This window comes from Brassica napus, chromosome A5 (assembly GCF_020379485.1).
Source record: "Brassica napus cultivar Da-Ae chromosome A5, Da-Ae, whole genome shotgun sequence".
NCBI lineage: Eukaryota > Viridiplantae > Streptophyta > Magnoliopsida > Brassicales > Brassicaceae > Brassica > Brassica napus.
Genome location: NC_063438.1, coordinates 27,110,544 through 27,214,378, shown reverse-complemented (window position 1 = coordinate 27,214,378; position 103,835 = coordinate 27,110,544). Strand labels below are relative to the sequence as shown.

General features: G+C 33.2%; 15 protein-coding genes, 1 long non-coding RNA gene and 1 other non-coding gene across 22 annotated transcripts; 5 read left to right on the top strand and 12 right to left on the bottom strand.

Annotated features, from left to right (window-relative positions):
• Window positions 1-31,465: 31,465 nt before the first annotated feature.
• On the bottom strand, window positions 31,466-31,536 carry TRNAG-GCC. Its single transcript has one exon. It is a non-coding gene; the product is annotated as a tRNA-Gly (tRNA).
• A 50-nt stretch (window positions 31,537-31,586) lies between these two features.
• LOC106436252 (dual specificity protein phosphatase 1B) lies at window positions 31,587-32,814 on the top strand. Its single transcript, XM_048780106.1, has 4 exons — window positions 31,587-31,876; window positions 31,978-32,098; window positions 32,199-32,344; window positions 32,599-32,814. The coding sequence occupies exons 1-4, from the start codon at window positions 31,651-31,653 to the stop codon at window positions 32,646-32,648; spliced, it is 543 nt and encodes a 180-aa protein (XP_048636063.1). The 5' UTR covers window positions 31,587-31,650; the 3' UTR covers window positions 32,649-32,814.
• A 1,172-nt stretch (window positions 32,815-33,986) lies between these two features.
• Window positions 33,987-39,670, top strand: LOC106436260 (transcription factor MUTE). The gene is made up of 3 exons (XM_013877219.3): window positions 33,987-34,843; window positions 35,271-35,699; window positions 35,810-39,670. Exons 1-3 carry the CDS (start codon window positions 34,748-34,750, stop codon window positions 35,888-35,890), a joined length of 606 nt encoding a protein of 201 aa, XP_013732673.2. The 5' UTR covers window positions 33,987-34,747; the 3' UTR covers window positions 35,891-39,670.
• Window positions 39,671-42,212: 2,542 nt separating this feature from the next.
• Window positions 42,213-44,503, bottom strand: LOC106436270 (heavy metal-associated isoprenylated plant protein 32). Its single transcript, XM_013877226.3, has 4 exons — window positions 44,292-44,503; window positions 44,022-44,171; window positions 43,855-43,930; window positions 42,213-43,728 (listed from the first exon to the last, which is right to left on the bottom strand). Exons 2-4 carry the CDS (start codon window positions 44,049-44,051, stop codon window positions 42,398-42,400), a joined length of 1,437 nt encoding a protein of 478 aa, XP_013732680.2. The 5' UTR covers window positions 44,052-44,171; window positions 44,292-44,503; the 3' UTR covers window positions 42,213-42,397.
• A 1,912-nt stretch (window positions 44,504-46,415) lies between these two features.
• Window positions 46,416-48,416, bottom strand: LOC106436272 (probable E3 ubiquitin-protein ligase LUL4). The gene is made up of 3 exons (XM_013877229.3): window positions 47,788-48,416; window positions 46,946-47,435; window positions 46,416-46,846 (listed from the first exon to the last, which is right to left on the bottom strand). Exons 1-3 carry the CDS (start codon window positions 48,261-48,263, stop codon window positions 46,721-46,723), a joined length of 1,092 nt encoding a protein of 363 aa, XP_013732683.2. The 5' UTR covers window positions 48,264-48,416; the 3' UTR covers window positions 46,416-46,720.
• Window positions 48,417-51,656: 3,240 nt separating this feature from the next.
• On the bottom strand, window positions 51,657-52,487 carry BNAA05G31130D. Its single transcript, XM_013877230.3, has one exon. It carries the CDS (start codon window positions 52,440-52,442, stop codon window positions 51,783-51,785), a length of 660 nt encoding a protein of 219 aa, XP_013732684.2. The 5' UTR covers window positions 52,443-52,487; the 3' UTR covers window positions 51,657-51,782.
• A 1,521-nt stretch (window positions 52,488-54,008) lies between these two features.
• On the bottom strand, window positions 54,009-56,660 carry LOC106436269. Its single transcript, XM_013877225.3, has 2 exons — window positions 56,288-56,660; window positions 54,009-56,074 (listed from the first exon to the last, which is right to left on the bottom strand). Exon 2 carries the CDS (start codon window positions 56,072-56,074, stop codon window positions 54,224-54,226), a length of 1,851 nt encoding a protein of 616 aa, XP_013732679.2. The 5' UTR covers window positions 56,288-56,660; the 3' UTR covers window positions 54,009-54,223.
• A 1,314-nt stretch (window positions 56,661-57,974) lies between these two features.
• LOC106436263 (mitogen-activated protein kinase kinase 8) lies at window positions 57,975-60,067 on the bottom strand. Its single transcript, XM_013877221.3, has one exon. It carries the CDS (start codon window positions 60,047-60,049, stop codon window positions 59,096-59,098), a length of 954 nt encoding a protein of 317 aa, XP_013732675.2. The 5' UTR covers window positions 60,050-60,067; the 3' UTR covers window positions 57,975-59,095.
• Window positions 60,068-60,771: 704 nt separating this feature from the next.
• Window positions 60,772-69,393, bottom strand: LOC106436254. Of its 2 annotated transcripts, XM_048780105.1 has the most exons (6): window positions 67,806-69,393; window positions 65,139-67,580; window positions 64,237-64,697; window positions 63,115-63,732; window positions 61,570-62,491; window positions 60,772-61,203 (listed from the first exon to the last, which is right to left on the bottom strand). In XM_048780105.1, exons 2-6 carry the CDS (start codon window positions 65,184-65,186, stop codon window positions 60,772-60,774), a joined length of 2,481 nt encoding a protein of 826 aa, XP_048636062.1. In that variant the 5' UTR covers window positions 65,187-67,580; window positions 67,806-69,393. The 2 variants fall into 2 exon arrangements, with proteins under 2 accessions (XP_048636062.1, XP_048636061.1); XM_048780104.1 differs by having other exon boundaries at window positions 65,139-69,393.
• LOC125608710 (F-box protein DOR-like) lies at window positions 67,157-67,924 on the bottom strand. Its single transcript, XM_048779169.1, has 2 exons — window positions 67,806-67,924; window positions 67,157-67,580 (listed from the first exon to the last, which is right to left on the bottom strand). The coding sequence occupies exons 1-2, from the start codon at window positions 67,922-67,924 to the stop codon at window positions 67,157-67,159; spliced, it is 543 nt and encodes a 180-aa protein (XP_048635126.1).
• A 915-nt stretch (window positions 69,394-70,308) lies between the features above and the next one.
• Window positions 70,309-71,578, bottom strand: LOC106436253 (guanylate kinase 3, chloroplastic-like). The gene is made up of 2 exons (XM_013877213.3): window positions 70,592-71,578; window positions 70,309-70,496 (listed from the first exon to the last, which is right to left on the bottom strand). Exon 1 carries the CDS (start codon window positions 71,425-71,427, stop codon window positions 70,594-70,596), a length of 834 nt encoding a protein of 277 aa, XP_013732667.2. The 5' UTR covers window positions 71,428-71,578; the 3' UTR covers window positions 70,309-70,496; window positions 70,592-70,593.
• Window positions 71,579-71,878: 300 nt separating this feature from the next.
• LOC106436265 (BTB/POZ and MATH domain-containing protein 2-like) lies at window positions 71,879-74,280 on the top strand. Of its 2 annotated transcripts, none has more exons than XM_048780103.1 (4): window positions 71,879-72,637; window positions 72,716-73,064; window positions 73,229-73,313; window positions 73,516-73,636. In XM_048780103.1, exons 1-3 carry the CDS (start codon window positions 72,234-72,236, stop codon window positions 73,310-73,312), a joined length of 837 nt encoding a protein of 278 aa, XP_048636060.1. In that variant the 5' UTR covers window positions 71,879-72,233; the 3' UTR covers window position 73,313; window positions 73,516-73,636. The 2 variants fall into 2 exon arrangements, with proteins under 2 accessions (XP_048636060.1, XP_013732677.2); XM_013877223.3 differs by lacking the exon at window positions 73,229-73,313 and adding an exon at window positions 73,873-74,280 and having other exon boundaries at window positions 71,880-72,637; window positions 73,516-73,792.
• A 68-nt stretch (window positions 74,281-74,348) lies between these two features.
• On the bottom strand, window positions 74,349-76,511 carry LOC106436264 (probable serine incorporator). The gene is made up of 5 exons (XM_048780102.1): window positions 76,218-76,511; window positions 75,799-76,035; window positions 75,459-75,570; window positions 74,957-75,369; window positions 74,349-74,869 (listed from the first exon to the last, which is right to left on the bottom strand). Exons 1-5 carry the CDS (start codon window positions 76,390-76,392, stop codon window positions 74,580-74,582), a joined length of 1,227 nt encoding a protein of 408 aa, XP_048636059.1. The 5' UTR covers window positions 76,393-76,511; the 3' UTR covers window positions 74,349-74,579.
• A 982-nt stretch (window positions 76,512-77,493) lies between these two features.
• LOC106436262 lies at window positions 77,494-78,750 on the top strand. Its single transcript, XR_001287081.3, has 2 exons — window positions 77,494-78,326; window positions 78,496-78,750. It is a non-coding gene; the product is annotated as an uncharacterized LOC106436262 (long non-coding RNA).
• Window positions 78,751-81,667: 2,917 nt separating this feature from the next.
• LOC106436261 (probable galacturonosyltransferase-like 4) lies at window positions 81,668-83,585 on the bottom strand. The gene has a single exon (XM_013877220.3). It carries the CDS (start codon window positions 83,262-83,264, stop codon window positions 82,218-82,220), a length of 1,047 nt encoding a protein of 348 aa, XP_013732674.2. The 5' UTR covers window positions 83,265-83,585; the 3' UTR covers window positions 81,668-82,217.
• Window positions 83,586-84,949: 1,364 nt separating this feature from the next.
• Window positions 84,950-92,975, bottom strand: LOC106436266 (SAC3 family protein B). 4 transcript variants are annotated; one of them, XM_048780101.1, is made up of 20 exons: window positions 92,763-92,975; window positions 92,427-92,507; window positions 92,197-92,289; window positions 91,925-92,017; window positions 91,672-91,764; window positions 91,516-91,566; window positions 91,162-91,326; window positions 90,743-90,865; window positions 90,304-90,513; window positions 89,899-90,108; window positions 89,570-89,817; window positions 89,283-89,383; window positions 88,967-89,182; window positions 88,639-88,866; window positions 88,470-88,561; window positions 88,302-88,395; window positions 88,129-88,221; window positions 87,180-88,027; window positions 86,986-87,103; window positions 84,950-86,864 (listed from the first exon to the last, which is right to left on the bottom strand). In XM_048780101.1, the coding sequence occupies exons 1-20, from the start codon at window positions 92,861-92,863 to the stop codon at window positions 85,128-85,130; spliced, it is 4,995 nt and encodes a 1,664-aa protein (XP_048636058.1). In that variant the 5' UTR covers window positions 92,864-92,975; the 3' UTR covers window positions 84,950-85,127. The 4 variants fall into 4 exon arrangements, with proteins under 4 accessions (XP_048636058.1, XP_048636055.1, XP_048636056.1 ...); XM_048780098.1 differs by lacking the exon at window positions 91,516-91,566 and having other exon boundaries at window positions 84,975-86,864; XM_048780099.1 differs by lacking the exons at window positions 91,162-91,326; window positions 91,516-91,566 and having other exon boundaries at window positions 84,975-86,864.
• A 206-nt stretch (window positions 92,976-93,181) lies between these two features.
• LOC106436271 (prolyl 4-hydroxylase 2) lies at window positions 93,182-95,277 on the top strand. Its single transcript, XM_013877228.3, has 7 exons — window positions 93,182-93,508; window positions 93,585-93,642; window positions 93,742-93,846; window positions 94,247-94,304; window positions 94,439-94,614; window positions 94,696-94,765; window positions 94,833-95,277. Exons 1-7 carry the CDS (start codon window positions 93,366-93,368, stop codon window positions 95,126-95,128), a joined length of 906 nt encoding a protein of 301 aa, XP_013732682.2. The 5' UTR covers window positions 93,182-93,365; the 3' UTR covers window positions 95,129-95,277.
• The last annotated feature ends 8,558 nt before the right edge of the window (window positions 95,278-103,835 follow it).

The window sequence follows — 103,835 nt, the reverse complement described above, 5'->3', positions numbered from 1 at the left end:
TAAATGTTCTATATATGAAGGACTATGATCTTTAGGTTGTTAAAAATTTATAAACACATTCTTCATTTGTATAAGTATATCAAACTCTATTTCATGGTAGATGGGCATCGTTTTAATTTTTTGTCAAATTAATTTAGTAAAACCTTCATAATACTCCCAAAATTTGTGGACTAACCACTATAAAAATTGATATTCTCTAGAAAAACGGAGAACAACAAAAGTTCCAAACCTCATTAACATTCATCGTATGTTAGTGAAGGATGCAACTATGCATTAAAACAGAATTTTCATATTTTTGAATTTTTCTCAAAATCTATGAGGTACCCCCTACGAAAATATTGAGTTTTTCGGTAAATGTTTATATACTGAAGCTTATGATCTTAGTGTATTTTAAAATTTCTAAACACATTCTAAATTTATATATGTATATCAAACTCTATTTCATGGTAGATGGGCATCGTTTTAATTTTTTTGTCAATTAATTTAGTAAATTCCATAATACTACTTAATTGGTGGACACTACAATAAAATCGCTATTCTCTAGAGAAACGGAGACAAAAAAAGTTTCAAACATTTGACCTTCATCATATGTTAGTGAAGGATGCAACTATGCATTAAACAGAATTTTCATTATTTTGATTTTTTCTCAAATTCTATGAGTTAACCCCTCTTAAAATATTGAGTTTTTCGGTAAATGTTTAATATACTGAATTTTATGATCGTTAGTGTTGTTTTAAAATTTCTAAACACATTCTACATTTGTATTAATGTATATCAAACTCCATTTCATGGTAGATGGGCATCGTTTTAATTTTTTTGTCAATTAATTTAGTAAAATTGCATAATACTATTAAATTGGTAGACTAACCACTATAAAATCGCTATTCTCTAAAGCAACGGAGACAAAGAAAGTTCCAAACCTCTTTAACATTCATCATATGTTAGTGAAGGATGCAACTATGCATTAAAAAAGAATTTTCATATTTTTGAATTTTTCTCAAAATCTATGACTTACCCCCCTACGAAAATATTGAGTTTTTCGGTAAATGTTCTATATAATGAAGTCTAAGATCTTTAGTGTTGTTTCAAAATTTCTAAACACATTATAAATTTGTATTTATGTATATCAAACTCTATTTCATTGTAGATGGGCATCGTTTAATTTTTTTGTCAATTATTTAGTAAAACTTCATAATACTCCCAAAATTGGTGGACAACCACTAAAATTGCTATTCTCTAGAAAAACGGAGACAACAAAAGTTTCAAACCACTTTGACCTTCATCATATGTTAGTGAAGGATGCAATTATGCATTAAAACAAAATTTTCATATTTTTGATTTTTTCTCAAAATCTATGAGTAACCCCTACGAAAATATTGAGTTTTTCGGTAAATGTTTTTATAAAAGCTTATGATCTTAAGTGTTGTTTTAAAATTTCTAAACACATTCTACATTTGTATTAATGTATATCAAACTCTATTTCATGGTAGATGGGCATCGTTTTAATTTTTTGTCAATTATTTAGTAAAATTCCATAATACTACTTAATTGGTGAACTAACCACTATAAAATCGCTATTCTCTAGAGAAACGGAGACAACAAAAGTTTCAAAATCTTTGACCTTATCATATGTTAGTGAAGGATGCAACTATGCATTAAAACAGAATTTTCATATTTTGAATTTTTCTCAAAATCTATGAGTTAACCCCTCTAGAAAATATTGAGTTTTTCGGTAAATGTTTAACATACTGAATCTTATGATCTTTTGTGTTGTTTAAAAATTTCTAAACACATTCTATATTTGTATTAATGTATATCAAACTCTATTTCATGGTAGATGGGCATCGTTTTAATTTTTTGTCAATTAATTTAGTAAAATTGCATAATACTACTAAATTGGTAGACTAACCACAATAAAATCGCCATTCTCTAGAGCAACGGAGACAACAAAAGTTTCAAACCTCTTTAAAATTCATCATATGTTAGTGAAAGATGCAACTATGGATTAAAACATAATTTTTATATTTTTGAATTTTTCTCAAAATCTATGAGTTACCCCCTACGAAAATATTGAGTTTTTCAGTAAATGTTCTATATAATGAAGCCTATGATCTTTAGTGTTGTTTTAAAATTTATAAACACATTCTACATTTGTATTAATGTATATCAAACTCTATTTCATGGTAGATGGGCATCGTTTTAATTTTTTTGTCAATTAATTTAGTAAAATTGCATAATACTACTAAATTGGTAGACTAACCACTATAAAAATCGCTATTCTCTAGAGCAACAGAGACAATGAAAGTTCCAAACCTCTTTAACATTCATCATATGTTAGTGAACGATGCAACTATGCATTAAAACATAATTTTCATATTTTTGAATTTTTCTCAAAATCTATGAGTTACCCCCTACGAAAATATTGAGTTTTTCGGTAAATGTTCTATATAATGAAGCCTATGATCTTTAGTGTTGTTTTAAAATTTATAAACACATTCTATATTTGTATTAATGTATATCAAACTCTATTTCATGGTAGATGGGCATCGTTTTAATTTTTTGTCAATTAATTTAGTAAACCTTCATAATACTCCCAAAATTTGTGGACTAACAACTATAAAATCGATATTCTCTAGAAAAACAGAGACAACAAAAGTTTCAAACCACTTTGAGCTTTATCATATGTTAGTGAATGATACAACTATGCATTAAAACAGAATTTTCATATTTTTGAATTTTTCTCAAAATCTATGAGTTACCCCCTACGAAAATATTGAGTTTTTCGGTAAATGTTCTATATAATGAAGCCTATGATCTTTAGTGTTGTTTTAAAATTTATAAACACATTCTTCATTTGTATTAATGTATATCAAACTCTATTTCATGGTAGATGGGCATCGTTTTAATTTTTTTGTCAATTAATTTAGTAAACCTTCATAATACTCCCAAATTTGTGGACTAACCACTATAAAATGCTATTCTCTAGAAAACGGAGACAACAAAAGTTCCAAACCCTCTTAACATTCATCATATGTTAGTGAAGGATGCAACTATGCATTAAAACAGAATTTTCATATTTTTGAATTTTTCTCAAAATCTATGAGGTACCCCCTACGAAAATATTGAGTTTTTCGGTAAATGTTCTATATAATGAAGCCTATGATCTTTAGTGTTGTTTTAAAATTTAAAAACACATTCTACATTTGTATTAATGTATATCAAACTCTATTTCATGGTAGATGGGCATCGTTTTATTTTTTTGTCAATTAATTAGTAAAATTGCATAATACTACTAAAATTGGTGGACTAACCACTATAAAATCGCTATTCTCTAGAGCAACGGAGACAACAAAAGTTCAAACATCTTTGACCTTCATCATATGTTAGTGAAGAATGCAACTATGCATTAAAACAGAATTTTCATATTTTTGAATTTTTCTCAAAATCTATGAGTTACCCCCTACGAAATATTGAGTTTTCGGGGTAAATGTTCTATAATGAAGTCTATGATCTTAGTGTGTTTAAAAATTATAAACACATTCTACATTTGTATAATGTATATCAAACTCTATTTCATGGTAGATGGGCATCGTTTTAATTTTTTGTCAATTAATTTAGTAAATTGCATAATACTCCTAAAATTGTGGACTAACCACTATAAATCGCTATTCTCTAGAGCAACGGAGACAACAAAGTTTCAAACCTCTTTGACCTTCATCATATGTTAGTGAAGGATGCAACTATGCATTAAAACAGAATTTTCATATTTTTGAATTTTCTCAAAATCTATGAGTTACCCCCTACGAAAATATTGAGTTTTTCGGTAAATGTTCTATATAATGAAGCCTATGATCTTTAGTGTTGTTTTAAAATTTATAAACACATTCTACATTTGTATTAATGTATATCAAACTCTATTTCATGGTAGATGGGCATCGTTTTAATTTTTTGTCAATTAATTTAGTAAAATTGCATAATACTACTAAATTGGTAGACTAATCACTATAAGAATCGCTATTCTCTAGAGCAACAGAGACAACAAAAGTTTCAAACCTCTTTAACCTTCATCATATGTTAGTGAAAGATGCAATTATGCATTAAAACAGAATTTTCATATTTTTGAATTTTTCTCAAAATCTATGAGTTACCCCCTACGAAAATATTGAGTTTTTCGGTAAATGTTCTATTAATGAAGCCTATGATCTTTAGTGTTGTTTTAAAATTTATAAACACATTCTAATTATCATTTTTATTTAGTATATCAAATTTCATGTGTAGATGGGCATCGTTTTAATTTTTTTGTCAATTAATTTAGTAAAATTGCATAATACTCCTAAAATTGTGGACTAACCACTATAAAATCGCTATTCTCTAGAGCAACGGAGACAACAAAAGTTTCAAACCTCTTTAACCTTCATCATATGTTAGTGAAAGATGCAATTATGCATTAAAACAGAATTTTCATATTTTTGATTTTTCTCAAAATCTATGAGTTACCCCTACGAAAATATTGAGTTTTCGGTAAATGTTCTATATAATGAAGCTATGATCTTTAGTGTTGTTTTAAAATTTATAAACACATTCTACATTTGTATTAATGTATATCAAACTCTATTCATGGTAGATGGGCATCGTTTTAATTTTTTTGTCAATTAATTTAGTAAAATGCATAATACTACTAAATTGGTAGACTAACCACTATAAAATCGCTATTCTCTAGAGCAACAGAGACAACAAAAGTTTCAAACATCTTTGACCTTCATCATATGTTAGTGAAGAATGCAACTATGCATTAAAACAGAATTTTTATATTTTTGAAATTTCTCAAAATCTATGAGTTACCCCTACGAAAATATTGAGTTTTTCGGTAAATGTTCTATATAATGAAGTCTATGATCTTTAGTGTTGTTTAAAAATTCTAAACACATTCTACATTTGTATTATGTATATCAAACTCTATTTCATGGTAGATGGGCATCGTTTTAATTTTTTTGTCAATTAATTTAGTAAAATTGCATAATACTCCTAAAATTTGTGGACTAACCACTATAAAATCGCTATTCTCTAGAGCAACGGAGACAACAAAAGTTTCAAACCTCTTTAACCTTCATCATATGTTAGTGAAAGATGCAATTATGCATTAAAACAGAATTTTCATATTTTTGAACTTTTCTCAAAATCTATGAGTTACCCCCTACGAAAATATTGAGTTTTTCGGTAAATGTTCTATATAATGAAGCCTATGATCTTTAGTGTTGTTTAAAATTTATAAACACATTCTACATTTGTATTAATGTATATCAAACTCTATTTCATGGTAGATGGGCATCGTTTTAATTTTTTTGTCAATTAATTTAGTAAAATTGCATAATACTACTAAATTGGTAGACTAATCACTATAAGAATCGCTATTCTCTAGAGCAACAGAGACAACAAAAGTTTCAAACCTCTTTAACCTTCATCATATGTTAGTGAAAGATGCAATTATGCATTAAAACAGAATTTTCATATTTTTGAATTTTTCTCAAAATCTATGAGTTACCCCCTACGAAATATATTCGTAAAGTTTTTCGGTAAATGTTCTATATAATGAAGCTATGATGTTTAGTGTTGTTTTAAAATTTATAAACACATTCTACATTTGTATTAATGTATATCAAACTCTATTTCATGGTAGATGGGCATCGTTTTAATTTTTTTGTCAATTAATTTAGTAAAATTGCATAATACTACTAAATTGGTAGACTAACCACTATAAAATCGCTATTCTCTAGAGCAACAGAGACAACAAAAGTTTCCAAACCTCTTTGACCTTCATCATATGTTAGTGAAGATGCAACTATGCATTAAAACAGAATTTTCATATTTTTGAATTTTTCTCAAAATCTATGAGTTACCCCCTACGAAATATTGAGTTTTTCGGTAAATGTTCTATATAATGAAGCCTATGATCTTTAGTGTTGTTTAAAAATTTATAAACACATTCTACATTTGTATTATGTATATCAAACTCTATTTCATTGTAGATGGGCATCGTTTAATTTTTTTGTCAATTAATTTAGTAAAATTGCATAATACTCCTAAAATTTGTGGACTAACCACTATAAATCGCTATTCTCTAGAGCAACGGAGACAACAAAAGTTTCAAACCTCTTTAACCTCATCATATGTAGTGAAGAAGATGCAACTATGCATTAAAACAGAATTTTCATATTTTTGAATTTTTCTCAAAATCTATGAGTTACCCCCTACGAAAATATTGAGTTTTTCGGTAAATGTTCTATATAATGAAGCTATGATCTTTAGTGTTGTTTAAAATTTCTAAACACATTCTACATTTGTATTAATGTATATCAAACTCTATTTCATGGTAGATGGGCATCGTTTTAATTTTTTGTCAATTAATTTAGTAAAATTGCATAATACTACTAAATTGGTAGACTAACCACTATAAAATCGCTATTCTCTAGAGCAACAGAGACAACAAAAGTTTCAAACATCTTTGACCTTCATCATATGTTAGTGAAGAATGCAACTATGCATTAAAACAGAATTTTCATATTTTTGAATTTTTCTCAAAATCTATGAGTTACCCCCTACGAAAATATTGAGTTTTTCGGTAAATGTTCTATATAATGAAGTCTATGATCTTTAGTGTTGTTTTTAAAATTTCTAAACACATTCTACATTTGTATTAATGTATATCAAACTCTATTTCATTGTAGATGGGCATCGTTTTAATTTTTTTGTCAATTAATTTAGTTAAATTGCATAATACTACTAAATTTGTGGACTAACCACTAAAATCGCTATTCTCTAGAGCAACAGAGACAACAAAAGTTTCAAACCTCTTTAACCTTCATCATATGTTAGTGAAAGATGCAACTATGCATTAAAACAGAATTTTCATATTTTTGAATTTTCTCAAAATCTATGAGTTACCCCCTACGAAAATATTGAGTTTTTCGGTAAATGTTCTATATAATGAAGCCTATGATCTTTAGTGTTGTTTTAAAATTATAAACACATTCTACATTTGTATTAATGTATATCAAACTCTATTTCATGGTAGATGGGCATCGTTTTTAATTTTTTTGTCAATTAATTTAGTAAAATTGCATAATACTCCCAAAATTGGTGGACTAACCACTATAAAAATCGCTATTCTCTAGAGCAAAGAGACAACAAAAGTTTCAAACCTCTTTAACCTTCATCATATGTTAGTGAAGATGCAACTATGCATTAAAACAGAATTTCATATTTTTGAATTTTTCTCAAAATCTATGAGTTACCCCTACGAAAATATTGAGTTTTTCGGTAAATGTTCTATATAATGAAGTCTATGATCTTTAGTGTTTTTTAAAATTTATAACACATTCTACATTTGTATAATGTATATCAAACTCTATTTCATGTAGATGGGCATCGTTTTAATTTTTTTGTCAATTAATTTAGTAAAATTGCATAATACTCAAAATTTGTGGACTAACCACTATAAAATCGCTATTCTCTAGAGCAACGGAGACAACAAAAGTTTCAAACCTCTTTAACCTTCATCATATGTTAGTGAAAGATGCAACTATGCATTAAAACAGAATTTTCATATTTTTGAATTTTTCTCAAAATCTATGAGTTACCCCTACGAAAATATTGAGTTTTCGGTAAATATTCTATATAATGAAGCCTATGATCTTTAGTGTTGTTTTAAAATTTATAAACACATTCTACATTTGTATTAATGTATATCAAACTCTATTTCATTGTAGATGGGCATCGTTTTAATTTTTTGTCAATTAATTTAGTAAAATGCATAATACTACTAAATTGGTGGACTAACACTATATAAAATCGCTATTCTCTAGAGCAACGGAGACAACAAAAGTTTCAAACCTCTTTGACCTTCATCATATGTTAGTGAAGATGCAACTATGCATTAAAACAGAATTTTCATATTTTTGAATTTTCTCAAAATCTATGAGTTACCCCCTACGAAAATATTGAGTTTTTCGGTAAATTTCTATATAATGAAGTCTATGATCTTTAGTGTTGTTTAAAATTTCTAAACACATTCTACATTTGTATTATGTATATCAAACTCTATTTCATTGTAGATGGGCATCGTTTTAATTTTTTTGTCAATTAATTTAGTAAAATTGCATAATACTACTCCTAAAATTTGGGACTAACCACTATAAAATCGCTATTCTCTAGAGCAACGGAGACAACAAAAGTTTCAAACTCTTTAACCTTCATCATATGTTAGTGAAGATGATGCAATTATGCATTAAAACAGAATTTTCATATTTTGAATTTTTCTCAAAATCTATGAGTTACCCCTACGAAAATATTGAGTTTTTCGGTAAATGTTCTATATAATGAAGCTATGATCTTTAGTGTTGTTTTAAAATTTCTAAACACATTCTACATTTGTATTAATGTATATCAAACTCTATTTCATGGTAGATGGGCATCGTTAATTTTTTTGTCAATTAATTTAGTAAAATTGCATAATACTACTAAATTGGTGACTAACCACTATAAAATCGCTATTCTCTAGAGCAACGGAGACAACAAAAGTTTCAAACTCTTTAACCTTCATCATATGTAGTGAATGAAAGATGCAATTATGCATTAAAACAGAATTTTCATATTTTTGAATTTTTCTCAAAATCTATGAGTTACCCCTACGAAAATATTGAGTTTTTCGGTAAATGTTCTATATAATGAAGCCTATGATCTTTAGTGTTGTTTTAAAATTTATAAACACATTCTACATTTGTATAATGTATATCAAACTCTATTTCATGGTAGATGGGCATCGTTTTAATTTTTTTGTCAATTAATTTAGTAAAATGCATAATACTACTAAATGGTAGACTAATCACTATAAAAATCGCTATTCTCTAGAGCAACGAGACAACAAAAGTTTCAAAACATCTTTGACCTTCATCATATGTTAGTGAAGAATGAAACTATGCATTAAAACAGAATTTTCATATTTTTGAATTTTTCTCAAAATCTATGAGTTACCCCTACGAAAATATTGAGTTTTTCGGTAAATGTTCTATATAATGAAGCCTATGATCTTTGTGTTGTTTTAAAAATTATAAACACATTCTACATTTGTATTAATGTATATCAAACTCTATTTCATGGTAGATGGGCATCGTTTAATTTTTTTTTTTTGTCAATTAATTTAGTAAAATTGCATAATACTACTAAATTGGTGGACTATCTACCACCTTACTAATCCTCAGAGAACAGAGATTCCAGTTATTTCTTTGATCTCACAAGAGGAAGAATGCAACTATGCATTAAAGCGAATCAGAATTGAATCATTCTCTGAATTTTCATCCCCCTTGAAAATGACGAAAATTTATGAGTTATTCTCTATAATGAATGAAGTCTATGATCTTTAGTGTGTTTAAAAATTTAAAACACTTCTACATTTGTATTAGTATATCACTCTCTATTTCATATAGATGGGCTTTTTAATCATTTTTTGTCAATTTATATTAAAAATTGCAATACTACTCCTAAATTTGTGACTAACCACTATAAAATCGATATTCTCTAGAGCAACGGAGACAACAAAAGTTTCAAACCTCTTTAACCTTCATCATATGTTAGTGAAAGATGCAATTATGCATTAAAACAGAATTTTCATATTTTTGAATTTTTCTCAAAATCTATGAGTTACCCCCTACGAAAATATTGAGTTTTTCGGTAAATGTTCTATATAATGAAGCCTATGATCTTTAGTGTTGTTTTAAAATTTATAAACACATTCTACATTTGTATTAATGTATATCAAACTCTATTTCATAGTAGATGGGCATCGTTTTAATTTTTTTGTCAATTAATTTAGTAAAATTGCATAATACTACTAAATTGGTAGACTAATCACTATAAAAATCGCTATTCTCTAGAGCAACAGAGACAACAAAAGTTTCAAACATCTTTGACCTTCATCATATGTTAGTGAAGAATGCAACTATGCATTAAAACAGAATTTTCATATTTTTGAAATTTTCTCAAAATCTATGAGTTACCCCCTACGAAAATATTGAGTTTTTCGGTAAATATTCTATATAATGAAGTCTATGATCTTTAGTGTTGTTTAAAATTTCTAAACACATTCTACATTTGTATCTATGTATATCAAACTCTATTTCATTGTAGATGGGCGTCGTTTTAATTTTTTTGTCAATTAATTTAGTAAAATTGCATAATACTCCTAAAATTTGTGGACTAACCACTATAAAATCGCTATTCTCTAGAGCAACGGAGACAACAAAAGTTTCAAACCTCTTTAACCTTCATCATATGTTAGTGAAAGATGCAATTATGCATTAAAACAGAATTTTCATATTTTTGAATTTTTCTCAAAATCTATGAGTTACCCCCTACGAAAATATTGAGTTTTTCGGTAAATGTTCTATATAATGAAGCCTATGATCTTTAGTGTTGTTTTAAAATTTATAAACACATTCTACATTTGTATTAATGTATATCAAACTCTATTTCATGGTAGATGGGCATCGTTTTAATTTTTTTGTCAATTAATTTAGTAAACCTTCATAATACTCCCAAAATTTGTGGACTAACAACTATAAAATTGCTATTCTCTAGAAAAACGGAGACAACAAAAGTTTCAAACCACTTTGAGCTTTATCATATGTTAGTGAATGATGCAACTATGCATTAAAACAGAATTTTCATATTTTTGAATTTTTCTCAAAATCTATGAGTACCCCTACGAAAATATTGAGTTTTTCGGTAAATGTTCTATATAATGAAGCCTATGAACTTTAGTGTTGTTTTAAAATTTCTAAACACATTCTACATTTGTATTTACGTATATCAAACTCTATTTCATGGTAGTTGGGCATCGTTCAATTTTTTGTCAATTAATTTAGTAAAATTCCATAATACTCCCTAAATTAGTGGACTAACCACTATAAAATCGATATTCTCTAGAGCAACGGAGACAACAAAAGTTTCAAACCTCTTTAACATTCATCATATGTTAGTGAAGGATGCAACTATGCATTAAAACGTAATTTTCATATTTTTGAATATTTCTCAAAATCTATGAGTTACCCCCTACGAAAATATTGAGTTTTTCGGTAAATGTTCTATATAATGAAGCCTATGATCTTTAGTGTTGTTTCAAAATTTATAAACACATTCTACATTTGTATTAATGTATATCAAACTCTATTTCATGGTAGATGGGCATCGTTTCAATTTTTTTGTCAATAAATTTAGTAAAATTCCATAATACTCCCTAAATTAGTGGACTAACCACTATAAAATCGATATTCTCTAGAGCAACGGAGACAACAAAAGTTTCAAACCTCTTTAACCTTCATCATATGTTAGTGAAAGATGCAATTATGCATTAAAACAGAATTTTCATATTTTTGAATTTTTCTTAAATCTATGAGTTACCCCTACGAAAATATTGAGTTTTTCGGTAAATGTTCTATATAATGAAGCCTATGATCTTTAGTGTTGTTTTAAAATTTATAAACACATTCTACATTTGTATTAATGTATATCAAACTCTATTTCATGGTAGATGGGCATCGTTTTAATTTTTTGTCAATTAATTTAGTAAACCTTCATAATACTCCCAAAATTTGTGGACTAACAACTATAAAATTGCTATTCTCTAGAAAAACGGAGACAACAAAAGTTTCAAACCACTTTGAGCTTTATCATATGTTAGTGAATAATGCAACTATGCATTAAAACAGAATTTTCATATTTTTGAATTTTTCTCAAAATCTATGAGTTACCCCTACGAAAATATTGAGTTTTTCGGTAAATGTTCTATATAATGAAGCCTATGAACTTTAGTGTTGTTTTAAAATTTCTAAACACATTCTACATTTGTATTTACATATATCAAACTCTATTTCATGGTAGATGGGCATCGTTTCAATTTTTTGTCAATTAATTTAGTAAAATTCCATAATACTCCCTAAATTAGTGGACTAACCACTATAAAATCGATATTCTCTAGAGCAACGGAGACAACAAAAGTTTCAAACCTCTTTACATTCATCATATGTTAGTGAAAGATGCAACTATGCATTAAAAGTAATTTTCATATTTTTGAATATTTCTCAAAATCTATGAGTTACCCCCTACGAAAATATTGAGTTTTTCGGTAAATGTTCTATATAATGAAGCCTATGATCTTTAGTGTTGTTTCAAAATTTATAAACACATTCTACATTTGTATTAATGTATATCAAACTCTATTTCATGGTAGATGGGCATCGTTTCAATTTTTTTGTCAATAAATTTAGTAAAATTCCATAATACTCCCTAAATTAGTGGACTAACCACTATAAAATCGATATTCTCTAGAGAAACGGAGACAACAAAAGTTTCAAACCTCTTTAACCTTCATCATATGTTAGTGAAAGATGCAATTATGCATTAAAACAGAATTTTCATATTTTTGAATTTTTCTTAAAATCTATGAGTTACCCCCTACGAAAATATTGAGTTTTTCGGTAAATGTTCTATATAATGAAGCCTATGATCTTTAGTGTTGTTTTAAAATTTATAAACACATTCTACATTTGTATTAATGTATATCAAACTCTATTTCATGGTAGATGGGCATCGTTTTAATTTTTTTGTCAATTAATTTAGTAAAATTGCATAATACTACTAAATTGGTAGACTAATCACTATAAGAATCGCTATTCTCTAGAGCAACAGAGACAACAAAAGTTTCAAACATCTTTGACCTTCATCATATGTTAGTGAAGAATGCAACTATGCATTAAAACAGAATTTTCATATTTTTGAATTTTTCTCAAAATCTATGAGTTACCCCTACGAAAATATTGAGTTTTTCGGTAAATATTCTATATAATGAAGTCTATGATCTTTAGTGTTGTTTAAAAATTTCTAAACACATTCTACATTTGTATCTATGTATATCAAACTCTATTTCATTGTAGATGGGTGTCGTTTTAATTTTTTTGTCAATTAATTTAGTAAAATTGCATAATACTCCTAAAATTTGTGGACTAACCACTATAAAATCGCTATTCTCTAGAGCAACGGAGACAACAAAAGTTTCAAACCTCTTTAACCTTCATCATATGTTAGTGAAAGATGCAATTATGCATTAAAACAGAATTTTCATATTTTTGAATTTTTCTCAAAATCTATGAGTTACCCCCTACGAAAATATTGAGTTTTTCGGTAAATGTTCTATATAATGAAGCCTATGATCTTTAGTGTTGTTTTAAAATTTATAAACACATTCTACATTTGTATTAATGTATATCAAACTCTATTTCATGGTAGATGGGCATCGTTTTAATTTTTTTGTCAATTAATTTAGTAAAACTTCATAATACTCCCAAAATTTGTTGACTAACAACTATAAAATTGCTATTCTCTAGAAAAACGGAGACAACAAAAGTTTCAAACCACTTTGAGCTTTATCATATGTTAGTGAATGATGCAACTATGCATTAAAACAGAATTTTCATATTTTTGAATTTTTCTCAAAATCTATGAGTTACCCCCTACGAAAATATTGAGTTTTTCGGTAAATGTTCTATATAATGAAGCCTATGAACTTTAGTGTTGTTTTAAAATTTCTAAACACATTCTACATTTGTATTTACGTATATCAAACTCTATTTCATGGTAGATGGGCATCGTTTCATTTTTTGTCAATTAATTTAGTAAAATTCCATAATACTCCTAAATTAGTGGACTAACCACTATAAAATCGATATTCTCTAGAGCAACGGAGACAACAAAAGTTTCAAACCTCTTTAACATTCATCATATGTTAGTGAAGGATGCAACTATGCATTAAAACGGAATTTTCATATTTTTGAAATTTTTCTCAAAATCTATGAGTTACCCCTACGAAATATTGAGTTTTTCGGTAAATGTTCTATATAATGAAGCCTATGATCTTTAGTGTTGTTTTAAAATTATAAAACACATTCTACATTTGCATTAATGTATATCAAACTCTATTTCATGGTAGATGGGCATCGTTTCAATTTTTTGTCAATTAATTTAGTAAAATTCCATAATACTCCCTAAATTAGTGGACTAACCACTATAAAATCGATATTCTCTAGAGCAACGGAGACAACAAAAGTTTCAAACCTCTTTAACATTCATCATATGTTAGTGAAAGATGCAACTATGCATTAAAACAGAATTTTCATATTTTTGAATTTTTCTCAAAATCTATGAGTTAACCCCTACGAAAATATTGAGTTTTCGGTAAATGTTCTATATAATGAAGTCTATGATCTTTAGTGTTGTTTCAAAATTCTAAACACATTCTACATTTGTATTATGTATTTCAAACTCTATTTCATTGTAGATGGGCATCGTTTTAATTTTTTTGTCAATTAATTTAGTAAAACTTCATAATACTCCCAAAATTTGTGGACTAAACACTATAAAACTGCTATTCTCTAGAAAAACGGAGACAACAAAAGTTTCAAACCACTTTGACCTTCATCATATATTAGTGAAGGATGCAATTATGCATTAAAACAGAATTTTCATATTTTTCATTTTTTCTCAAAATCTATGAGTTAACCCCTACGAAAATAATTAGTTTTTCGGTAAATGTTTTATATACTAAAGCTTATGATCTTTAGTGTTGTTATAAAATTTCTAAACACATTCAAAATTTGTATTAATATATATCAAACTCTATTTCATGGTACATGGACATCGTTTTAATTTTTTGTCAATTAATTTAGTAAAACTCCATAATACTACTTAATTGGTGGACTAACCACTATAAAATCGCTATTCTCTAGAAAAACTGAGACAACAAAAGTTTCAAACATCTTTGACCTTCATCATATGTTAGTAAAGGATGCAACTATGCATTAATACAAATTTTTATATTTTTGAATATTTCTCAAAATCTATGAGTTACTCCCTACGAAAATATTGAGTTTTTCGGTAAATGTTCTATATAATGAAGCCTATGATCTTTAGTGTTGTTTCAAAATTTATAGACACATTCTACATTTGTATTAATGTATATCAAACTCTATTTCATGGTAGATGGGCATCGTTTCAATTTTTTTGTCAATAAATTTAGTAAAATTCCATAATACTCCCTAAATTAGTGGACTAACCACTATAAAATCGATATTCTCTAGAGCAACGGAGACAACAAAAGTTTCAAACCTCTTTAACCTTCATCATATGTTAGTGAAAGATGCAATTATGCATTAAAACAGAATTTTCATATTTTTGAATTTTTCTCAAAATCTATAACCCCCTACGAAAATATTGAGTTTTTCGGTAAATGTTCTATATAATGAAGCCTATGATCTTTAGTGTTGTTTTAAAATTTATAAATACATTCTACATTTGTATTAATGTATATCAAACTCTATTTCATGGTAGATGGGCATCGTTTTAATTTTTTTGTCAATTAATTAATTTAATAAAATTCACTACTAATAAACTTGGTAGACTAATCACTAAAAATATCGCTATTCTCTAGAGCAACAGAGACAACAAAAGTTTCAAACATCTTTGACCTTCATCATATGTTAGTGAAGAATGCAACTATGCATTAAAACAGAATTTTCATATTTTTGAATTTTTCTCAAAATCTATGAGTTACCCCCTACGAAAATATTGAGTTTTTCGGTAAATATTCTATATAATGAAGTCTATGATCTTTAGTGTTGTTTAAAAATTCTAAACACATTCTACATTTGTATCTATGTATATCAAACTCTATTTCATTGTAGATGGGCGTCGTTTTAATTTTTTTGTCAATTAATTTAGTAAAATTGCATAATACTCCTAAAATTTGTGGACTAACCACTATAAAATCGCTATTCTCTAGAGCAACGGAGACAACAAAAGTTTCAAACCTCTTTAACCTTCATCATATGTTAGTGAAAGATGCAATTATGCATTAAAACAGAATTTTCATATTTTTGAATTTTTCTCAAAATCTATGAGTTACCCCCTACGAAAATATTGAGTTTTTCGGTAAATGTTCTATATAATGAAGCCTATGATCTTTAGTGTTGTTTTAAAATTTATAAACACATTCTACATTTGTATTAATGTATATCAAACTCTATTTCATGGTAGATGGGCATCGTTTTAATTTTTTTGTCAATTAATTTAGTAAACCTTCATAATACTCCCAAAATTTGTGGACTAACAACTATAAAATTGCTATTCTCTAGAAAAACGGAGACAACAAAAGTTTCAAACCACTTTGAGCTTTAGCATATGTTAGTGAATGATGCAACTATGCATTAAAACAGAATTTTCATATTTTTGAATTTTTCTCAAAATCTATGAGTACCCCTACGAAAATATTGAGTTTTTCGGTAAATGTTCTATATAATGAAGCCTATGAACTTTAGTGTTGTTTTAAAATTTCTAAACACATTCTACATTTGTATTTACGTATATCAAACTCTATTTCATGGTAGATGGGCATCGTTTCAATTTTTTGTCAATTAATTTAGTAAAATTCCATAATACTCCCTAAATTAGTGGACTAACCACTATAAAATCGATATTCTCTAGAGCAACGGAGACAACAAAAGTTTCAAACCTCTTTAACATTCATCATATGTTAGTGAAGGATGCAACTATGCATTAAAACGGAATTTTCATATTTTTGAATATTTCTCAAAATCTATGAGTTACCCCCTACGAAAATATTGAGTTTTTCGGTAAATGTTCTATATAATGAAGCCTATGATCTTTAGTGTTGTTTTAAAATTTATAAACACATTCTAATTTGTATTAATGTATATCAAACTCTATTTCATGGTAGATGGGCATCGTTTCAATTTTTTTGTCAATTAATTTAGTAAAATTCCATAATACTCCCTAAATTAGTGGACTAACCACTATAAAATCGATATTCTCTAGAGCAACGGAGACAACAAAAGTTTCAAACCTCTTTAACATTCATCATATGTTAGTGAAAGATGCAACTATGCATTAAAACAGAATTTTCATATTTTTGAATTTTTCTCAAAATCTATGAGTTAACCCCTACGAAAATATTGAGTTTTTCGGTAAATGTTCTATATAATGAAGTCTATGATCTTTAGTGTTGTTTCAAAATTTCTAAACACATTCTACATTTGTATTTATGTATATCAAACTCTATTTCATGTAGATGGGCATCGTTTTAATTTTTTGTCAATTAATTTAGTAAAACTTCATAATACTCCCAAAATTTGTGGACTAAACACTATAAAACTGCTATTCTCTAGAAAAACGGAGACAACAAAAGTTTCAAACCACTTTGACCTTCATCATATGTTAGTGAAGGATGCAATTATGCATTAAAACAGAATTTTCATATTTTTCATTTTTTCTCAAAATCTATGAGTTAACCCCTACGAAAATAATTAGTTTTTCGGTAAATGTTTTATATACTAAAGCTTATGATCTTTAGTGTTGTTATAAAATTTCTAAACACATTCAAAATTTGTATTAATATATATCAAACTCTATTTCATGGTACATGGACATCGTTTTAATTTTTTGTCAATTAATTTAGTAAAACTCCATAATACTACTTAATTGGTGGACTAACCACTATAAAATCGCTATTCTCTAGAAAAACTGAGACAGCAAAAGTTTCAAACATCTTTGACATTCATCATATGTTAGTAAAGGATGCAACTATGCATTAATACAAAATTTTCATATTTTTGAATTTTTCTCAAAATCTATGAGTTACCCCCTACGAAAATATTGAGTTTTTCGGTAAATATTCTATATAATGAATCTATGATCTTTAGTGTTGTTTAAAAATTTCTAAACACATTCTACATTTGTATTATGTATATCAAACTCTATTTCATTGTAGATGGGCGTCGTTTTATTTTTTTGTCAATTAATTTAGTAAAATTGCATAATACTCCTAAATTTGTGGACTAACCACTATAAAATCGCTATTCTCTAGAGCAACGGAGACAACAAAAGTTTCAAACCTCTTTAACCTTCATCATATGTTAGTGAAAGATGCAACTATGCATTAAAACAGAATTTTCATATTTTTGAATTTTTCTCAAAATCTATGAGTTACCCCCTACGAAAATATTGAGTTTTTCGGTAAATGTTCTATATAATGAAGCCTATGATCTTTAGTGTTGTTTTAAAATTTATAAACACATTCTACATTTGTATTAATGTATATCAAACTCTATTTCATGGTAGATGGGCATCGTTTTAATTTTTTTGTCAATTAATTTAGTAAACCTTCATAATACTCCCAAAATTTGTGGACTAACCACTATAAAATCGATATTCTCTAGAGCAACAGAGACAACAAAAGTTTCAAACCTCTTTAACATTCATCATATGTTAGTGAAAGATGCAACTATGCATTAAAACAGAATTTTCTTATTTTTGAATTTTTCTCAAAATCTATGAGTTAACCCCTACGAAAATATTGAGTTTTTCGGTAAATGTTCTATATAATGAAGTCTATGATCTTTAGTGTTGTTTCAAAATTTCTAAACACATTCTACATTTGTATTTATGTATTTCAAACTCTATTTCATTGTAGATGGGCATCGTTTTAATTTTTTTGTCAATTAATTTAGTAAAACTTCATAATACTCCCAAAATTTGTGGACTAAACACTATAAAACTGCTATTCTCTAGAAAAACGGAGACAACAAAAGTTTCAAACCACTTTGACCTTCATCATATGTTAGTGAAGGATGCAATTATGCATTAAAACAGAATTTTCATATTTTTCATTTTTTCTCAAAATCTATGAGTTAACCCCTACGAAAATAATTAGTTTTTCGGTAAATGTTTTATATACTAAAGCTTATGATCTTTAGTGTTGTTATAAAATTTCTAAACACATTCAAAATTTGTATTAATATATATCAAACTCTATTTCATGGTACATGGACATCGTTTTAATTTTTTGTCAATTAATTTAGTAAAACTCCATAATACTACTTAATTGGTGGACTAACCACTATAAAATCGCTATTCTCTAGAAAAACTGAGACAGCAAAAGTTTCAAACATCTTTGACCTTCATCATATGTTAGTAAAGGATGCAACTATGCATTAATACAAAATTTTCATATTTTTGAATTTTTCTCAAAATCTATGAGTTACCCCCTACGAAAATATTGAGTTTTTCGGTAAATATTCTATATAATGAAGTCTATGATCTTTAGTGTTGTTTAAAAATTTCTAAACACATTCTACATTTGTATCTATGTATATCAAACTCTATTTCATTGTAGATGGGCGTCGTTTTAATTTTTTTGTCAATTAATTTAGTAAAATTGCATAATACTCCTAAAATTTGTGGACTAACCACTATAAAATCGCTATTCTCTAGAGCAACGGAGACAACAAAAGTTTCAAACCTCTTTAACCTTCATCATATGTTAGTGAAAGATGCAATTATGCATTAAAACAGAATTTTCATATTTTTGAATTTTTCTCAAAATCTATGAGTTACCCCTACGAAAATATTGAGTTTTTCGGTAAATGTTCTATATAATGAAGCCTATGATCTTTAGTGTTGTTTTAAAATTTATAAACACATTCTACATTTGTATTAATGTATATCAAACTCTATTTCATGGTAGATGGGCATCGTTTTAATTTTTTTGTCAATTAATTTAGTAAACCTTCATAATACTCCCAAAATTTGTGGACTAACCACTATAAAATTGCTATTCTCTAGAAAAACGGAGACAACAAAAGTTTCAAACCACTTTGAGCTTTATCATATGTTAGTGAAGGATGCAACTATGCATTAAAACAGAATTTTCATATTTTTGAATTTTTCTCAAAATCTATGAGTACCCCTACGAAAATATTGAGTTTTTCGGTAAATGTTCTATATAATGAAGCCTATGAACTTTAGTGTTGTTTTAAAATTTCTAAACACATTCTACATTTGTATTTATGTATATCAAACTCTATTTCATGGTAGATGGGCATCGTTTCAATTTTTTGTCAATTAATTTAGTAAAATTCCATAATACTCCCTAAATTAGTGGACTAACCACTACAAAATCGATATTCTCTAGAGCAACGGAGACAACAAAAGTTTCAAACCTCTTTAACATTCATCATATGTTAGTGAAGGATGCAACTATGCATTAAAACATAATTTTCATATTTTTGAATTTTTCTCAAAATCTATGAGTTAACCCCTACGAAAATAATTAGTTTTTCGGTAAATGTTTTATATACTAAAGCTTATGATCTTTAGTGTTGTTTTAAAATTTCTAAACACATTCTAAATTTGTATTAATATATATCAAACTCTATTTCATGGTACATGGACATCGTTTTAATTTTTTTGTCAATTAATTTAGTAAAATTCCATAATACTACTTAATTGGTGGACTAACCACTATAAAATCGCTATTCTCTAGAAAAACGGAGACAACAAAAGTTTCAAACATCTTTGACCTTCATCATATGTTAGTGAAGGATGCAACTATGCATTAATAAAGAATTTTCATATTTTTGATTTTTTCTCAAAATCTATGAGTTAACCCCTCGAAAATATTGAGTTTTTCGGTAAATGTTTAATATACTGAATCTTATGATCTTTAGTGTTGTTTTAAAATTTCTAAACACATTCTACATTTGTATTAATGTATATCAAACTCCATTTCATGTTAGATGGGCATCGTTTTAATTTATTTGTCAATTAATTTAGTAAAATTGCATAATACTACTAAATTGGTAGACTAACCACTATAAAATCGCTATTCTCTAGAGCAACGGAGACAACGAAAGTTCCAAACCTCTTTAACATTCATCATATGTTAGTGAAGGATGCAACTATGCATTAAAACATAATTTTCAAATTTTTGAATTTTTCTCAAAACCTACGAAAATATTGAGTTTTTCGGTAAATGTTCTATATAATGAAGTCTATGATCTTTAGTGTTGTTTCAAAATTTCTAAAACATTCTACATTTGTATTTATGTATATCAAACTCTATTTCATGGTAGATGGGCATCGTTTTAATTTTTTGTCAATTAATTTAGTAAACCTTCATAATACTCCCAAAATTTGTGGACTAACCACTATAAAATTGCTATTCTCTAGAAAACCGGGACAACAAAAGTTTCAAACCACTTTGAGCTTTATCATATGTTAGTGAAGGATGCAACTATGCATTAAAACAGAATTATCATATTTTTGAATTTTTCTAAAAATCTATGAGTTACCCCCTACGAAAATATTGAGTTTTTCGGTAAATGTTCTATATAATGAAGCCTATGATCTTTAGTGTTGTTTTAAAATTTCTAAACACATTCTACATTTGTATTAATGTATATCAAACTCTATTTCATGGTAGATGGGCATCGTTTTAATTTTTTGTCAATTAATTTAGTAAAATTCCATAATACTCCCTAAATTAGTGGACTAACCACTATAAAATCGATATTTCTAGAGCAACGGAGACAACAAAAGTTTCAAACCTCTTTAACATTCATCATATGTTAGTGAAGGATGCAACTATGCATTAAAACAGAATTTTCATATTTTTGAATTTTTCTCAAAATCTATGAGTTACCCCCTACGAAAATATTGAGTTTTTCGGTAAATGTTCTATATAATGAAGCCTATGATCTTTAGTGTTGTTTTAAAATTTATAAACACATTCTACATTTGTATTAATGTATATCAAACTCTATTTCATGGTAGATGGGCATCGTTTCAATTTTTTTGTCAATTAATTTAGAAAAATTCCATAATACTCCCTAAATTAGTGGACTAACCACTATAAAATCGCTATTCTCTAGAGCAACGGAGACAACAAAAGTTTCAAACCTCTTTAACATTCATCATATGTTAGTGAAGGATGCAACTATGCATTAAAACAGAATTTTCATATTTTTGAATTTTTCTCAAAATCTATGAGTTACCCCTACGAAAATATTGAGTTTTTCGGTAAATGTTCTATATAATGAAGTCTATGATCTTTAGTGTTGTTTCAAAATTTCTAAACACATTCTACATTTGTATTTATGTATATCAAACTCTATTTCATTGTAGATGGGCATCGTTTTAATTTTTTTGTCAATTAATTTAGTAAAACTTCATAATACTCCCAAAATTTGTGGACTAACCACTATAAAATTGCTATTCTCTAGAAAAACGGAGACAACAAAAGTTTCAAACCACTTTGACCTTCATCATATGTTAGTGAATGATGCAATTATGCATTAAAACAGAATTTTCATATTTTTCATTTTTTCTCAAAATCTACGAAAATAATTAGTTTTTCGGTAAATGTTTTATATACTAAAGCTTATGATCTTTAGTGTTGTTTTAAAATTTCTAAACACATTCTAAATTTTTATTAATGTATATCAAACTCTATTTCATGGTAGATGGGCATCGTTTTAATTTTTTGTCAATTAATTTAGTAAAATTCCATAATACTACTTAATTGGTGGACTAACCACTATAAAATCGCTATTCTCTAGAGAAACGGAGACAACAAAAGTTTCAAACATCTTTGACCTTCATCATATGTTAGTGAAGGATGCAACTATGCATTAAAACAGAATTTTCATATTTTTGAATTTTTCTCAAAATCTATGAGTTAACCCCTCTTAAAATATTGAGTTTTTCGGTAAATGTTTAATATACTGAATCTTATGATCTTTAGTGTTGTTTTAAATTTCTAAACACATTCTACATTTGTATTAATGTATATCAAACTCTATTTCATGGTAGATGGGCATCGTTTTAATTTTTTTGTCAATTAATTTAGTAAAATTGCATAATACTACTAAATTGGTAGACTAACCACTATAAAATCGCTATTCTCTAGAGCAACGGAGACAACAAAAGTTCCAAACCTCTTTAACATTCATCATATGTTAGTGAAGGATGCAACTATGCATTAAAACAGAATTTTCATATTTTTGAATTTTTCTCAAAATCTATGAGTTACCCCCTACGAAAATATTGAGTTTTTCGGTAAATGTTCTATATAATGAAGTCTATGATCTTTAGTGTTGTTTCAAAATTTCTAAACACATTCTACATTTGTATTATGTATATCAAACTCTATTTCATGGTAGATGGGCATCGTTTTAATTTTTTGTCAATTAATTTAGTAAACTTCATAATACTCCCAAAATTTGTGGACTAACCACTATAAAATTGCTATTCTCTAGAAAACGGAGACAACAAAAGTTTCAAACCACTTTGAGCTTATCATATGTTAGTGAAGGATGCAACTATGCATTAAAACAGAATTTTTATATTTTTGAATTTTTCTCAAAATCTATGAGTTAACCCCTACGAAAATATTGAGTTTTTCGGTAAATGTTCTATATACTGAAGCCTATGAACTTTAGTGTTGTTTTAAAATTTATAAACACATTCTACATTTGTATTTATGTATATCAAACTCTATTTCATGGTAGATGGGCATCGTTTCAATTTTTTTGTCAATTAATTTAGTAAAATTCCATAATACTCCCTAAATTAGTGGACTAACCACTATAAAATCGATATTCTCTAGAGCAACGGAGACAACAAAAGTTCCAAACCTCTTTAACATTCATCATATGTTAGTGAAGGATGCAACTATGCATTAAAACAGAATTTTCATATTTTTGAATTTTTCTCAAAATCTATGAGTTACCCCCTACGAAAATATTGAGTTTTTCGGTAAATGTTCTATATAATGAAGCCTATGATCTTTAGTGTTGTTTTAAAATTTATAAACACATTCTACATTTGTATTAATGTATATCAAACTCTATTTCATGGTAGATGGGCATCGTTTTAATTTTTTTGTCAATTAATTTAGTAAACTTCATAATACTCCCAAAATTTGTGGACTAACCACTATAAAATTGCTATTCTCTAGAAAAACGGAGACAACAAAAGTTCCAAACCTCTTTAACATTCATCATATGTTAGTGAAGGATGCAACTATGCATTAAAACAGAATTTTCATATTTTTGAATTTTTCTCAAAATCTATGAGTTACCCCCTACGAAAATATTGAGTTTTTCGGTAAATGTTCTATATAATGAAGCCTATGATCTTTAGTGTTGTTTTAAAATTTATAAACACATTCTACATTTGTATTAATGTATATCAAACTCTATTTCATGGTAGATGGGCATCGTTTTAATTTTTTGTCAATTAATTTAGTAAAATTGCATAATACTACTAAATTGGTAGACTAACCACTATAAAATCGCTATTCTCTAGAGCAACGGAGACAACGAAAGTTCCAAACCTCTTTAACATTCATCATATGTTAGTGAAGGATGCAACTATGCATTAAAACATAATTTTCATATTTTTGAATTTTTCTCAAAACCTACGAAAATATTGAGTTTTTCGGTAAATGTTCTATATAATGAAGTCTATGATCTTTAGTGTTGTTTCAAAATTTCTAAAACATTCTACATTTGTATTTATGTATATCAAACTCTATTTCATGGTAGATGGGCATCGTTTTAATTTTTTGTCAATTAATTTAGTAAACCTTCATAATACTCCCAAAATTTGTGGACTAACCACTATAAAATTGCTATTCTCTAGAAAACCGGGACAACAAAAGTTTCAAACCACTTTGAGCTTTATCATATGTTAGTGAAGGATGCAACTATGCATTAAAACAGAATTATCATATTTTTGAATTTTTCTAAAAATCTATGAGTTACCCCCTACGAAAATATTGAGTTTTTCGGTAAATGTTCTATATAATGAAGCCTATGATCTTTAGTGTTGTTTTAAAATTTATAAACACATTCTACATTTGTATTAATGTATATCAAACTCTATTTCATGGTAGATGGGCATCGTTTTAATTTTTTGTCAATTAATTTAGTAAAATTCCATAATACTCCCTAAATTAGTGGACTAACCAATATAAAATCGATATTTTCTAGAGCAACGGAGACAACAAAAGTTTCAAACCTCTTTAACATTCATCATATGTTAGTGAAGGATGCAACTATGCATTAAAACGGAATTTTCATATTTTTGAATTTTTCTCAAAATCTATGAGTTACCCCCTACGAAAATATTGAGTTTTTCGGTAAATGTTCTATATAATGAAGCCTATGATCTTTAGTGTTGTTTTAAAATTTATAAACACATTCTACATTTGTATTAATGTATATCAAACTCTATTTCATGGTAGATGGGCATCGTTTCAATTTTTTTGTCAATTAATTTAGTAAAATTCCATAATACTCCCTAAATTAGTGGACTAACCACTATAGAATCGATATTCTCTAGAGCAACGGAGACAACAAAAGTTTCAAACCTCTTTAACATTCATCATATGTTAGTGAAGGATGCAACTATGCATTAAAACAGAATTTTCATATTTTTGAATTTTTCTCAAAATCTATGAGTTAACCCCTACGAAAATATTGAGTTTTTCGGTAAATGTTCTATATAATGAAGTCTATGATCTTTAGTGTTGTTTCAAAATTTCTAAACACATTCTACATTTGTATTTATGTATATCAAACTCTATTTCATTGTAGATGGGCATCGTTTTAATTTTTTTGTCAATTAATTTAGTAAAACTTCATAATACTCCCAAAATTTGTGGACTAACCACTATAAAATTGCTATTCTCTAGAAAAACGGAGACAACAAAAGTTTCAAACCACTTTGACCTTCATCATATGTTAGTGAATGATGCAATTATGCATTAAAACAGAATTTTCATATTTTTCATTTTTTCTCAAAATCTACGAAAATAATTAGTTTTTCGGTAAATGTTTTATATACTAAAGCTTATGATCTTTAGTGTTGTTTTAAAATTTCTAAACACATTCTAAATTTTTATTAATATATATCAAACTCTATTTCATGGTACATGGACATCGTTTTAATTTTTTGTCAATTAATTTAGTAAAATTCCATAATACTACTTAATTGGTGGACTAACCACTATAAAATCGCTATTCGCTAGAGAAACGGAGACAACAAAAGTTTCAAACATCTTTGACCTTCATCATATGTTAGTGAAGGATGCAACTATGCATTAATACAGAATTTTCATATTTTTGAATTTTTCTCAAAATCTATGAGTTAACCCCTCTTAAAATATTGAGTTTTTCGGTAAATGTTTAATATACTGAATCTTATGATCTTTAGTGTTGTTTTAAATTTTCTAAACACATTCTACATTTGTATTAATGTATATCAAACTCCATTTCATGGTAGATGGGCATCGTTTTAATTTTTTTGTCAATTAATTTAGTAAAATTCCATAATACTACTAAATTGGTAGACTAACCACTATAAAATCGCTATTCTCTAGAGCAACGGAGACAACGAAAGTTCCAAACCTCTTTAACATTCATCATATGTTAGTGAAGGATGCAACTATGCATTAAAACATAATTTTCATATTTTTGAATTTTTCTCAAAATCTCTGAGTTACCCCCTACGAAAATATTGAGTTTTTCGGTAAATGTTCTATATAATGAAGTCTATGATCTTTAGTGTTGTTTCAAAATTTCTAAACATATTCTACATTTGTATTTATGTATATCAAACTCTATTTCATGGTAGATGGGCATCGTTTTAATTTTTTGTCAATTAATTTAGTAAACCTTCATAATACTCCCAAAATTTGTAGACTAACCACTATAAAATTGATATTCTCTAGAAAACCGGAGACAACAGAAGTTTCAAACCACTTTGAGCTTTATCATATGTTAGTGAAGGATGCAATTATGCATTAAAACAGAATTTTTATATTTTTGAATTTTTCTCAAAATCTATGAGTTAACCCCTACGAAAATATTGAGTTTTTCGGTAAATGTTCTATATACTAAAGCCTATGAACTTTAGTGTTGTTTTAAAATTTCTAACCACATTTTACATTTGTATTTATGTATATCAAACTCTATTTCATGGTAGATAGGAATCGTTTCAATTTTTTTGTCAATTAATTTAGTAAAATTCCATAATACTCCCTAAATTAGTGGACTAACCACTATAAAATCGATATTCTCTAGAGCAACGGAGACAACAAAAGTTCCAAACCTCTTTAACATTCATCATATGTTAGTGAAGGATGCAACTATGCATTAAAACAGAATTTTCATATTTTTGAATTTTTCTCAAAATCTATGAGTTACCCCCTACGAAAATATTGAGTTTTTCGGTAAATGTTCTATATAATGAAGCCTATGATCTTTAGTGTTGTTTTAAAATTTATAAACACATTCTACATTTGTATTAATGTATATCAAACTCTATTTCATGGTAGATGGGCATCGTTTTAATTTTTTTGTCAATTAATTTAGTAAACCTTCATAATACTCCCAAAATTTGTGGACTAACCACTATAAAATTGCTATTCTCTAGAAAAACGGAGACAACAAAAGTTCCAAACCTCTTTAACATTCATCATATGTTAGTGAAGGATGCAACTATGCATTAAAACAGAATTTTCATATTTTTGAATTTTTCTCAAAATCTATGAGTTACCCCCTACGAAAATATTAAGTTTTTCGGTAAATGTTCTATATAATGAAGCCTATGATCTTTAGTGTTGTTTTAAAATTTATAAACATATTCTACATTTGTATTAATGTATATCAAACTCTATTTCATGGTAGATGGGCATCGTTTCAATTTTTTTGTCAATTAATTTAGTAAAATTCCATAATACTCCATAAATTAGTGGACTAACCACTATAAAAATCGCTATTCTCTTGAGCAACAGAGACAACAAAAGTTTCAAACCTCTTTAACATTCATCATATGTTAGTGAAGGATGCAACTATGCATTAAAACAGAATTTTCATATTTTTTGAATTTTTCTCAAAATCTATGAGTTACCCCCTACGAAAATATTGAGTTTTTCGGTTAATGTTCTATATAATGAAGTCTATGATCTTTAGTGTTGTTTCAAAATTTCTAAACACATTCTATATTTGTATTTATTTATATCAAACTCTATTTCATTGTAGATGGGCATCGTTTTAATTTTTTTGTCAATTAATTTAGTAAAACTTTATAATACTCCCAAAATTTGTGGACTAACCACTTTAAAATTGCTATTCTCTAGAAAAACGGAGACAACAAAAGTTTCAAACCACTTTGACCTTCATCATATGTTAGTGAAGGATGCAATTATGCATTAAAACAGAATTTTCATATTTTTCATTTTTTTCTCAAAATCTATGAGTTAACCCCAACGAAAATATTGAGTTTTTCGGTAAATGTTTTATATACTAAAGCTTATGATCTTTAGTGTTGTTTTAAAATTTCTAAACACATTCTACATTTGTATTAATGTATATCAAACTCTATTTCATGGTAGATGGGCATCGTTTTAATTTTTTGTCAATTAATTTAGTAAAATTCCATAATAATACTTAATTGGTGGACTAACCACAATAAAATCGCTATTCTCTAGAGAAACGGAGACAACAAAAGTTTCAAACATCTTTGACCTTCATCATATATTAGTGAAAGATGGAACTATGCATTAAAACAGAATTTTCATATTTTTGAATTTTTCTCAAAATCTATGAGTTACCCCCTACGAAAATATTGAGTTTTTCGGTAAATGTTCTATATAATGAAGCCTATGATCTTTAGTGTTGTTTTAAAATTTATAAACACATTCTACATTTGTATTAATGTATATCAAACTCTATTTCATGGTAGATGGGCATCGTTTTAATTTTTTTGTCAATTAATTTAGTAAAATTGCATAATACTACTAAATTGGTAGACTAACCACTATAAAAATCGCTATTCTCTAGAGCAACAGAGACAACAAAAGTTCCAAACCTCTTTAACATTCATCATCTGTTAGTGAAAGATGCAACTATGCATTAAAACAAAATTTTTATATTTTTGAATTTTTCTCAAAATCTATGAGTTAACTAACCCCTATGAAAATATTGAGTTTTTCGGTAAATGTTCTATATAATGAAGCCTATGAACTTTAATGTTGTTTTAAAATTTCTAAACATATTCTACATTTGTATTTATTTATATCAAACTCTATTTCATGGTAGATGGGCATCGTTTCAATTTTTTTGTCAATTAATTTAGTAAAATTCTATAATACTCCCTAAATTAGTGGACTAACCAATATAAAATCGCTATTCTCTAGAGCAACGGAGACAACAAAAGTTCCAAAACTTTTTAACATTCATCATATGTTAGTGAAGGATGCAACTATGCATTAAAACAGAATTTTCATATTTTTGAATTTTTCTCAAAATCTATGAGTTACCCCCTACGAAAATATTGAGTTTTTCGGTAAATGTTCTATATAATGAAGCCTATGATCTTTAGTGTTGTTTCAAAATTTCTAAACACATTCTACATTTGTATTTATGTATATCAAACTTTATTTCATTGTAGATGGGCATCGTTTTAATTTTTTTGTCAATTAATTTAGTAAGACTTCATAATACTCCCAAAATTTGTGGACAAACCACTATAAAATTGCTATTCTCTAGAAAAACGAAGACAACAAAAGTTTCAAACCACTTTGACTTTCATCATATGTTAGTGAAGGATGAAATTATGCATTAAAACATAATTTTCATGTTTTTGATTTTTTCTCAAAATCTATGAGTTAACCCCTACGAAAATATTGAGTTTTTCGGTTAATGTTTTATATACTGAAGCTTATGATCTTTAGTGTTGTTTTAAAATTTCTAAACACATTCTACATTTGTATTAATGTATATCAAACTCTATTTCATGGTAGATGGGCATCGTTTTAATATTTTTGTCAATTAATTTAGTAAAATTCCATAATACTACTTAATTGGTGGACTAACCACTATAAAATCGCTATTTTTTAGAAAAACGGAGACAACAAAAGTTCCTTACCTCTTTGACCTTCATCATATGTTAGTGAAGGATGCAACTATGCATTAAAACCAAATTACATATTTTTGAATTTTTCTAAAAATCTATGAGTTAACCCCTATGAAAATATTGAGTTTTTCGGTAAATATTTTATATACTGAAGCTTATGATCTTTAGTGTTGTTTTAAAATTTCTAAACACATTCTACATTTGTATTAATGTATGTCAAACTCTATTTCATGGTAGATGGGCATCTTTTTAATTTTTTTGTCAATTAATTTAGTAAAACTTCATAATACTCCCTAAATTGGTGGACTAACCACTATAAAATCCTTATTCTTTAGAAAAACGGAGAAAGCAAAAGTTCCAAACCTCTTTGACCTTCATCATATGTTAGTGAAGGATGCAACTATGCATTAAAACAAAATTTTCATATTTTTGAATTTTTCTCAAAATCTATTAGTTAACAACCCCTATGAAAATATTGAGATTTTCGGTAAATGTTTAATATACTTAAGCTTATGATATTTAGTGTTGTTTTAAATTTTCTAAACACATTCTACATTTGTATTAATGTACATCAAACTCTCTTCCATGGTAGATGGGCATCGTTTTAATTTTTTTGTCAATTAATTTAGTAAAATTGCATAATACTACTAAATTGGTAGACTAACCAGTTTAAAATCGCTATTCTCTAGAGGAACGGAGACAACAAAAATTTCAAACCTCTTTGACCTTCATCATATGTTAGTGAATGATGCAACTATGCATTAAAATAGGATTTTCATATTTTTGAATTTTTCTCAAAAATCTATGAGTTAACTCCTATGAAAATACTTAACTTTAATTTTTATATTTTTATTTTCATTTGACATACAAAATATCAAAAAATAGTTTAGACTATTTAAAAAATTTTGTAACAAGGTAAGAGTTATGACATCTAAAAAAAATTAAGACATAAAATTCATAAATATTTAAATGTCCAATACAAATACCAAATTAAACTTCAAATCCAAAACAAAAAACAAAAGTAAAAGATCATTGCAATAAATTGTCAATAATGGAAATAAACTAACACCAAATCAGATCAACTAATTTTGGTTCTCTCTACCATTGTTCACTTCATTTTCTTCATGTGGCATAGTGAAATTTTCATCAAAATCTAAAAATCAGAAATATAAAATTGAAAAGAGAAAACTTAACTTCTTTTTTTTGTCAGCATCTAACTTCTTAATTGGAAACTTAGAATATAAAACCTAATCTAAAAACATAATTAAAAACTTAAAAAAAGAAGTAAAATTTATTTATTGGTTCAACCGGTGGTTAACCGGTATCAAGTTCTTGATTTTACTGGGGTTTGCGGGTTTCTAAATATTGGGTTTTGTGAAAAATCCAAACTGGATTTTTTCTAGATCATCGGGTTTACTGGTTCAACCGTAGGTCCGGGTCGGGTTTCGAAACACTGCTTTTGACCAAGTAGTACATAGGCGGGCTTAAAGAAATGATCTGGGTCTAATAAATACTTGCGAAAGTCCATTGGTTTGCAGTAAAATGAAAAGTTCGGCGGCCCAAAATCAAGCAAAAGTTAAAATGCACCAGCCGGGAATCGAACCCGGGTCTGTACCGTGGCAGGGTACTATTCTACCACTAGACCACTGGTGCTTGTTGTATCTTCAAACCCGACCCCGACTGATTACTTTTCTTTTTGTTCGCCTATTTGTTCATATATTCTCGGGGAGTTGGTGAAAGAAAGTAAGACAAGTGGAGTTAGAGAAGATGGAGAAAGTGGTAGATCTCTTCGGAGTGGGAGAAGCCAATACCCAGAAGCTACTCGAAGGAGGCAACGATCTCAGCCAAATCCAGCAGGGACTCTTCATAGGTTCAGTAGCCGAAGCGAATAACAAAGATTTGCTCAAAGCCTCCAACGTCACTCATGTCTTAACCATAGCTGTTGCCTTGTCCCCTCCTTACCCTGATGACTTTGTCTATAAAGTCATCGAAGGTGCCTCCTTTTTGACTGTTTTTTATTCTTCATGATCGTGTTCCTCTTCTTGAACTGTAAAGTTGTAACCTTTGTTCGTTTGTTTGTGATTATGAGGTTAGTTGTTGACAGATCCGAGACGGATTTGACTGTGTACTTCGATGAGTGTTATAGCTTCATCGACCAAGCTATTGAATCTGGTGGTGGTGTTTTGGTCCATTGCTTCATGGGGATCTCAAGGAGGTGAGACTTTGTTTTTGGTAGTTGTTGTCTTCTTAAATAGGGAATGATCTCTCTGTTATGTGTACTTACAACAATTTGATTTTTTTTATATTTTTTGAAGTGTGACTATAGTGGTGGCTTATCTGATGAGAAAGCATGGGATTGGTTTCTCTAAAGCTATGGAGATAGTAAAGAGTAGACGACCTCAAGCATTGCCTAACTTTGGTTTCGTTTCTCAGCTTCAGCAGTTTGAAAAATCCATTAAAGGTATATGTGATTGTTTTTTTTTTCTCTTTATATTTCGAATCCTTTTGAGATCTTTCTTACTGATTCCTAGAGTAGACTCTGTTTTGGAAAACATAAAATGTGTTAGTTGTATGGAAAAGGTTACAGAAAATTTATAAATTTTTCAGTCTCAGGAGTATTAAAACACGCTGATTTGGAGATTGAAATATCAGCAGCATCTCCTTGTAATCCAACTCGTATTGATACAATCTATGTTTTTTTTTTGTTACACGCAGTTCATGATGAGGCTTCTTCTTCAGTGGATAATAAGGAGATAGTAGCATGAACTCTCAAGAGATTATGAAGAAGTCTCATAATTACCAAAAAATAAAAATAAATCATTGTTTCGTGATTTGAATGATTTTTATTGTGAAACAATTGATGGTGAGTGAGCTATTTGCCATGTCCATTTGTCTATTGAAATAAATGAAAACACAGTCTATTACAATCAATATGTTAGAGGATGATGCTGAAATGCACTTTAACCAATCCCAAAACCAGATTGAATTAGTTTGGCATTTGGTTTTCGACCCTTGCATATTTTATTATATTGTAAATGTCATTGGATTGTCATTACATGATTACGAACCCCACCGACTGGCCAGCGTTTACCTTCGAGCTAGTCTCATTCAAACGCCTAAAAGCGGGTTTCTCGGTTTTTAGCATTGACCGTATACCCAGGACAAAGAATTTGCGTGCAGATTCTCTCGCAAAAGGGGCGAGAAACATCAGAGTTCTCTTTTCTCATATAAATCAGATCCAGCCATTTTTTCGGAACGACTCAAGCCCGACTACCACTTGATCTTAGAAGATGGACGTTGGCAAAAGAAAAAAGTATCTGACATAAACAATGTGAATTTTCCTCAAAAATAAATAAGAAAATGATAATCAGAATTTCATAATATAAGCACTCTTACTTAAGTTTTGAGTTTCAATTTGTCAAATATAATACATACTATCAAATTCTCTATGTTTGGTTGGATAAGTTACTAACTGTATACTTGCTTATTGTGCAAACACGTATCTTGAATTTTGTTTTTCTTCTGGATTTTCTTATTGCTTGCGTTGTCAATATGTATTATATAACGTGATATACCATGGACAAATTGAATAGCGATGCTGGAGTTAAATTACTATACTCCTAAAGTTAATATTTTAATTAAATGGGGGCATGCACCTTTGCATGCCGTATACATATTGTAGCATACAAACATATGTCAAGAATATTTCTTTACAACTTCTACATTGTTGGGACTTAATTAGGGTAGAACTTGTTTTTATTTTCCCCATCTTTGCATTTGTTATTTAACAATAGCATGTTGCATTAAGGAAAAAGCTATTACGATAACAACATTTTAATTGGTTAGGTTAATGTCACTATAACAACATTTTTGGTTATGTTAAAACCTTGTAAATGAAGTTTGGAACATGTATTGCTCACAAGTTAAATAAACGAAGCCAAAAATTTCAGAATACATCTTTCATTAAAAACAAGAATACCAGTTTTTGGGAGGAATCTTAATGAGCCGTCAAGGTAGCTGAGACTCATGAAAAACCTTGGACAACTTAAGTTTGCTACAAATGTTATATCATTTTCTTCTTCTTGTAGAGTCTATTCATGCAACTGATCCATAAAAACATTAGCATGGCGTTCCAATTGGATCCACAACGGAGAACGATGAGATCATATATATAGTCTCATTATTTTTTTATTTGTACTAATCTTATAAAACCATTGGATAGATGAATCTAGAGTAGGTACTCAAAGAATAAGAAAATATAAGCCAGAGATTTGGACGATCATGATGAATCACTTCATATAAAAAGTTACATCATACGTTACTGCTTCTAAATTGTCTGATCTTGGGAGAACTTAATACTTCAACTTTGTGTACATAATGAAAACGTTCTAAGCTTCTTTGTTTTGGTAAGGAAATACGGTTTAAGAATTAAAAAAAAGAGGCTCAAGGGTAGAAACTAGAAGTAAAAGAAGATGGTGCAAAGGCATGCACTCTAGATGAAAATACGATATATATAAAATCATAAAAGACCTCACGCAGTGAATGTAAATGTAAATGTATCCAACTTCACAAACGTGACGTATCTTCGCGTATGCATACCTTTCTCTACTTTGTACTTATACATATTGATTGTAATAACAAAGAGAGAGGAAGTTAGTAAGAGACAAAAGAATGTCACGAGACAGTGACATAGTGCATTTATGAACCCTGGAAAAGAAACTCTTAACCCTAACTCTCTCTCCTTGTTGCGGCTGTATAAATACCACATTGTTATGAAGCATGTGTCAGCAAACGTGGAAAGCGATCGTCTTCTTCTTTATAGATAAGAACCGTAGAACATATAATTGAATATTAATCAAAGATCATGTCTCACATCGCTGTTGAGAGGAATCGAAGAAGGCAAATGAATGAGCATCTTAAATCCCTTCGTTCTTTGACACCTTGTTTCTACATCAAAAGGGTAAGTTTCTTGTTATAAGATCCTTCCCTTCATCATACTCAATTGTATCCAGATTGGGGATTTTTTTTGATTAATGATTGGTGATTTTAGTGTTGACGTAATTTCAGATGGTCTAATTTGAGATTCTTGAAAATTTTGGGTTTTCGGATAATCGAATTTTCTCGAAAAAGTTTCTTTTTCAAGACCCAAAAAATGATTTGTATGCAAATCAGAAGTTTTAATGGTCATCTTTCTAATAACGGATATTCAGAACTTACTAATTTTGGTGAAATATATATGTTGTACCTGCCATACTACATATATTCCATATTTCTTTTCTTGTCTATACATATGTGGTATGATTGACTATGTATTATAATTTGTACTCGTATGCACCAATCTCTTCATATATATTATGATATTGTCTTCATTTATTGATTGGTATTAGGGAGATCAAGCTTCAATAATCGGAGGAGTTATCGAGTTCATCAAAGAGATGCAGCAATTAGTGCAAGTTCTCGAGTCCAAGAAACGTCGCAAGACACTAAACCGGCCTTCTTCTCCTTATGATCACCAAACAGTCGAGCCATCCATCTTAGCTGCCACCCCTAACGCAACCACCAGAATGCCGTTTAGTCAAATCGAGAATGTAATGACAACAAGCACTTTCAAGGAAGTTGGAGCATGTTCCAACTCCCATCATGCAAACGTTGAAGCCAAGATCTCAGGCTCTAACGTTGTATTGAGAGTTGTCTCTTGGAGAAATGAGGGCCAGCTGGTGAAGATCATATCCGTCTTGGAGAAACTCTCTTTTCAGGTTCTTCACCTCAACATTAGCTGCATGGAGGAGTCTGTCTTGTACTTCTTCGTTGTCAAGGTACATATTTATATGTACGTGAATACATATATAATCATAGAACAATTAATTTGAATGTGTTGTTTTCTTATATAATTTTAGGCCTAAATAATTAAAATTTGCATATGCAGATAGGACTGGAGTGTCACTTAAGCTTGGAGGAGCTAACCCTTGAAGTTCAGAAAAGCTTTGTGCCTGAAGCCATCGTCTAAATCTAGCAACTAAAACCAATATACTAATGTGCTTCGTTTACATGAGCATACTTAATACTTTGCTAGAAATAAGCTCCTATACCCTTATCACACTTATATGTTTTTGTTGTGTCCCAACTTAATCGAAGTTTTAATTTCCATAAATAAATCATCACAAATTATGCTCTAACCAGTTTTATGCTTCCACATCATGTAACGGAGTCTAATCGTTAAATTGAAAAATGATTTTTTATTAAAGTATTTTTAATTTCTTGTTTTTTTTAAACGATATACGCTAATATAGAAGTAACTCTGAACTTATACATTATGGTGTTTAAATTTTTTTTACTAGTACGCCGAATCTTATATATGTTTCTAATTTTGTCGGGTAAACAAAAAGATAACAAACTTACGCAAATTATGAATCGTATGGACTTAAAAAAACAAACAAACAGAATGTGTGAAGAATTATCTGTAATTCAACAGGATATCTTCTGCATATGGCTGAGCTTGTGCTATGCACGCATCCTTATTGCAAGCCTCGTCGATAATTTTCCAGCTGAACTCCATGTCTTCTTGGATTCTCGTAGTCAGGCTACTAGTTTTGGATTAATTCTACGACATTCCCCGAGATTGTCAAACTTTTTCTTGCTAAGAGGGATTGTCAAAACTTTGCCTTGATCTCTTTTTAATTCCATTCATCGTTTAGCCAACTCTTTGGAAGGTGAACTTCTTATGCCTCTTCCTTACTCTGTTCCTCGTATACTTGAGATACAATATGAATTCCATGACACAAAAAAAAAGGAATCGTGGGTAAGAAGAAAAACATTCACAATAGCATGATAACATGTTAAATATTAGTAGAAACTAAATATAGGGATCTCTTTCTTTCGTGTACATGCACGTGAACCCCTTTAATATCTAAATAAATTCGGAGCAAACAAACGATGTTAAAATTTCCTTGTCTTAATATTCTAAATAGATTAGTACTGTAGTTGATCTATGGAAAAATATTGTATATGATGGTTATCTCTTTCTCATTCAACACAATTCGATTTGTATCCAAATTAGACATCCTTATCTAGGATTTTGCTTTTTAAGATGACTAGAGAGTATTTGTAAAAATAAGATCAGTGACGAAATAATAGTTCTTAAATTATAAAACAATAAGGAAAAAGCAAATGAGAGGGCATAATTAAGTTATTTTATATATAAAGGGATTTTACTTAGCTAGGAGCTAGGCATTACTAATATAATACATAGTATTAGATCTTGACCCGTGCCTCCGCACTGTTTTTAATTTTTATAAATATTTAAAAATTAAATACATATATTATTGTACTAATTAAATTATAAGATGATAATTAGTTAAATATAACTGAGTTAGTTTTATTATTCTGAAAATTTTAAATGATTTTGATTAGTTTAATTTTTAATAAACCAATAAATTAATCTTATCATTTAATCTATTTTATAGTTTTTTATGGATTGTAAAATTGATTTTTTGATTTTGATTTTTTAAATAAATGAATGATTGGATATCTTCTAAATTTATTAGATAGTTAAATATTAGACAATTTCATAATAATTTTTATAGAAATTGCTATTTATAAAGTCAGTGGTATTGAATGGTAATTATTGAGAAAAATTTAGGGTTAAAATTTATTTGTACTTCAGTTTTAACAGTTTAGAGGTAATAATTGACGCCTAAACATAGTAGATATACATTAGTGGACGCATTACTGAGTCAATCATACACATTACAAAGTCTTTTGGATCATATAATAATACGTTTAATACAATAGTAAGATACATAATAATTGACGCATGAACATATAATGTATTATAATAATTGTACACGATCATTATCCCAAAATGTGCCACGGTTTGAGTTGCTAAACATATACTACTATTATTTATATGCTTTACATCAATCAATATTGACCCAACAAAAAAATCTCACTTCCTCTCATTATTAAACTCATGTTCTTTCTAAATCCTTCTTTTATATATGTTTTACTTGTGCCGGTGACCGCATTCGTGTCCTTCTGTTCATTCTCGCTCAAATTTCGTTATAATATTGAGTCTAAGCTTTAGTGGATATATACAAACGAAAAATGATATTAGCACCCACACCCTTAACTTTCCGGCCGTTACGAATTAGCTTGTATATTGAATTTCTTTGTGTCAACATAGAAAAACGTGTACGAGCTTTTTATATGCGTAGATTCTTGAATACACCCACATTCTTCTTGGATTTTAGTGTCGGTGTTCATTTGCAATTTGCATAATCAAGTGAACAGCAAACCCATAACAAGGTATTTTAAGTTTAGGCAGTAAAGCCTTTAATAAATGAATATTGTTGAATTTCCTAGTACTTCGTTTATTAGGATTAGTTAATTACGTAGAGGAGATTAGTTTAGTTAACATGCATGTGAGAAAGCGTGTGGCTCAATTATTGATTTGTCATCAAGGTTAAGTTTAGGCAGTAAAGCCTTAAAGTGGTCTTTGCTTGCTTCTGATGCCACCTTGACATGAGAAATTCAATCTTATTTTTCATCAACATTGATGTTAATCAAGTTCATGAAACTAAGGATATATACATATATTAGCTTGGGTATGAATTGAGGAATATGGACAAACACAGTGAATGTCAAGCAAAAGAAGGCAAGAGGAGAGAGATAGTAAGATTTTCAAATTTGGACCAGTAACTTACTTTTGTAAAGCATCTTTCTATACAACTTTTTATATTCCTTAAATAGTGATTGATATTCAAAACGCATCTTTTTAAAAACTTTGTCAACGTGATGAATTTACGATTTATCAACAAAATGGAATTTGTATATGACGCTGTGTAATGATTGAAGATGGTGAAAAATGGATAAATCAGGTGCTCATGTGTAGACTCTAGTTGAGCCTGGTTCTAATAATTGTTTAGTTTTGAAACTTAGTGCTAATCGAACGGCTGAGATTCAGAGTTTAGATGCTTAAACATGCGGATGATTAACAAGTCACTCACAATGCTGAGTTGACAACACATTAATGATATTATCGGCTAAATAATTTCAGTGAGATGTCGATAACAAAAGGAGGATGGCCTAGCGATCTCTTTCAGAAAAGTAAAATAATTAAAAGGTGTAATTGCAAACTATTGGTCCCAAAAGAGGAAAAGGAGAAAATGATGGGTTGTTTTGTCAAATACCTGTACAAGGTTATGATTAAGAAACAAGAGTAACCGCGTCTGGAGGATAGAATTAGAGCTGAAACCAAACAACGGATGAACAAATGTCGAATCTCGAGCTGCTCGCACACTTTGTCGCTCACTTTTATTACTTGTCTTCACTTTTCAACTCTAAAAGCTCAATGGCTTCGAATGGGTGACGCAGATCAAAAAATACAGATCAAACAAAAATGCAGATCAAGCAGAACAAATGCAGATCATGCAGAACAAATGCAGATTAAACCGAACAACAAGATAATTTAATAATTATTATAATTTAATACATGTTGATTTTTAATGAAAATTAAATATCCAAATTAAATATAACTATTATAAATAAGTAATAAATATAATGTTAAAAATAACAATAACTATAGTAAAATTGTCCATTATATGAAAATTCATCACAATTACAAAAATTATAGTGAGTATTCTTATTTTATTTTTATTTTTTGTATCTTTACTCGATTTTCGGTTATTTTTTACCTTTTGAACCATAGAATTAATTAGGCATGAGCATAAAAACCAAGAACCGAAAACCAAACCGGAACGAAACAAAAAAAACGAACCCGAAACCAAAGTTAAAAAATAACCGAATGATTCTTATATTTTTGTACCCGAAAAAACGAAACCGAATTAGAACCAAATAGAGAACCGAACGGGTACTTGAATATCCGAAATACAATTTCTATACCTAAATATATTAATTATATTTAGTATTAGAAATACCATATATTCTAAACATACTACTTATACACCAATATTAATTATTAATATAATATTATTAATAAAAAAATTATGTTTATTTATTTAATTTTAATTTATATGACAGTTATAAACTTTTTTGAAGGTTATATTAAAACTTTTAAAAGAATATTTTGTTTATTTATTTAATGAACTAATTAAAAATACTCCTTGAGTTTTTGAATTCTTTTAATTGATGTAAAGACAACCTGAAAATATAAAATTTGATTAGACACAAGATAATTATCATTTTTTATTTTTAATAAAAAATGTCTACTACTATAACGTAAGAATGAAAAATACTAGATTTCACTACTAAGAGAACAATTAATTTGTTAAATAAATAAAGTGCAATAATGAAAAGTATTTATAATCAATGATTAAAAAAAAAACTCAAGCCCTTATTGGTCCTCTGCATCTCGCCAGCACCATTTCCCTTAAAATCTGCAGGACAAGAAATCAAAGAACAAAACCAATCTGCATGCAGGGGAGTTTTTATTTTTTTTACTTTATTCAGTTCTGCATTTTAAACATGAATGGGTAATTAATGCAGTTCTATCTGCAAATTAAATAGTCTGCATTAAATCTGCATTTGTTCTGGATCACATTCACAGCCAATATCGGGGGATCTAATCAATGCAGAGTACTGAAAAAGTATAGCATACCCTGAACACTCTTTACTATATTTTTTTTTTTTTTTTGAATTTTAAGGAATTCAGGGTTTCCCCAAAGGCTTTCTAGGCCCAAAGGACTAATCCCCCTCCTGGCGCTGACGAGCTCCATGTAATAATGCCCCAGTGGCCCGAGAGAATTGTTTGCAGCGTGAGGCTTCGAACCCGGGCGTATTGGCACCATGGGCACCTCAACCACGAAATTCTAACCACTCGCCCAACTCAGTCGGGTTAACACTCTTTACTATACCAATACAAAAGAAATATTTAAAGAAATTTCAGTAGTTTTTGTAAAGGTAACAAGACAACCTTGTAAGAAAAGAAAACATTTAAGTTTAAAAAGTTACATCTGATCATATAAATGTTTTTTCATTTCGATGTATTTATATATATTTTCCTATCTTTGGAAACATAAATTTCAATATAAGAAAAATACATCCAGGAAAATATATCTATAAAATATATTGATTGGATCACATCACTAGTAGTTTTTCATATATTCCCAGTATAGTTTCAAAAAATTCACTTCAATTTGCTTTTGTCGGCATATGTAATTCATGTTTTATACATCATCCTGCGTGTATGTATTTTACTGTTTCTTATATCAGCATGAGAAAATAGATCTATATAAGATAAAGTATGTCAGCCAAAAAGAAAAAAATGTAAGCAGAATCTAAGGCGAATCGAAATAAAAAATCTGCATCAGTAAGTTTGTGTGTTATGTAAACGAAGCATAGCGAAGATAAGACGTACGCACTTCTGAACAACTCTACTGACGCTACACTTAGCTGCCACATAGTCTTTCATTTAACTCCTTCAACTGTTCTCTAGGCGGGCCCCATTATCATCAATGTGACATCATGCATGATAGATAATCATCATCATGACCATGCATGCATGATGATGCTGGTATCTCTCTTCATCTCTTATGTTTAGTCTTGGGAGAAAGTTTGAATACTTAATAATAAATTAAACTCTCTATCGCTCCACATCGTATGAGCATTTGCAATAGTGATAACGCATGCATAATTTTAAAATATTTTGGGGACTAAAGGCATGATTGTTATTGATTTGGTTGCTCTATAGTGATCGATAAGCTAACCAATAACCATACCGTCCAATGGTGTACCGAGACTAACGACGGTTACGTCGGACGTGAACTTGTGATAGAGATTGATGACCAGTTTTTATGTACTAGGTAGACAAATGTAACGTGATCACGACCCAGTTCTTGTTATTATTATTCACAAAAATTAGTTATATGTCGTTGTAGTCAGATTATTATTTACCTTGTTTTTCTTCTTTTAAGAGTTTTCCTTTTTAACTTTCGAATTATAAATGCAACCAATAGGCTGACTTTTCCTCATCACTTTCTTTTTTTACCTTAAACTAAACACTGCAGAAAAAAATATTATTTCGTTTATTTAATTCAGAACTAATTAATAACAACAAGAAATTAAAGCAAGATCCATATATAGTGGAGGAAAAGGATCTTTATTATGTAGTCCGTGGGACACAACTCCAATTCCATTATGACTCCGTATCTTCTTATTTTATACGACTTTTGGCAAATATAAAAACATGTTAATAAATACTATATACCAAACGTATGAATATTCATACCTAATCATGATTTGGTATCTACCAAATCTGCTCATAGCAATTCCGTATGTTCGTTATTTTATTGATCAGCAAATAAAAAGTCACATGAAAGGAGAAAACAACTTCAATATAACTTAATTTATAGACGAACGTACGTCCAAATCATATATTATAATTCTACAAAACTATCACAAACTTGGAAACACAAACAACCTAAAAGAACTTAGGATTTGATCCGTTGAAGACAAAAGAAAGGATACACAAGTTTTATTTCTGGATAATTTTTAAATCTCACATAATATCGCAGCTTGATGTGTTCTCATCGCTGAAGACATGAGAGTACTGATCATTCCCATGAGGTGGATATGGATACGGGTACGGATACGGGTTTGGATATTGGTGCGGGTGCGCTGGCATGTAGTTAACTGCCGGTGGTGGCCTTGCGTACATCATTGGTTGGAACCGCTCGTTTCCTATGGCACGTTGCTGGTTCATAACCGCTGCTAAATACTGTTGCTGTTGTTGTTGCTGCTGCATTTGCATAGGGTCTGGTCCGGCTCCTTGGAAATAACCTGGTGGTACACCACCGCCTGGACCGGTTGCCGGTAATCCTTGAACCGCCGGAATACTACCCATTGGACCACCCATACCCATTGGACCGCCCATTGGCATGCTCATGTTTTGTGGTCCTCCGCCTCCCATGGGACGGAAACCAGCTGGCAGTCCTCCAGCCATGGGTCCACCACCACCACCTCCCCCTCCGCCGCCATTACCCTTCTTTCCGGCGTTTGGACCACCGCCGTTTTTACCACCGTCTTGTGGTTGTCCACCACCGCCGTTTTTACCACCGTTCTTGCCTCCGCCCTGGTTTTGATTCCCACCGCCACCAGGAGCACCTTTTCCACCGCCGCCACCTCCGGGACCACCTTTACCACCACCGCCGCCACCGTTTCCACCGCTGGGACCACCTTTACCGCCAAGATTAGCGTTCTTCTGAGCGTTCATCATCATCTGCTGAGCGTTAGGCATCATCATGTTAGGCTTCATCTTATTAGACGGAGGAGGGAGATCACCAAACTCGTCGTCATCAAACTCGTCGTCATCGTCAGTGAACTCATCATCAAACTCGTCGTCGTCAGTGAAGTCATCATCATCATCATCCTCAGGAACATCAAACTTCACTCCTTTCTGGTTCTTGTTCGGAGGAGGAGCAGCGCCCTTGGAATCCTTCAACTGTGGAGGAAGCTTCAGATCTTGAAACCCTTTCATCTTCTGGATCTGTTGAAGCTGCTGAATCTGTTGTGGATTCAGTTGCTGTCCCATCTTCGGCGCATTACTGTTACCTCCGCCGCCTCCTCCTCCACCGCCACCGCCACCACCGTTCTTTGGAGCTTTATTGTTGTTGTTATTGTTCTTTCCACCGACACCTTTTCCATTGTCAATCTGCATCCCTTTCATCTGATTGGCCAACTGATTCTGATTGTTGTTGTTACCCTTTGGAGCTCCCCAGATTTCAGCATGTTTACCAGATTTTGCGAGCTTTTTGATGAGAACCGAAGGATCTACGCTCCCGGAGACAGTCACTTTCCCTTGTTCTGAATCAATCTTGGTCGTAAAAACACCTGAGTTTTTTTTTGTTTCAGACAAAACACAAAATGAGTTTCAAAGACTTTTGGTCAACAATCTTGACAAAATCTTAAGAAAGTCAAAAGAGATTTTTTGAGTTTGATTATTTTTTTGTTACTTACCTTCGATTTTCTGCAAGATTTTCTTGACTTTCTGCTTACATCCATCACAGTGTATGTTCACTTTAAGAACACAAGTCTACAAATAAAAATTCACAGATTCATGAGAAGATTATTTTGTTAGAAAAAAAATAATATTCAGAAGGAATCAAAGAATCGGTTAAACGAACCTGGATCTTCATGAACTCTTCTTTACTCATTTTTTCCTCAACAGTATGGTGAAAAAAAAAAAAGATTAGTGTACTGATGAAACTCAAATCTCTTTCTCTCTCTTTATTACCAGATCTGAGAAGACTCCTCTTGTACTTCCAAACTAAAATCTGGACAACATAAAAACCAAGAAAATGTTATTTTAGCACATTCAAGGACACAACAAGTGAACACATCACTGCATATACAGAAATATTCAGATTATGTGACATCTGAGGAAGATACCATACCTTTCTTTAAAACAACAAAGAAACAGAGAGGACGAGAAATGCGAGAAGAACTTGAAAGAAGGAAGAAAGTTTTAGGCTTTACAGCAAGTTGGTGAACATTAACTTCTCTGCTTCATCTTTTTCAGAGTCAGAGAGAGAGAGAGGAGCAAAGTCTGGTTCAATTTAATAGAAGAAAGAAGTGAACAATAATATATTATCTTATGTATTTTGTTACCCTAAGGCCCTAAGCTTAGACAAAAAAAAAAATACTTCACGCAATTTTTATATATTAAATAAGAGAAAATTCAGTTTTTTGTTAAATTAACTTTATGTGTAATAGTCCCTCATTATCTAAGTTGAGATGGATAAAAGAAAATGAGATGTACAGACAATAATGTTGCAGAAAGCTTTTCTCGATAATTTATAAGCTCAAATCTTAAGCAAATTGGCCATGTGTTGTATTTTCTAATTTTTTCAACTTTTATATATAAAATCGCAACTATAGGTTGGAAAACCTAAAAACGAATGACTAGGTAGAAAATTAGTTAAACTATACCAAACACAACAAATATCCGCAATTATTCTGGTAATTAGTATAAGCTGAATAAATTATAAAATATTAGTTGTAACGAAAAACAACCTTGCATAAAATTAAGTGATAAATAGAAGTCTACATTGAAAAACAAATTTGGTTATAATATAAGAATAGAAAATGGAGAGTGGGTCTGGGTTATGATGAAGGCCTCGTATTTCATAAACTATTGTAGACATAATCACGTTTTCTGACAGATCTCAATAGGTTTATCTTATTTTAAACTGTACATCTCAATTACTTTTTGATATAACATTCATTTTTCTAGCTATGATATACATATTTATTTTCGGATACTTTTCTTCGACGCATTTACTACTATCATTGCTCCTTGTTGTTGTTAAAGCCTAAACATAACATGAAACACAACTCTCTTGCCTATCTTTTCTTTCCTTTTGGCTTATGATAATACTATCTTTAAGAATTCACATTTTTCATATAGATGAGCATTTAAAGTGACCTAAAATAAAGTTGATCGTCTAATAAATATAATGATTTTTCCTTTGGAAAAAAAAGAATGGAATGGTTTTCTCGGTGAAGTATACTTGTATTTATTTGATTTTATTACTATCACGTTTTTGACTAAATCTGATCAAATAATATAAAATTTTAAGATTAGGATCTCTAACCCTTGTTTGATACGATGGTTCTTCAATTATTGATAGCAAAGAATTAAACTATAAGAAGCATAATATGCACATTCGGAAAGTTCCAAAAACATTGGGTTAAAAAAACTGGCATGGTTGAGATTAATAATTGGCCTTTGTCGTTTGAAGTTTTGCCTAATCTAAATAGCTGTTGATCACATGAGTGTCTCTGCACATGACATGGCCCTTCTTCTTCTTATTCACAAAATGACATTATATTCTCTTGAAGCTTTTGTCCGATTCTCTTCTCGTGCTACAATCTTTTCCTTTGATTCGTTTTCAGTCTCATATATTGGGAAAGTGAATTATTGTACATTTGGGACTCTAAAAGGTAATATTTCTCATCGACGTCACCCTTGATAACAGGCTACTTGATAACAATTCATTTTAGTCAACTAAAAATGGAGATAAAACGATTTACATATTTAGATTAGATATTAATACATGAAATTTATCCAAAAAAATTTACATCAAAACCCAATTGACTGTCAGTAAATATAATTATTATCTATATATATAGTTCAGATTAAACTTGCTAATAGCCTAATGCCAACATATAACAAATCGAAATGAAGACTTTTCTCATTTCAAAAGTTTGAACATTCTCTCAAAAGAATGGAACTATAATTTTTTTAATTTATTCAAAGGGACCTTTTTTTTACTTTTTAAGCATAAACTCAGTGGGAAACATTCTTTTTCCTCCGCCAGCTTTTCTCCAATGAATGTTTTAAATTTATAGCCTAATAGGCTAAAAGCAGAAAAGGTTCTTCCTCATCAGCTTCAGCTATGTTTTAATCTCTCTTCTTTTTGAGTTTATGCATAAGACCAACGTTTTTTATGTTCTCTGATAATCTTTGACTTTCTCGAGAAAAGGGTTAAATGATAACAAACAAGTGAAAGTGTATATAATCATAACCAACTCTTGTAGAATTATAGCTAAGTAACTCTACAAAACCCATTCAGTTACACACATAGTTGATTGTTGAGAGTGTGTGGAATTTATCCAAGAAGACAAAGATAGTACATGAAAGCTGTTCTAGCACAATAGCTATACATATACTAATATTTATATCTTCCACATACAAATCCTTAACACAAACAAATCTATATGCGGTATGAAGTCACACAACATTGATCCAAAATATATATTCGGACATGGAAGACTTCCAAATAAAGAAAGGAAATAAAGAAAGGAAGAAGAACCTTCTTCTTCAAGTAAAGTGTTGTTCATCACTACTGTTCACGTTGATCTCTAAGAGCTCCTCGATAGGGTGTCTACAAATGGGACATTTGTTAGACTGAAGCCTCAATTCTTTCGCACAGTCACTACACATGCACTGCAAAGACCAACATAAAGACACTATTAGACGTCAGGACAAAGCAAACTCAAAAGCACTTCTCTTGAAACTTGATTACACTGTATAAAAAAGCTTTACCAAATGTCTACAAGGCAGCACAGCTGTGTCCTTAGCCTCAGTCATGCAGATCACACATTCTTTACCCGAACCACCATCCTCTAACCCCGAGGATGCACCTTGAGTGGTCGATCCATACAACTCACGGAGTTCATACCGAACTCCTTCGATCCAAAGAATCTGCTTCACAACTTTCACTTTGAAAGATCCATCGCTGTCTTTCTCAAGAACCGCTTGCGTGACTTGCTTATGAACTGATGATTGCTCTGAGATGGGATTTGGAGAGATCACCGTCTCAGCTGATATAACAAGCGGGTACACGTCTTCTTCTAAGGGCTTTGACAAATCGTCAAGAGCGAAGAAGCTCAGGTCGGTTCCTGTCCCTGAAGGCTGTAGAAATCTCTGTCCAGGACCTTTCTGAAAAGAGAACCTTGTCGGTGGATAAACCTCTGGAAACTGCGGGATAAACGTGCAGTTTGGTTCCTCCTTTGCAAAGAAGGTGATAGTGAAACTGAACAATGAAATGAGAATACAAATGAGAAGTCTCAATATAATCTTTAAACTGATCAATACCATGTTCTAAAAATCAGACCTAACCAAAACGATTTTTCAGACGATTCCGTCTAGGCATTCAAAAAAAATTCAGTGGTGCCCGCCTAATCAATAATCTATTATGAACGTCTAACTAGTGCCTAGCGATTTTTTTAACATTGATCAATATAAATCATATAATTTCGTCCTAATTATGAATCTGTTTTTTGAACAACCATTATGACTCTAACACCTAAAAATTCAATCACATTTCATGCTAATTGTCATGGATCAACCTCTAATAAAGCCAGATCGGTGAATATATTATATACCTGCCGTGGAAAATGGCATCAAAGACGAAGGAAACTAGATGGTGGCCAGGGACTAAATCGTCTACTTCGAGTCTCACCTTATCTCTATGCACGTTGACATCGTTCCTCACCTTCTTGGCGTTCTGATTCTCCACGTAAGGAGGTGGAAGAGGCTGCATTTGCGTTTGAGGTTGAGGGGGACAGACAAATCCAGGTCTCATCGTTGGACCCCACCAATTGGGTTGAGCTGTGGTGAGATACTGAGGATGCTGAGGGTAGTAATGGTAAGGATGACCGTAGGAACAAGAGTTGATCTGTGGCGGTGGTGGTAGAGGTGGAGGGATGTGGTAAGTGGAGTAGTTGTAGTCATAATGCGGTGGAAATGGCTGCGGCGGAGGAGGAGGGTCAAGGTAATAGTAAGGCGGTGGAGGGTGGTGGTGGAGGAGGTGACGGCGGTTGCTCTGTCGTCTTCTGTTGGTGCTAAAGGAGATTCCCATTGGTGATAAGAGTCACAAGACAGAAAAGCAGAAGAGAACTGAAGAAAGAAGATTTGGAAGACAGACAGATGTGTAGTTGAAGTGTTGAAGATTTGGTCATGCTTTTTGACTTTTTTTGGTTTTTCTTTTACTTTTGTCTTTTTTTTTTTAAAACCGATGGGATGAAACATGTGTTCTGTTCGGTTTGTTTTTTAGCTTTGGTTTGATGATTGGTTTTGGTTTATGAAAGGGTAATATCATTCATTATCATCATCTTATTGTATTTTGTTAATTTTACTAACTTAATCTGTAATATTTATATCTAATTCTTAGTTTTCTTTGCCTACCAGCAATGTGTTTTGGTAGCCAAATGTTTTATTGTTGTTATATTAATAGTGTTAACATAAATAATTTTACTAACTTAATATGTAATATTGTTGATGGTTTTTCATTGTTGTTATATAGATAACTACGATGAATTTACAATTTTAGATTGTGGTGAGATTCAAATGTGCAACAATTAGTATTTTAGATTGTGGTGAGATTCAAATGTGCAACAATTAGTATTTTCACACATTGATTATGTGACTCGACAAATGACAAACTACATTAATTGTGTCTTAGTTGAATAAAGCTAATGAAGGAACCAATCTTTAGCACATTGATGTGAAGGAAGCTCTTCTGTTATTTTTTAACTGCCTCATTAATATCCCTCTTTGATTCTCAAACAAAATAGTTACTAACTCTTGAAGAAGACAAATTCGGTTCTACATGCATACTTTCTAAGAAAAGGTTTGTTATTCATCTATATTGATATTGTCTTTGTTTCTTTATCAGTGTTATATTGCCTTTGTTTCTTCATTTATTTTGTTGGCTATGCAATTTGCTTTGCTTTTATAGATATAAATATGTTAAACTTTTATGTTCTTTATCATAGTGGCAAATATTGTGGCTAAGCATTCACTATCACGAGGAAATGTAGGGCAAAGAAAATTGTTACCTAAAAGCCACCAAAAAAGCTAAGAGAGTCCAAGTAGTTGAGAAATTAGAGGATACAAACGAAGCTGGAGGGAAGAGCTCCCTAGACTGTACCTTGATTTTGTCTCAAGGCAAATCTGCTAAAACCATAACTATAAGTGGATTTGATCTATCACATACACCTCTTAGTTGTTACTTTCTCATCCCTGATGGTCCTTGAATGTTCAGATTGCAAGACTTTGTGTGGTGGGTCCCCTTCAAAGAAACTTAAAACATGTGTTCTGGCTAGTTTGGTTTTCATTTTCGGATTGTTGATTGATTTTGGTTTATAAAAGGTATAACATGTGTAGTATATATACAAATATCTAATTTTTAAGTTTATGTTTCTACCAGCAATGTGTTTTGGTAGCCAAAACTTTCACCGGACTTTCCACTGGTAATGGTGTTTCATTGTTGTTTTGTTCATTCGGTTATATAGATAACTGAAGTTACACTCTTAGATTGTGGTGAGATTCAAATATGCAACAATTAGTATTTACAGCTGTGTCGGAATACATTGTCTACGGTATCGTTGTAACCAAAGAGATGTTTCTAGGCCTGGGCAAATAAACCGAATCCGATAACCCGAACCGAATCCGATCCGATAAAAATGAATCCGAACCGATCCGAACCCGATGTAAATACCGAATGGATCTTGTTTTGTGGTATTTTGGGTTATGGGTATTATCCGAACCGAACCCGAATCTAAATGGATATCCGATAGAACCCGAAACATTTAAAACCTCGAAAAGATCTTATACCAAACATGATCTCAATTCCTAATATGTATCCAAAATACACTAAGAAATATTGAACATCTAAAATACTTATCTATTACATAAAGGTTGGTGGTTCTATTACATGAATGTTGGTGGTTCTATTGCATGAAGGTTGATGGTTGAAGTTGGCCGTTGAATCTTTAAGTATTTAGATTTAGATTTTGTTTTCGTTAAACAATGTTTCTCATTTCATGAGAACTTGGTTTTCGTTTTATGCTTTTATTTATTTGGTTTTCTTTTTATCAGTAAATATGTTTACTTTTCGTTTGATTTTGAATGATCAAGGTTGATGTTCCTTATTTTTGAATCGATTTTACTTAACTTTTGGTTACAAAATAGGTACAAATCAGATATTTTAAAATTGAAGAACCGATTTTACTCATGTTTTAGTTCTAAAATAGGTAAAAATCAGGTACTTTTAAACCGAAAAACCGATTGGGACCCGAACCCGAAAGTATATTGGGTTGTGCCGGTTCTTTGAAGATTTACTAACCCCGACCCGAACCCGATAGAACCCGAACCGGTCCCGAACCGAACTTTCATATAATCCGAATGGGGATGATTTTGATAAACCCGAAAAACCGAAATCCGAATGGATAAAACCGAAACCCGATTGGGACCCCGAATGCCCAGGCCTAGATGTTTCTATGGGAACTGATATGGATCACATTCTTAGTTTATTTTGGTTAGTACTGCTAATAATGCAACGAAGGAGCTTTCAAACAGATAAATGGTTAGGTTTTTAATTTTCTTGGCAACTTTGACTTTGTAAATTTTCCACCTAATCTCTCACTAACTATCGTGTTGATGTTACTAAAAGGTCAACTCTACAACTATAGAGAATATGTATAGATCCTATAATAGAGTTATGTTTTTCCAAGTCTTAACTTACATCTCATGCGGAAAATCTATTTTTTAGAACTTTAAATATGTAAGTCTCATCAGCCATCATGCATACAAGTTGCACTGATTCTTTGTTGAGCTTAAACCGAAAGTATAGTGCATCAAACATTTGACATCGGATAAAATATAACATGGCACGATTGAATTAATTTATTAGTGCTCTACCAAAGTGGAGAGGATCTGAAGAAGGTCATTATTTTGCCTGCCATCAAAGCACCTCATCACTGAGTTTTGTTGCCTTTCTCCAACGAGAAAACAAAAAACAACACAACGCATTATTGATATCATCGAGAAATGTGTAAAGATAAGATCTCTCTAAATATTTGTTTTTCAACAAGAAAGAAGACCAAAGACACCTAGAGGAATAGTCTTCACTATTTCATCACTATTAGGAACTTAAAAGAAACTTTCTTGAATTTTGGATTATGAACCCTTCATAGATCATTTGTGTGATTTTTTTCTAACATAGTTCAAACTTCAAAGATTTTTCATGGACCATTCGTGTGAAATATATCCGTAGCACTTATACTATTTAACTATTAACCAAGTTGTGTTAACTTGCTGTCATCTGTTTGTTAATGTTTTTCTTTCACTATATATATATTCCTCAACTACTACACAGTCCAGCTAAGTAGATCTAGTTACCACTTTTAGTAAGAAACTAATTAGTGATGACATTGTGTAATCCAATATGTCCAAGATCAACAAGAGTCAATACTGGAGATGGAGTTTCATATAGATGGATACATGCATCATGTTTCACACAATGAAATACATATTTAGTTATTATATGTGGTACTCATAATTATATAGAAGTAATCAATAATGAAAAATTTCAAAATCAACACAAAGCAGAAGCTCTGTCTCTCTTCTCAACAGAGACACAGCCTCTCTGTAAATCCTTAAAAACCCTAATCTCCGAGCAATCCCTAAGATCATCGAGACTCACGTACTGTTGCTTCACCATCTTAGACAAGTCCGTACCGGTCTCGTGAACCCATACGTACGGTAAACACGTGTCGTCGTAGTACAACCATCGACGTCCTTCCTGGTCGGGAACGTAGGCTCTGTGGAGGTTACTGTGCCTGAGCTTTTTGGAACGTCCCGGTTTGAGAGTGTGGACACGTTTAAGGATCGACCCGACTCGAATCTGAAGCTCCACGGGACGATCAGAGAGGTTCCAGAAGCGGGTGGAGGCAGTGGTGATGGAGCAAGGGAGTAAGTGGGTCCGGTCTCCACAACCGCCGTAGCATTGTCGGAGAAAGAGGAGGAGAAAGCTGAGCCTTGGGAGCTTGTCTTTGATAGACTCTATCATCTCTTTTGTGAACTTCACTTTTGTTGTTTTCATCGTATCCATTTTTCTTTTTGCTCTCTTTCTTCTCTTATGGTTCACGAGAGTGTAGATTTGGATTTTGTGGTGTGATATATATGCGTGTGCTAAATAGTAATGCAAGAGGACTACCATCATTGTGTTCAAATCTGAATTATTAGAAAAAAACATATTGTTCACTGTTGATTGTTAATAATTGAGTGGTACCAAAAAAATTTAAGTTAAACAAATGGAACTTGCGTCGAACCAAAAACTAAATTTAGTGTGACAAATCGAGCGAACTTATCTGAATTTCTTGAAATATTATTATGATAACTTTGCACTTTTGAATTTCTTTTTTCGTCTAACTCAAAATTCAACCGAACCAACAAAAAATGCTGAATTAAATTGAACGATATATTTCAGTTTGGTTATAAATTTTCTAGAATCAAAACGTCAACAACCATAATAAACATGATAGTCGAATGTCCATTCTTGTTTTAAACAATATCTAATTCTCAAGTCTTATATCCCAAATTAGTATAATTTCGACTCAAAAAAATTCGAATAACGAAAAACATTAAAATATAATTTTAATATTTGAGTTTCAGCGACGTTTATCAGAAAAAGATGCTTCTCATATCAAGCCATAAAATCTAAGAATACTTATCGCAAAGATTTGGAACCGATTAGATTCATGTGGCGAAGGAAAATGTGAAAATTGGTGTGTGGGTAGCCAATAATAAAGGACGGCGACAAATACTTCGTTGTTTCTCTTTAAAGAAAACAAGTTGATATACCTCATTTCCTCCTTATGCAAAAGAAAACAATATACATCTTTTTCTATACAACCACACACAGTCACACACCATTATGAAACAAGGAAACATTAATCTCTCTTTTGGTTTCTAATTATCTCCTTTTTATTCTAATTATAGGCTTTACAATGAGGAAGATTGTTCATCTGATCTGACCCAAATTGAAATGATTCATTCCATGCATTATTATTCTTGACCAGTCCCTAATTTTTCGGCTCATTCTTTCCCTCTTTTCCTTTTCTCGTATATAGAATATTGCCTATTTGCCTTTAACCCTGGAGAGTATTATTATATGCAAGAAATAATGATTCTATTTTGTTTTCACTCATTTTTCTATATTTTATACAAACCAACACTTACTATACCTTTGCAGTTTATACTACACATAAACAATGAAGTTAACATTAGTGACACTATCATTTCCCTGATGATCAATATCGGAAGGAGCATCTGTTCCAAACATTCACTAATGCAAGCATTGGCTGCGACTAATGACTATACCAAACTTTTTTTGATATTTTTGGGAGTAATTTAAAGAAAGCAGTTAATGGATAGAGACATTGTAAATAGATTACCATTATATGTGACCAAAGATAAACTAAGCATTGATCTTCTTAGTTAGCAAGTAAAACTAAGCTTGATCAAATCCGAAAAAGATCAAATCGATTCGATGCAACTGACTGAAACAGTGTGATCCTCCAATTTAACAGAACAATTAAAGTTTTTCCGATCCTTCATTTGAATTCTTTTATCAACCTACTGACTGATTGTCACTTGGAAAGCTCTAAATCCTCAATGTCGATTCCTAGAAGTTCGTACTTCCAAGTCCAATACATGTATAAAAAAACAAGAACAGACTGATGAAAGACAGACAAGCTACTTCCAATTTCAAAGCCAGTTTAAAGATGTACAATGTTCAACACTAGTTGTTGGAAAGCTCTAAATAAAATTTTGAAATTTTTATTACCACAAAAAATGATTTACCAAACATTTGTTGTTCCAATCTCTCTCGCTATTCATACATTATACAATACAAACTCAAAGCTTTAGTTGAGTTATTCCAAATAAATTTGATCTATACTCCAAAAGAATATGAAAAAGTTTACAGATAAATAAAGAATCCGTGACTCCTAACCCAAACTTCCATCATCACTACTATCTCACACACAATGCATTCAGCAACACGTGAATAAGCATCACATCCACAAAGTACTGATGCCCAATCTCCCCATCCCTCCACCGCATTTTCGCAGGAGTTCTCCCATAATGAACTCCATCGTTACACCGGTTATCATAATGCCACGGATACGTCATATCAAAGTTATCCACCACGCTTGTGACCAACCCCGCATCCCTCATCTTCTCCAAAAACACACCGTTAAATGCCTCCATTTTGCTCGGATTAAACGCCAGCAATCTAGCGTAACCACCCGTCGCGATCGTGTTCCTGAAAATAACCTCAGGCGGCTTCAGTCCCCTGCTTTTGACCCCGTCGAACACTTCTCTCCAGAACGCAGCTGCAGTCTCAGCACCTTTCTCAAAGGCTCTAATGCTATGCCAGTGAATCCCATCGTGCAGACCAGAGTTCACGAACATAGCGTCCGGAACACGGTCTTCTTCCGAGAAGTACTTCTTGAGCAACTCTCTAAAGTCTCGGTCTTTGAGCGAGTCGAGGCCTTGATAGTTCTGCGTCTCGTTCCAATGACCGTTGAAGATACTCGTGATCCTAACCGTCTCGGACGAGTTCTTCGGGTTGGAGAACTTCATGTCAAACCTCCTCGGTACAGCGGGAATCTCCGGATGACCCAAAACAATGTTCAACATGTTTCTAATCGAGTCCACATGATTCGAATCCCCCCAGAAGAAGAGCCACTTGTTCTTCAAGCAGCCCCAAGCCGTCTCCCCGGAGAACAGCTTGAAAGAGCAATGGGTGGAGTAAACCCACCCATTGCTCTCTATACCTCCAACCGCCCCCTCGCACCACGGTTTCCGACAAGGGAAACCCGCGGGGAGACAGCGGTAACGCCCGTCGTTGCTGATCTGGCAGTTATCGTTCTTCCCAAGCCTTATCCAACGCCCCGACCAAGCATCCCTAGTGAAGTCCGATCTTTTACAAGATCGGAGCTCCGGGAGAGAAACGTCAGGCTTCTTGACGAAACGTAACCGTACGTTTCGAAGCTTCTTGTCGAAGCCTAGACGCGCGGTGCTGAACTTGAGTCCTTCGTAATGGCGGAAGAGTAGAATGACCGTGAGGTTGAACTCTCCGGCGAACTCGGGATGAACCTGCAGCGACATGGAGTAAGTTCCGTTGCCGAAGTCTTTCACCGGCGGCCTCGATTTCCAATTCTCCCCGGATAAGTCAGTCTCGAAGTAGTCCCCGCCGATGCAGACGGCGGCTTTGGACTCGTCCAAGGCTTGGAATGTGAACACGTGGATCTCTCCGGCGGTTAGAACCACCGGATCAACCCCGTCGACGCCGGGGAGGGAGATCTCCACGGTCTTCGCCTCCCTGCACGGCGCTCCTCCCGGAGCCAGCCAGTTTCTCATCAGATTCGCCGTGAAATTCTTCTCCGGCTCGGCGGTTATCCACCGGAGTTGGACGCGTGTCGAGTTTGTAGTGAGATTCGCCGTGAAATTCTTCTCCGGTTCGGCGGTTATCCACCGGGGTTGCTGGACACGTGTCGAGTTTGTAGTGAGATTCGTCTTCTTCACGTTCAGAACCGTCGTGAGGTTTTGTCGGTGAGGTTTGTCGGAATCTAGAAGATGAGGTTTTAATGACGGCGAAGGGGAAGGAGAGGGAGAAGTGCTGACTCGAAGGGAGTATGCGTTGAGTCTCCACGGCTGCACGAAGGTTTGGATAGAGCAACCGTCGATGCTCCAGACGACTAACATGAGGAAGAAGACGAGCGTTGTGAGAGCGCCGAGACGCCATCGAAGGAGAGGACTCGGCCGTAGTGTCAGTAACTGGCTTTGAACCGGAGATAGAATCGCTCCTTTCTCCGGCATCTGGAAAAGATCCGACCAAAAACAAAACAATTTAAGTAAGATAATAAATCTGAGAGAAAAAAAAAAATTCCGACCAAACTAGAAATCAGTTCAACGACAAAGGTTAGTTCCAATGTGAGTTAGTAAAGCTTACGCTTTTAGATTCTCTATGACTAGAAAACATTAAAAGTCAAAAAGAAGAATAAGATTAAACTAAAAACATTAAAAACTTACTCTAAATGCTTCAATGATGGCTACTTTCTCTTCCCAACTCGTAGAAGATGATGATGAAGAATGATTCACGCAATCCACAAAAGAACAAGAACTGGGTCACCTAGATTCACCAAGAACTGCAAATACTCCCAGTAGAGCTTTTAAATCCTCTTTAAAAGTGGTAAATTCTCATCTAAACATATCAGATATATCATATAAAAATTAAATGAGGAATAAATCAGGGAAATTGAATATTGGACAGCTAAAATCTTGATCTCCAGGAAAATTTAGGACATGACAAGTGCAGCCAAAAAAGCGTTTTAATGGAGGTGGAGAGGGGAGAAAAAGACAATCTTTATGTCTGGGCGATTATATCCTTGCTGTTCCAGTGGATTTACCATGACCACGGGCCGATGAACGCGCTAGATAATGGACCAGCGAGGCAGCGACATGTGGACAACCAAGCGTTTTCAGTAGTCGCGTCGGTGTGGTGTTGGGGATGTTTTTGTCATTTCATGTTGATATTTAATTTGTGATGTATGGTGGTGATTGGCGTCACATGCATATGTTTTGTATTGTCATTGGCCGCACCGCCGCTCCAATTTATCTGCAGGAGGTAACTAGGGGTGTTCAATCCGGATATCGGTTCGGTTTCGGTTCGGTTTTTTTCGGTTTTCGGTATTTCGGTTAGTAAAATATAACTACCATTCTAAATCTATATTTATTTCGGTTCGGTTCGGTTTATATACTGTCGGTTTTCGGTTTATTCGGTTTTATACCAAAAAACATAATTATTTTGTTTGAGATCATATTATATGAATTTTAGAGTCATATTGTCAATACAGTCATTTATTAAAAATATATTACATGTTCAAATAAATGAACAAAAAAGTAAAAATGCCTCTACCATCAAATAAAATAATCAAATCTATAACTAAAATCAAAGCTTAAAATTTTGAAAATAAAAATATGAAACAAAATAGAAACATGAAAGAAAAGTTTTTTCACTCTTCCATATTTAGTGTTCATTAAAGTTGTACTTTTTCAATTGAAAATTTTCCATTAATTTTTGTCTATCAAATTTATAATCTTCATATTAATTTAGTGAAGACTAAAATAAATAAAAAAGATCAAAAAAGACTTAGAAAATAAGATGTATGAATTGCGATGTATTGTTATTTAGTTATAGTTCAAACGTTTTACAAATTAAAGTTTTTTATTACTATAAAATTATGGTAATAGTTATTAACACAAATTTAACTTATGTAACAAATATATTTTCATGTATTGTTATAAAATAGATACATATTTACATGTTTTTACTTTTAATCGGTTTTGTTCGGTTTATTCGGTTTAATCGGTTATATACCAAACCATATCCAAATCCTACGGTTTTTATAAAATTATATCCATTCGGTTTATATGGTATATACCAAAACCAAACCATATTGTCTATTTCGGTTCGGTTCGGTTCGGTACGGTTCGGTTTTACCATATTGAACAGCCCTAGAGGTAACTAATAATAAAATGCTATACAAAATTATTTGGAATAATAGTAGAATTGTTTTGTTTTAGAAATTGGATCATAGAATAAATAAGAGGAGATTGGGTAAATCAATTACTTCCAAAAAGGAAATAAAATAAAACAGTAATTATCTAATGATAAAATCCTATTAAGATACTTCGGCTAAAAAGATGAATCAAGAGTATAATTATCTGAAGGGTTGAAAAAATAATTGGTGATCTACTATTACCTAAGTGCATCTCCAATCCTACAATTTAGAATAAAAATACTTTAATGTTACTTTACTTTTCATTCTATAATAGAGTAAAAATTAGTTTACTCAATATATAAAAAGTAAGTTGTTTTTTTTTGGTCAAATTGTTTTTTGTTTTTTTTCATCACATTATTTTTTATTGTAAAATAGAATACCATTGAAGTATATCATAACTCTATTATAGAATTATTCTATTTTATAATAAAAAAATAGGGTGAACCATTGGAGATTGTCTAAATGTTAGATAGGGTAATATATCTTAGATTATTGGTCTATTTTTCAATATCACTTTAGCTTAGTGAAATGTATTTTGTCTAGGGTTTATTTTCTGAGATTGATTCTTGATAATTTTCTTACTCAAGGTTGGTTTACATAGACTTTTGTTTTTGTCTTTCTCAATTCCCTGTAAGAAAACTTGTAGCCGTATATAAAACAATGTGTAAGGAAGAATAAACGGATTTGCATGGCGTCTTGGTCTTGAGCTAAGAAGTCAGCCCAAGAGAACAAAATCATTCACAACCTTGAGAATGTGTTAGCACATTCAAGAGTAAACATTCAAGAGTAATTTCACATGTATTCTAAAAACATTCAGTATGTGGGTTATTGCAAAGAAAATTTACTCACATGATAGTAAAATTGACAGTGGTTATCAAATTCAAAACATAATAATATGGGAAACCATACAGAAAAAAGGCAGTATCATTGAATAAGCTTATCACTGAATAAACCAAATCTGAGAAAAAAAATTTATTCACAGGTTTACTGCCCTTAACTAGTGTTTGTTTGTTGGGATTAAGCTATATGAATCTGAGAAACTCATTCAATAAAGACCATTGTTGTCTTTTTCGTTTGGTATCATGTTTTGAAATAAAGCTTGAGGAAACCTAAAATATAGAAAGACTTTATAAACGAGTGCAGATCTCCAATGTGGACAGTAATAATATACATCTTTTCTTACAAGAGTAAAATCAAAACATAGGTTCGATTCACTAAGAATCTTTTGAGTTCTCTTAAATAAAACACAAGAACTCCATAGATAATATCCCTAACCCTAATCTTGCTGGAGAAGAAAAGGGTGGTTGAGAAGCTGTGAAGCTGTCCATCTCTCGCTAGGTTTCTTGCGTAAACAACAATCAACAAAACTCTTCAACTCTTCAGAGCATTCCTCGGGAGCTTTCGGTGATTCTCCTAAGCACACAGCGCACATAAGCGTTGCCCAATCTGGTTTATCTTCATGCGCAAGCAGAGGGAAGTGACCCACCAAGATCTCCAGCATGGTAAGACCAAAACTCCAAATATCTCCAGCGTAAACGTTTGATTTGTCTTCCTCCGAAACATCAGCAGCTTCACTGTCGAATCTCTCGGGGCTCATGTAAGCGCACGTGCCGGTGAACGTGTTGCTTTTGTCTAACGACTTGACCATGATCTTGCTCACTCCAAAGTCTGCGATCTTGACCTCTTCTCTCGAGTTACGTAGCAGATTCGCTGGCTTGATGTCTCTATGAACGATCTTGAGCCCATGCAAGTAACTTAACCCTTTCAAAACTTGACGTGCGATCAAAGCTAGCTGATCCTCTTTGACGACGTTGCCGCGTAGAGACTCTAACGTACCAAGGTCCATGTACTCCATCAGAATAGATACTTCTCCGGAAGGTTTCTCGTAGATGTCGTGACACTTTACGACGTAAGGAGAGTCGACAAGGCGGAGGATCTCTGTCTCGCGGAGGAGTTGGTGTCGGGAAGTAGAATCCATGTCTTCTTTGACCTTCTTCAACGCGTAGGTCGCTGAGGTTGTCTTGTGGCTGACTTTGTAGACGGTTCCACCGCTTCCGAAGCCTAGAACGTTGACTCTCTCCAAATCAGAAGCAGAGATGGTGTTGCTTGTGGAGGAAGTAACTGTTGTTGAGGCTGTTGCGATGGGGATGAAGCAAGGGAGGGAAGTGGAAGGAGCTTGTGGAAGAGAAAGCTTGAGATTCATGAATCGATTGTTTCTAATCAAAGCCATCGTGTTTCTTGTTGTTTAAGGATTGATCTTCTAGAGGCTAGGGCTTTTTAGAGAGTGGAGGCTATGTACCTGAGAGTGGCTCTTGACTAATTATATATAAACAAAATATGTTTCCTTATTTTCTTAGTGATATTGTTATCTAGTTTAGATTTTTTTCAGTATTATCCTTACATAATAATCGTTTTGATATAACGGAACATAGAATCAGATTTTTATTACATTTTCCTAGATTCAGGTTAGATTTAGAATTCAGTTTATTTTAAACAATATTTTTTACCCAAAATATTAGGATTCTCGAAAATCTAAGAAAAACACGAAAAAATGTCAAGGTAAAAAGCTTTAAATAAAAAAAATGTCAAGTTTGTTGAGTTTTGTTTTCATATAATATAACTATAAAGATATAGATGATGTATTTCCTAACAATTTAAAGCTCTAGTATTACCAGCGGACAATTTTTTGTCATCGGACAAATGTTTTTTTTTTGGCATAAAAAAATATTGTTTGTAATTAAGTATGAATTCTTAATGAAGTTCTTAAAATATTATTCATTAGATTAATTTATAAATGCAAAAAGTGATAAATAGAATGAAACACGATTATTTCAAAGAATACTCATGCAAAAGTAAATAAATGAATATATTTCATAATTATCGCATTTTTTTTTTACAAATATGTAATAGTTCATTTGATCCAGAGAGTTTCCGAGGAGGAAGATGTGATACTTATGGTTGATCTTCCTTGAGAAATGTTAAAGCCAACTCAGCCAACCAATGAACCGTTCTGCTATGTCGGCTCACACCAACCGTGCCCGAGAAAACATCAAAGTTCTCAAGCTCAGCCGTAGTTTCAAGAACTTTCTCCAGCTCTCTCTCCATACCTAAATCTCTAAACATCACAACGTTCTCCACGTCATCTTCCATCATCCATATCGCCAGCTCAATCACAAACCTCCTAATTCTTGGAACCTTAATCGCTGGCTTGTCATGTTTCTTCAGGATAGCAACCAGCGAGTTCGCCAGTTCTTGCTTCTTGATCCCTGAATCTGTCAGTGCAACGTGTGCTTCTTCTGAACTCATGAACTTGAACACTTGTGTTGCTAACCCTAGCATCACTTCTTGTAGTTTGTTGTCTCCTGATGTTATTGATTTCAACACCTGCAAGAAAATAAAAACCTTTTTGTGAGATTTTAGCGTGATATAACCTATTGAAAAATGCATTTTAATAGCACCAAATCAAAAAAAAATTTCAAAAATTAGCATGCAAAAAAGAAAATTCCCAAAATAACATTTACTAAAAAATCATAAATAAATATATTTATATCTATTTGGATTTAAAGTTTAATGATTAAAGTTTAGGGTAGTATTAAAGTGTAAAAGTTAGGAAATGAGGTAATTTTGTGTGTTTATTGATAATAAATGTTATTGAAAAACAAATCTCTTAATTTCCGTGACAAAAACATAAAAAAAATTGTTTATGAAACTTGCTCGAATATATTATTCACACTTTGGGCACATACTCACCGTGGGAGCTGCTGCTTTAATGAACATCAGGTCTATAAAGCATTCATGTCCTGAGTACATGCACAAGTTTCTCAACACTCTCGCAGCATTGACACGGACCAAAGGAACCTCAAGTGCATCCACAAGTCTTACCAACACTCCAAGCTTTAAAATGTGGACGCAGTTGCTTCTACTTTCCAAAGCAAGCATAGCTATAGCTTCCCCTGCAGCGATTCTAACCCGGCTCTCATTCACATCCCCATGTGCCTTGCTTTTCAAGAAAATGTTGAAGAGCTCTTTCAAGACACCTCCAGTCACACCAATTCTCTCCCTTGCCTCTGTCTCAAGGGCCAGGAAGCTCAGAATCTCAGTCCCAAGCTTCTGTAGTTTAGGGTATCTCACTCCATGACGCAGTACATCTCTCAAGTTACTGACTGTGAAAACGATCTCCGAGATTTCTTTCCTAAGACACCTCCCAGTGTTCCCACTCATGCTTACCAACATTTTCACTAGCTGCAAGGACCGTTTCACTGTCAAGACTCGTGAGAGAACCATCTCTGCGTTCTCATCCTTCAAGAGTGTTGCATCCGTGTGCATGAAGTCAATAATCTTTGGAAGAAGTCCTCTCGTGTTGCCGATTTTTCCACAGTTATCATGATCTCTGGATAACTTCTTTAGAATCAAGAGGCCTAAGTTGTTGAACCTACAGTAATCGTACTGTAGATGATGGTCGTGGAAGATTTTCCTCTCTCCAATCTCATCAGGAGCTTCACCTAAAGATCTTGTCTTCTGTAATAGTGATGATATCGATTCCATGGCACCAGAGATCCCGGCTACTCTTAGAGAGTTCTGTTTCTTGCCAGCGAGTTTTGATAGTATCTCAGCTGCTGATCTCCTAATTTCTTCTTCTTGCATGTCTTTCCAGTTCAGCATCTCCACCAACCTAGACAAGAAAACTCAAACTTAACAATATGAACATGATTCTAGTAGACCCGAGCATTTCGGGTATCGGCTTCGGTTTATTTTGGTTTTTGATTTTTTTTGTTGAGAGATATAAGATCCGTTTAGGTATTAAGAAAATTTGGTTCAATTATTTCAGTTTTCAGCTCGGTTTGGGTAACTGTCTAATACCCAAAATAATTTCATGTCCACTTTGATTCCAGTTTTTCGGTAAATTTAGATTTAAAAATTAGTTAATTTTGGGTTTTCTAGTTAAAAGATTTTTGAATTTTTGGATAAAAATATGGAATAGTTTTAAACATTTTGGATTATCCGATTTATAGTAATCCAGTTTATAAATAGTATTTTTAAAATATTTAATTATTTTAAATATAAATATAATTAATATTTATAAATATATAAACTATATGATAGAAATTCAGGTAATTATTCGGTTCTCGGTTCGGTTGCGATTCTCTTTTGTTTTTTCAAGTTTTAGAGATATAGGATCCGTTCGAATATCCAAATCCGAACCGAGCTCTATTTCCGGTTTGATTCTTCGGTTCTAGAGCCTAATTTTAATTATGTAACACAATACATATAATCTTAACATGGTTCAGGTCTAACCTTTCAATGACAGGCAAGTTGATTCCAATCTTCTCAAGGGTATCCTCTGCGAACCGCTCATTCACCGCAAACTGTCTGAGAATTCTTGCACCTATAAGCTGTTCATCTGGGCAACTAGACCCCAACAGTTCCATAGCAAAGCTGACCATATCCATCTTAACCCCATCAAAGATGCTCCCATTCACAGACTTTGAGTAAGCATCGTAGAAGAATCTCTTTATAGAGACCAACCCAGTAACACCAAAGCCACAATCTTTAGTCACATTCTCAAGCAAATTACACACACTGACCTGCCACTCCCAGTAAGCTTTCTCTGCAAGAAACAGCAAAGCCTCGGCTAGGGCTAGCGAGTAGAAGATGCTAAGAGCGGCTTTTCTGTTCCTCTTGTCCAGCTCTCCGTCGTGAACATCTCCGTAGTTGTGTCTGACGAGCTTGTATGAAGAGAGAGCCACGCAGGCGGTTGCTGAGAGGAGCTGGAGCCAGTAGAGAAGACGGCTCACATAGGTTGAAATGTAGAGCCATTTCGCGTAGGGAAGCAGAGGAACATCTGAGTTTTTCCATGTCCGAGGGGTTTCTTGACTTAATCTGCTTTCGAGGATTGGCTTCAAGACTCCTCCACTGCAGAGAAAACAAAAATCTTCAACGATGTATTTATGAACCAGAATTTTTTTGCATCATAGATCAATATGGTTTCAATTAAAAATAAAAATAGAGTTAATCTAATTTTTTTGTTAGTTATATTAGGTAACTAAAATTTTCAAATATAATTAAATTTAGTTATTAAAATTTCAATTAAATAATTATGAAATAAAATTTAAATATAAACCATATACAAATAAAATATAAAATGAATTTTGAATTCTAATAAAAATATTTTTCATCATGAATTATAATTTTTTTTAAAAAATAAAGATAATACAAAACTATTAAAGTTTTTATTTGTTATAATTACATAATTTAAAACATAAAAAGGATTAACAAAATTTATTTTTGATAGCAAAATTACAATTAAACCTGATTTCAGTCCATCCAACTAACTCTATGTGTGAAACACTGATCTTGACTTAAACCAAATGTTAAACCGTAAATTGGAGTCGGTTCAAAACCGGTTAACCAACGAACCTGATTCGTTTTAATTTTCTGAGAAGCGAAACAGAGCTTGCTTGTAACGCACGGAAGCTACTGATTCCAACGCCTGCGACAGTCCACGTGGCCTGATGCTGCCACTCGAGCTCGTGGCTTCTGCTGAAGATGCGAGTGCCTTCGATGAGGAGGATGACGGTGATGAACCAGAAATCGGATTTCTCGAGGGTGATGGCGAAGCCGCCGAGAAGAACCACCGTGGCCCAGATGAAACCTAGTGTTCCGAGACAGGTAGCGACTTTCTCGATGATCGCAAGGCGGAGAGCGAATAGTGTGAGCTTTTGCTCAGGCGGGGATGATGATCTGTGGAACGCGATCGCGGAAGAAGCAGGAGTAGCGTCTGCGGTTTCGCCGCTGTCTCCTTTCTCGACGCTGTTTCTGAAATCCAATACGGTGTCGCTTGAGCCTCGCGCTTCCTCCAGCTTCTGGAGATCCAATACCTGTTTATTTACAGAGTGTTTAGGTTTTAAAACTTTTCTTTCACGTTAATTATAAAAGTATTTTTGAGAAAGGGACTTCTACTAAAATTAATTATGAAAGTTTTCTTTTAACTACGTAGAATACGTAGAAACATGCACATGTGTGACATGTCAACGATTGAATTATCCCATAACTTAATACGACTTAAAAATGGTTTATATTAAAAAAAATAGTCGTAGTTTGCTGCATTTCTGAATTATATTGAGCCTTTATTCTAACATATGTGAAATTCTAATTTCTTTTACAAATTCCACCATATTTATTAAGTGCTAATATATAAGGGAAACCAAGTTATGTTCTCTCAAATATACAAAGAGATCAAATCTACATAAAAATCAATATTTTAAAGGTAAACGGTAGAAGGAGAAGACTTTTATTTGTAATATTAAGAAAATATAAACCTGCAAATGGATGCTCCGATCATCGTCTCCAAATTTCTCGGAACCCATTAAACCTTGCGATAAGATTCCTGTCCGTTTGACTGTTTTTTCTATATCTTTTTATTATATGATTAGTTGATAATGGATACAAATGAGAAAATTCAGGACTATATATATTGCACATGCTTGTGTGTAACAAAGATTAGGACGGAGAAAGGCAAAGAGTGGAGAGGAAGGCAATTTTTGAAAAGGAAGAGTACAAGAAAGTGTAACTTAGGATTGCTGTTTATTTGTCTGTCAATTCCTTTGATAAGTTAATGAGAAAAATGTTTCTAAGCTCTGTTCCAATCATTATATGAAGAAGATATTCTTTATTTTCTTCCATTGAAAAACGTCAAGTAACTTTACGAGTATGTTGCTTGACTTATATCTATCATTAAAGCCGCCTCTAAGCCTTTTATGTTGCCTTGTGTCACATACAAACCAATCATTAACTCGTTATTGTCCTTAACAAGCAATAAAAACTGATTAACATATCCACCACTAGAGAACTATGTTATCATCTTTATATAAATATATATCAGGTAGCTAGTAAGCGACTAAATATTTCTTAGTTTGAAGAATGTTCGGTAAAACTGCATGTTGCTAATTAATTTCTGTGTAATGGGTCTCTTTCTGAGACTTTCGATTTGGATCAAACTGTATAATCTATTTAGGAGAGGAGGTTTCTGATCATATGCATCTCATAATTAAAAGGTAAAGATGAACTGTAGCCTCCAATCAATGTAATAAAATTGGATATTTAATATTTTATGTTCAGATAAATCACGAATAATTGGAAATTTAAAGAGTTGACGTACGCAACTAGAATAGTGTTACTATTAACTAATCATAACCAAATTATTAATTGTTAAGTACTTTGATGATGGTTTATGGCGGTGACTTGGCAAGTCCAAGTTCCAGCACAACTCTTGCTGTGTCAAACTCAAAGGCTTTTAAATTGGGGCATCATCCTTACCATACTAAGTTATGAACATCCTCAACCTTTGTTCTATGAGAAAATTTGTCAGAGTACAATAAAACAAGTTCCGAAATTGATACTACTATTCAAGGTTAAATCAATACTAATTGATACTCTCAACAATGCTCAAGAACATTTAAGTAACATGATTAACAAAATTGTGAGGATGATAATGACATAATCTATCCATCTTGCAACTTCGTGCACTGATTCTTGCAGACTTGGGAGGAAACCACATAGAACCTCTATTTGTCTCCCTGGAAGAGAAAGAATGTTCAGAAACAGTTTGATATAAGAAGACTAGTTATAACAAAAAAGAAAAAGAAAAGAGAAGAAAATAACATGAAAGCAAAGGCTCCTATAAGTTCCTGTCATAGCCAAAACAAAAAGACACATTTGAATATCTCTAGGTGTAGTGAGAATTTTCTTAAAAGAACATATATACCTGGCTGAGGAACACAATGCCGGCTTTGTTGGAGCATAAGACACGAAGACCCAGTTTTAACTCCATTGATGAGATTCTCTGAATTTAGATTAGTGTAATTTTCAAGAGAGATGGCAATCTCGGAAAATGACAAGCCATGGCAGGAAAAACCTCGTTCAAAGCGAGCCTATACAGCCAATCTCACTTTCATACATGTAAACCACAAGTTCAGATTAAGAAAGGACAACAAGGCAGATAGATTTAAATTTTGATGTGCCAGTGTACATAGCTAAGTCCAATATCAAAAGTAAAACAATTTGTAGCTATAGTCGGAAAGTGTAATTAGTGGAAAACCAAATAACAGTGTGGCAAGTAGACAACAGTTTCAAAAACATAATCTAGAACAATCATTGCTCCATTACCACTGAAACAATAGCAGAGATGGTATGTATCTAGATAAGATGAAAACTGTGGTACACAACTAAAAATATTCATTCCAAGAACTGAAAAAGTTATACCAAAAACACCAAAGCAGTTGAAAGACCACATGGTGGACAAGACAAGAACTTAAGAGCTAGAACCAGTTACAAAATCCTAAAACAATTCCATAATCTTGGCATCCTCAACATGGTTCAGTATTACGTGAGCTCTAGGTTCCTTCTCAAACGCTCCAATTCCCTGGATATCAACTCTTGATATATCTTTGCTGACGAAATTGTAGTAGTAAAGGTAGGATGGAAAGCGAGGTGACAAAACTAATTCATTTGTAGCAGTAACTCCAACAACGTCTAAGTACTTCCCTGCAGCTCCGTCCTTCCACATAGGAGGTAGATTGAAAATACGTATGGCCCATTCATGCTTTTTAGGGTCTTTTAGAATCAAAATCTCTAAACTTAAACTTTCTTCACTATCAAAGATTCTGGACCTTACTGAAGCCAATTTACCTTGGAAGTTTATCAGCTTTTCCATCTTTAAATTTCTTTCCGGGGGTGGTTTAACAAAGCTGTACTTCTCAGATCTGAAATCAAAGAAAATCAGCATTTGAACAGAATCGGAAATCGCAGTGTAATACAAAACCCCATTGATGCATACAAGATCCGATCATGTCTTATGCAGAAAAGTCCATTGACAATACTAGATATTTGAGTGCAGTGGCCTTCAACACGGAAACTCAAATGATGATCGGCGGCTACAAGAGGCGCATTCTCACGAGACTGAGGTGAGAAGAAGAAGACCAACTTACCGCGGAATATTTGGAAGGCGATCAATAGCTGCGGGCGAGCCAGCGATCTTGTGAAGAACAAGTCCGTGAAGTCTTGACTGCGAAGGATTGAAGCCCACCGCTTCGATACACAACGACATCTCGCTATAGACTGTAGTGGAAACCTCGAAAATATCTCTGTGACTACTTCGATCGGGATCTCCGACCAGGATATTGTACAATACAGGATTCCTCGTCAGCATTAAGTAGTCGTGGGCTGTGCCGAGTGATGGTTTGAGGAACTTCCTCCGAGAGGTTGCGCCGCCGTGATTTCATGGGGGGAGAGAGACACTTGGCTTTTTCAATCGTAAGGATTTTTTTAAAATAGTTTGGGTTTGAAAATGCTCACAGTTAAGCGGGGGAATGTTTATTTAAGATGGTTTAATGTTTATTTAAGATGGTTTTGGAAAGTGGCAAAGCTTCACGACGAACCAGGACCTCGTTTTTCTTGCATGAAAGACACGTGTTAGCCAGTGCCGTCCCTAATAGTTGTGAGGCTTATAAAAGCAAATTAAATGTATATGGCCTTATGGTTCTTTTACCTAATTAATTTCATTTATGAGTTATATATTATAGTAACCTAAATACGCAAACACATTAACTAATCATATATTTTCAGTATTTAGTAAAAGAATTAACCAGTGTTCCACAAAAAAAAGTGAAAGAATTAACCTATTTTAACAGTTTTTTTCTCAAGTATTTTAAGTTAATATTTAAAAGGAAATTGCATTCACTATACACAACAAAAACCAAAATTCATTAACTAACTAAAAACACTCACTCTCTCCTACTTTTTCTTCCTATCTCTCTTTACTCTCTCTCTAAAAATCTAATTTCCCTTATTTTTTTGGTTATTTAGCAAATAAGCCCATATTTAAAAGACACTATACTACGTACTACTACTACATGGGTTTTCATTGCAAGTATGGTTTTTAATAAATAACAAAAAATATTTTAACAAATTATCTTAAAAGACGCTATACTACTACTATATGGGTTTTCATTGCAAGATTATGGTTTTTAATAATAACAAAAATATTTTAACAAATCATCCTAAAAGTATGTAAAACATTGTGAAAAGTTATAAAGTGGTAAAATAAAAAGGTTCAAATAACCAATTTCATCAATAATGTCATATTATTTTTTTGTAACTAATAATGTCATATTATTGCAGAAAATATAATGATTAATAAAAGAAGACAACTAATAACTAATAAACTCAACCGAAAAGGAAATAATTAATAGATTATTAGAATTTTAAAAACATAACATAGAGCATTGACCTTGCTAGTATTAACTGAACTGTTCCATACAATACAAGTTAAATTTACTAACACAACGCTCACAAGTCACAACTATATTCTTAAATGTGGCCTCTAAATTACTAAAAAAAGTTGTGGCTTGAAGGCTTGAAGCACATTCTTTACGTGCATTAAAGGTGGAACGGGCATGGTGTTAACTATGTGTCTCGGGAAGATTAATAAAAGAAGACAACTAATAACTAATAAACTCAACTGAAAAATAAATAATTAATAGATTATTAGAATTTTAAAAACATAACATAGAGCATTGACCATGATATTAACTGAACTGTTCGATACAATACAAGTGAAATTTACTAACACTACGCTCACAACTATATTTTTAAATTACTAAAAAAAAATTGTGTCTCGGGAAGCTTAACGCGTGGAGAAAAGTACAAGACACACTGCTTCTTATTTGGGCTTCACTGTAATCTAGTTAATGTATATTTAACTCTTATGGGCCTTGCTGAATTTTATAATTTCCGATACCAATTGTAATTAAGCTCTTTGGGCTTTAACCATCAATCAGAAAATTGGCCGACAAAAAAAGAAGATGGTTTTGGAAATATCTGGAAGATGTGTAATCCTGAGAAAGTGTATTATGAATTTCATGTTAAGTTCGAACCTCTCGAGTCACAAATGTTGCTTGACATGCTTATAATGCGGCCCCCAATCATTGTAACCAGGGGCGGATCTATATGGACAGAAGTGGGGTCAGCTGACCGGAAGAAGGCAACCGGTTACTATTAGACTACAGTAAGTTTAAGTAAGAGAGGCTCAGACGACGTGCCGTGTTTAAGTTCTCAAAGCCCTAAATGACAAGTAGTTTTCGTTTGTCCTCCAAATAGGCCCATTAAAATCCAAACCCAAAGAGAGTGATGCTTGTAGTAGCCCATTAAACATGCGAATGTTGACACGTGTCATATTTAGATTTATAATGCACTTTTCCACGGCGTACATTAGCAAGATTTATAATGTGGGCAGTGACTTGGCAAGTCCAGATTCCAGTACAGCAAGCAAAAGGCTTTTAAATTGGGTCATACCTAAGCTATATTGAACCTTGAAGTTGAAGATATCAAGTATACAAATTAACATGTCCCCATATTCTTGGAACTCAGCCTGCCATCTTGTAAAGTTAAGGCTCAATCAAATACTACTATTCTCCACAATGCTCAAGAACATTTAAGTAACAGGATGTAACCAAATTGTGAGAATGATGATAACATAATCTATCCATGTAAAATGTAAAGATATGATATATTAATCAACAAACAAAACAAAAAAAAAAACACAATCCTTGTAAACTTTTTGTTCTGTGATGAAATCAAATCTGAAGTCAGCGAGCAATACGCCACAAAGCAATGGATACCTGCAATAAACCATCATGAAAAAACATTAAAACACTACATAAAAAACATGTGTTAATCTTGTCGCAATTCCGACACACTTAAACAACGCACACACCATCAAATTCTGACAACCCTCTGGTGAACTCTAGACTTCTCCGCATCAATAATAGCCTCCACGCGCCTCACCGCATCATCAAGCCTCCCTTTGGCATTAACCACAACGTAATCAAAGCTCTTCAAATGCCTAACCTCCTCCCTCGCCGTCGCCACTCTCACAAGCAACTCCTCCTGTCTCTCCGTCTTCCTATCGACCAACCTCTCCACCATCGCGACCTCGCTCTCAGCCACCAAGAACACAAACACCGCGGAGCTCCCGAGGATCTTCCGCAGCGTCTGCGCTCCCTGGATGTCGACTCTGAGGACGATGTCTTCCCCTTTGGACATGGACTCGCGGATCTGCCTCTTGGGGATGCCTTTGTACTCTCCGTAGACCAAGGCGTATTCTAAAAGCTCCTCGTTCTCCACCATTGATAAGAAGTCGTCTCTGGTGACGAAGAAGTAGTCTTTGCCGTCGACTTCGCCGGGACGCATCGGGCGGCTGGTGGCGGTGACGACGAAGTGGAGGTGTTCGCGGGCTTCTCGGAGCTTGTTGATGACGGCGTCTTTGCCGACGCCGCTGGGGCCGGAGATGACGATGATGAGTTGGTTGGGAGGGGGGATGATGGGGGAGGAGGTGAAGGGGGAGCCGAGGTGGGATTCGAGAGAGCGGAGGGTTTCTTGTTTGGTCGGAGATGGGATTGGTTTGTCGGTATCGGACATTTTGAAGGAGGAGAAGGAGAGAGAGGGAGGAAATCGACGGAGGGAGCGAGGGAAAGGTAAAGGAGGAGACTTTATGGATTTGGGGAAGATGATGGAGGAGCGAGAGAGAGAGGAACAGAACCGGTGAAACATTTGAGAGGGTTAAAGGAGAAGACTTTAGAACTATCTTCTCGATGCTTCTTCTCTTTAGCAAAATATAATCTAGGCTCTAGGGCTTTTACTTGTTCAATTGTCTCTTCTTTATACTATCTCTGTTCCATCAAGATTTAGTTTTTTTCAGTGTTTTATACATATTTTTGATCCAAAAAAAAGTGTTTATACATTTTAGAAAAATACATTAAATTACTATAATAATTTTTGATAATTTCTAACCAATAATAATTTAATAAATTTCAATTAATTTTAAAAATTTTACAATTTTTCATTAGAAAATAGAAACACAAAAAAATGTAATTTTGTGGAACAATTAAAAAAAAAATTAGAAACATTTTTTAGTTTCTTTTTGGTTATTTCACAAATTCTCCCTTTTTTAAAAAAAAAACTTTTTTTTTCTGTTTGAAGTTCATTTATATATCTTCTAACCTACCAAAACGGATGTGGTAAAGTTTAACACGATAATCAATCAAAAGTCTTCCTCTTTCGCATTTTCTCTATTCCTCTCGTTTCGAGAAACTTCGTCGCCGTCACGATCCGCCACGATTCAGCTCCGATTACCGCCGATTGAGTTCGTTTCCGTTAAAACCCCCATTTCGTTTCTCATCTTTCGCTCTCAAATTCTCTAATTCGAGACCCTGATCTCCCCTATCAATCTCCGATTACCGGCGATTACCGCCTTCTTCCGAAATTCGAAGACTTGGGTCTCGCAAGGATACTTACTCCGACGAAGAATACCAACGAAAGGTTCAATTTTGTGATTTTTCGGATCTCGGATTTATTCGATGGACGCGATTAGGGTTTGCGCGGAGGTTCCGGGATCTTCGAAACCGACCCTCACGGAGTCAACCTCTCGCACGGAGACCATCAACTGCTCGCACGAATTCAAAATCAGCGGATACTCTCTCGGCAAAGGGATGGGGATAGGCAAATACGTGGCCTCTGACACCTTCACGGTCGGTGGATTCTCCTGGGCCATCTACTTCTACCCAGACGGGAAGAGTCCGGAGGATAACTCTCTCTACGTGTCTCTCTTTATAGCCCTCGCGAGCGAAGGTGCTGACGTTAGAGCTTTGTTTGAGTTGACGCTCGTTGACCAGAGCGGTAACGAGAGGCATAAAGTGCATAGCCATTTCGGGAGGACTTTGGAGAGTGGGCCTTATACGCTTAAGTACAGAGGGAGTATGTGGTGAGTGTAAAGTCTCTACCTTTGTGCTGATTTGCTTTATGTTTTAAGTGTTGATTTGGTGGTTGTTTTTGGTTTTAGGGGATATAAGCGGTTTTTTAAGAGGACGCTGCTTGAGGAGTCGGATTATTTGAAGGATGATTGTCTTTTGGTTCGGTGTTGTGTTGGTGTGGTGAAGTCAAGCACGGAGGGGCCGAGGAGTTATAATATTCCTGTTCCGGGGTCTGACTTGGGTTATCAGTTTGGGAAGGTTTTGGAGAGTGGGAGAGGAGCTGATGTTGCTCTCCATGTTGATGGAGAGACGTTTCTTGCTCACAGAGTGGTTCTTGCTGCTCGGTCTCCTGTTTTCAGGGCGCAGCTTTTTGGACCGTTGAGAAACAAAAATACGAAACGCATTAACATAGAAGACATTGAAGCCCCCATTTTCAAGGTCCTCCCTCTCTTTCTGATTCAGTTCTGTTGGTTACTTAGAATGTGTCTTAGTAGAATTTTGAAACTCTACTAGTTTTAGTTATAACTATGTCATTATAGGAAGAGATAGCTTTTGTTGGTTCCTTGCCTTTTTCTCGGGTGAGTGATTGTGATGTGATACAGGACATTCTGTTTGCGAGTGTACAACCCGGGAGCTTCTCCTGGGGCGCTGCTCTTGTTCTCAAATATATAACTCACCCGGGATAAGGTTTAATCTTTCTGCTTCTCTTCTGATTGCATGATTGTCTGTTTCTTATTTTTTTGCTGCAACGCCAAAAAATAAGTTCCTTATTCTGCTTTGCATTGTTTCGTTAGTCTATGTGCGAGTTTAAGGTTGAGGGTGCAGACTGTTATGCTGATACAAAAACACTTTTCCTTTTCCTTTTGTTATGTTGTGCTTTGGTTTGCAGATGTTCCTCCATTTTATCTACTGGGACGAATTGCCTGATATGGAAGACTTGATGGGCACAGACTTGAAATGGGCGTCGACTCTCGTGGCTCAGCATCTGCTTGCGGCTGCAGACCGTTACGCTCTCGAGCGGCTTAGAACAATCTGCGAGTCAAAACTCTGCGAAGGAATCAGCATAAACACGGTTGCAACCACATTGGCTTTGGCAGAGCAGCATCATTGTTTCCAGCTGAAAGCTGCATGCCTCAAATTCATAGCTCTGCCAGCAAATCTGAAAGGTAAAAATAAAAACATCATCACTTTGATCATATCATCATTGAAATCTGAAACGGCCCTTGATTTGTTATTTTTTTTTTAGCTGTGATGGAAACGGATGGGTTTGATTATCTGAAGGAAAGCTGCCCGGGCTTACTAAGTGAGCTTCTGGAGTATGTGGCTAGGCTGAGTGAGCATTCTTTAGCATCGTCATGGAATCGGAAAGAGTTTTATCCTGATGGTTGTGACGTGAATGGGAGACGCGTCAAGCAGCGGTTACACTGAGGGAGAGAGACTGATGATGTTGGAGCCATTTGGTAAACATGATTGTAGAAGAGTCCACGGAAGATTTGTGCATTTTGTCATTTGTAAAAGGATTAGTGATTGTTCTGTACGTGTTGTTCAGCAAGTAGAATGAAATGTTTGTTTTTTGTATTTTTATTTCTTTGTCCCCCAAAAGGTTCTGTAACCAAAACCGCTAAAAGTTCTTGCAACTTAAGTGATGAATCAAGAGCTTGGGTTGGTTCTCATAAACAGAACATAAACAGTAAGACAAAGCTTCCAAGGACACTACCAACATTCAAGAACAATCATAAACAGAACATAACAGTTCACTACATAATACAAAGGTTCCAAGAACACAACCAACATTCAAGGTCTTTTACTTCAGGTTTTTAATTACAAGTATATAGAATATGATAAAGAGCTACATACAAGACCATACCCATTTTTAAGTTGCTAATACATAAACATATACTTACATTCACCAGATTATATTAAGTGATGCCCTCTACTGACCAATATTGCAATTTAGTAGAACTCACGATCCGGAAGGATGAGGGGTGCGATGAGTGTCCAGATGTAGAGTGCAGCAGTGACCCAACCGGTGCAAATCTTGACCCAAACCGAGGTCCATCCCACGTCGATCAGAGACGCACTCTCTGAAGAGTCAGTCCATCCCGAGAGAAGCATTGCCGCGTACATGCTCGCTAGCGCAAAGATTATATGGAAGAAAGAGTATGAGTAACTCACAGGCCGTGCCTCTGCTTCACCGTTCTTCTTCCCATCCTCAGGGTCTTCTAACAATGCCTCCTTCCCACCTAGACACAACATTTCGATCAAAACAGAAGAAACAAAAGTCCAAATCAAACTAATGCTTAGGCGTATTGAGGAGTTTGAGGAAGTACCTGCTCTGGGAGATGATGGTGGTGAGAGGAATGTAGTAGAAGAGCCAGCTCTGAGGGCAGAGTAGAGAACCGAGAGAACTGTAGTGAGCATTCCGAGAATTAACGTACTAGCGGTCACTGCCTTAGATCTGTTGAGTCCATTGCACACGTAATCGTGTGGTTCGCTAGAGAGACCCGTGTAACAGACGTACGCACAGTAAACGGATATAACCGATGCCGGTAAAAGGCTGCCATTCACCGCAGGATGCAAGGCAACAATGGCGAAAACAAAGGCAAGAATCATCGTCATGACAATGAAGAAAACATTTAGTCCACAGTCATGACCAGACGGGTTGAACCACATGAACAGGACTCCTGAGAAGGCGTATGTGGCAATGTAACACACGATAGATATGACAAGCAGAGCGACATACCTACATAAAGAAAACCATTATGTCAGAAATTTATCATCGATCAAACTTCAAAAAAGGCTAAATAAAAGGATAATGGTAAATAAAGATACCACTTCCTTTCATCCTTCTCGACCCAAGAATCATTCCAGTTATGCGTAGCATCTAGCAACAAGACCACTTGAACCAACAGAAATGCTCCAGCACCAAACTTTGATAAGATTCCTAAAAGAATGTATAAGCACTGAAATTAACCGCATATATGCCCTCATCTATATATATAGAAACAAAAGCTCATCAAGTGATAGTTTCGAAAACTTAACAAAATAGATAAAAAAAACATTTACATCAACTTCTTTGTGTTATTTTAAGCTATACACAATAATATATAATCACACAACTAGCATAATATATAATCCCAAGCTCATAAACTAAAAATTACTGAGAAAGTACCATAGATTGAGATGATTTCATTTGGAACAAAGAACATAAGGACAACAAGCAGAAACCAAACAATCATCTTCACAGGCCATCCACCGTGGTGCCACGAGTCACGCCTATCGTTCTGGTCTTTCACACCAATCATGACCAAAGCGTAAATGGCAAAGAAGAGGAAGTTCCCAAAGCTCACACGAAGAACAGCTTGCTGCTGATACCATTCTTTAGTATATGAATCCGAAGTGTTTATCCCTGCCCCAAAAACAACAGAGATTCACATATCAATCTGTTTGCAGCTACAAAGAAACGAACTTTCTAGAAACAGAGAAAACCTAATTACGAAATCGATGGTTTCAATTTCAATCATCGAGTCTCTCTTAAGCTAAAAGGATCCTACTTTCTACAAACCCAGATGGAGAATTAAACGAACGTACAAGATAATTTCTCGAGGAGCGGAGCGGCGGTCTCGCGGAGGATCCAAGAGACGACAAGGGAGGCACCGAAGAGGCCACAATAAGCGATCCTCGCCGATTTCCTCGAGATCCCGGAAGCCACCGACGAGCACAGCCCACACGTCGCCGACGCACAGCAACAAGCTAAGCACGACATAGTTTGATTTCAGAGTTTTTTTTTTTTTTTTTGTGATTTGACCATTATCCTCTGTTGCTTGTGTGCAAGGAAGAAGAGATGAAAAGTTTCTGGAAATTACATAATCAGACACTAACAAATGAAAAGATCAATTTAATCCATTTTCCCATAAACTTCATGTGCACGGTTTGACGAACCGGGATATTAGGATTGAATCGGTTTAATAAGACCGAGATCAACCCCAAAACCCGGAAATTAACGAAATTGGTATTATGAACTTTTAAAATTTTTTGTATTTTATAGTTATTGGTTCTAGATTCTTAGTACAATTCATTATTATTGGTTAGTACGTTTCCAAAATTGATTGTTATTGTTTTGCAAATTTATTAGCCTCATTTCTGTTGGTTTGAGTTTTTTAAAAATATTTTCAAATCCATTTCATCCAAAAAGTTTGTTTATAGTTAATTCTTTAATTTTAAGTAAATGCATTGTAATTATTACAGAAACTTCTGCTTTAAAATCCCAGATCAGAATCTATATGTAATTATTACTAGAATATCAAAGGATGCATAAAAGTAGAGAAAATAAATTTATTACCTAAACATGTTTATCTATCTTAATTTGATTATTATTGTACTAATAAACTAGGGGTTTTGTCTGTACATGCGGGCATAATCATCATACGAATATTTATTAGTTTATATTTGATTAATTCAAATGTTCTTGAAAATTTTAAATCAAACATCAATTTTTTTTATATGACAAAGTTTCTCATCAAAATATAAATATATGCTTATCACTGAGTCAAAACTTTTAAAACACTCACATATTAAAAATCTTTTAAAAACCTTTATACAAATGTTTTTGTTTAATTAACATTTAATTATAAATTTTCACTTTATAATAGAAAATATTATTTCCAAATAACAACAAAATATATATAGCAATAAAAATAAGAATTATTTTATTTTTTAAAATTTAAATTTACAATAAATCAATAATTCCACCAATGTTTAGAAATTTTTTTAGGATATCTCTTTTGTTTTAAAATATTCATATTTTTTTCTTTGTAAGTTTGTTTCTTTGTATGTTTCTCATACAACATATAATCGAGTATTTCTTTGGTATCGATCGAAAATAAACATGAGCTTTTGTGGTAACACATATTAGCATAATTTACAATTGTTAGAAAACTTATTATTAAACTAAACACTAATAAATTAAAATAACAAACTGTATATGCCATCGATGATATTATATTAAAAAAATTCAAAAATATTTAACTTTTTAAATAAATAAAAATATATGATCTTTGCATGACATATAAGAGAAGAATCTTTTTATCTTATATTAATAAGATAATATCAAATAGTTGTGTAGAGATGACAATTATCATATTTTTCTTAAAACTGGTTATCATCTAATATATATATTATTAAAATTTATTTACTAAAAAAAATTCTTAAAATTATTGACTAACCTAAAATCAAATGTAATTTTATATAATAATAAATAAAATAATATCAATATTGTATATCTGAAATATTGTAATATATGACCACGTTTCCAAAACTGTTTATTATTAAAATATATATAAAATATATATTTATAAAAACTATTGACTAAGCCTAAAATTATATAGAAAGTGACAAATCAGCAAATTCACTTCTCAAATAATAATATAAATAAATATTTTTGTTTTGACTCTTAATTGCGCAATTAATTTGGTCAAATATAATTCTAATGTAATGACTAAGGATACAAAATACCTTTGTGTGTCCCCATATATATATATATATAAACAATGGTGATGAGAAAATATTCAGCACGAACTAAACAAAACAATTCACACAAGAAAGCATAAAAGTCATTTATTAAATTTTGCATCATGAAATCTGCTACTTTGTTTGTGGTTTCTTGTGTTCTCATGTTCTTCGTGCTGCATAACACAAAAGGTAATATATATATATATATATATATATATATATATATATATATATTCGATTGGTTACTCACGTAATTAAAAAACATTGTGATGGAAAATGTTTTATACAAACTTGTATTTATTGTATTATCAATTTTCTTATCCACCAGCTAATCGTTTGTTGTTGATATATAAAATAGTGGAGGCAAAAGATCATGCCCCTGAAATTGTTGTCCACCTTACGAAGGGGATATGTCATGAAGATCCAACCATAGCTGCCAAGCAATGCTTCTATGAAGTTCTCAACGAAGAAGGAGACGACTACTATACTCGTTGCAATTGTAGGGATGCAGACGGTAGGCAAGGAGACTTTGGACACTATTGTACATGTTTTCATTGATATGATGTATTGTATCTCCATAACTAAAATATAATTGATAAAAATTAGATATTAATCCATGGTGTGGGTACAAAAAATAATTATATATATATATATATATAATAAACCCTCGAAAATAATGCACACTTCACTTAAATTTAAATAAGACAAAATATATAAAATTTTGTTTTCGTTCCATAGCACTTTGAGACAATTGAGCAAATTTGTTAATATATTTTATGTCATCTTTAAAAGTTATATGGCATTGCTTTCTAGATGAATACATTGGAGATAAATTCATTTCTATTATAGAATAAATAGAAGAAAAAATAAAGAAATACTTAATACAATCTGAGGATTGCAATGAAGGAGAAGAAGATAGATAGACAGAAGCAGAGGAGAGAGAGAGAATGAGAAGTAATCAAAGCAAAGCAAATCTCCCTTTTTATCTGTCAATTTGACCAAATTTAAGATTTGATTAAGAATATAAAAAGTAATTTCGATTGTTTATTTTATTAACTTTCTAAAAGATAAATGTAAAAATGTAGTTTTTTCTTTCAAAATAATTAATGGAAAAAAAAACCTGGAAGATGAAACCACTCACCGGAATCTCTTTTTGATCGGCGGTGGAAGCTTATCGTCGGAAGTTGCCGCCATAACCTTCAACCATATGGTTAAGCCGCTTTAAGCTTTTGGTTTAACATTTCTTAGTATAATAGTAAACCAAAAATACTACTAAACCAGGGTAAACCAAATTCAAGTTTATGGCTGCTTAAAGTTGCCCTATCAAAGAGAAGGTTTACATCAGTGAAGAACAATCAACTGCTTTGATTTTAATTTCAGTGAAGCAGCATAGCAAGCTCGGAATCTCTTACAGTTACTCCTTTTACACCTAGGTAAATCGAGACGTGCATGATCTTATCCTGGTAACATTTCTTCTATACCTCAACTAGGGTTTGAGGAGAAGCAGATTATATATAATGGCCATGTTCGTTTCTTCAGTCAACTGAATCATTTGGCTGAAGCTGAGCGCGTTGTTCGTTTGGACACAAAAAACATCACTCATTCGAATGGATCAGTTGAATGATTTTCGAAAATTAGGTTGGATGGAGATGATTCAGTTGAATGAACCGAAACGAAGCAGTTAGATGGAGATGATTCAGTCGAAATATCCAAATGTCTATTTTGCCCTTGAAAAAACTCAAATATTACAAACCTAATTTCATTTTTTTTTCCGTCGTAGCTTTCTCTCTAGCCACCATGAAAGGAGCTTGAAGCTCTCTCTCTCTCTCTCTCTCTCTCTCTCTCTCTCTCTCTCTCTCTCTCTCTCTCTCTCTCTCTCTCTCTCTCTCTCTCTCTCTCGCCGTCTCTCTCTCTCGTCCTCTCTCTCTCGTCCTCTCTCTCTAGCCACCATGAAAGGAGCTTGAAGCTCTCACCTCACCGTCGCTCTCTCTCTCTCTCTCTCTCGCCATCTCTCTCTCTCTCTCTCTCTCGTTCTCTCTCTCTCGCCGTCTCTCTCTCTCTCTCTCTCTCTCTCTCGTCCTCTCTCTCTCGCCGTCTCTCTCGCCGTCTCTCTCGCCGTCTCGTCATCTCTCTCACCGGTTTGATCTTCTTCTTCATAGATCTATGCTTATGTTTGAATTCGTTTATGGGTTTGCTTCTGTTTATGTTATGTATTGATTTCCCATTTGAATTTGTCATGGGTTTATGCTTGAGAATGTGTTGAAATACTGATGGGTTTGCTTGGTTTGATTACATAAGTATGCTTCAAGTTTCTTGTTAGCTTAGCTTATCTCACTAGTAGCTTGTGAAATCTCATAGCTTGTGAATTATTTTATGGTATGTTCTGTGATCTATGATCTGTGAATGGTATATGTTCTGCTTGTATTCATAAAGTAACATTGTGTTTTATGCTCTAATGAACTTGGTGGTTTGCTGGATATTGATGGGTTTGCTGTGAGGAGTGTTCGTTAGGATTTATAAACATATATTTAGCTCTTGTTTCATAGGATTTATAAACATATCTTTAGCTCTCATTTGGTAATGTGTTTTTGATAAACATATCTTTACGTATGTGTCTTAGAATGTTGTGTGCCTTATGGGTCTCTTGAGTTCAATTCTTAGTTCATATTATGTGTGGTTTTAAATCACAGCATCTCTTGGGTGAAGAAGCTTCTTTTCCTCACCCACCAGCTGGAAAATACTACTTGGTCGACTCAGGTTACCCAACCAGAACTGGTTACTTAGGTCCTCATCGCAAGACTAGATACCATATAGATCAGTTCAACAGAGGAGGTCCACCATCAAACACTAGGGAATTGTTCAACCGCAAGCACTCCGGTTTAAGATCAATGATTGAGAGGACTTTTGGTGTTTGGAAAGCCAAGTGGAGAGTTTTAGACAGAAAACATCCCAAGTATGAGTTGAAGAAATGGATAAAGATTGTGACAGCAACCATGGCCCTCCACAACTTTATTCGAGATTCACAACATGGAGATACTGATTTTTCTTATTGGGAAGGAGTGGAATCATATGAACAGCATGGTGATGATCAAAAAGAGCATGTGGGATACATTCCGCAGGGTGATAGACTGATGGAGAGTGTGCGTCATTGTATTACTATGGAGATGGCAAGAGGAACTAGACTTCCATACTAGACATGTTTTAAATTTCAGTTTTATAAACATTATTGTTGGCATTTGAATATCTACTTTATTTGAATATCTACTTTGAACTGTTTGAAAGTTTATTAAAATTTGAATATCTATTTAGAGTTGTTTGAAAGTTTATTAAAAAATTATTAAAATTTGAGTCTATTTTATAAATAAAGTTATATGAAATTTATATGAAATAAAAATTTATAAATGTCAAAATGCTAATTTTAAAATAATTTCAGAGTAAATATATTTTAGAATGAATAATAAAATTTTCTGTAGTTAAAATTGATATCAAATATATGATTAAATCAAAACATGGGTATATATGTAATTTGATTATTAAACTCATTTGAATGATTCATCTAAATGGAGAAACAAACATAAAATTCATTCAAATGGTTCATTCAAATGACTCATCCAAATGGAGAAACAAACATGACCAAAAATTTGAATGGATCATTTAGATGGAGCACATAAATGGATCAGCTGAATGGATTCATCTAAATGAAGAAACAAACAGGGCCAATGACCCTTTACGGTTTCTAACATAATCACATACTAGACATTTGAATCAATAAAGAATGAATTAAATCCTCCCGTTTCGCAGTAATACTACCCTATATACATATTACACGTCGAAGCAAAGAGAGGTAGATCAAAACAAACATGAAACGAAGGAGAAAAAAAAAATGTCCATATGCATGATATACCATCCCACTACCAAAGCTCAACGCACAACGTAAAGTGTTACAAAATCTTTCTCTCTTGGTTTCTCTTTTTTTTGCTACACTTGTTTTTTTTTTGTAACTCTTCGATCGCTCCATGCATGGATCGTCTCCATCTCCTAGTATATATATGTTCCATCTTCTTATGTTCTCTTTTGCCTCTACTCTTCTAATGAATGTCTTGACGAACGATACAAGTCATACGGAGCCCAAAGATGATCAACAATACAAGGCTTTCTTGAATCTAATCTCAGCCACGGCTTCCCTTTCCCACTCCAATGAAGAAGACTTATCGGACCTGGATGCAACGTTCTACATTTCCCTTCAAAATTATCACCTCCTAGACCATGCTGGTTCCACCGGTGATCAACAGCTTTTATATCTCCGGCGAATATCAGCAAGAACGGAGGCAATGATCCCAAATGGTATATCCTCTTCTGCTTCTGTACCGTCATCCACTCTTCTACCTTCTGTGTGTACATCCCTCTCCTCCATTTACCAACGTCCACGACCATAACGCCCGTGTTGAAATAACACGGGCGTTTTCCTTCAAGGACTTTGACTAGTTCCGGGTCCGACCAGAAAGCTTTTGTGAAATAGTAGGTGAAGTTCGCGTGGCAGTACTCTGGAGCTGCCACGACTTTACCTTCCATCTCAACATGCCATAGCTTCTCTATGTCGTCGACCACGACAAGGTCCGAGTCTAGGTATATGATCCTGTCGACGCTGGTAGGAATGATATCCGCGAGGTAGATTCTCGCGTAGTTTAAGGGTTGATCCAGGGCTTGTCTGATAGATTTGGAGATTTTGCTGCGGACTAGGTTTGGGTCGAACGTATAAATCTTGAAGTTTAGGTAAGGAAAAGTTGATTTGATGCTGGAGAAGAGGTCGTTTTCGAAATGAGGAAGGGAGAGGAAATGAAAAGAGAGGTTTTCAGGACAAGTTGAATGTTGTAGGAGAGACAAGACAGCAGCCATTGTTCCACGGAGGTAGTTTGTGTCTAGAGTCATGGCGATATGAATCTTATCAGCCTCACATTGATCACCGTTTCTAAAAGCTGGGGCTTCTCTGAATACAGGAAGGGTTGGAGCAGAGGGCTTATGGAGAATGACTCCAACACGAACCGCGGTTGAGGAGGTTGTGAACAAGAGGAGGATAAAGGACAGGAGGCCTAGGAGTTGTGTGTAGGAGAGGCTCCTTGAGGCCATCCTGAACCTAATTCTCAGGTAAAGTCTTTTATTTTTATTTTTTGGTTTTTTTAAAAAAGGTTTATTACAATTTAAAAAGATGAATAGTTAATAGAGGAGCCATTGGTAGGGGAGGGGCTAGAATAAAGGGTTTTGAGGAGAGGCTTGTTTTATTAGCAGTAGGAATGTGAGGAAGAGATTGAAGTTCGGAGTGTTTTCCACACAATCTTTTGTCACAAAAAATCTATTTCCTATGAAATAGAGAAGAAGAGAAGCCGGTTGTCTGATTAAATTGGGGAGAGTTTTTAGATTGTGCTAATCAATTTGCTTTGCTGTCGTTTAGTTGATTGTGCCGGCGGTTTTTTTTTATAAAGTTCTAAAATTAGAATAACAACTTTGTTCTAAAATTGTAAAGCATACGGTTTTCATGTAGTTCGATAAGAAAAAAAAAAGTTCTTATAAAAATAGATCTAGATGTTTCAAGTCTGTTGCACAAAAAAAAAGATGTTTCAAGTCTCTCACTTAATTTGGTAACCATCTTGCGATAACATCATACCAACTGAACTAGTTAAGAAAGTGTGCGAGACTCACTCCACATTTCAAAATTAAGAAAAATGCGTACGTTACTCCCATTCTTCACGCATGCCATGTCATTCTCATATAAATGTATTAACCAAATCTATTGATTACTTCGATTCTTTGGATTACTAAAGTGCTTCAGATTCTACAGGCTTGTTGGCTTTCCAAAAACGAAAAAGAGATCAGATATGCGTGCTTACACCAACAGGAGTCGTTATTGTGACAGTTTTTTTTTCAAGTTCAACTAAAAATATTTGCAAAGAAAAACTGAAAATCGAAACCGACTCAATATGCTAAAAGAATAGTTCAATTAATAAAATACATGTAATAAAAAGAAGACTTAAACAAAGGGCATTCGTGGGAGGGGAGAAATATCATACTCCCTCTGTATTTCTTTAGATGACGTTTTAGAATTTTTTCTTTTACCTAAATAAATACCGTTTGTAATTATTTAGGTAGCTTTTAGTTTAAAATGACTTATATTGTCCTTACATTAAATAATGATCAACAACAACACTTGACTAACAACAATCATACGTATCATTAAATAAAGGTTATAAAAGGTATTATGCAGAGCTTCTTAAACTGTGTGAAAATTGAAAAACGTCAAGTATAATCGAACGGAGGGAGTAAAAGACTGCAGAATATTCTGTGCTTGTATTTGAGTGCAGTGCAAGAATTTTTGCGCGTGCATGTGCTTTACTGTCTAAAAGACAGACAAGTTGCTTCTTTTAGTAACAATACTATCTATATATGGAAACAAACAGAAGAAACGTAGCTGTCACGCAAAGGAGTGATGGATATGGGGGCCACTGTCTTTAACTAGGTCCTACGATTCCTTACTTTTGGGTATGTGATCAGTTCCTACTCTCGTGGTTGTGGGTCCTCCACTTACCAAAGTGTTCTGTCATTATTCTATGAATTTATCATAAAGCCCATTAAGCCAAAATTACAGTTGAAGACTTAAGTGATAGTAAATCTATTTGTAAGAAAGGCCCAATAGAGACATCAAGCCCATTAAGCCATTTATTATCTGAAACGATACTTATGAAACGAGAAAAGTAAAAGTCATCGATTTGTCAAAAAAAAACTTTCTTTGTTTTAGAAAGCGGAATCATACACTGTGGTTAGAGCATGATAATAGGACACAGATGATATCACAATTATCACTGTACAGTTAAAAAACCTGTGTAATGAATGATGGTGATGGTTGTTTCTTCTGTACTCTCTCTCTATGTCACAGATTCAGCATATATAGCAAGTTAAAGTAACAACAACATTAACGACAAAAGGGATGAAGAAAGTTCAAAAGTAAATGCAGAGCTTCTCTGCTATGCTGTTCTGTACCAAGTTACATTTCTCCAACAGTTCATTTAATCTCTCGCTATCTCTATCCTTCACCGTTTTCTTCTCCGCAGCTTTTTTTCTTTTAACAGCTAACTCATCATCCTCGGTTATCATCATATCAATCCTTCTCGAAGCTTCTCTAGTCTTCTCCAACATTGACTCATCTATGTCTCTGTGATCATCAACAAGCCTCTCTGTCTGAACAGATTCTACTTTAGGAGACGACTTCAAGGGGGTGCAGCTGATTAGGACCATTTCGTGGAGCAATGGAAGATTTGGACGAGAAAATGAATCTTCAGACAAGAACTTAACAGCATAGCTTGAAGCTGACATGGTGAGATCTGACTTCAGTACGTAAGCTGAGGAAGACGACGAATCTAGCACACCCATTATCCGCCAGTTGAAGATCCTCTGGAAGATCCCGATCCATCTCGGAATAACATGGTAGTAGCTTGAGTTATGGAGTTCGAGGGTAGCGTTTCTCTGTAGCATTACTCTTGCTTCTTTGCTGGCTAATGAGTCTCCCATGAGATTGCTCGTCTGTGTCAAGTACTCAACTACGCATCCCTCGAGCCGTTGCGTATGGTTCTCTATCTCAGCACCAGAAGCACATCCTAGTGTTAACCATGTGAAGTCATCTTCAAAACAAGGAAGCTTACAGTTCTCGAGGACCGAGTTGAGTGGTTCGATGCTCTCTGCACTGCTCCAGTCCACGTTGGGTAGATACCTCTTCGCCATTAAATGTTCTTTTCTATTATCCTCGAGCAACATTGTCTCAGGGCCAGGCCAACAGATCGGATTCGCTTCAGCAGCAGAAGCGATGTTTCTTTTAGATGTTTCCAATGCGTCGTTGAAGGCTGATATGCAGATGTTAGGACCAACTTCCTGATCTCGCATCTGCTTAAGCAACTCTAGAGAAAAACTTAAATGCGTCAGAACAAGTTCCCGCGGTTTAACGTGCTGAAGATTTGGTTGCGGAGGTGAATTACTCGCAAGCCATTTGAGTCCGTCCCTTAGCCGTGAATCGCTGAAAAAACGAACTTCATGTCCCTTCTGGGAGTTATTAGCGATAGAAACGACGGTGAAGCTTGCTATCTTTGATTTGTCGATATCATGGAGGCCTAGCTCGGAGGCGAGATTTGTATCGGGATCCACGCTTTCTCCATTGCTTGAGCTGGTTAGAACGAGAAGGGGAAGGAGTGAACCGTTGGGTACTGATTCAAGAATGCGGTTAAGATGTTCTCTCTGGAGATTCAAAGGGATGCCTTTAGATGCAAGGAAGAGAACTGCGCTTGCACCACGTGGATCATTATCAGATTCCACATCCCTAGCTACTGAGAGACAGCATCTGGAATCTGAATCAGACCCACTTGCAACCCATTTATTCCATACCGACACACCGGGAGCTGCAAACAGCAGATTAGCATCGGAGATGGTATGTTCTGTGTCAGGGATAAGCTTTGATGATAACCATCTACTGGCTGCTGCATGTGTATCCTGACTTGATGAGTCAACTGATTTAATCTGAGTACATAGGATGACCTTCCACCATATGCATTTTGAGTCTGGATTCCTTTCGACTAATATATCAGCTATCACATCTGAAATATTCAGTTTTGACCATGATTTTTCCCGTTCTTCAAATCTCCTCTTCATCGCTTGATCAATGTCAAACTCACCACACGCTCTCGATTGCTGTATATGAAGCGAGAACCCAAATTAGACTACCAACCTCAATAGTAAATGCCTTAAAAGACTTTTATTGCCTCCTTGACACTGATCAGCACATGTTACAGGGAAGGAAACTGAAACTTACATCAGTTTTGCTGAGTCTGATAGGAGTGCCCAGGGTTAGAGAATTCAGTGCAGCAGCTGCAGCTAACTGTCGACGCTCCCGCAATTCACTTTGACGTGAAGACCACCGCTTCCATAATCTGTGAAGATTTTAGAAAAGAAAAGTTAAACAAAAAGTAACATAAACCAAGAATCAACTTGCATGAACTGCTAGACCTTATGATCAACTTGAGCTTGGCCTTCGCCACTTCCTCGTCATACTGACTTGTGATGTCCTCATGTCCATCCTCGTCTTCCTGTTCAATGTCATGGAAACCCTCTTCCAAGGTAACAGTCATCGCAGCTTCAGGTACTGATTCTTCCAAAGCGAATATGTTTTCTACACTCCTTGGAGACTCTATTTTGGTAGCTACAGACACATTCTCCATAGGCATAGACTTCGGACTTTGTTGCAAAGTAGGTACAGGCACAAGATTCGTTTGCATATGCTCTGCAAATGGAAAATTAATTTCCGCAGGAGATATACTAGTGTGGCCGTCATTAGGTTGTTTCTTCAAATTCAAGGATTCAGCTTGAGGAAATCCAGGAGAATAGAACTTCGGGGGAGAATGAAATTCACCAGCCGGCGTAAAGTGATTTCCTTTCTGTTGATCCACTGCTGGTTTTACATCAGATGGCCGCACTGGATTTATAACAGATGTCTTCACTGGCTTGTCTTCCTCCAGTAAGAGGGAAGTCTTGGAATCGGCCATTTCTTTATCAACTAGACGCAGTGATGTTTGTTTCTTAAGACTTTGAGGAGGCGGTGTTTCCTGTTGATATCCTTTATTTGCTTCTATCGACAAGGATGACAACGGAGAGGAAGCAGGAACATCTTCTTCTATCGATGGAGCAGAAACATCTTCCACAATGGTTCTTGACTTTTTCATGTGAACAAGTTTTGAGCATTTTGTTTTGTAGTCCTTATCAGCATGGAGAAACAGGTCATCCTTTACCATGTATGGCTCTTCAAACTCTTTTATCGAAAATCCATGGTACTCTAACAGGGCTTCTATGTCCTCTTCCTGTATTCCATCACCGGAAGAAAAATGTAAGACCCCTAAGCAATTTCTCTGTGATAGACCACGACAGGGATACGCCAAGAAGTAAATCGATGGAAAATTACCTCCATCCCTATCCACTTTGACGTATCTGAAACTGGGAGACCCTGATTATTTTGGAGACCCGCGTGTAGAGAAGCAAGTGCCTGAGTTCTTAGCTGATGAAACATAATAAAGCTTAAATCTCGGTGAATTAACCACACACCAATTCGGCAATTCATCAAAAATAAGCGCTTACCTTAGAAAAATGAGCGTGCATTATACATGCTTGAAGATAACTTGCTTTTCTTGCTAGGCGAAAGAAGGCAATGAAGTTGCCAGTTCTACAAGCTCTGTGATTGCACAAGTGGTTTCAGTACTTAGATCACATTAACAAACTAACACCCAAAAAGAAGTTCAAGGCTACCTGGCTACACTGCGGGCAAAGAGAACTTCTGAAGTTTGCCTTATTTCTGGAGTCATGTTGGCAAGATCAAGGGAAAGCTCAGACGGTTCAACCTAACAGGAAGAATTTATAGTCAGGTTAAGAAATTAGGAAAAAAAATTTTACCCCAACATTCGCCCAAAATACTTACCTTATAGCCAGGGTGCTTGTCGAGTTTAAGAAGAGCATAATAGCCACGGAACTCTTTTTCTGTAGGAATAGTTATTCCTCTCTTCCGATGATCATCATACATTTGAAACAATTCAACAGATGTCTTGTTCATCTGCTCAATATTCAGGTGTGCATCAAACCCCTCCGAAAAGCCCTCTCCTTTAGTATATTCACATAGCTCATGCATTGCAATGATGTGAAGTCTTATCTGTAACAAGGAAATCAATAGTAAGAAACACACATTCAAAGCAGAATATCGCTTATCATCGTGTTTAATGAGGCTTTATATAAGATCAGAAAGCACAGACCATTTGCTCCAGCAAAGTAATAGCTTCTCGGTTGAATATATGCTGCATTCTTAGATCCATTCGAATAGCTCTCATCCTATCCCATAAGAAATTATACATGCCAAGAAAATTTTCATTGTAAGGGCGGTCTAGCAAACTCAGCAAATATTCCATAGTATTCTGTAGGATTGGCATGGGTCGAATCAAAATGGCTTCTCGCTCCGCCGTCCTGGTATACTATTCAAAGGCAGATTTACAACACAGTGAATGGGTGGTCTAGCATATGTCATCTAAACAAAGAATGTGCGCTTAATTGTTCTGAAAAAGGTAAACTTACTTTCTTCACAGCAAGGGATTTGCTCGTTTGGTTCCTATCTCCATCCACACGCTCATAATGGTCCAAGTCACCTTTCCTTTCACGCTCTCCCCGTTCCGACTCTGGGAAGATGATAAAAATTCCTCAATATATTTGTTCTACAATCACATTACTCACTCCAACTAGACATCAAATATGGGGAAAATCAATATTGTTCGCGACTCATTTCTTTTCTAATCAGATTAAATAAAACCAAAGACTATACACTCAGTTGTCGTTTCATAAGCATGTCTCAAGCTTATGCTTACCAGGACACATGTCAGGGCATAATCCAACGATAAGAGAGGGCTGCTCCGAGCTTTCAAAATCAGATAAAGCATCTCCCTTGTGGACATCCCTATTTGCTTCCTGTGAATTGAATATTTGCTTGTTGTCCAGGGGCTTCACAGTTTTATTTGGAGATGATTTAGCAAGTTGAGTATCAACAGGTCGGGTTGGAACAGGGTCCAGTTCACCCTTGAAGCGGGCCAGTCTCTTTGCCCTGGCTTGCTCTTCTCTGTAGAAAATGAACAAAGTTCAGAAAACTTAAGAACTGGTCCACATATTAATACAAAGAGTCAGTAGTGGTTTAATTTACCCTTCAGTAAAGCTTTGAGAAAGAAAAGAGTTTCCCTGGATATCATCCTCCACTGGATTCAAAGGTGGAGATCTCGTCCTTTTTGTTGCAGGTGAACTACTTGTCTTAACCGCATTACTGAAATTATTTACAGAGGACTGCCCAGTAAATTGGGAATCTGAGCTTCTTGAAAGCATAAATGACTTTGTGCCAGGAGGAGATGTCGATGACCTGTCATACAAACAGCATGTTTTACTAAGAGCAAGCTTAAGGCACATCCAACTAGACAGAGAATTTTTGCAAGAAAAGATAAAACTGCAAGAGACATAAGCATGACTTCACAGGCTAGCAGTGTAATTTTTTCATGCAACCATTTAAATTTAAGGTAAGTACGCTCATACTCCAACTTTCTAAAGACAAAAGTACCTTCGAGTATCATCTTGAGAAAATACTGGGTTGTTATGAAGAGGACTATCAGAAGGTGTAACCGAAGATTTTCTTTTTGTGGCTTCCTGGGTTTCAGCTGCTTCATGTGCATAAGGGAATGAAGAGCTTGGGCTTTGTTCCTGATGGATCAACCGATTGGGATTGATCCTCGACCTCACCGGATTATTGTCCGCGGAAGATGGAGAGCGTCTACGAAAACATGAGAAAAGGTACCAGGACGCAAGTTTCAGAAATCAGTAAGACGACAAACTTATAATCAGTATAAAAATCAAGGAAGAAAAGACACACGCATGGTTCAAATTACTATATATAATAACACATTTGAGATATTCCATGACATCTTCTTTTTTACAAACAGCAAGAGAGGGAGGGATAGACCAAAACAATTATGACACCGACAAGAGGATAAAAAGCTTACATCCAAGTTTGACTAGATGACTGCTGGAAATCATCTACCAATCTGCCATTCCCAAAACCTGATCCTGGCGAATGGTTTCTTCGAGAAACCCCTAAACTCCGATCAGGAAGAACATCTGAACGACTGCAATTAAAGGTGAGGATTTTTAGATTGAAATTAGTTACATCAAAAATCATGAGATCACCAAACATCACAGCCATCCGTGTGCGAAAATTCATTTTCTAACACCATAACCACACATTAAACTTTTGAAATCCGAAAAAGAACAGTACATAACGCATAACACAGAAGGTGTACAAACTCTCGCAAATGGACAAATGTTAAGAAAGTCAAGGATATGATAGTGCTACAGAACAGGCATAATGTCTAGAGCTTGCTGGCATTAATGGCCTTCATCTAAAGGAAATGGCATAAACAACCTTTTCCTTTTTGAATCTTGTGATCGACCAATCTCAACAACATCAGTTACACTTCTGGAAAGAGTGTGTGATGTACTAGCTGAAGACGTGGCTAGACTACGTTCACTATGATCGTTTTGGAAATTCCTAGATTCATCATGCCCAAACTGAGGATTTAAAGTAGGCCTGCGAGGAAGAACGAAGCACGTGAGATTCAGGGAACTCGTCAAGAAGAATCCAACAGCTTGTTCCTAAAGTATATAAGCCAAATCCATAAGGCATTCAGATGATCTCGGCGACATGATCTCGTTTTGTTTTCAAAGCCCCTGCAATAGTAATCCCTTATCCATAAGGCATTCAGATGGGCAGAGGAACCTGTAGCACTCCGCCAAACCCTGCTCTGTCTTCCTACTGCTATTATACGATCTAATGCAGGAAACTGAAATAATTTGAATTGTGTAATCAACACTGCTGCCAAGCTGTGGACATGACAGTCTTCTAAGTCAGAAAATATCACATGTAAACTTTTACCTCTGAACTCCAGGAAATTTGTAAGGTCTCACAGAGGTGCTTGGACGTGGAAAAGCTTCTGGACCCCAATGTACATTGACAGGTCCTGGGCTCCTGAAAACATCGCATTTAACTGTTCCATTCAATAGATTCAAGCAGAACTTTTACCAAAACGTATATAACTTGGTTAATCCCATCACCAGATTATCAGATCAGAACTTTCCCAACACACTTAAGGAGGGAAAAAGAAGCCATAAGAATAAGAATTTCTAACCTCTGAGTTCCACCAGGTCGGTAAGATTGTCCTGAGGAGTGTGAGGGATTTTGAAAAGCCACAGGTGGTGATGTTCGATTCATTGTAGGACTACTGCAAGCAAAAACAAAAAACATAACAATTTAAGCTAGAATTTAAACGAGGACAAAAACCAGAGAGTACAAGGAAAAAAAACTAATTAAACAAGTAACCACCCTCACATCATCGTCAGGCACATAAAAATTGAAAGATCAATGGAAGAAGATAAAACCATACAGTTAAGAATGTCTAACCTTTGTACCCCACCTGGTCGGTAAGGTTGCCCTACAAAGGGTGAAGGGTTTTGAGAAGCTGAAGGAGACGGTGCTCGCTGGATTGGAGGACCACTACAAGCAAAAGTTTCGATACGCAGGTTAGAACGTGAAGGACATAGGAAGTTAATAAAATGCTCATGGCTAACAAACAACCTAACATTCTCTCGGATATAAAGAAACAGAAGCTGTAGAGCTAGGTCTAGTCTAACCTTTGAATACCACCTGGTCCGAAAGATCGTCCTGCATACCCTGAATGGTGTTGAGATGTCGCTGGCTGAATCGGAGAATCACTACAAGACAATCACATGGTTAGAATTCAATTCAAGGAAAAGAGAGCACAAACCTAAGATTACAAACAACACCAGCAGCTCCTCCTAAGGAAAACAGCAAGAAAACTTACATACTACATTCGGAATAAGCAACTGAGGTTCAAAACCTGAAGCTAAGAGCTGCCTAAGTGATACTTTCGCGTGATCCTAAGCGTGAAATCAATCTAAGAACCCTAGGCATAGCTACGTACATAGGGAATCGAAGAACACACACACCTGGTGGATTGAGTAGGATCAGAAGCGCCGAACGTTGTAAACGGCGACGGCTTGGAGCTCATCGCCGGTCCTACATCTTTCCCGAAAGGCTTAAACGCCATCTCCTTGATTTTTTTAAGCTCCTTCGCTCACATTCGTCGCCGGCTAAAATCAAAACCAGACAAAAAAAAAAGGAATCGAGTTTTCTGTTTCTCCGTCGGAACTTCCCGGCGAGGATGATTTAGCTTTTACATATACGACGTCGCTTTAAGGTTTCGAAATTAAAATGGGCTTTTTGTTTTAAATGGGCTTTAATAGAGTAAGCCTTGACTCTTTATTTCTAATGGGCTTTATCGCGGGAAAGCAGCCAAGAAAGAAACAATTATTTTTTTTTATGAACATTATTCCTTTTGAAGAACATGATTGCAAAACGACGTGCGCATGTCGCCGCCATCTCATTAGGTAGAGCGAGCATCAACTTTTCACGACCGTTGACATTTTTTCCGATAAGAACAAAAAAATAAAAAACTTTCCCTCTTTATTATTTTCTTGGAAAAAAAAAAAAGTAAATCATTCCCAATTTTCGATCTCTCTACGTCTTCTTCCTTCTTGACCCGAGAGCTAATGTCAATGTCTCGCCGCGGATTGATTAGGATGTTGCTCGTCGCCGTCTTCCTTGTCGTGCTTCAGTCATCAACTGCTCTGATTAGTTCTCCGAGTTCTATCATCAACCCTTCTAAAGTCAAACAAGTTTCTTCAAAACCCAGGTTTGATTTTTCCTCAATCCTAAGTAAAGTTGGAAGCTTTGAGTCTTGTCTGATGAATCGGTGTTTTTGTCTTCAGGGCATTTGTGTATGAAGGTTTTCTAACGGACCTGGAATGTGATCATCTGATCTCCCTTGTAAGTGCTCACTATTCAAATTCTGAGCTCAATTGTGAAATTTTTTCTCTTCAATGTGCTAATTTTCAGTTTCTGATTTTTGGTTTTCTGGGGAAAAAGGCGAGAGAGAATCTGCAGAGATCTGCGGTTGCTGATAACGACAATGGGGACAGTCAAGTCAGTGACGTTCGGACCAGCTCCGGCACGTTTATCTCCAAAGGAAAGGTGACTTTTTCTTCTTTCATCTCACTGTCTTTCTCCACTAGGCATTGGTCTTTTTGATTATTATATTCTTATGCAAATCGACTTTAAATCTCTGATCTGATGTTGATCCAGTTAATAATGGATCTGAAAAGTCTAAACCTCACCAAGTCTGATGAATTAGATCTCTAATCCAACCGAAGAGTTTACACACATATTAGATTTGATTTTGCGTTACAATGATCATGTTTTTGTATGAATCTTTCTAAATAAACCTCCTGGATCTTGATTTGTCATTTCTGCTTAGTGCTTACTTACCAGAGCTAGTTGTTTGTCAACGAAGTTGTATCTATGATGATCAATCATGGTTTATGTTTTTTGTACTATTAGATCTTCATGTAAAGCTTTATTTGCTTAATCACAGGATCCTATTGTTTCCGGTATAGAGGATAAGCTCTCCACATGGACATTCCTCCCAAAAGGTAACAAAAACATTTCTGAACGGTTTAATTAGTGATTCAATCTATTTCAGAAGGATCAAGTGACAAGGAACCTCAACTTTTCAGAATATATTAGTATTATTATTTCTAAGGCCTTTACACTCTCTGGTTAACAGAAAATGGAGAAGACCTTCAGGTATTGAGATATGAGCACGGTCAAAAATACGACGCTCACTTTGACTACTTCCACGACAAAGTCAACATCGCCCGTGGTGGACACCGCATTGCAACCGTTCTCATGTATCTTTCCAATGTCACAAAGGGTGGAGAAACTGTTTTCCCTGATGCAGTGGTTTGTATTCCCACTTACATCATTACAATGGCTCCTTTGTATTGTTTCTCGGTTCTGTCTGATGAAAACTTTTGTCTTCAGGAGTCTTCCCGCCGCCAGCTTTCAGTAAACAAAGACGACCTTTCTGATTGCGCAAAGAAAGGAATTGCTGGTGAGCTATTATTATCTCTGAGAGTGTTCTAAAACATGTTTTGATTCTCTGTGTTACGTTTATTTAGTGAAACCGAAGAAAGGAGATGCACTGCTGTTCTTCAACCTCCACCAAGACGCAACCCCAGATACATTGAGCCTTCACGGAGGCTGTCCTGTGATCGAAGGAGAGAAATGGTCAGCGACCAAGTGGATCCACGTGGACTCGTTCGATAAGATTGTGACGCATGACGGTAGCTGTGCGGATGTAAACGAGAGCTGTGAGAGATGGGCGGTGCTTGGAGAGTGCGCAAAGAACCCAGAGTATATGGTGGGAACTCCAGAGCTCCCTGGAAACTGCAGGCGTAGCTGTAAAGCTTGTTAAAGAGTTTTAATTTTTTTTTATTGCAATGTAACATGAAGTTTTTTTTTAAATTGATCAATCTCTGTTTTGTCATTTTCTTGTTTCTGATGAGTTGTGTGTTATGACGATGAGACCGTCTCTTGTTCTTGAATCAGTTGGATTTTTTTCTATCAGTGGATCAATTAGGTCAACAAATGTGATTATTGTCTGTCTTTTATGTGTCCATAGAGCTATTAGTACATTTTCTAACTTGTTTCTATCATTTCTTCGGTCTAAAATAACAATAAATGAAATACATTCATCATTCATGTATAGTTGTATACTAGGTGTTTTATTTGCATATACAAGAAAATCATCTTATAAATATTTCTTATTATATTTTATCAATTCCAAAACCATTATAATTCAATTATATTACTTCAACTATGACATATAAAATCTATTAATTGTTTTATAAAATACATAACTTTACAATTAAAAATTTATCACAACTGAATATAATCACTAAAAATTTTATCTAAAATTTCAACATTGTTACGCATTGTTAGAGTTTTATCCATATAATATAAGTCAAGATTCTTTAATCAAAGCAAATATGTTTGAAATGAACTAACAGTTACCATTGAAAGAAAATTATGATGTGTTTGGTTTGTTTAAGTTTGAGAATTTTAAAAGTAATTATGTGGACACTTTATTATATTGTTTTGGACAGTAGAATATTAAACAAAGTGATTTCATTTTAATATTATATTTACACAAATATATAATGTATTTTTTGCAATTTAATTTGATCGGATGGAAAAATACATGTATATAATATATATATAATTTATATATATATATATATATTTCGTTTTAATAAAATAACAACCATCCAAAAATATAAAAGATAAATTTGTATAAATATTACTTGAATAAAAAGGAATTGAAATCTATATTATCATTATCCAAAAAAATATTATTGATTGTGTTATTATCCAAAATTAATAAAAATAAAAAGATAAATAACTGATAATATAATAAATGAAATTAATTATTCATTAAGGGGATAAACAATATTAACCATTATAATTTTTAACGTGAGGGCTCAATCGCAAGTAATAGTACAAACTATTGTATCAATTTAACTTTGAACAAGTGTTACACTGACATTAAGATAACATCACTAAAATCAGATGGCATGCATAGTTTCATGGTATTGATTATGAATGTTTCAAAGTAAACATACTCATTTGTTTAGATAAAGAAAAACAAAACTCCATCTCACATTCTTCACTTAGCTGTGTACATACTCGCCATTTTCCAAATCAACCCATAAACTAGATAAAATGGTATGAAGATCTCTTGCATATGTGGATAAAATGCCAAGCAGTGCATGCGATCATCAATTATAAGCCTCACATATCCATTGACACCCCGGCTCTTACCTCATGAATTCTCCACAATGAAAAAGTCTTGCCTTTCTTCGATGTGTCCATGTGTTATCACCATCAATGCATGTCTCAATACAGTTCCATCAGCATTGAGTGGAACAACCCTGATTCTATAAAATCCATGAGATCAAAAGTAACAACAGTACAGTTAAAATTAGTAGTGTCTTTTATGCATCTCAAAACGACATCATTAATTAACATATAACCACTTACGTCTTTGAGTGCATCGAATTTGACATCTATATCGATAATGATGTCAAGTGGAGAAATCTCTAGCTTTGATGCGATAAAAATCCAATATGCAGCCTCCTCACTACCAAAGTTTCATGTCATTGTCTTTGTCTTCTTAGGTTAGCCTACGAGAACAACAAACAAACTTAAAATCATTTTAAAAGAAGTAATAAATAATCTAATAACTTCATATGCTAAAAATGTGTTTAAGTGGGAAGTGGAAGATACTTTTTGGATCATTGGATCTTTAATCACCTTGAATACTCGCTTCAAACTTGTGATTTTTTTTTTTAATTTTGCTAACCAAGTCATCAATAGCAATTTGTATGTATGACAGAGGATTGCCAACCAATATATTGTGTGCTTGTGTGCTTGTGTGCTGCTTCTATTAGTCTGGCCAAAACTATTGTCGAACAGATGGCTGAGATTTTCAAAAAGGTAAATAGATTAATTTGAAAAAACTTGACCATCTACAATAATTAAAGCTATTATACAAATATTTTACATTCTCGTTGCTCTATCAATGGTCCAAGCCATAAATCAACCTCCAATCTTTTATGATGTTATACAACTTCCAATCAAAAGTGTGCATATGTTGTACATTTACAAGAACAAACTATTGACAAAGTTTGTGGTTATTTGAATAACAATTTTGTAACTTTGAGTTTATGCTTACGGTCCAAAATGTTATTTGTTGTTTGTGGCTTTCTTTTCACAGCATAGTCATGATATTATATGCCAACATAGTCATAAATATCATGTCATCTTTTGCAGACCAACTCCAAAATTCAAAGGTTTTCTATCCAGTATATTATAAAAACCCCACAACTAACTTACATTTTTGTAAATTTTGATCTCTTGTATTTGAATTTTTGTTGTTGTGGACTGAATTGCAGATTGAGCTTATAATCAAGCTTGTGAGTTGTGATGAACAAGTATCCAACTGGAGTAGAAGAGCTATATTTTGTTTTGAAATGCATCTTCGGTCTTTTAGTAGACCTAATTGTAGGGGTCAACCAATATCAGTCTTATATATGTTATATGTTTGATACTTGGTTTGATCCGGATTAATTAAATGTCATCGTGCTGATTTGAATGACATGATTGGTAAATTGTAGCAACAATGAGTGTGAGTTTAAACTTCTAGTTATACATAGAATAATGCACTCATTCATTAACTATTCACAAAGGACAATAGCGCGAACATTTGAACAGCAAGCTATAGAAAGAATTCGAGTTTATAGTTTCTTACCCAACAAGCTAAACCTACGAGCTTCCTATGTCTTTCCTAATTCATTCACTCGTGTGTCTATCTAAATGAGGAACCAACAAATGCCTAACAATGGTACATCTTTTGAGTCCTTTTCTAGAAATCTTTTAAAGAAGCCTAATACTTCATCATTTGAATTGTTTGGCCTAACAAGGCAAATCATAAACGACTATTCAGATAGCTAAATCCATAATTGGGATTGATCCTAATCGACCATGCATCATGGCTTTAAACCGAATTTAGTTAAATCCCCTATATATTAATTGAGGAACATTTGAAAAGATATAACCTCAATTTTGTATTAATTAAAAGAGGCCCCAATGCATAGGTGGCACTCAATTAGGTAGTCAATTACATTCAATTGAAAAATAAGTAAGTCCACATTCGATTTTTATATGTTGTTAGATACATAAGTTGGTCAAACTATATGATATAATGATATGATATGATATTTTCTTTCCTTAAATAAAACCTACGGAATTACCATAAATGACTAATATATATATGGCAATTAATGATTTTAATAATAAAGATTTGATAACAATTTATATCTCCTCCATCATTTTTTTTTTAATTTTATATTATTAAAATAAATTAAACAATCAAATTAGCTATAAAAATAAAATTTAGATTTTTTCGTATATGTTATATTTTGAATTTTTAAAAACGACAATAAATGACTAAAACTATTAAAATTATTATGTTAAAAATTAATGATCAATGGTTTAACATTTTTATTATAAGAAGATACACATGATTTTAAAACCATATGAGTAAAAAATATCATTTAATAATAAAATAAATATATATATATATAGATTAAACACTATATACCATAAGATTACATAAATATTTTAATATTAAAACTTTCAATGAATTTTCAAGAACATTTATAAATTATAAACTTATTAAAGATTTCAGATTGAAAATTTTGTTATTGATGATTTAAATATTTTGTTATAAAACGATATGAATGATCATAGAACCGTATGATTATAAATTCTTATTTAATAAATAACTATACAAAATATACTATTCCTAGAAAAATAGGTTAGTCCATCTTAACTTATATTACACTTTTTATCAAACTAACTATCGAATTGATAAATAACGTACCAAAAAATGTTTTGCACTTTCCTTAAATAAAAGCTATGAAATTACCTAATATGATTAACGTATATGTGAAAATTAATTATAATGAATAATAAATATTTGATAACAATTTTTGTATCTTAGTTCTTTTTTTTAATTTTATATTATTAAAAGATATTTAAAAATCACATTAAATAAAAACATTTATAATTTTTCTTATATGTTATATTTTGAATTTTTCAAAACGTCTATAAATTATTAGAAATTTGAAGATCCCCACTCTGAAAATTTTGTGATCAATAGATTATTTTTTTTGTCATAATAAGTTACTAATGATCATAAAATTGTATTAATATGAACTTTTATTTACTATTATAAGAAGATACACATGATTTTAAAATCATATGAGTAAAAAATATCATTTAATAATAAAACATATATATATAGATTGGGGTTTTTGCCAAAACTAACCCACAACTTGATTTTAATCCCAAACCTATACCCAAACTTGAATCAAATGCAAAACTAACCTAAAAGCCTAGTGAAATTACAGCTCAGCCCCTTGTGACCAAAAAAAAAAAACATAAGCCATTTTTACGAATATAGCCCCATTAAATCGTCTCAGTCGTCTGAGATGTTGGAAGTCGTCTGGACGACTGAAGTGTAAGTCGTCTGGTACCAGTTTATTTTAAAAATAATTTATAAATCTTGTAAAAAAATATTTTGATGCGTAAAAAATAAAAATCAAGTAATTATAAACAGTTTTAACTAATATAAATTAAGATATGATAAAATTGATTTGTTTTGAAGATAGATAAGTGAAAGTAGTGAATCATGAAATACTTTGGTTTAGGAGTTTGGCAAACATATGTTGTAGTATTGTATGTATTGTTAGGGTTAGATTTTGGAAAACTAAAATATTTTTTTCAAAAATTAGTTTTCACCTATATGTGTTTATTTTTGTGTATAGTAAATACTTTTCAAGTTTGATTTGGTTTTATGAAGTGTTTAATTAGATAATTAAGTTTAGGGGTTATGTTTAGGGTGTGGACGACTTATATTTCAGTCGTCTGTTGAATAATTTACCCGGACGACGTATATTTCAGTCGTCCAGACGACTTACTTGTAAGTCGTCTGGGAAGTCTTCTATTTTAGTTTCCCGCTAAAAATATTTAATTTCCCGCTAAAAATATTAAACTCTTCTGGACGACTTACATGTAAGTCGTCTGTTTTAATTTCTTCACCAGACGACTGAAATGTAAGTCGTCCAGGAAGTCGTCTGAGTCAAAAATATTTAATCTAATTGGATTTTTTGTCTCCCTATAAAAAGAAAAATTTACACATTCTCTCTCCTCCTCTCAAATGGCTGCAACAAAAATGTAATGTTCATCATTCTAAAACTCTCCAACCTCTCTCTAATTTCTTTGACTTGAAAACACCAAACTTTATATGAATTTTTCAGTTTTGTCTCATGTATTTCTTACTAATCTATCTCTTTTGCAGGTTTTTAATCAAATGGTACTCATCTTCCACTAATTTAGAGGTAGATCTATTAATTTTAGATATGTATTTTTGTGTGTTCTATAAATGTAGATTTATCTAATCTTCCACTCATTTTCTCTATTTTTAAGTCATTTGAACGTTTTTGGATATGCAGGTTTTTCAGATCTGGATTTGATGTGCAGGTTTTTCAGATCTGGAAGACTTCTGGGACGACTTACCTGTTAGTCGTCTGGAAGTCGTCTGGACTTCTTGGAAGTCTTCTGACAAAGTCGTCTGGACTTCCAGGAAGTCGTCTGGACTTCCAGGAAGTCGTCTGGACTTCCAGGAAGTCGTCTGGACTTCTAGGAAGTCGTCTGGATTTTTCTGAGCGTTTTGGTAAGTTCTTATGTCTGATTTTTCTTCATTTGGTAACTTCTTGTTGTATAAAGTTCTTACTTTTTTCCCAAACTAAAACTCTCCAAACCCACTCTAATCTCTTTGACTTGAAAACACCAAACTTTATATGAATTTTTCAATTTTGTCTCATGTCTTTGTTACTAATCTATTTTTTTTTTGCAGGTTTTTAATTAGATGGTACTCATCTTCCACTAATTTAAAGGTAGATCTTTTATTTTTAGATATGTATTTTTGTGTGTTCTGTAAAGGTAGATTTATCTAATCTTCCATTCATTTTTTCTGTTTTTAAGCCATTTGAACGTTTTTGAATATGCAGGTTTTCCAGATCTGGATTTAATATGCAGGTTTTTCAGATCTGGAAGACTTCTGGGACGACTTACTTGTTAGTCGTCTGGAAGTCGTCTGGAAGTCGTCTGGAAGTCGTCTGGAAGTCGTCTGGACTTCCTAAAAGTCGTCTGGACTTCCTGTAAAGTCGTCTGGAAGTCGTCTGAACTTCCTAAAAGTCTTCTGGCAAAGTCGTCTGAACTTCCAGGAAGTCGTCTGGACTTCTTAGAAGTCGTCTGGACTTCTTAAAAGTTGTCTGGTCTTGTCTACTCAAGTGGAATCCAAGCTTGTCTTTGTAGATGAATGATCTATAATAGTTTTGTTTGTGGTCTGTTTTGTGAATTGCATGTATACTCTTTTAGTTGTGAATTTTTTGTAAAATCAGTAATAATGTTTTCCAAGATGTATTAAATGTGCTAACAATGTGTTTACACATTTACAAATCAATGAAATAATAGACTTCAGTAGCCTTTTTCTTATCTTTGGATCTCTCATATGCAATAATAAACTCCAATGGCCTTTTTCTCATCTTAATAAACAAGAATGTTGGTAAGAGATGAAAACAAATAATAGTAACTAGTCAAAGCATATCATATTTTTTATAAGTTTGCATTGAAAAACTTAGTCAAATTTAGTAAAACTAAGGGAGAGAACATATTTTGTAAATATGAGTTTTACATATCTTGAAGTTACTTATCACTCTTAAAAATACAAGTTATTCAAAAACTAACTTAGAAGACTTAAAAACTAGTGGAGAAGACGCGGACGACTTCAATCTAAGTTGTCTAGACGACTAAACTATATGTCGTCTGGTCAACGCAGAGGTTATTTTTGCAATTGACTTTGAAATATGTTATTTCGGACGACTGAAAGTTAAGTCGTCTACTATTGTTTGGTTAAAAAAAAATCCAAAAAAGCTAGACGACTTACATTTCAGTCGTCAGAGGTTAGTTTTGCATTTGACTGGATTATTTCAGAAGTTTGACTTTTTGGACGACTTACATTTCAGTCGTCTAGTGAAAATTAAAATAATAATATTTTTTTAAAAGTAGACGACTTACAGTTAAGTCGTCATAGGTTAGTTTTGCAATTGAAAAAAAAAACTTCAAGATTTAATTATATACAGACGACTTATAATTCAGTCGTCCACGAGACGACTGAAATGTAAGTCGTCCAGGATTTACGAGGTTTGACCAGAATCTCGGAAAAAAGTCCTGGACGACTTACAATTAAGTCGTCTGGTGGACGACTGAATTATAAGTCGTCTGTGTATAATTAAATCTTGAAGTTTTTTTTTTCAATTGCAAAACTAACCTATGACTACTTAATTGTAAGTCGTTTACTTTAAAAAAAATATTATTATTTTAATTTTCGCCAGACGACTGAAATGTAAGTCGTCTGGGAAAGTCAAACTTCTGAAATTATCCAGTCAAATGCAAAACTAACCTATGACGACTGAAATGTAAGTCGTCTAGGTTCTTTGGAATTTTTTTTGAAACCAAACAATAGTAGACGACTTAACTTTCAGTCGTCTCAGGTTACAGATTTCAAAGTCAATTGCAAAAATAACCTCTGCGTTGACCAGACGACTTCCAGGTAAGTCGTCTACAGCCAGACGACTGAAAGGTAAGTCGTCTACAGCGAGACGACTTCCCAAGTAAGTCGTCTGACGAACAGATCTGGAAAAAAACTTGATGTCATACCTTAAATTGGTGAGATAAGTTCCTTAGCATACATAAGGCTTCTCCAAGCACACAGAATCACAAACGAAAGTCACCCACCCATAATCGTTAGCTTCTATGACTTTATGAACCATAAAAATTTTAGAATCAAAATCTTGGGTTTTTTTAGCTTATTGTGGAGAGAAAGTGAGAGATATGTTGTGTTTAGTTCACAAGAATGGAAAAAGAAGAAGGGTAAATCGATTTTGGCAGCATTAAGAGCTTCAAATTGGTTGTTCATGGTGGTTGTGGTATTGATGACAATGGCAATCTTGTAATTACTTGAAGATGATGAGGGTGAGAGAGTAAAAATGTCATTTTCGAAAAAAAAAAGAAAAAAAAATTGATGGCATTTTCGTAAATTATATGAACTTGTGGGGTGAATAGGGCAAAACCAATTTTCAAAAAAAAGGGAGGTTAGTTTTGTGTTTGACTTTAAGTTGTAGGTCAATTTTGCAAAAATCCCTTATACTATATACCATAAGATTACATAAATATTTTAATATTAAAACTTTCAATGAATTTTCAAAAATATTTATAAATTATAAACTTATTAAAGATTTCACATTGAAAATTTTGTTATCGATGATTTAAATATTCAGTTATAAAATGATATGAATGATCATAGAACTGTATGATTATAAATTCTCATTTAATAAATGACTATATAAAATATACTATTCTTAGAAAAATAGGTTGGTCCATCTTGACTTACATTATATTTTTTATTAAACTAACTATCGAATTGGTAAATAATC

Coding starts and splice junctions, on each gene's coding strand:
- LOC106436252 (XM_048780106.1), top strand. CDS start 31,651: ATGGAGAAAGTGGTAGATCTCTTCGGAGTGGGAGAAGCCAATACCCAG. Junction 31,877..31,977: donor TGTCTATAAAGTCATCGAAG/GTGCCTCCTTTT, acceptor TTATGAGGTTAG/TTGTTGACAGATCCGAGACG. Junction 32,345..32,598: donor GTTTGAAAAATCCATTAAAG/GTATATGTGATT, acceptor TGTTACACGCAG/TTCATGATGAGGCTTCTTCT.
- LOC106436260 (XM_013877219.3), top strand. CDS start 34,748: ATGTCTCACATCGCTGTTGAGAGGAATCGAAGAAGGCAAATGAATGAG. Junction 34,844..35,270: donor CTTGTTTCTACATCAAAAGG/GTAAGTTTCTTG, acceptor GATTGGTATTAG/GGAGATCAAGCTTCAATAAT. Junction 35,700..35,809: donor TGTACTTCTTCGTTGTCAAG/GTACATATTTAT, acceptor TTGCATATGCAG/ATAGGACTGGAGTGTCACTT.
- LOC106436270 (XM_013877226.3), bottom strand. CDS start 44,051: ATGAGTAAAGAAGAGTTCATGAAGATCCAG. Junction 43,931..44,021: donor AAGAGTTCATGAAGATCCAG/GTTCGTTTAACC, acceptor TTTTATTTGTAG/ACTTGTGTTCTTAAAGTGAA. Junction 43,729..43,854: donor AATCTTGCAGAAAATCGAAG/GTAAGTAACAAA, acceptor AAAAAAACTCAG/GTGTTTTTACGACCAAGATT.
- LOC106436272 (XM_013877229.3), bottom strand. CDS start 48,263: ATGGGAATCTCCTTTAGCACCAACAGAAGACGACAGAGCAACCGCCGT. Junction 47,436..47,787: donor GATGCCATTTTCCACGGCAG/GTATATAATATA, acceptor TTCATTGTTCAG/TTTCACTATCACCTTCTTTG. Junction 46,847..46,945: donor TGCTGCCTTGTAGACATTTG/GTAAAGCTTTTT, acceptor TGGTCTTTGCAG/TGCATGTGTAGTGACTGTGC.
- BNAA05G31130D (XM_013877230.3), bottom strand. CDS start 52,442: ATGTTTTTTTCTAATAATTCAGATTTGAACACAATGATGGTAGTCCTC.
- LOC106436269 (XM_013877225.3), bottom strand. CDS start 56,074: ATGCCGGAGAAAGGAGCGATTCTATCTCCGGTTCAAAGCCAGTTACTG.
- LOC106436263 (XM_013877221.3), bottom strand. CDS start 60,049: ATGGCTTTGATTAGAAACAATCGATTCATGAATCTCAAGCTTTCTCTT.
- LOC106436254 (XM_048780104.1), bottom strand. CDS start 65,186: ATGGGTTCCGAGAAATTTGGAGACGATGATCGGAGCATCCATTTGCAG. Junction 62,492..63,114: donor AACTTGCCTGTCATTGAAAG/GTTAGACCTGAA, acceptor TTTCTTGTCTAG/GTTGGTGGAGATGCTGAACT. Junction 61,204..61,569: donor TTAAAGCAGCAGCTCCCACG/GTGAGTATGTGC, acceptor ATTTTCTTGCAG/GTGTTGAAATCAATAACATC.
- LOC125608710 (XM_048779169.1), bottom strand. CDS start 67,924: ATGTCGTTGTGTATCGAAGCGGTGGGCTTCAATCCTTCGCAGTCAAGA. Junction 67,581..67,805: donor CGCCTTCCAAATATTCCGCG/GTAAGTTGGTCT, acceptor CTTTGATTTCAG/ATCTGAGAAGTACAGCTTTG.
- LOC106436253 (XM_013877213.3), bottom strand. CDS start 71,427: ATGTTTCACCGGTTCTGTTCCTCTCTCTCTCGCTCCTCCATCATCTTC.
- LOC106436265 (XM_013877223.3), top strand. CDS start 72,234: ATGGACGCGATTAGGGTTTGCGCGGAGGTTCCGGGATCTTCGAAACCG. Junction 73,065..73,515: donor TTGAAGCCCCCATTTTCAAG/GTCCTCCCTCTC, acceptor TTTGGTTTGCAG/ATGTTCCTCCATTTTATCTA. Junction 73,793..73,872: donor TCTGCCAGCAAATCTGAAAG/GTAAAAATAAAA, acceptor TTTTTTTTTTAG/CTGTGATGGAAACGGATGGG.
- LOC106436264 (XM_048780102.1), bottom strand. CDS start 76,392: ATGTCGTGCTTAGCTTGTTGCTGTGCGTCGGCGACGTGTGGGCTGTGC. Junction 76,036..76,217: donor GCTCCTCGAGAAATTATCTT/GTACGTTCGTTT, acceptor TTTTTGGGGCAG/GGATAAACACTTCGGATTCA. Junction 75,571..75,798: donor TGAAATCATCTCAATCTATG/GTACTTTCTCAG, acceptor ACATTCTTTTAG/GAATCTTATCAAAGTTTGGT.
- LOC106436261 (XM_013877220.3), bottom strand. CDS start 83,264: ATGGCCTCAAGGAGCCTCTCCTACACACAACTCCTAGGCCTCCTGTCC.
- LOC106436266 (XM_048780101.1), bottom strand. CDS start 92,863: ATGGCGTTTAAGCCTTTCGGGAAAGATGTAGGACCGGCGATGAGCTCC. Junction 91,327..91,515: donor GGTTTGGCGGAGTGCTACAG/GTTCCTCTGCCC, acceptor TCTTCCTCGCAG/GCCTACTTTAAATCCTCAGT. Junction 89,384..89,569: donor ATGCCCTGACATGTGTCCTG/GTAAGCATAAGC, acceptor TCATCTTCCCAG/AGTCGGAACGGGGAGAGCGT.
- LOC106436271 (XM_013877228.3), top strand. CDS start 93,366: ATGTCAATGTCTCGCCGCGGATTGATTAGGATGTTGCTCGTCGCCGTC. Junction 94,615..94,695: donor CTGTTTTCCCTGATGCAGTG/GTTTGTATTCCC, acceptor TTTTGTCTTCAG/GAGTCTTCCCGCCGCCAGCT. Junction 94,766..94,832: donor CGCAAAGAAAGGAATTGCTG/GTGAGCTATTAT, acceptor ACGTTTATTTAG/TGAAACCGAAGAAAGGAGAT.